At 51.1% G+C, this 135,551-nt stretch overlaps 9 protein-coding genes, 2 long non-coding RNA genes and 1 other non-coding gene across 26 annotated transcripts; 8 read left to right on the top strand and 4 right to left on the bottom strand.

Moving 5' to 3' along the window:
* The first annotated feature begins 27,851 nt into the window (after nucleotides 1–27,851).
* Nucleotides 27,852–27,959, top strand: LOC112444370 (U6 spliceosomal RNA). The gene has a single exon (XR_003032700.1). It is a non-coding gene; the product is annotated as a U6 spliceosomal RNA (small nuclear RNA).
* A 15,268-nt stretch (nucleotides 27,960–43,227) lies between these two features.
* Nucleotides 43,228–63,282, top strand: AGFG2 (ArfGAP with FG repeats 2). Of its 3 annotated transcripts, NM_001206722.2 has the most exons (13): nucleotides 43,365–43,592; nucleotides 51,528–51,621; nucleotides 52,431–52,546; nucleotides 53,650–53,803; nucleotides 54,365–54,524; nucleotides 55,173–55,298; nucleotides 55,964–55,996; nucleotides 60,153–60,273; nucleotides 60,462–60,544; nucleotides 60,731–60,811; nucleotides 61,611–61,739; nucleotides 62,076–62,161; nucleotides 62,493–63,249. In NM_001206722.2, exons 1-13 carry the CDS (start codon nucleotides 43,381–43,383, stop codon nucleotides 62,550–62,552), a joined length of 1,455 nt encoding a protein of 484 aa, NP_001193651.1. In that variant the 5' UTR covers nucleotides 43,365–43,380; the 3' UTR covers nucleotides 62,553–63,249. The 3 variants fall into 3 exon arrangements, with proteins under 3 accessions (XP_005225121.1, XP_059737219.1, NP_001193651.1); XM_005225064.5 differs by lacking the exon at nucleotides 55,964–55,996 and having other exon boundaries at nucleotides 43,228–43,592; nucleotides 62,493–63,282; XM_059881236.1 differs by lacking the exon at nucleotides 61,611–61,739 and having other exon boundaries at nucleotides 43,228–43,592; nucleotides 62,493–63,282.
* Nucleotides 63,283–63,630: 348 nt separating this feature from the next.
* IRS3 (insulin receptor substrate 3) lies at nucleotides 63,631–70,569 on the top strand. 2 transcript variants are annotated; one of them, XM_015460511.3, is made up of 3 exons: nucleotides 63,631–68,384; nucleotides 68,612–69,738; nucleotides 70,152–70,569. In XM_015460511.3, exons 1-3 carry the CDS (start codon nucleotides 67,817–67,819, stop codon nucleotides 70,209–70,211), a joined length of 1,755 nt encoding a protein of 584 aa, XP_015315997.1. In that variant the 5' UTR covers nucleotides 63,631–67,816; the 3' UTR covers nucleotides 70,212–70,569. The 2 variants fall into 2 exon arrangements, with proteins under 2 accessions (XP_015315997.1, XP_015315996.1); XM_015460510.3 differs by having other exon boundaries at nucleotides 68,612–70,569.
* Nucleotides 70,570–70,716: 147 nt separating this feature from the next.
* On the bottom strand, nucleotides 70,717–72,468 carry SAP25 (Sin3A associated protein 25). Of its 4 annotated transcripts, none has more exons than XM_010819635.4 (6): nucleotides 72,122–72,468; nucleotides 71,806–71,906; nucleotides 71,589–71,731; nucleotides 71,340–71,487; nucleotides 71,166–71,263; nucleotides 70,717–71,084 (listed from the first exon to the last, which is right to left on the bottom strand). In XM_010819635.4, the coding sequence occupies exons 1-6, from the start codon at nucleotides 72,265–72,267 to the stop codon at nucleotides 70,791–70,793; spliced, it is 930 nt and encodes a 309-aa protein (XP_010817937.1). In that variant the 5' UTR covers nucleotides 72,268–72,468; the 3' UTR covers nucleotides 70,717–70,790. The 4 variants fall into 4 exon arrangements, with proteins under 4 accessions (XP_010817937.1, XP_002698253.1, XP_010817936.1 ...); XM_002698207.6 differs by having other exon boundaries at nucleotides 71,589–71,695; XM_010819634.4 differs by having other exon boundaries at nucleotides 70,717–71,263.
* A 195-nt stretch (nucleotides 72,469–72,663) lies between these two features.
* LRCH4 (leucine rich repeats and calponin homology domain containing 4) lies at nucleotides 72,664–83,339 on the bottom strand. 3 transcript variants are annotated; one of them, NM_001083450.1, is given in 18 exon segments: nucleotides 72,664–73,045; nucleotides 74,331–74,408; nucleotides 74,503–74,640; nucleotides 74,772–74,857; nucleotides 75,078–75,161; nucleotides 75,306–75,415; nucleotides 75,508–75,576; nucleotides 75,700–75,825; nucleotides 75,915–75,976; nucleotides 76,083–76,159; nucleotides 76,251–76,341; nucleotides 76,559–76,658; nucleotides 76,799–76,914; nucleotides 77,033–77,169; nucleotides 78,938–79,043; nucleotides 79,243–79,369; nucleotides 79,530–79,674; nucleotides 83,091–83,339. In NM_001083450.1, coding segments are annotated over 18 exon segments (1,977 nt in total). In that variant the 5' UTR covers nucleotides 83,311–83,339; the 3' UTR covers nucleotides 72,664–72,940.
* An 87-nt stretch (nucleotides 83,340–83,426) lies between these two features.
* Nucleotides 83,427–94,657, top strand: FBXO24 (F-box protein 24). Of its 3 annotated transcripts, none has more exons than XM_059881608.1 (10): nucleotides 83,427–85,816; nucleotides 86,065–86,166; nucleotides 86,286–86,469; nucleotides 87,440–87,678; nucleotides 87,931–88,165; nucleotides 89,606–89,764; nucleotides 90,106–90,158; nucleotides 90,426–90,557; nucleotides 93,526–93,696; nucleotides 94,035–94,657. In XM_059881608.1, exons 1-10 carry the CDS (start codon nucleotides 85,745–85,747, stop codon nucleotides 94,395–94,397), a joined length of 1,710 nt encoding a protein of 569 aa, XP_059737591.1. In that variant the 5' UTR covers nucleotides 83,427–85,744; the 3' UTR covers nucleotides 94,398–94,657. The 3 variants fall into 3 exon arrangements, with proteins under 3 accessions (XP_059737591.1, XP_024841020.1, XP_059737590.1); XM_024985252.2 differs by having other exon boundaries at nucleotides 90,037–90,158; XM_059881607.1 differs by having other exon boundaries at nucleotides 85,670–85,747; nucleotides 90,037–90,158.
* An 857-nt stretch (nucleotides 94,658–95,514) lies between these two features.
* On the top strand, nucleotides 95,515–100,533 carry PCOLCE (procollagen C-endopeptidase enhancer). Its single transcript, NM_001045888.1, has 9 exons — nucleotides 95,515–95,705; nucleotides 96,538–96,646; nucleotides 97,047–97,305; nucleotides 98,163–98,287; nucleotides 98,810–98,946; nucleotides 99,288–99,523; nucleotides 99,769–99,846; nucleotides 99,978–100,148; nucleotides 100,291–100,533. Exons 1-9 carry the CDS (start codon nucleotides 95,608–95,610, stop codon nucleotides 100,431–100,433), a joined length of 1,356 nt encoding a protein of 451 aa, NP_001039353.1. The 5' UTR covers nucleotides 95,515–95,607; the 3' UTR covers nucleotides 100,434–100,533.
* A 1,528-nt stretch (nucleotides 100,534–102,061) lies between these two features.
* Nucleotides 102,062–104,810, top strand: MOSPD3 (motile sperm domain containing 3). 3 transcript variants are annotated; one of them, XM_005225029.4, is made up of 6 exons: nucleotides 102,062–102,399; nucleotides 102,587–102,854; nucleotides 103,084–103,159; nucleotides 103,375–103,604; nucleotides 104,317–104,481; nucleotides 104,593–104,810. In XM_005225029.4, the coding sequence occupies exons 2-6, from the start codon at nucleotides 102,650–102,652 to the stop codon at nucleotides 104,622–104,624; spliced, it is 708 nt and encodes a 235-aa protein (XP_005225086.1). In that variant the 5' UTR covers nucleotides 102,062–102,399; nucleotides 102,587–102,649; the 3' UTR covers nucleotides 104,625–104,810.
* Nucleotides 104,811–108,772: 3,962 nt separating this feature from the next.
* TFR2 (transferrin receptor 2) lies at nucleotides 108,773–120,285 on the bottom strand. Of its 2 annotated transcripts, NM_001177741.1 has the most exon segments (18): nucleotides 108,781–109,532; nucleotides 112,092–112,232; nucleotides 112,593–112,820; nucleotides 112,914–112,998; nucleotides 113,110–113,186; nucleotides 113,291–113,358; nucleotides 113,453–113,516; nucleotides 113,610–113,692; nucleotides 114,114–114,233; nucleotides 114,910–115,073; nucleotides 115,436–115,575; nucleotides 115,705–115,821; nucleotides 116,191–116,313; nucleotides 116,397–116,508; nucleotides 116,583–116,723; nucleotides 119,230–119,416; nucleotides 119,517–119,769; nucleotides 119,978–120,010. In NM_001177741.1, coding segments are annotated over 18 exon segments (2,412 nt in total). In that variant the 3' UTR covers nucleotides 108,781–109,256.
* On the top strand, nucleotides 112,139–119,072 carry LOC104970491 (uncharacterized). Its single transcript, XR_009492880.1, has 3 exons — nucleotides 112,139–112,218; nucleotides 116,089–116,274; nucleotides 117,378–119,072. It is a non-coding gene; the product is annotated as an uncharacterized lncRNA (long non-coding RNA).
* A 979-nt stretch (nucleotides 120,286–121,264) lies between the features above and the next one.
* On the top strand, nucleotides 121,265–123,071 carry LOC101903098 (uncharacterized). Its single transcript, XR_240083.5, has 2 exons — nucleotides 121,265–121,436; nucleotides 122,613–123,071. It is a non-coding gene; the product is annotated as an uncharacterized lncRNA (long non-coding RNA).
* ACTL6B (actin like 6B) lies at nucleotides 121,507–131,692 on the bottom strand. 2 transcript variants are annotated; one of them, NM_001083370.1, is made up of 14 exons: nucleotides 131,571–131,627; nucleotides 131,050–131,126; nucleotides 130,707–130,872; nucleotides 130,307–130,407; nucleotides 127,389–127,486; nucleotides 126,644–126,738; nucleotides 126,472–126,578; nucleotides 125,682–125,771; nucleotides 125,454–125,515; nucleotides 125,225–125,339; nucleotides 125,035–125,115; nucleotides 124,833–124,928; nucleotides 124,553–124,639; nucleotides 121,507–121,803 (listed from the first exon to the last, which is right to left on the bottom strand). In NM_001083370.1, the coding sequence occupies exons 1-14, from the start codon at nucleotides 131,593–131,595 to the stop codon at nucleotides 121,723–121,725; spliced, it is 1,281 nt and encodes a 426-aa protein (NP_001076839.1). In that variant the 5' UTR covers nucleotides 131,596–131,627; the 3' UTR covers nucleotides 121,507–121,722. The 2 variants fall into 2 exon arrangements, with proteins under 2 accessions (NP_001076839.1, XP_059737151.1); XM_059881168.1 differs by having other exon boundaries at nucleotides 130,707–131,126; nucleotides 131,571–131,692.
* Nucleotides 131,693–135,551: the final 3,859 nt, after the last annotated feature.

Here is a 135,551-nt window from a genome sequence, read left to right as displayed (position 1 = left end):
GCCCAGCAGGCTCCTCCGTCCATGGGATTTTTCCAGGCAAGAGTACTGGAGTGGGTTGCCATTGCCTTCTCCAAATAATCCAGTTCTGTGCCTTTAGCCCAAATTTGAGAGGTTACTATGAAGACTTGGGTTTCTGTCCTTACTTGGGTGTGTGCACAGGTCGGGTGTACACTCCAGCAGTGCGCTTGTAGATTTCCTCCTGTTGTATCGTTTCACATGTCTTGCTTGTGTATGTGCATCAGGGTGTATCTTTCTGTGTCCCTGTCTTTCCATGTCTTAGCATTCATTTCTCTCTCTCCCTCCCATTCTTTATTTCTCTATCACTCCTTCTCTCTCTCCTCATCTGTCTCTCCTCGTCTTTGCTCTATAATTGGTCCCATATAAATCCTAACTGTATCTTTTATTTTTTTTGTATCTTTTATTATGAGTTGCATGCATTATATAGTTTGACATGCCCGGTCCCTAATTTAAAATGCAAAGGGACAAAATGTTCTATGGCCTCATCTAAATCTCTTTCATTGCTCCTGCCCCTGGCCTTCGATTTAATTAATGTTTTGTTTTTATCAAGTTAGACATAGACATCATTTTAAAAATCAAATACTTGAAGGCTAATCCTGAAAGAAAAGCAATCCCACCTCATTATACTCTCAATCCGCATCTCAGATTCAGTCATTTTCAAGTCTTTCGGTCTATCCTTCTGGTACAGACCTCCTGTTCCTAAACAGCATGCTTGTGCCTCTTTTTCTTGATTTTGTTCAGTTTTAGGTACTTAAAACAGAAAATGAGAATTTAACTCTTTAAGCCTCAATTCACACACACACACAACTCTTCCCCTTCCCCTATTCTCCCTAAAAAAAATTATATCCTAATGTTTGGTCAGAGCAGAATTCAGTATTTATAACATTGTGTAAATGGCTCAGTTATGTCCGACTCTTTGAGACCCCATGGACTATAGCCCCTCAGGCTCCAGGCAAGAATACTGGAGGGGGTTGCCATTCCCTTCTCCAGGGGATCTTCCTGATCCAGGGATCAAGCCCGGGTTTTCTGCATTGCAGGCGGATTCTTTACTGTCTGAGCCACTTGGGAAGCCCCGTTTATAACATTATTATTATACAAATATTATTTACAGCTGAGCCCATTGATAAGATTATGATTATATTTTCTTTCTTGGAGTTATTTGTCAAATTAACAAGGTTTTGTTTGTCTAGTTTTCCAGCTACCAATGACAAAATCAATCCCCGAAGGTAATGGATCAGCCTAATCCAGCTGGGGCCATCTGTCCTGTAGCCTGTCAGTCACACTCTAGGCGGCTTGCTGTAGGCTGGGACACAGCTTCTGCTGGGACACCTTTCACCTCTCTCCCCTCCTCCTGTCCCTGAGCCCTGTGTTTCCTCTCCCCTGGATTATTTCCTCCTTTTATTGGAGCCTCTCCTCCACAGCTTCCTGGGAAAGTGTGCCAGGAAGATAAGTTTTCTGCAGCTTCACAAACCTGAAGGCTCCCCAGGTGGCACAGTGGGTTCGATCCCTGAGTTGGGAAGATGCCCTGGAGAAGGAAATGACAACCCACTCCAGTATTCTTGCCTGGAGAATTCCATGGACAGAAGAGCCTGGTGGACTATAGTCCATGGGGTCACAGAATCAGACATGACTGGGCACATGCACTTCAACAACTCTGCATACCTGAAAATGTCTTTTACCCTAACAGGACTGATAGTTTGGCGAAGTACAGAATTCTAGGGTTGCAACCATCTTTTCTCAGAATTTTTAAAAATTTCATAATCAGTCTTTTTTAATGATAGCTTTTCAATAAGATGTATTAATATCATGCTTTTCCATGGAAAGACTGCTTTTTTAAAAATTGTGCTGTAACTGATACACAACATTGCGTTGGTTTTACATGTACAACATAATGATTTGATGTAAGCATATCCCCTCCAAATTTTGAAGTCATTGCTTTATTATTGTCTTCTAGTTTTCAATAAAGTTGTTGAACAGTCTGAAGTCATCCTGATTTCCTTTTCTTTCTATAAACTGGCAGGATCTTAGCTGTGGCTTCTGCATTCTGAAATTTCAAGACTGTTTGTCTTTGTATGAGTTAATTTTAATTCAGTGTATCAAATCACACTTGGGGCCTTCCTACTTAGAAATTTAGTTTCTTCAATCCTGTCAATTTTTCTAGAGGCTTGTTTTATTTTGATACTTTCTTTCTGTCTAATTTTTTGATGTTGGATCAGTCTCCTAAATGGATCCTTGAATTTTCTTATTTTGTGTGTGTGTCTTTGTTATTCATAGGGCTTCCCTGGTGGCTCAGCTGGTAAAGAATCTACCTGCAATGTGGAAGACCTGGGTTAGATCCCTGGGTTGGGAAGATCCCCTGGAGAAGGGAAAGGCTACCCACTCCAGTTTTCTGGCCTGGAGAATTCCATGGACTGTATAGTCCATGGGGTTACAAAGGGTCGGACACGGCTGAGCAACTTTCACTTCGCTTGTCATTTGTTCTACAGATTTTTTTTCACCTACTTTCCAACATTTCTGCTGAATTTTCAATTCATTTTCAATACCATAGTTTTAATTTTTAAGAGCCCCAAAAAGGGGGTTCTCTGAATGTTCTTTTTACATGGTCTTTTGTATTTATTTCAAGAATGAAATATCAATCTTATTTATCCAACAACAATATTAATTTTTTTCTCTAAGATTTTCTTCTGCTTCTATGCTCTCCCAAAGTCATTTTTTTTTTCTCTTTGTTGCTTTGGATCCTGTCTTTTATGGTCAAAGGTTGGTATGACCTCTTAGGTCTCCGTTTATATGTCAGTATCCAAAGATCTTTCTCTTAAGCCAGTCAGTTAATCCAGAAAAAAAAGAAAGTGAAAGTGTTAGTCACTCAGTCATGTCAGAGGCTCCTCTGTCCATGGAATTCTCCAACTAAGAACATTAGAGTGGGTAGCCATTCCCTTCCCCAGGGGATCTTCCTGACCCAGGGAGCGAACTCAGGTCTTCTGCATTGCAGGCAAATTTTTGTTTAACCATCTGAGCCCCCAGGAAAGCCCCGGAATCCAGAGAGGACTCCACCAGTCATCAGTGGGGGTGTGGGCATCATGGTCTTAGCTTCCAGCACTAAAACAGGCACATGAAGGGAGAGGGCCTCCTGGAGGTCTCCCTTGCCCTGGTAAACCCCCTACCCTCAGCTGTGTTACACCCTCTGGCCCAGACTTCCTCTTGCTATACCTCTCCAGACAGTCAGCATCACATCTGCAGCCTGGATTGGTGGAGGGACAGTCCTCTTGCTCTGGATGAGGAAGGGGAACTAAGAATCTGTCTCTTTATCAACTTTATTTTAACTGTGGTAAAATACCCGTAACATAAAATGCATCATCTTAACCAGCACACAGTTCACTAGCGTCAGATCCGTTCACACTGTTGTGCAGCCCATCTCCAGAACCCTTCATCTTGCAAAACTCACTGTCCCTGTTAAACTCCCGATTCCTCCTCCCCCGCAGCCCGCGCCAACCACCATCCTACTTCCCATCTCCATTTGAGACTTTGAAGTACCTCAGCGAAGTGGAATCACACAGTATCTGCCCTTTTGTGGCTGGTATATTTCCCTTAACATAATGCCCTCAAGATATGTCCATGTTGTTGCAGGTGTCATCATTTCCTTCCTTTTTAAGGCTGGAAATATTCCATTGAATATAAGTACCACGTTTTGTTTATGCATTATCTGCCAATGGATATGTGGGTTGCTTCCACCTTTTGGTGGAATAATACTGCTAATACTTGTGAATAACACTGCTGTGAACATGGGTGTACAAAATTTTTCATAAACTGTTGCCTGATCTCTTTGTTCAACCCCATTTCACTGCCTACCATTTTCAGGGATACCTGGTTTCTCTAACATCTGAGCCTTTCTGGGATCTGTGGCACCAGCCAGCTTTCTACTGAGATCCCCCACTGCTAGCTTAGGTCTTAGCTGTCTTTGGTCTGCTATGAGGCACTTGCCACGGTCCATCAGCTTTTCAACTTCAAAACATTTTGTTATCATTTTCTCCTTTTCGTCCTCTTTATCCACGAGGGTTTATATCTTAAAAGAAAAACTTAAACTATCATTTCAGTGGTGTTTCAGGAAGGAGAAGAGGTAAATGTCAACGTACCTTCATACTTAGTCTCTAAATTGTGGTCCTTCTGACTGATATTATTTCTGATTATTTTCCCCCTTGTGGGTAAGTGACTTTCAATTTTTTTACAAAGAAGAGTTATTTCCTCAGTGTAAAAATATACATGATTATGAAAAACAGTAACAGTTCCTCAAAAAGTTCAACCAAGTTACCAAATCACCTAGCAATTCCACTCGCAGGCATATGCCAAAGAGAATTATAGACGTATGTCCAGGGAATTCCCTGATGGTTCAGTGGTTAAGACTCTGTGCTTTCACTGCGGAGGGCCAGGGTTTGATCCCTGGTTGGGGAACAAGGTTCCCTCAAGCCAATAAAACATAAAAATAAATAAACATATGTCCACACCAAAACGAATATAATATGAATGTTCATCGCAGCATTATTCATAATAGCTAAAAAGTAGCAACTATTCAGATGTTCATTAGCAGACGAGTAGATACACAAAATGTGACTTATCTCTACAGTGAAATGGTATTCAGCCATAATAATGAACTGCCGACACAGGCAACAAGGACGAACCTTGAAACCATGGTGCCAAGTGAAAGGAACCAGACACCAAAAAGTCACATGTTGTACAAATCCATTGATGTGGTTATACTAGAAACCACCTAACTGTACACTTCAAGATGGTGAATTTTGTGGCATAGGAATTACACCTCAATCTCTTTTTTGGCCATGATGCAAGGCTGGTGGGATCTTAGTGCCCAGATCAGGGATTGAACCTGGGTCCGCCACCGTGAGAGCTCAGAGTCTTAACCACTGGACCACCAGGAAACTCCCTCACTTTTTAAAAATGTATGTGGGTGAGAGGAAGAGCAAAAACTAAGACAAAAAAAATCTTTTTTTTCTTTTTTTTGCCTGTGCCACACAGCATGTGGGATCTTAGTCCCCCAGCCAGTGGTCAAACCCATGGGGTAGAAGCACAGAGTCCTAACCGCTTACCGGGGGAAAAAATTTTAAAGTAAGAGACATAAAAATGCGATAGTATATTAATTTCTTTTTTTTGTCATGGACCATGGAGAGGTGGAATGTGAAGATCAAGATATACCTCGTGGGCTAAACCTCTGACGCTCACATAATATTTAATCATCAAACCGCTGGGATTGGCCATGATGCTGAGAAAGAAAAAACTCTGGTGGCAGCAGAGGACCACAGCAGCAAGATCACAACCAGGCTTCTCCGCTGGCCCAGCGGTAAAGAAATTGCCTGCCAACGCAGGAGATACAGGTTCGATCCCTGGGTCAGGAATATCCCCTGGAGGAGGAAATGGAAACCCGCTCCAGTGATCTTGCCTGAAAAAAGTCCCCGGGAAGATCCCACATGCTGTGGAGCAAGTGAGCCTGTGCGCGACAACTCCTGAGCCAGTGCTCTAGAGCCCGGGAGCCAAACCTGCTGAGCCCACGTTCCCCAACTATTGCAGACCACACGCCCTAGGGCCTGTGCTCTGCAGCAAGAGGAGCCACTGCAATGAGAGGCCACCACACCGCAACAAGAAGAGCATCCCCCACGTGCCACAACTACAGAAAAGAGCCCGCACAGCAACGAAGACCCAGTATGGTCATAAATAAATAGATTTTTTTAAAAAAATCACAACCAAATGAGAAAGCCAGCATTCGAGTCTCAACTCTGTCCCTTCTGTCTTTTGTTCTTATCTGTAAAGTGAGAAGTTTGGATTAAATCCTGAACCCTTCTCAGATAAGATTTAGCAGTTCTGGGTTGAGGCCCAGAAATCTGATTTTTTTTTTTAAGTTCCCACATGTTTCTGATACCTATCTATGTTCAGAAACCACTTTTGAGAAAAAGGAGTATTTCAATGGTTAAAAAAAAAAAATTATGTCAGAACTTCCCTGGCAATTCAATGGTTAAGACTCCGAGTTTCCAATGCAGGGGACACAGACTCGACCCCTGGTCAGAGAACTAACATCCCATATTCCCCGTGGTGCAACCAAAAAGTAAAATAAATTTTAAAAAAGAAGATAAAAAAATCATATCAAACTGTGTGTATTCTGAGACTCTTGAACTTCAGAAATTCTTTTTATGAAAGGTCAATGGGTTAAAAAGTCAGACCCAAGGGTGGGAAGATTTGGGAGAATGGCATTGAAACATGTATAATATCATGTATGAAACGAGTTGCCAGTCCAGGTTCGATGCATGATACTGGATGCTTGGGGCTGGTGCACTGGGACGACCCAGACAGATTGTATGGGGAGGGAGGAGGGAGGAGGGTTCAGGATGGGGAACACATGAATACCTGTGGCAGATTCATTTTGATATTTGGCAAAACTAATACAATTTTGTAAAGTTTAAAAAAAAAAAAAAAAGTCAGACCCCCCCATTGAATGCTAAGTATATTTGCCAGTAAGAAACATGTAACAAATATAGTTATTCTAGAGCAGAGCTGGTATTAAGTCCATCTGTCTGGGACCCTATTTGAAAGGGGAAGTTATATCTGCAGCTCATTCCCACACTCCATGCTCTTTAAAGCCTCAGTGGCCTTTACCTGTCCTGTCCGCCATGCCTGGAATACTCTTCCAATCATCCTAGACAATTCTTATGCACCCTCCAAGACCCAGTAAATCTCCTTTCCTTCAGAAAGCCTCTTTGAGCTCTTTCACTGAGCTGATGCCCCATTCTCTGTGTTCTCTTAATGCTCTATGTTCATTGGCCATCACGGCACGAGCTCTAACAAATTACCTCAAAAATAGTGGCTTGAAACAACAATGATAACTTCTTATCTCCCAGGTCTACGGGTCAGGAACTGAGGACATGGATTGTCTCTGCCCCACGATGTTTGGGGCCTCAGCTGGAAGACCGGAAGCTTGGAGGGCTGAAGCCACTTGCTGGCTGGACTGAGGGTGGAGGATTCCTTTTCCAGGTGGGTCATGCCCATGGCAGACGAGTTGGTGCTGGCTCTTGGCAGAGGTCTCATATACTCCCCGTGTGGGCCTCTCGGCAGGCTGTTTGGGTGGCCCCAGGATAGGGCAGCTGGCTTCCCTCAGCATGGGCGATCCAAAAGACAGCAAGGTGGAAACGCAGAGTCCTTTATGACCCAGCTTCAGAGGTCACACACTAGCGCTCCATCACATTCTATTTGTCAGAAGTAAGTCCCTAAGCCTAGCAAACGTTAAAGGCGAGGGGAATTAGATTTTGTTTTTTGGAGGAAGGAGAATCATGGAATATGTGGACATATTTTAGGACTACCACAACCACTGTGCATTACATAATAATTACACGTTTTGCTGTGGACACCCCGATAACAGGCTCTGACACAGGGCCTGGCACCAACGGAACATTCCAAAGATACTTAGCAAAAAAAAAAAAAGATATTTAGCAATTGCTTGGATATCAGAGAATTTAATCCCCTGGACGACGGAACACTTGGACCTTCTCTGGCTTCTGAGAACGGGCTCAACAAACTTGGATGCAATGGTCCTTGGATGCAAAGGCCCTCAACACTCTCCTAGCAAATCTCTCAGGCTTGGTTAGGACATTTCAAGGTTTAGGGTGGGGAAGTAGTACAATAGGCCTTCCCAGGTGGCGCAGCAGTAAAGAATCCACTTACCAATGCAGGAGACACAGGAGACGCAGGTCCAATCCCTTGGTCTGGAAGATCCTCTGGAGAAGGGAATAGCTATCCACTCCAGTATTCCTGCCTGGAGAATTCCATGGACAGAGAAGCCTGGCGGCCTACAGTCCATGGGGTCACAGAGTTGAACACAACTGAGCAGCTGAGCACGTGTGCACGCACACACACACACAGCAGTACAATGCTATAGAGCTTAAAGTACAGCACACGTGCTCCAGAGACACAGTAAACTCAACACGCCCAAACCATGTGCCTGTCTCTTTCCTAAACCTGCTGCTCCCCTGGAATCATCATTCCAGTGAAGGACATCAGAAACCCAGGCACCATCCAGCATTCCCACCTCTGCTTCCCGCCCTCCTCAGACCACTCAGACACTAAATCTTATAATGAGGGGCAGGGACCCAGGGGGAAACACCCAATTAGTATAGGGTGGGTATTTGGATCCATATGAACACTGAGTACTGTCTACGGACTGGATAAATGATATGTATCATTTACACAGTTTCAAATTTAAATAACAAGTTAATAACATGCTAAAGTACAAATTCACCTTAAACTATTCCTGAATTCAGGACGTCTTTGGTAATATCAAGTCTTCTTCATGGGGATCTGTGAAAACTTTTGGTGTTAAAGAGAGATCCCTAAAATCAGCTCCCCAAATACATTTGCACCTGTGAAAAATGTAAACAAATTATGAAATAGCCATACAATGGAATACTAGATAGCCATGAATAGCAATTAAGAGGTACCTTAAGAACGGATATGGAATGATTTCCAAGATATACTGTTAACTGCAAACGGCCAGTTGCGAAAGCAGTGAGCTACAAGTCAGACCTAGGCCTGCAATGGCGCTGGGAACGCTGGAGCACTTGGTTCCCCCAGAGCAGAAAGGTGGAGACGAAGCTGGAGCCCAGAGTCTGAAAATGAGACACTTTTTGCAATATAGCCTCAGCACCGTTTGTATTTTAAATGGTGTGATTGCACTGCCTATTTTTCGAAACCAAATTGAATTGAAATTTTAAGAAGGGAGAGTCATCCAAATAGTTGGCATCGATGATTTTAGATTCTATCTCCTTAACATCACAGGCACCCAAACTTCTCTCATAAAACTCTTGAGCGGCTCCTCACTGTTTTTTGCATCAAATTCATCAACAAGACATGGCATTCACAGCCCTTGTGATCTGGCCCTTTTCAGCTCTCAGCGCGCTCTCTCTGACTTCTCTCCCAAAACCTCCGGTCTAGAACTGTGAGAAATAAATGTCTGTTGTTCATAAGCCTCCCCAGTCCCAGATATTCTGTTATATTAATAACAGCACGAACAGACCAGACCACCTCCCATTCAATCCATCTTCTAAACAGCCACCATAGTTTCCGTCTCAAAACTCAGATCTAATTGTGTCATTTTCTTTCTCAAAATCTTGCAGAAAATCTGAAGCCAGTTTAGCTCTGGTTCAGGGCTGCTGGGCTCTTTCCAACTCCCCGACGGGATGGGTTTCTCATACCTCCAGCCATTGTCACGCTTCTGGGGAGCCCCCTTCCTCCCCTAACCTCGGTGGCTCATCTCCACTCACATTCCAGGATCCAATCCATGTGTTACCTCTCCTAGGAAGTACTTCCTGCCCCCTCTCTGAGGTGAGTTAGACAACCCTTCTCCTTCTTTCAGCCTTCTGTAAAGACTTATTGTCACCAGTAGACTAGGACCCCTACCAGATGCTATTGGTACAGAAGTTAAAAACACAGCCCTTACAGAGATTATCCTCCCAAGTGAAGTAAGTCAGAAAGAGAAAGACCAGTATCATACGATATCACTTACATGTGGAATCTAAAATGTGGCACCAATGAGCCTACCCATAAAACAGAAACAGACTCACACAGAGATCAGGCTTGTGGCTGCCAAGAGGGAGGGCGAGGGATGGCCGGGGTGGATCCACACGACTACGTTCAGAAGGGGTAAACAAGGTCCTACTGTATAGCACAGGGAACTATGCCCAATCTCGGGATAAACCATCGTGGAAAAAAAAGAATGCATATAGGTGTATAACTGAGTCACTTTGCTGTACAGCAGAAAGCGGCACAGCACTGTAAATCAACTATTCAAAAGAACAAAACATAGCCCTTACTCTTAGGAAAACAGTGAATCAGTGACAAGGTATCCATTAGGACTACATCAGTGCCTCCTCAGTCCTTGGACTGGGAAGTCAGCTCGAGTGTGGAATTTTCAGTCTTTCAACCAACTGAACAGTTTCTGCCCTCCTTCCCTGTCCTCCCAGGACACAGTGTACACAGCCAGAGTCTTATCGCCTGGTAATAGAGAGCTCAATTGTCTCATTTATCTCCTCTACCAGATGGTGTGCTCCAAGAGAGGGGAGTAAAATGAAAAATTTTTTTAAAGAAAGGTGACAAGAAGGTGGTGGAATTACAATCAGGCCTTGAGGAACGGAAAAAAATTCAACCCTTGTAGATGTGGAGGCAGAAGAACATTCCTACTTGAGGGAACAGGGTGAGCGAAGGAGGGAAGTGGAGCAACATCAGAGAAGTCACGTGGTTCCCTGTGGTTCTAATGAAAGACGTGTGTGTGTGTGTGTGTGTGTGTGTGCACTTGTGCACAGTGGGGGAGGGGAGGTTGTGGGAGAGCTGTGTGAGATAAACTGGGTGCAGATTACTTGAAAGATTTTGAGAAAGTGATACAATTAGAGCTGAGTTTTAGGAAAGAAACTCTGGTTTAGAAGATGTACTGGGGGGATGTCTCACTCTGTCTCTTTTAGCAGAATCCCATAGACGAGGGGAGCTTATAGCCTACAGACGTTTATCCACCACATTTCAGGACACTGGAAACCCAAGGTCAAGGGCTGGCAGATTCAGCGTCAGGTGAGGGTCTGCTTCCCGACTCGCAGACTGCTGTCTTCTCACGGCGTCCTCACCGAAGGGGCAGGGAGCTCTCCGGGATCGCACGCTCTCTCTCTCTTTTCTTAAAAGATTTATTTATTTATTTTCTGGCTGTGGTGGGTCTTCGTTGCTGCACTCGGGCTTTCTCGAGTTGTGGTGAGCGGGAGCCACTCCTTGTGGCGTGCGGGCTTCTCACTGTGGCGGAGCACAGGCTCTAGGCACACGGGCTCGGCAGTTACGGTGCATGGACCTGGTTGCACCAAGGCATGTGGGATCTTCCTAGGCCAGGGATCGAACCAGTGTCTGTTGCATTGCAAGGCGGATTCTTCACCCCTGAACCACCAGGGAAGCCTTCTCTTTATACATGTACATAATTCTCAACTTTTAGGTTGTGCCTCTTAAAAATATTTCTATTTATTTATTTGGCTGTGCTGGGTCTTAACTGCAGCGTGCAAACTCTTAGTTGTGGCATGTGGGATCTAGTTCTCTGACCAGGGATCAAACTTGGCCCCCCTGCATTGGGAGTGCAGTCTTAGCCACTGGACCCCTGGGAAGTCCCTGGCGTCTGTCTTATAAGGCAACTATCACATTCATGAGGGCTCTGCCAAAAGGGCTCACTTCCCAAGGGCCGTCTCCAAGTCCCATCACACTGGGGTTTAGGATTTCAATGTGTGAATATCGTGGGGACACAACATTCAGTCTGTTGCAGGGGAGAGAGAGGCAACAGGGAGACAGCTCTGTTAGGAGCCAACAGGACATGGTAACTAATCGAATGTGGAAGTGTGAGGAGATTCATATCGGACCTTTCCTTTTTCTTAGTCCCCAACTCATCAAATCATCACGTGACTGTAGCATGTCCCTTGCCACTGCCTCAACTGTATAGTGAAAGCTATGGTTTTTTTCAGTAGTCATATACATTTGTGAGAGTTGGATCAGAAAGAAGGCTGAGTGCCAAAGAACTGATGCTTTCAAATTCTGGTGTTGGAGAAGATTCTTGAGAGTCCCTTGGACCGCAAGAAGATCAAACCAGTCAATCCTAAAGGAAATCAACCCTGATATTCACTGGAAGGACTGATGCTGAAGCTGAAGCTCCAGTACTTTGGCCACCTGATATGAAGACCCAACTCACTGGAAAAGACTGACGCTGGGAAAGATTGAAGGCCAAAGGAGAAGGCAGCGGCAGAGGATGAGATGGTTAGATAGCATCACTGACTCAATGGACATGAATTTGAGCAAACTCTGAGATAGTGAAGGACAAAGGAGCCCGGCGTGCTGCAGTCCATGGGGTCAAAAAGAGTCTTACACAAGTTAGTAACTGAACAGCAACAAAGAGCTCAGCCTTTCCCATCTCAGCCTCTTGTCTAGGGCAGGTTGTAAATCTTCATGATGCCTTCCAGTTACGTTGTTCCCAACTGCTAAAGGAAAGCAGCCTTGCTCTATTTATTTTTGTAGCTATACATTTCAGTGGTTTTTAGTGTATTCACCAACCATCACCACAGCCTGTTTTATAACATGTTTATAATCCCCCAAAGAGACCCCATATCCTTTATCTGTCATTCCTCAATGCCCTCATCCCCTCCCAGTCCTGCACAGCCACTAATTAACTTTCTCTCTCTGTTGACTTGTCTATTCTGACACATCGTATAAATGAGATCAATCTTTTTTTGTGTCTGGATTTTTTCACTTAGAATAATGTTTTCAAGGGTTTCCATATATCAGTACTTCATTCCTTTTTACTGTCAAATAATATTTCATTTATGGCTGTCCCATGTTTTGTTATCCATTCATCAGTTAATGGACATCTGGATTGTTTCCACTTTTTGATTATTAATGCATAAATCTGCTACAAACATTCACGTGCAAGTTTTTGTGTGAACATGTGTTTTCAATTCTCACTCGTATACACCTAAAAGTGGAATTGTTGAGTCCTAACTCTTTGACTAACCTCCAGACTCTCACAAAGCATTTTACATTACCATCAGCAGTGCATGAGAGTTCCAATTTCTCTACATCCTCACCAATGCTTCTTCTTCTTCTTTTTTTTTTTTTACTATAGCCTCCTATTGGGTATAAAATGGTATCTCATTGGTTTGCAGTTTTAAATTGCATTTCCCTACAGGACTGGAAAAGGTCAGTTTTCATTCCAATCCCAAAGAAAGACAATGCCAAAGAATGCTCAAACTACTGCACAATTGCACTCATCTCACACGCTAGTAAAGTAATGCTCAAAATTCTCCAAGCCAGGGTTCAGCAATACGTGAACCATGAACTTCCTGATGTTCAAGCTGGTTTTAGAAAAGACAGAGGAACCAGAGATCAAATTGCCAACATTCGCTGGATCATGGAAAAAGCAAGAGAGTTCCAGAAAAACATCTATTTCTGCTTTATTGACTATGCCAAAGCCTTTGACTGTGTGGATCACAATAAACTGTGGAAAATTCTGAAAGAGATGGGAATACCAGACCACCTGACCTGCCTCTTGAGAAATCTGTATACAGGTCAGGAAGCAACAGTTAGAACTGGACATGGAACAACAGACTGGTTCCAAATAGGAAAAGGAGTACATCAAGGCTGTATATTGTCACCCTGCTTATTTAACTTATATGCAGAGTACATCATGAGAAACGCTGGGCTGGAAGAAGCACAAGCTGGAATCAAGATTGCGGGGAGAAATATCAATAACCTCAGATATGCAGATGACACTACCCTTATGGCAGAAAGTAAAGAGGAACTCAAAAGCCTCTTGATGAAAGTGAAAGTGGAGAATGAAAAAGTTGGCTTAAAGCTCAACATTCAGAAAATGAAGATCATGGCATCTGGTCCCATCACTTCATGGGAAATAGATGGGGAAACTGTGGAAACAGTGTCAGACTTTATTTTCTGGGCTCCAAAATCACTACAGATGGTGACTGCAGCCATGAAATTAAAAGACACTTACTCCTTGGAAGGAAAGTTATGACCAACCTAGATAGCATATTCAAAAGCAGAGACATTACTTTGCCAACAAAGGTTTGTCTAGTCAAGGCTGTGTTTTTTCCTGTGGTCATGTATGGATGTGAGAGTTGGACTGTGAAGAAGTCTGAGTGCCAAAGAATTGATGCTTTTGAACTGTGGTGTTGGAGAAGACTCTTGAGAGTCCCTTGGACTGCAAGGAGATCCAACCAGTCCATTCTGAAGGAAATCAGCTCTGGGTGTTCATTGGAAGGAATGATGCTAAAGCTGAAGCTCCAGTACTTTGGCCACCTGATGTGAAGAGTTGACTCATTGGAAAAGACTCTGATGCTGGGAGGGATTGGGGGCAGGAGGAGAAGGGGATGACAGAGGATGAGATGGCTGGATGGCATCACTGACTCGTTGGACGTGAGTCTGAGTGAACTCCGGGAGTTGGTGATGGACAGGGAGGCCTGGCGTGCTTCGATTCATGGGGTCGCAAAGAGTCGGACAAGACAGAGTGACTGAACTGAACTGAATTGAATGACTAATGATGTTGAGCATCTTTTCATATGCTTATTGGCCATTTTTATATCTTCTCTGGAGAACTATCTTCAGATCCTTTGCCCATTTAAGAAATATTTATTTACTTATTTGACTGTGGCACATGGGATCTTCGATCTTTGTTTTGGCACGCAGGATCATTGGTTTCGAAATGCAAACTCTTAGCTTCGGAATGTGGGATCTAGTTCCCTGACCAGGGATTGAACCTCTGCATTGGGACTGCAGAGTCTTAGCCACTGGACCACCAGGGAAGTCCCCCTTTGCCCATTTTTAATTAGGTTATCTGTCTTATTAACATTGCATTGTAATAGTTCTTTATATGTTCTAGATACAACTCTTTTATCCTTTGTACAATATATGATTTGTAATAATATTCCTTCCTTCTAATCTGTGTGGTGTCTTTTTGCTTGTTGACCATGTCCTTTGAAACACAGACGTTTTTAATTTTGATGAAGTCTAATTTGTTTACTTTTTCTTTGGTTATTTATGCTTGCGGTGTCATATCTAAGAAACCTTTGCCAAATATAAGGTCACAAAGATTTATGCCTATATTTTCTTCTAAGAGTTTTATAGCTTTAGCTTTTACATTTTGGTCTTTGGATCATTTCAAATTAATTTTTGTGCTCGGTATGAATTAGGAGTCCAACTTCACTCTTTTGCATGCAGTTATTCAGTTGTCCCATTAGTGTTTGTTGAAAAGGCTATTCTTTCCCCATATAGTTTTCTTGACCCCATATGATTTTCTTGTCAAGATCAATTTACCATAAAAACAGCTGGACTTTTGATTCTATTTCATTGAACTATATGTCTAATTCTTATGTTAGTACTATATTGCATTGTTTTGGCTCTTCTGAGTTCCTTGAATTTCCATACGAATTTTATTTTATTTTACTTATTTATTTATTTATGCCTGCATCACATGGCACTCAAGATCTTAGTTTCCCGACCAGGGATAGAACTTGAAACCCCTGCATTGGAAGCTCGGAATCTTAATCACTGGACCACCAGGAAATTCCTTCCATATGAATTTTTAGAATCAGGTTGTCAAATTCTGCAAAGAAGTCACCTGGAATTTTGATAGGGGTTGTACTGATTGATAGGGGTTGTACTGATCTTCAGATGATCAATTTGGGTAGTATTGCCATCCTAATATTAAGTCTTCCATGCCTTTCTACTTATTTCATTCTTTCTAAAATTTCTTTCAGCAATGTTTTGTGAGTTTCAGAGTATATGTTTTACATTTGTTTTTTAAAAATTTATTCTGAAGTATTTTGTTATTTTTGATGCTGTTGCAAATTGAGTTATTTTCTTAATTTCACTTTCAGATTGTTCATTGCTAATGTATAGAAATACAATTGATTTCTGTTTATTGGTCTTGTGTCTTGTAACCTTGTCAAACTCATTTATTAGTTCTAATAGGTTTTTAGTGGATTCTTAAGGACTGTTGATATGCAGGATCATGCCATCTGTGAAAAGAGATAGTTTTACTTCTTCCTTTCTAATCTAGATGACTTGTATTTCACTTTCTTGCCCGATAGCTCTGGATAGACCTCCAGTATAATGTTTAACAAAAGGGAGTAAGACAGGCCATCTTTGTCTTGTTCCCAACATTAATGGGAAAGCATTCAGTCTGTCACTATTAGGCATGATCCTAGCTGTAAGGTTTTTGCAGATTTCCTTTATCAGATTGGAGAAGGTCCCTTCATTCCTAGTTTGTTTAGAGTTTTTATCATGAAAGAGTGTTGGATTTTATCAAATGCTTTCTCTTCATCTATTGAGATGATCATATGGTTTGGGGGTTTTATCCTACTGATACAGTGTATTATACTAATTGGTTTTTGGATGTTAAACTGATCCAGCCTTCCACAGATAAATCCCACTTTGCCATGCTGTATAATCCTTTTTATGTGTTTCTGGATTCAGTTGCTCCTACTTTGTTGATGATTTTTGTGTCCATGTTCATATTGGTCTATAGTTTTCTTTGATGTCTTTGCCTGGTTTTATTTAAATATCTATTTATTTATGACTGCACCAGGTCTCAAGTGCGGCAGATAGCTCATTGTTGCACACAGGCTGCTCTCTAGTCGTGGCGTTCGACCTCAGTAGTTGTCACACGCAGGCTTAGTTGCGTCCTGACATGTGGGATCTTAGTTCCCCAGCCAGGGATTGAACCCAAGTCCCCTGCATTGAAAGGTGGATTCTTAACCATTGGACTACCAGGGAAGTCCCTTTCTTGGCTTTAGTCTCAGGGTAATACTGGTCTCATGGAATGAAAGTATTCCCTCCTATTCTATTTTTTGGAAGAGCCTGTGAATAACTGGTATTGATCTTCTTTTCTGTATTGGTAGAATTCACCAGTGAGGACATACTGACCTGGGTTTCCTCTGTGTGTAGTTTGCTTTGTCTACTGAATGACAGAAAAGACAGTAACCTGTCCCCAGTCCAACCTCAGATTCTGAGTAGACTTCCAGTTCAAGACCATCTATATCCCGAGAGTATACCCACACACTCTTTTTTTCCTAAAAATTTCAAAGTTAGCCCTATTTCTTGCAAACAAAATACCAAACTACCCTAACAAACACAGTTTATTTCTAGGAGTAGAGTTATAAGCAACATAATCTCAGAAGAGGTATGGGCTCTTCTGTAGCAATACAGTGGAGAGAGAGATGGAGATGATTTCTACATCCCTATTTGGGAAGTTCGAAGTCCATGGATTAATAAAACAGTTCAGGAAGTCTTGGTATTCTGATATTATATCCATTAAAAGTAAAGCATTGATGACTTCTCTCGTGGTCCAGTAGTGAAGACTCTGAGCTCCTAATGCAGGGGGCCCAGGTTCCATCTCTGGTCAGGGAACTAGATCTCACATGCCACAATCAAAAGGTTCTGCATGCCACAACAAAGATTGAAGATCCTGAGTGCCACAAAGACTCAGTGCAAATAAAAAAAATTCTTTTTAAGATAGTAAAGCTTTGGTGGACTTTATTGCCATACCTTTAGAGCACTTTAAATCACCTAAAGTATTTTTAAAATTGTGGGTGGGACATCCCTGGTGGTACAATGGATAAGAATCCGCCTGCCAATGCTGGTGACATGCATTTGATCCCTGGTCTTGGGAGATTTCAAATGCCATGGAGCAACTGAGCCCATGCGCCACAACTACTGAGCCCACGTTCTAGGGCCCGTGAGCCAAAACTGCTGAAGCGGGTGTGCCTAGAGCCTGTGCTCCAAAGTAAGAGAGGCCACAGCAATGAGAAGCGCCCGCACTGCAAAAAGAGTAATCCCCACCCCACACAACTAGAGAAAGCCTGCTGGCACTAACGAAGACCCAGTGCAACCAAAAACTAAGAAATAAAAAGTATGGATAGCTGGGTTGCATCCATAGATTTTCTGATTTCATTGTTCTGGGGGCAGGACCAGGGCATCAGGTTTTTTCAAATCTCCCCAACTGATCCTAAAGTACACTGAAGTTTGAGAACCACTGCTTGAGAGACATTCTCAGGGAATAAAGAGTATAAAGACTGTAGGGACATTTTTCATAGCATTAGGTGATTTGAATCAGGAAGGAACAGATTTTAGTCCCAGGGTACCTGGATAGAATCCGTAACAATACTCAAGGCTACTCAGTGGCCCTGTTAACAAGGAACCATTTTATTACTAGCCAGTGATTGGAAACCATTGAAAAGTAAATTTTGGTAAATTTTTATCATATTCTCCCTAAAGCAAATATTGGTCATATTTTATTTTTTCACTTGAGTAGCAGGTTTACCAGTGCTCATTTATTTTTATGCATCATGCATACGTGTAATACGTATTCTTTGTATATTTTCAAATATGTTATCAACAAAATTTTCCTGTGAAATATTTTACATTGAAAAAAAGACACTGTAAATTGCCAAATTACAGTGTTTGCTAAGTTCACAACTGTGCTGGGTTTCTATGGTTAAAATTGAGGTCTTGATTATCAAAGGCTGAAATCCTGGCGGTTGGAATAGCCGTATCTTGAGGGGATGGAACTCCCCAGTCTCCTGGGCCCCTCCAAATAATCTCTGCTGCATTCACCACAATTGCCAAGCAAGTGTGATGAGTCACTTCTTAACGAGGAACATCTGGTCACAGGAGTTTGGAAATACTGTGAAACCAAGGATGGTGTGCAAAATCCAAGCAGAGAAAAAGAGGAATCGTAGGCAAAATGGATTGCAGATATTTTCTAGGGAGTTGTTGTAGGAGTGTCTATGTGGACTTGGATTCCATGGGTTCACAATCAAGGAAGATGGAACAAATAAAGAAGGCTAGACTCTGACTTCACTCCCTTCCTCCCTCCTGCCTCCCTTTTTCCCTCTCTGTCTCCATCTCTGTTCCCTCCTCCCCACCCCTACCCCCCTTTCCTTTCTCTTCCTGCTCACAGATTGGCTGACTATACTTTGTTGAGCTGACACTGAAGAGCCTGAGGACTCTTGGCACATCATCCTAGGTGAAAAAATACCAAGACCGAAGGAGAAGGAATGCCAGTATGTCACCAATGACCTGCTGACGGCTACATCCACCGCCTCACCAACACACACACTTTATCAGAGGACGTCTTCATCATCAGAAAAATTCACCACTGATGAAACACTACTTAGGACAGCCTCTTCGCTGGGGGATGGGCGGGGCGGGGCACTGGAAGAGCTGTCCCAGCCAGGAACCTGGAAGGAGGGTGGTTAACCAAAATGAGATAACTAATAATCACTGGGAAAGGTGGAGCCTAGGTGCTCAGACTCAAAGAGAGGCGGGTATTAAAAGCAAAGTGAACGGACTGTCCAGTCTATTCTTTGCTGAGGCCAGGCTGACTTTCTGCTGTGGCCACACTGGTTGTTAAAGGACTGAAATGCTTTCCATCAGTTTGTAAATTGCTGCCTCGAGCCCCCTAGTGCCCCGCCCCCATTTACCTGTCTCCAGGCCCTGGACCTCCTTCTGATCCCGCAACTAAATGGTTAACCCCTAGCACAGCTGTTGGCCTCCTGGAATCTGTCTCCTTGCTACAGTCAGTGTCTATTCTAATTGGCTGGTGGCCATGTGGTAACCAGCTGCTAAATATTTTGAATATCACCCCTAGCTGTGGCCACAGAAAAGCAAAAGCCAAGTAGGTGTGGTCCTTTTGGTGCAAGAAATGGCCTAAGACATGAGCTGAGGTTTTGGCTTCTGCATGAGGTGTTGGCAGGAACAGGACAGATGGGCAGGTCCCGGTTCTGCTTGATTTGTACAGCAAAATAAATCCTTAGTTTAATGAACAAAGACGTAAGTCAAGCCAGCACAGTACACAGTCACATGCCCTCTGGCAGTAACCAGCCTGAGTCAGTTATTGACCTAGAGCTTGGGAACCTTGGAGGAAGGCTGCTTCCTTGGGAACCTTGGAGGAAGGCATCATTCCATTCTCCAGGCTGGCTGGGACCAAAGGTTGACAGGACTTGAAAAATAATGGAGGGTTATCTCAAGCTTAATTATGTATGTACTTGGTATATGATTAAAAAAATATTTTATCTCTTTATTCATACCAGCAGAAGGTATTTATCTTCTGGTGGCAGGTATAGCAGGGTATCTTCACAGACACCTCGTCCACTTTACCAAAAGACGTCCAGGACTGTCTGAAAGTTCTGCATCCCAGGAAACCCCTGGGTCCCTGGCCAACAGGGATGCTTGGTTACTCTAATTTATTCCTTCATGAATGTCACCTTAATCTGCTGCATTGATGATACAGGATCATCCTGATTTGCATTGGACATTAGGAAGTAGCAAGTATCCTTTTTTAGTGGGGCTGCGGTTCACAGCTTGTAGGTATTTTAGTTCCTCCACCAGGGGTTGAACCTGCATCCTCATGCAATGAAAGTGCAGAGTCCTAACCACTGGACCACCAAGGAATTCCCAAATAGGAAGTACCTTCGTCCTGTTGCTGAGACATGACTGTAATGGGGTGTGAGGGGAATTTTGCAGAAATAAAAGGACCTGCCACATCAGTGAAGTCTTGGGAGGTCATAAAGTATAATGGAATTGCTCCTTCAAAATGGAGTGGAGCAAGACAGCAGGAGTTTTGGAAGCAACACGTATCTCTATTTTCTTTTTTTTTAATGTTCCCATATGCCCCACAGCATGTGGGATCATAGTTTCTCCAACAGGGATCAAACCCATGCCCCCTACACTGGAAGCACCGAGTCTTAACCACTGGACTGCCAGGGAAGTCCCTCATAGCTCTATTTTAGCAGGACTTTTTTCACTGCAAGAAATAGAAGTTCACTCAACAAAGCTCAAATAAGGGAAACAGATTGATGAGAGAGACGAACTCTCCCAGATCTGAGGCTCTAATGGGATCAGGCTTCATGTAAATGGGAGCCTGAGGAAGTCGGGAGTCTGGGAGAACTCTGGGAAGAGGGATCCGTGGATGTTCTTCTATCCCAGGTTCTGAGTGTGGCTCAGCCACTGTCTACCTTCCTGTCAGTGTTTGTCTCCTACTGTCTGATGCCACATTTCTCACCTGAAGAGCCCAGGAAAGAGAATCTAACTACCTATTCTTTAAAAAATTCATGTTTTAATGTTTAATGAAGTTTGGCATGTAAATAGCGAGAAACTTCCAAAGGCTTGTTAGTAAAAAATGGAAGATCCCTTTCAACCCTTCTTCATCTCCAGCTCTTTCAGAAGTAAGCTCCTTTTTCAGTTCTTATAGCTGATTATTTTGGCATTTGATATTTATCTCCATATTTTCAAATAATATGGATATATTTTTAATTTTTGATTTTTCTAGTTTTAACCATTATTTGTTGACTTACCAGCATTAGACAATGAGATCTAGCTCTCTTCCATTATCCAGTCTCTCTCTCTCTCACACACACACACACTCATACACACACACTATGTCACCATCCTCCAAATACACATTTGTGATTTTAGTCAGAAAGATATTTGAGGTTATATTTATTTTTAATTTTATTTCTCATCTTGGCTGTGTTGGATCTTCATTGCTTTGAGGGCTTTCTTCGGTTGTGGCAAGTGGGGCTACTCTCGAGTTGAGGTGTGTGGGCTCCTCTTACTTCTCTTGCTGTGGAGCACAAGCTCTCGGGCATGCGGGCTTCCGCAGTTGCAGCTCCGGGCTCTGGAGCACTGGCTCAGCACTTGTGGAACACAGGCTTAGTTGCTCTGAAGCACGTGGGACCTTCCCAGACTAGGGATCAAACCTGTGTCTCCTGCACTGACAGGCAGATTGTTTTCCACTGAGCCACCAGGGAAGCCTAGGATTATAATTTTATAACTATGTAAATGCTATTCACGATTGAACCCTATGTTATGACATTATTACTTTTCCACATGCTTTCCTTGGAGTTAATAATTACTTTTGAGTTAATAATTCCTTTGTCTTTTCATTTGCCTAGTTTTCTAGGTATTTATTCCTAACTGAACCTCTGATATATAAATGTCTTCTCATTATATTCAAACATATGGAGTAGACTCTCATAGAAGTAAAGGTATATTGCTGTGCCTGTCAGGTGAAAGTAAATTACGAAGTCTTCTGTCAGTGTCATCTTCTTAAAGAAATCCCTCCTGGAACCTTCTGACCTTCTCTACTCTGGGCTGGCTACCATCTAGGACTGTAACTCAGCTGTCATCCTTTAAGCAACACCAGGGACTCCCTGGTATTAGATATCCTTTTCATGGATCTCAAGTCTTCCTCTTTCTTGCCTTATGCCTTCACTTTAGGTAGTACAGACCTGCAACAGAACACATGGGTACATATGGCCAACTATATTGTGCCATTTATATAAGGAACTTGAGCATCATTGATTTTTGGTAGGAAGGGTTCTGGAATGAATCCCCTGCAGACACTGAGGGACAGCTGTACCCTCTGCCAGGAGCTTCAGGAAAACAATGCTCGAATAATGTTCAAGACTGTGTAACCGGGACTGCTACTTATTCCACACACCTGTCTCCTGTTTTTCCATAGTAATAAAGTGTTTAGCTGGGCACAAGATCATCCAAAATCAAGTCTTTATTTCTACATTTTCCAGGTGAACAAATTCTGACTAGTGCGATGTAAGCAAAAGTGTTACTTGGCAGCTTCTGAGAAATTCCTAAAGATGTAGCTGTCAAATGCCCTTTGCTCCTTCTTCATCATCCCTTCCTCCATCTGTCAGGTGGCTGGGACGCAGATGCTACCATCCTGAACCATGAGGATGAAGCCCACATCTGGCCATGGCCGAGTGAGGACTGGAATGAACCTGAGATGCTGAGCGTTCCATGGAACAGAGCCACTCTAGTGACCTGGACTTTCATGTGAGAAAGAAAATTGTAACTACTGTTTTGGGTTTCTGTCACTTGCATCTGAACCTGGAATTAATGAATATGCCTTTATTCTAGAGTAATTCATAATTGCAGGTTAGCTGTGTATGGAATTGCAGGTTGGAAATTATATTCCAGCAGAATTTTTAATGCTTTTCTCCTTCACCTTCTAGCTTCCAGAGTTGTTATTATAAATTCTAATTTGGACCATTTGCTTATATCCTTAGAAATATATATGTATTAAATACATATGTTTAATCTCCAGTATTTTAAATTTTATAAGGATGTGCCTTGGTGAGGTTCTTGGTTTTTCTCAATTGTGTTGGGATATTTGATAGGCCCTTTATATCTAGAAATTCATGCCCTTCTATTCTGGGAAATTTCTTTTTTATATATATATATTTTTTTTATTTTATTTAATTTTTAAACTTTACATAATTGTATTAGTTTTGCCAAATATCAAAACGAATCCACCCCAGGTATACATGTGTTCCCCATCCTGAACCCTCCTCCCTCCTCCCTCCCCATACCATCCCTTTATTCTGGGAAATTTCTTAAAATTTTTCAGTTATACTTTTCCCTCATTTTTTTTCTTCTCATATTTTTTCATATTTTTAATTTCTAACATCTCTTTCTTGTTCTCTGACTATACTTTTTAAAAAGGCACCCTATTTTTGCTTAATCAGGGTAGTACCTTCTCTTATCAAGGGATATTAATTATGGTGGGTTTTTTTTTTAATCTTCTCTCTACATTGTATCTGTTTCTTTCAAGTTGCTTATTTCTGTTTTTGGTTTGGTTTTTCGATCGTCGGATTCTGGTTTTGTATCTATGCCTTTTGTATAAAAGATTCCCCTCAGAAATACTGGTAGTCCTTAGCAGGGCACTGCAGCGAGTACTAGAAGATGCCTGGCAGCTCTGCGTGACTGGTTGGAGCTTTATGCCTGCAAGGTTCATTGTAGGGTGATCCGGCAGAGCCATTTCCGTGGAGGAACTCCAAAGTTAGTGTCTTTAAGTCAGTTCTCTGGGGCTAGTCATATTTCAGAAAACACTTCTAAGGTATTAGAAGGCTAGGTGTGGGGGTAGGGTTGGTGTCTCGACATCTTACACCAGCTTCTTTGTTGCTGCTGTTGTTGTACATTCGCTAAGTCCTGCCTGAATCTTTGCAACCTCATGGACTGCAGCATGCCAGACTCCCATGTCCTTCACTCTTTCCTAGAGTTTGCTCAAATTCATGTCTCACTTTCCTTAAATCCCTGTATTTTCAATAAAGTACCCTAATCCTCAACTAGGCTTGTATCCCATAGTCCAGAAAACTTCTGTTTTACATTTTCTAAGAATAAACCTCCAATGTTCTTTCCAAGTGGAGAAGGGGCAGTCATCCACCTGTGGGCCCTAAATAGGAAGAGAATTTAGGGAATTTAGAGAATTTAGATCAAATATCTTTTTTAAAAATTGAGATGAGAGACTTCCCTGGTGGTCCAGTGGCTAAGACTCTCTACTCCCAATACAGGGGGCCTGGGTTCAATTCCTGGTCAGGGAACTAGATTCCCACATGCCACAACTAAGACCTGGCACTATAAAATTAATTAAATAAATAAAATCAAGGTGATATTCAAATAACATATAACTATTCATTATAAAGCATACAACTCAGGGGCATTTAGCACATTCACAGTGTCTATTTCGTTCTAAAGCATTTTCATTTCCCCTAAAGAAAGCCTCATAGGCAGTCACTCTTCAGTCCCCTCTCCCTCAAACCCAGGCAACTACCAACATACTTTCTGTCTCTATGGATTTATAAGGATTTATCTATTCTGATATATTTCATGTAAATGTAATCATACAACTTGGACCTTTCTGCATCTGAATTCTTTTACTTCAGCGTAACGTTTTTGAGATTCCTCTGCGTTGTTGCAGCATGTTTCAGCACTTCACTCCTTTTTATGGCTGAGCAATATTCCACTGTGTGTCTGTTCCACAATTCCTTTATCCATTCACCCAGTTGTTTCCGCCTTTCGGCTGTTGTGAACAGTGCTGCTATGAACACTGGAGTAAAAGTATTTGTTTGAGTGTGGACTTCCCTGGTAGCTCAGTGGTAAAGAATCCACCTGCCAATACAGGAGACATGGGTTTGATCCCTGGGTCGGGACGATCCACTGGAGAAGGAAATGGCAACCTACTCCAGCATTTTTGCCTGGGAAATCCCATGGACAGCAAAACCGAGAGAGATACAGTCCACGGGGGCGCAAAAGAGTCAGACATGATTTAGCAACTAAACAACAATAACAATTTGAGTACCTGTTTTCAATCATTTTAGGTATATACAGGCATACCTCATTTTACTGCACAATACTACTTTTTGTTTTAGAAATTGAAAGTTTGTTTAACCCTGCATTGAGCAAGTCTGCCTGTGTCATTTTTTTTCAACAGCATTTGCTCACTCCACATCTCCATGTCACAACTTAGTAATTCTCAAAATATGTTAAGCTTTATTATTATTATTATATTGATCTATGATCAGTGATCTTTGATGTTACTATTGTAATTGTTTTAGGGCACTACAAACTGCACTCATAGAAGACAACAAACTTAAGCAATGAATGTATGTGTTCTGACTTCTCCATCAACTGGCTATTCCCCCACCTTTCTTCCTCTTTTCGGGCCCCTCTATTCCCTAAAACAACAATATTGAAATTAGGCCAATTAATAACCCTACAATGGCCTCTCAGTGTTCAAGTGAAAGAAAGAGTCACATGTCTCTCACTTTAAATCAAAAGCTAAAAAAGATTAAGCTTAATGAGGAAGGCATGCTGAAAGCCAAGACAGACTAAAAGCTAAGTCTCTTGCATCAAACAGCCAAGTTGTAAATGCAAAGGAAAAGTCCTTGAAGGAAATTAAAAGTGCTAGTTCAGTGAACACACAAATGATAAGAAAGCAAAACAACCTTATTTCTGATACGGAGAAAAATTTATGATCTGCATAGAAGGTCAAACCAGCCACAACATTCCTTTAACCCAAAGCTTAATTCAGGTGAGCCCATGCACTGCAGCCCACCAGGCTCTTCTGTCCATGGAATTCTCCAGGCAAGAACAGTGGAGTGGTTAGCATTTCCTTCTGCAGGGGGTCTTCCTGACCCAGGGATCAAACTCAGGTCTCCTGGACTGGCAGGCAGATTCTTTACCATCTGAGACACCAGGGAAGCCCCAGAGCAAGGCTCAAGTCTCTTCAATTCTGTGAAGGCTGAGAGAGGTGAGGAAACTGTCAAAGAAAAATTTGAAGCTAGCCAAATTTGGTTAACAAGGTTAATGTGCAAGGTGAAGCAGCAAGTGCTGATGTAGAAGCTGCAGCACGTTATCCAGAAGATCTAGCTAAGATAATGAATGAGGACGGTTACACTAAATAGATTTTCAATGCAGAATAAAACAGCCTTCTATTGGAAGAAGTTGCCATCTAGGACTTTCTAGCTAGAGAGAAGTCAGTGCCTGGCTTCAAAGTTTCAAAGGACAGGCTAACTCTCTTGTCAGGGCCTAAAGCATCTGGAGACTTTAAGTTGAAGCTAGTGTTCATTTACCATTCCAAAAATCCTAAAGCCCTTAAGAATTAAACTAAATCTACTCTGCCTGTGCTCTATAAATGGAACCACAAAGGCTGCATCATAGCACATCTGTTTACAACATAGTTTACTGAATATTTAAGCCCACTGTTGAGAACTAGTGCTCAGGAAAAAAAAAGATTATTTTCAAAATATAAGAGCTCTGATGGAGAAGGATAACAAGATTAATTTGGCGGGGGGGTGAGGGGGACTTCCCTGGTGGTCCAGTGGTTAAGACTCCCCTTTCAACGCAGGGGGCATGGGTTGGATCCCTGGTTGGGGTATGGCTACATGCCATAGGGTGTGGCTGAAAATAAATGAATAAATTAATTTTTTTAAAAAGGTTAATGTTTTCATGCCTGTTAACACAATATCCACTTTGCAGCAAATTAATCAAGGAGCCATTTTGATTTTCAAGTCTTATTCCCCCCCCCCTTTTTTTTTTAAATTTCACTGAAGCAGAGTCGATTTACAATGTTGTGTTAGCTCCAGTGGACAGCACGGTGATGTATACATATAGATACAGAACATATATACATAAAGAATCCTTTTCAGATTCTTTTCCCTTATGTGTATGTGTGTGCACTCAGTCACGTTCAACTCTTTGCAGCCCCATGGACTGTAGCCCACCAGGCTCCTCTGTCCACGGAATTTCCCGTCATAGATTATTACAAACTATTGAGTAGAGCTCCCTGTGCTATACAGTAGGTCCTTGTTGATTATCTATTTTATGTTGTTGTTTAGTTGCTAAGTCATGTCTGACTCTTTGAGACCCCAGGGACTATAGCCCGCCAGGCTTCTCTGCCCATGGGATTTCCCCACCAAGAATACTGGAGTGGGTTGCCACTTCCTTCTCCAGGGGATCTCCCAAGCCCAGGGATCGAATCTGAGTCTTTTGTATTGGCAGGTGGATTCTTTACCTCTGGGCCACCAGAGAGCCCCATACTATTTTACATATAGTAATAAAATCTTATTACTTAGGAAATATGCTTTGTAAGGCTATAGCTGCGAGAGGTAGTGATTCCTCTGATGTATCTGGGCAGCCAATTGAAAACCCTCTGGAAAAGACTCACCATTTTAGATGCCATGAAGAACATTCATGATTCATCAGAAGAGGTCAAAATATCAACATTAAGAGGAGCCTGGGAGTAGTTGACTACAACTCTCTTAGATGACTTTGAGGGGTTCAAGACTTCAGTGGACGAAGGCCTCCGCCCCCCGGGGCTCAGTGCTGGGCTGTGGCGGGGAAGCAGGCGTGGACTGGCTGCACTGGGCCTGGAGCACCAGATAGAAGAGGAGTCATGTCAGAAGAAACAGTGAGCGAATCACAGTTTTCCTGGAAGACAGCAGCACTGAGTGTTCGATCTTCCTCTGTCTTGGGACTCTTCTCTCTGCTAGGCCACACAGCCTGCAGGATTCTAGTTCCCCGACCAGGGATTGAAGCCAGGCCCTGACAGTGAAAGTGCTGAGTCCTAACTACTGGACTGCCAAGAAATTCTCAATCCTTTTATTTTTAATACCTGCTTCCAATGCAGTTTGCACTCCATTGTAGTAAATAAGTAAAGGCTTCCCCGGTGGCTCAGAGGTAAAGAATCTGGCTGCAGTGCAGGAGCTACAGCAGAGATAGGTTCAACCCCTGAATCAGGAAGATTCCTCTGGAGAAGGGCATGGCAACCCACTCCAGTATTCTTGCATTGAGAATCCCATGGGCAGAGGAGCCTGAGGGGCTACAGTCCATGGGGTCTGCAAAGAGTTGGACACGACTGAAGCAACTTAGCATGCACACGTAGTGAATAAAAAGATACGTATGGAATGCTCGCTTTGGCAGCACATATACTAAAATTGGAGCAATACAGAGAAGATAAGCTATGGCCCCTGCACAAGGATGAAACGCAAATTCGTGAAGTGTTCCATATTTTTAAGTCAGAAAGAAAAACACCAATACAATATATTAACACATATATATGGAATTTAAAAGATGGTAACGATGACCCTATATGCAAGACAGCAAAAGAGACACAGATGTAAAGAACAGTCTTTTGGACTCCGTGGGAGAAAGTGAGGGTGGGATGATTTGAGAGAATAGCATTGAAACATGTATATTATCATATGTGAAACAGATCACCAGTCAAGGTTTGATGCATGAGACAGGGTGCTCGGGGCTGGTGCACTGGGATGACCCTGAGGGATGGGATGGGGAGGGAGGTGGGAGAGGGGTTCAGGATGGGGAACACATGTACACCTATGGCTGATTCATGTGAATGTATGGCAAAAACCACTACAATATTGTAAAGTAATTAGCTTCCGATTAAAATAAATAAATTAAAAAAATAAAGACTTCAGTGGAGGAAGTAACTGCAGATGTGGTGGAAACAGTAAGAGAACTAGAAGTGGAGCCTGAAGATGATACAACTTTCATGGATGAGCAGAGAAAGTGGTTTCTTGAGATGGAAACTACTCCTGGTGCAGATGTTTGGAGACTGTTGAAATGATAACAAATGATTTAGAATATTACATAAACCCAACTGATAAAGCAGTGGCAGGGTTTGAGTGGATTGACTCCACTTTGGAAGAAGTTCTCTGGGTAAAATACTATCAGAGTTGCATGCTGTGGGGAAATCATGTGTAGAAGGAAGAGTCAATCAATGTGGAAAAATTCATCACTGTCTTATTTTAAGAATTTGCAATAGCCACCCCAGTCTTCCGCAATCACCCTGATCAGTCAGCAGCCATCAAACCTGAGGCAAGATCCTCCATCAGCAAAAAGGTTATGACTCGCTGAGATGATGGTTAGCATTTTTAGCAGTGAAGTATTTTTAAAGTATATACATTGCTTTTTAGAAAGAATGCTATCGCACTCTAATAGACTATAGTATAGTATAAACTATAGGTATAGTATAAACCTAACTTATATATGCACCTCAGCTGGTAAAGAATCCGCCTGTAATGTGGGAGACCTGGGTTTGATCCCTGGGTTGGGAAGATGCCCTCGAGAAGGGAAAGGCTACCCACTCCAGTATTCTGGCCTGGAGAATTCCATGGACTACAGTCCATGGGGTCGCAAAGAGTCAGACACAACTGAGCAACTTTCACTGTCTCTTTCAACTTATATATGCACTGGGAAACCAAAAACTTTGTCTGACTCACTTTACTGTAATATCCGCTTTATTTTGGTGATCCAAAACCATACCCACAATGTCTCCGAGGTACGCCTGTACCTGTGAGTGAAACTGCTGAGTCATATGGTAACGCTATATTTACCTTTTTAAGGAATTGTCAAACTGTTTTCCACAGTGGCTACTGCATTTTACATACCCATCAGCAATGTACTAAGGTTCCAATTTCTCCATATCCTCATTGGCATTTTTTTTTTTTTATTCTTTTTTTTTTTTTCCTCCTCATTGGCATTTAGTTTTCCTTTTTTGGAAAAATTATAGCTATCCTAATGGGTGTAAAGTGATTTTGATTTGCATTTCCTAATGGCTAAGGATACTCAGTATCTTTTCATGTGCTTATTGTCCGTTTGTATATCTTCTTTGGAGAAATGTCTAACCAAGTCCTTTGCCCATCTTTTTAATGGCTGTTGTTGTTGTTCAGTCACTGAGTCCTGTCCAATTCTTTGTTACCCCATGGACTGCAGCACACCAGGCTTCCCTCTCCTTCACCAGCTCCCAGAGTCTGTTCAAACTCATATCCATTTAGTCAGTGATGCTATCTAACCATCTCATCTTCTGCTGCTCTTTTTTCCTTTTGCCTTCAATCCTTCCCAGCATCAGGGTCTTTTCCAATGAGTCGGCTCTTCACATCAGATGGTGAAAGTATTGGAGTTTCAGCTTCAGCATCAGTTCTTCCAATGAAGATTCAGGGATGACTTCCTTTAGGATTGACTGGTTTGATCTCCTTGCAGTCCAAGAGACTCTCAAGAGTCTTCTCCAGCACCACAGTTCGAAAGTATCAGTTTTTTGGCACTTAGCCTTCTTTATGGTCCAACTCTCACATCTGTACATAACTACCAGAAAAACCATAGCTTTGATTATACAGACCTTTGTTGAAGAGTGATGTCTCTACTTTTTAATATGCTGTCTAGGTTTGTCATAGCTTTCCTTCCAAGGAAATTTTAATTTCAATTTCATGGCTGCAGCCACCGTCTGCAGTAATTTTGCAGCCCAAGAAAATAAAATCTATTTGCCATGAAGTGATGGGACTGGATGCCATGATCTTCGTTTTTTGAATTTTGAGTTTTATGCCAGCTTTTTCACTCTCCTCTTTCACCTTTATCAAGAGGCTCTTTAGCTCCTCTTCACTTTCTGCCATTAGAGTGGTATCATCTGCATATCTGAAGTTGTTGATATTTCTCTCAGCAATCCTGATTCCAGCTTGTGATTCAATCAGCCTAGCATTTCACATGATATCCTCTGCATATAAGTTAAATAAGCAAGGTGACGATATACAGCCTTGTCGTACCCCTTTCCCAATTTTGAACCTATTTTGTTCCACGTCCAGTTCTGTTGCTTCTTGACCCATATAAAGGTTTTTTAGGAGACAAGTAAGGTGTCTGGTATTCCTATCTCTAAGAATTTTCTACAGTTTGTTGTGATCCACACAGTCAAAGACTTTAGCATAGTCAGTGAAGCTGATGTTTTTCTTGAATTCCGTTGCTTTCTCTATGATCCAATGAATGTTGGCAATCTCTGGTTCCTCTGCTTTTTCTAAATCCAGCTTGTACATCTGAAAGTTCTCAGTTCACATACCGATGAAGCCTAGATTGAAGGATTTCGAGCATTACCTTGCTAGTATGTGAAATGAGCACAATTGTATGCTAGTTTGAACATTCTTTGGCACTGCTCTTCTTTGGAATTGGAATGAAAACACATTTTCCAGTCCTGTGGCCACTGCTGAGTTTTCCAAATTTGCTGACATATTTGAGTGCAGCACTTTAACAGCATCATCTTTTAGGATTTGAAATAGCTCAGCTGAAATTCCATCACCTCCAGTAGCTGTGTTTATAGTGCACGCATGCGTGCTAAGTCACTTCAGTCGTGTCTGACTCTTTGCAACCCTATGGACCTCTATCCTAGGGATTCTCCAGGCAAGAATACTGGAGTGGGTTGCTGTGCCCTCCTCCAGGGGATCTTCCCAACCTGAGGATCAAACCCAACCAGGATGAAAGCGTCTCTTACATCTCCTGTGTTAGTATGCATGTTCTTTACCACTAGTGCCACCCAGAGTAATGCTTCCTGAGGCCCCCTTGACTTCATACTCCAGGATATCTGGCTGTAGGTGAGGGACCACAACGTGGTGGTTATCTGGGTCATCAAGATCTTTTTTGTATAGCTGTCCTGTGCATTCTTGCCACCTCTTCTTAATCTCTTCTGCTTCTGTTAGGTCCTTAGCATTTCTGATCTTTAGCATTCCCATCCTTGCATGAAATGTGCCCTTACTATCTCCAATTTTCTTTAAGAGATCTCTAATCTCTCCCATTCTATTGTTTTCCTTTATTTCTTTGCATTGTTCACTTAAGAAGGCCTTCTTATGTCTCCTTACTATCCTCTGGAACTCTGCATTCTGTTGAGTGTATCCTTCCTTTTCTCCCTTGTTTTCCATTTCTCTTCTTTTCTCAGCTATTTGTAAAGCCTTCTCAGACAACCACTTTGTCTTCTTACACTTCTTTTTTTGGTGGGATGGTTTTGGTCACTGCCTCCTGTACAATGTTATTAACCTTTGTCAATAGTAAAGCACTGTGTCCACCCAATGTAATCCCTTGAATCTATTTATCACCTTCACTGTATAATCATAAGTAATTTGATTTAGGTCATACCTGAATGGCCTAGCTGTTTTTCCTACTTTCTTTCATTTAAGCCTGAATTTTGCAATAAGGAGCTCATGATCTGAACCACAGTCAGGTCTTGTTTTTGCTGACTGTATAGAATTTCTCCATCTGCAGCTGCAAAGAATATAATCAATCTGATTTCGGGATCACCCATCTGGTGATATCCATTTGTAGAGTCAGATCTTTTTGCCTTTTCATACTGCTCATGGGGTTCTCGCACCAAGAATACCAGCGTTGTTTGCCATTCTCTCCTCCAGTGGACCATGTTTTGTCAGAACGCTCCACTGTGACCCGTCCACCTTGGGTGGCCCTGCATGGCATGGCTTATAGTTTCATGTAGTTATACAAGCCCCTGTGCCACAACAAGGCTGTAATCCATGAAGGGGTTTTAATTGGGTGGTTTTTCTTTTTGGTGTTGAGCCTAATGCCTTTGTAAACTGACCTTCAATTAAATCTAAAATCTTATTTTTAGTCTCTATATTAACCCCACTTCCAGAGTGGGGTTAATATAGAGTGGGGACCAGTTCCCAAATTTGTGCCATAGCTTGCTGGGCTTCTGTTTGTTTGTGGGGTTTTTGCCCCATCTTTCTTCCCACTGTATTTCATTTTCAGTAGTTGCTATTGGTATGACTTCAAGTTCATAGGCTTTTCTTCTGTAGCATCTAGTCCACTGTTTATCCCATTCACTATACTTGTCACCTCAGATATTTTATTTATCATTTCTAGAACTTAGATTTGGGCCTTACAAGCTGGAATCAAGATTGCCGGGAGAAATATCAATAACCTCAGATATGCAGATGACACTACTCTTATGGCAGAAAGTGAAGAGGAACTAAAAAGCCTCTTGATGAAAGTGAAAGTGGAGAGTGGAAAAGTTGGCTTAAAGCTCAACATTCAGAGAACGAAGATCATGGCATCCGGTCCCATCACTTCATGGGAAATAGATGGGGAAACAGTGGAAACAGTGTCAGACTTTATTTTTCTGGGCTCCAAAATCACTGCAGATGGTGACTGCAGCCATGAAATTAAAAGACACTTACTCCTTGGAAGGAAAGTTATGACCAACCTAGATAGCATATTCAAAAGCAGAGACATTACTTTGCCAACAAAGGTCCGTCTAGTCAAGGCTATGGTTTTTCCTGTGGTCATGTATGGATGTGAGAGTTGGACTGTGAAGAAGGCTGAGCGCCGAAGGATTGATGCTTTTGAACTGCAGTGTTGGAGAAGACTCTTGAGAGTCCCTTGGACTGCAAGGAGATCCAACCAGTCCATTCTGAAGGAGATCAGCCCTAGGATTTCTTTGGAAGGAATAATGCTAAAGCTGAAACTCCAGTACTTTGGCCACCTGATGCGAAGAGTTGACTCATTGGAAAAGACTCTGATGCTGGGAGGGATTGGGGGCAGGAGGAGAAGGGGACGACAGAGGATGAGATGGCTGGATGGCATCACTGACTCGATGGACGTGAGTCTGAGTGAACTCCGGGAGTTGGTGACGGACAGGGAGGCCTGGCGTGCTGCGATTCATGGTCGCAAAGAGTCGGACACGACTGAGCGACTGATCTGATCTGATCTGATGCTTGTGCTTAAGCTTCTTCAGAGCTTAAGCTTCTTCAACTATATATATATATATTTTTTTAATAGCTATTTTGATGTCCTTGTTTACTAATTCTACCATCTGGGTCATTTCTGAGTCTGTTTCTATTGCTTGGTTTTCTTGCCTCACTATGAATTATTTTCCTGCTTCCCTGAATCTCTGTTTGCTTTTGGCTGCACCACGTGGCTTAAGGGATCCTAGTTCCCCAACCAAGGGTTGAAACTGTGCCCTGGGCAGTGAAAACATGGAGTGCTAACCACTAGACAACCAGGGAATTCCTATCTGATTCTTGTCTCATTAGATGCCAGACATTGTGAATTTTACATCTGGCTGCTGAATTTCTTTGTATTCCTTTAAATATATTTGGCTTCTCTGTTGGGATGCAGCTAAGCTATTTGGAAATAATTTTGTAACTTTTTTCAAGGTTTGCTTTTAAGTTTTGTCAGTGAGGACCAAAGCAGCCTTTAGTCTAGACTATAGTATTATTTAGCCAATAGTCTTCAGAGTATTCTCAAATGCCTTGTGTATGATGAGGTTTTCCATTCTGGCTATTAGGAATGTGAACTATTCCTAGACTTGTGAGATCACCAGAGAATGTTTCACCTGTTCCTTTCTGATGGTTCATTATCCAGCCTTGAGGAGTTTCTTCATTCACATGTGATGATAAGTACTCAGCCAAAGACTCGAGAGAAACCCTTTGAAGATTTCAGGAGCTCTTTCTCTGTCTCTGTGGTGCAGCATTCCTTCCAATATTTTGCCCTGTAAACTCAAGCTCTCTTCATCTAAACTCTGTCTCCTCAAGAAACCCAGTGGCCTGTGTGTCCGGTCTCCCTCACTGAACCACAGCCTGGGAACTCCATCCAGACAGCAAATTGGGGCAGCAATAGGGTTGAACACATTCTTTTCCCTTTTCTCAGGTATTATCCTTCTGTGCTATCTATTGTTCAATAACTGAAAACAATTGTTTTATATACTTTGCCTTTTTTTCAAAAAATCTGGCTATGCTGTGCAGCTTTCGGGATCTTAGTTCCCTGACCAGGGATTGAACGTGGGCCCTCAGCAGTGAAAGTGTGGAGTCCTAACCACTTGGCCACCAGGGAATTCCCCTTTGCCCATTTTTTAAGTCATTTAAAGTGAGAGGGTGAATGCAGACCCTGTTATTCCATCATGGGCAGAGCTGATGTCTGCCTTGCTTGTCTCATCAGACTAAACAACTTTATTTCCCCTTCTTAGAAATCATTTCTTTATTTCTGGCAGCACTGGGTCTTCACTGCTGTGCAGGCTTCCTCTAGTTGCGGGAGTGCCGGCGACTCTTCATGCGGTTTGCAGGCTTCTCACTGTGGTGGGTTCTCTTGCTGCTGTGTGCAGGCTCTAGAGTGCGGGGGCTTCAGTAGTTGAGGTGCACAGGTTTAGTTGCTTGTGGCATGTGGAATCAGCCCAGGTCGGGGATCGAAACCACGTTGCCTGCATTGCAAGGCGGATTCTTAACCACTGGACCACCAGGGAAGTCCACACCACACAACTTTAAAGGCCACAGGTCGTGATATGATTTGATTGTCTTAGGATCATGGGGCTTTCCACCCACCAATCAGTTGTGGCCAGTGACTCTGAGCACAAAATTCTACCGCTGGAGTGGGCTGCCTACTCAGTGGGGGCCCTGGGAAGACAGGCCGATTTCCTTAGAAGAATCTGTGAGCCCGGATGGGCTCAAGGCCAGCTTGCATAAAGCAAGTCTGCTTAGGAGTCCTTCTTTAACTCGTTTACTGGTTGGCCTGAAAACAAGTCTATTCGAGTGAGGAGAGGACAAGAAAGGAAGTTTTGAAACTAGTCCAGACTGCAGAGCAAACTACCCTTATGGCCTTGCCAACCACAGTGCTGGAGGTGTCTAGTCCACTGAACTTCGGCATGGCCAACAGAGCATCACAGTGGGGACCCCAGGGGGGTTGAAGCAAGACCACATTTCAGCAGATAACTACTTATTTATTTATTTTTGGCAGCTCTGTGTCTTCATTGCTTCATGCAGGCTTTCTCTAGTTTGGGGAGCAGGGGCTACTCTCACTATAACTATTCTCCTTTCAGGAAACATGTTCTATCTTGCTCCTGAAGTCCCATGTAAATAACTGGAATAGAAAGTCACCATGAAACTCAAGCTGAGCATTGTTTAATCCATCTTGCTTCAAAATGAGGCAACCCAGAGCTTCCCATTACTAAGTAGACTCCAGATTCTGAAGGCCTATGTAGGTTACCCAAACTTTGTTTACATCTTTACACCCTCCTCCCCTCCCCTGTCCCATATGCTTTCATTTGCCCCATTTGGGAACGAGTCCCCTATGATGAGCTAAACAAGGGTAAAAAGATTCTAGCCACATTTACAGATGGTTCTCTGTGGCATGCTGGTACTATCCAGAAGTGAACTGGTTCGCCATGATTATATTAAAAACCATAGAAACTTCCATTTTGAAGATGGTAGCATAAAAAGAGTATTTCCCCTCTATCTTTTTGCAGCCATCCAAAAGCAATGGGGATGGGGAGGGAGATGGGAGGGGGGTTCAGGATGGGGAACACATGTACACCCGTGGCGGATTCATGTCAATGTATGGCAAAACCACTACGATATTGTAAAGTAATTAGCCTCCAATTAAAATAAATAAATTTAAATTTAAAAAATAAATAAATAAAATTCTAAAAAAAAAAACCTGAAAAAAAAAAAGCAATGGGGAAAATAAGAAACAAAAATACAAATTCCAATTTCAGCAAAACAATGAACTAGCTCAAGCTTCCAACCACAATTCAAATGGAATTGGCTGCCAAAAGTAGTGAAGTTCTAGTGGAGGTGTGCACGGAAGAAAGGGTAGCCAGGTCATGGCTTTTGCAGATCTTAAAAAGAGCAAAGACACTACGTTTCTCAAGGGTGAGGGGAATACATGACGCACAAAAGCCCTGCGGGATCTGTCTCAGGTGTCTGAGATGGGGGAACTGAGGAGACAGAGGCTCAGAGAGCTGCTACCTGGACCCAGTTTACCTCAGAGAAACAGAAGAGTTGGAGTGGATGACAATCAGACTGGCAAGTCCTGGCAGGGGGCCGTCTTTCTCTCGCTGAGACAGCAAAGTAAAAGAGGGACTTTACAGGACTTCCCTGGCACCCCAGTGGTTAAGACTCCATGCTTCCACTGCAGGCGGCTTGGGCTCCACCCCTGGTCAGAGAACTAAGATCCCACATGCCAAGTGGGTGGTGCAGCCAAAAAACAGAGAGAGACTTCACATTACGAAAAACTCTACAAGTAAGTAAACAAGGAGTTGGATGAACTCAACAGCATAATTAATAAGGTAGGTCTGATATTATCAGACACACATGAGTGTCAGGTACCCAGAGAAAATTCACAAAATACTAAGCTACAAAGAAAGCCTCATTAGGTTAAAAAAAATATGGAACTAATACACATACATCATTCTCTGATCATTGTGTAATATCACTAAACATTAATATTAAAACTAAGAAGAAAAAAATGTCCCTGTCACCTGAATATTTTTGTATTGTTCTCTTTTAAAAAAACTCTTTTTTTTTTTTTTGCAGGCCAAAGGCAAAGGGAACATGAACGAGAGAGTGAAGAAGGGAGGTGATTCGTACCAGCTACAGCTTTGTAGTAGAAAAAGTCTGAGCTGTTACATATATGTCTTTAAAAGAAACTCTTCAGTCAATAAGAAGTACAAATCAAAACCAGAATATTTAGGAAATAATAACAAAAACTACAACATTTCAGAATCTATGAGATAAAGCTAAAAAAAGTGCTTAAAAAAAATATTTGGCCTCAGCTGTGGGATCTTAGTTTCTGGACCAAGGATAAAACTCTGGCCCCCAAAGTGAAAGAACCAACACCTAACCATTGGACCACCAGAGAATTACCTAAAACAGTGCTTTTGTGAAAATTTTTTGGTCTTAGTTAACAAAAATTAAAATAAAGTAAATAAGTGTCAGGGCTTCCCCTTACTCAGCTGGTAAAGAATCCACCTGCAATGCAGGGGACCCCAGTTCAATTCCTGGGTCCAGAAGATCCCCTGGAGATGGGATAGGCTATCCACTCCAGTATTCATGGGCTTCCCTGGTGGCTCAGACAGTAAAGAATCACCTGCAATGCAGGAGACCTAGGTTCAATCCCTGGGTTCAGAAGATCCCCTGGTGGAGGGCATGGCAACCCACTCCAGTATTCTTGCCTGGAAAATCACCAAGGACAGAAGAGCCTGGTGGGCTACAGTCCATGGGGTCGCAAAGAGTCGAACACAACTGAGCGACTAAGCATAGCACAGCAGTAAGCATCCAAGTCAAGAAATTAAGATCTTTAAGACATTAACTGAAAAAAAAAAAAAAAGACATTAACTGGTACATGGGTCACCGTGGAACCATCCCCTCTTCATCGCCTGCTGAAATGTGTGCCCCCTCCTCACTCTGCAGCCAGCAGTAAGCAAGCCCCACCTCACATTTTACCTGTGGCCCACCTGCCAGCTCCCAGCCCTTCCTAAGGGACATCAAGGGACACAGGTACTATTTCGTGAAGATCCCTTTTAAAGCTTTCCATGCCTTGCCTTACCCTAAGTTAATTACAACTCCAATTGGCAAAGGAGAAGCACCACCAGAACCCAGGCCGATGGTCACAGCCAGGGCAACTACAGCTTTCTTACAGAGTTTCTTCTGACCTTTCTCTTCTTACAGGAGAAAAGATATCCACTATTATGTAACTAGTTCTATAAGTTCAAATGACTAAATTACACAAGAGAAAGTAATTAGAGATTTTTTTAAATCAAAGTGAAAACCATCATTTTTGGAATATAATGTGATCCTTCTTTGGAGAAACGAAGAAAATAAATGAGGGAAAAAAAAGTATTATAAACAGTAAGTGAAATCCTTAGGAGCCTGGATACAGTCCTGAGGCCTGAACAGAGCCCCAGGCTTCTTGGGAAACTTTCAGGAATCTAGCTGGCAGGCCAACTTTTGTCAGGCCCTTTCTGTCACTGAAGGTGTGGTCATTTAAATATTCTGAAGGAACACTTATTCTGTATTTAAGTTTTCTTTCCCTGCAGGTCATGCCTCTAACTATTTCACCAACCCTAGAGTTACTGACTTTGTGTAACACAGGGTCATCCAGACAAAACTGTCTCCAACCAAGAAACTCATTTCTCAATGAGAGAAATGAGACAGTTGGCCAGCTAGGGGCCATGATCATATTTCCCATCCACGAGAAGCAGCTGGTCGTATCGAACAATGAAATTGTGTTCTGCAAGCAGATCTAGCAGTACCCAGGAGACTGCACCTGTGAGGCTGGGACACTTTCTTGTAGAAAATGATATGTGATCTCACACAGTGACTGAAATGCAGTGTCAATTATCCCTCAGCCAATATCAGAGGTTCAGAAGCCACGGTTGGGGTGGGAGGTGGAAGGTGGCAGCTCTCACTATTACTTTGCTCTCTGAAAACATTCGCTTTCCATCCCCCAAATCATTCATGTTCTGTGGACTTCACTGTCCAAGGGTGTGAGGGATTTTCGCCAGGGAACCCAATGAGGGTTCCACCTGGCCATTTGGGACTCCTCCCCTGACTAGGGCAGTGGCAAAAACTGGTGTTCCTGTGCTAGCTGTGCTCTGATTATAAAGGGGAAATAGGAGCTGTTACTCCCCGATAGGGTTTGGGAGGGTCAGAGGTGGTTGCCTCCTTGCACCACCACACCCCATGGCACAAATTAACAGAAAAAGATCACAATCCATATTAACGTTCTGATTTTCCTCCCCCATGACTGTCGTGTACATCAGGGTTTGTGGTAGCTAAGTCTACCAATTTGTTCAAAGTTTCAGCATAGGAAGAAACAACCCTTGGCTAATAAGATATCCAGGAGGAACAGGCAGCATTTGGAAACTGTCACCTCGAGAAGGAATGTTTCAAGTGGTCTGAGATGTCATAACTGCATATCTGGATGTGACTTGGTGTTGCATTGTATTTTTTAGGGCTGTTAATGTGCATCTGCAAAGAGTCGGACACGACAGTGACTGAGCACACACAGTATGCGTTTGCAGCTGTGAGAACTGGAGAGGTGAAGTCAAGTATCCATGGGGTCCCCAGAGCTTAGTTCTGGGCCCTCTTCTTTATCTACATGCTGTACCTAAGTGACCTCCTCCAGTCCCATGGCTTTAAATAGCTCCTGTATGCTGATAACTCCTAAACCTACATTTCCAGTTCCAGCCTCACTTGCAAATCTAAACTCCATATATCCACCTGTCTACTTGATCAACTACTTGGAGGTCTCACAAATATCTCAAATAAACACATCCAAAGCAAAACTACTAATCTCTGGCTATCAACATCTCCTAACCTTTACTTGCTACAGTCTCCTTTTTTTTCCACCAATAAATGGCACCATAAGCCACCCAGTTGCTCAAAACAAAAATCTAGAGCTGCCCTGTCCAATATGGTAGCCACTAACCACATGTGACTATTTCAATTTAAATCAATTTAAATAAAATAAAAACTTCAGGGGACTTCCCTGGTAGTCCACTGGCTAAGATTCTGCATTCCCAATGCATGGGGCCCACGTTTGATTCCTGGTCAGGGAACTAGATCCCACATGCCACAATTAAGAGTTTGCATGCCGAAATTAAAGAAAAAGATCCTGCATGCTGCAACTAAGACCCAGCTCAGCCAAATAAAGAAAAAATTAAAAAATAAAATAAAAATTTCAGATCCTCAGCTTTCCTAGTCACATTTCAAATGTTGAATGGCCATGTGTAGCCAGCAGCTACCATACTGGACAGTCAGATACAGAGCACTTTCATCATCACAGAGAGTAATACTGGACAGTGCCTCTCTAGAGATGCTGCCATTGATGCCTCTTTCCTGTACCTCCCACATGTAATCCACTAACAAATTCTATGGGATTTTACCTCCAAAAACATTCCCTCTATCAATTCATTTGTCTCCAACCCACTCCTACAACCCTGGTCTCTGGCCACCATCACCCTTCACCTGGACTGTTGAACTCACCTCTTAATTGCGCTAGTTCCAATCATTCCCACTGTAACCATTTCCCCTATAGCAGACAGAATGATTGTTTTTTTTTTTAGTTTTTTTTTTTTAACTTTATCATGCCTTGCCCCTCCTACAATGCTTCCAGTGGCTTCCGTGGCAGAAACCGTGTTTTTATCCTAATGTCTTTTTTCCCCTACCACTTCAATAATAGGATCTCTGAAGTTTACAAGTGCACATAGAAGCCCAAAATAAAGAATACATTTTCCAGAGCCCCTCCCTGCACTTAGATGTGGTCACAGGACTGAGTTCTGACCAGGGAGAGACAAATAGGTTGTGTGTATGTCCTTTCGGAGAAGGTGATGGCACCCCACTCCAGTACTCTTGCCTGGAAAATCCCATGGACGGAGGAGCCTGGTGGGCTGTAGTCCCATGGGGTCACTAAAAGTCGAACACGACTGAGTGACTTCACTTTCACTTTTCACTTTCATGCATTGGAGAAGGAAATAGCAACCCACTCCAGTGTTCTTGCCTGGAGAATCCCAAAGCAGCCTCTTCTTGCTGCTGTAACAGGAATGATGGCTGAAGCTGGAATAGACCACGAGGTGAACTTGGGAGGGGAGGCAATGGCACTGTGAAGAAACAAGATACAAGGCGTATGGGTCCCTGACACAGTGGAGCAACCCACCAGCTCTGGAATGCCTACCTACACTTTTACATGAGAGAGAAACAAATTTCATCTTGTTTAAGCTCTGATTATCTGAGGTATTGGAGACGGAAATGGCAACCCACTCCAGCATTCTTGCCTGGAGAATTCCATGGACGCAAGAGCATTGTGGGCTACAGTCCATGGGGTCGCAAAGAGTTGGACACAACTGAGCGATTAACACACACACACACACACACTTGAGGTATTCTGTCATGCTGCTGCTGCTAAGTTGCTGCTAAGTCGCTTCAGTCGTGTCCGACTCTGTGCGACCACATAGATGGCAGCCCACCAGGCTCCCCCGTCCCTGGGATTCTCCAGGCAAGAACACTGGAGTGGGTTGCCATTTCCTTCTCCAATACATGAAAGTGAAAAGTGAAAGTGAAGTCGCTCAGTCGTGTCCGACTCTTAGCGACCCCATGGACTGCAGCCCACCAGGCTCCTGTGTCCATGGGATTTTCCAGGCAAGAGTGCTGGAGTGGGGTGCCATTGCCTTCTCCGATTCTGTCATAGTGGGACCTAATTCTAACTAATACAGCTTCCCATCATAGTTAGACTAAAATTCCAAATTCCTTACTGAATGAAGTATGAAACATTTAACACCATCAGGTCCCACTCCAGCATTATCTGCCGCCTATTCCTCATCACACTCCAGGCACCGTGCATTTTCCTTTCTTTATAAAAATAGTAGAGAGAGGTCACATATACCCTTTTCCTCCTTATTTTACTTTTAAAAATTTCTTTATTTTTGGCTGCTCTGGGTCTTCCTTGCTATGTGCAGGCTTTCTCTAGTGTGGCAGCCGTAACTACTCTCTAGTTGCCGTTCGCTGGCTTCTCATTGCGCTGGCCTCTCTTGTTGCAGAGCACTGGCTCTAGGTGCGAGGACTCTAAAGTCTGGTCTCAGTAGTTTTGGCACAAAACCTTAGTTGTTCCTCATCATGTGGGATCTTCCCAGACCAGGGATTGAACCTGCATCCCTTGCTGTAGCTGATGTATTCCTTGGACTACCTCTACTTTCTTTTTTGCTGCTCTCACACACCAAGCTGCCTCATGCTTTAGGGCCTTAGCACTTGCTTTTCCTTCTGCCTGGGTTGCTCCATTTCATAACTGACTTCTTTTTTGTTACTCAGGTCTTAGCTTAAACATCACTTGGGTCAGAGATGGTTCCCTAATCAATCTAAAATACCCAATGAGTCATTCTCTTTTACAATACCTTGATCCTCTCCAATCATCAGAGCTGATGATTCTTTGTTTATTGTCTGCCTCCCCTACTAGAATGTAAGCTTCACGAGGATAGGAACTTTGGTTGGTTTACTGCTGTACTCCCAGGATCTACAACAGTGCATTAACCTAGTAGACTACTCAGTGAGTGTTTGCCAAATGAACACTCAAATACTGTTTCACGGACAGAAACATTGCGGTAAAATGTAGGGTTTCCAAAGTCACACGTCCCAGATCAGAAATCAGTCGTGTGACGTATACCAAGTGGTACACTAAGACTGTCCGTAAAATGAGATTTCCTACATCAGACTAGGATTTAAAAAAGATAAAAAGCGTTGATAAAGCAATTGCTCTCCTCCTTTCCTTTGAGCGTTCCCTTCTTTTCTTCCACCTCTTGGCCTCTCATTTGGCCACTTCCTTTCTGAAACTAGTCCTTTGAAATTTAGCGGGAATTAACATCATGCGCCAGGAGGGCCACAGCTGCGCAAGCGCGGGACACCACTCTTTCTCGCGCGCTATCTTTGCAGCTTCTACAGCCAGTCAGAGTTAGCGTTGGGGCCAAAGTTCCTAGGACTCACCAATCGTGTGTGGGAGGCGGGCCGCCCTGGAGGCAGTGGCGAGAGGGGGCGGGAACAAGGAGAGAGCACGCACGGTTCCCGGGGCCAGGGTCTCTGCAGGCCAATCCGAGAGGCCTGAGGTCTGAAGGCAGTGGGGCGTGGCGTTGGTGGCTCCCGCACCTCGAGGCCGTCCAAAGCCGAGCCAATCAGAATGAGGAGGTGGAGGCGACTAGCCAATCAGCGTGCAGAACAGCGAAGCAGGGAGGGCGGTGCGGGTTGAGGAGTCTCGCACCGATGCCGCCGGCTCCCTAGGTTCTGTCAAGGGAGCCTGGCGTGCGGAGGCGGCTGAGGAGGCGGGAAGTCGGCAGTGGTTGAAGGGGCGATTGCTAACTTGCGGGGAGAAGGTCTGAGGGGTTGAGCAGCCATGGTGATGGCGGCGAAGAAGGGCCCAGGGCCGGGTGGCGGGGTCAAGGCGGAGGCGGAGGCGGCCTCGGAGGTGTGGTGTCGCCGGGTGCGGGAGCTGGGCGGCTGCAGCCAGGCCGGGAACCGCCACTGCTTCGAGTGCGCCCAGCGCGGGGTCACCTACGTGGATATCACCGTGGGCAGCTTCGTCTGCACCACCTGCTCCGGCCTCTTGTGAGTGGACCGGCATGCGGGGAACATTGGGGGGAGGACCGGGAAAAGAGCGGTGGAGAGTCGGCGTTGGGGACATCGGGACCCAGGGCGAAGGGCCAGAGCCGAGGTCAGGGGCGGCGGGGTGGCCTGAGACACGACGGATGTGCCGAGAGGGTCGTCTGCTGCAGAGGCGTCACGGGGAAGGGAAAGGATCAGGGGCAACAAGACATGATTAGAGTCGCGATGCAAAGGAAAGGAAAGACAGCGTGAGAACTGCAGAAACTCCCTAAAGGAGGGGGAGCGATCCGAAAGTGGGGAGAATTGAAGGAAACTGGGGTGGGGGTGGAGGGCCACAGATTTAAAGGGCCAGAGAATGACAAACACCCCCAAGGGAACTTCGTGTAGATGGAGGGCCAACAGGAAAGACTCAGTTTGACAGCACAGTGATAATGTTAGGTAAAGGGCCATGTTCTAGTGTTCAGGAACAGATCCTAATCTTTCAGGACTTTGGAATGCTACCCAGAGGGAAATTTCTTACAAATCTGAGAGATGAATGCTGATGGGTTGCCCTCTTCAGAGAACTTAACTTTTCCAGAGGTTTGGGGATCTGGATGAGCCATCCTTAACTGTAATAATTTACACTTTCAAGTTCCTTGTTTCCACAGCTTATTCCTGGTAGTAGCATCTAGCAACTCTTCTAGATTGGGGCAGGGTGGGGGGTCCCCTTGTATAATATGCAGTGCTACCCTTTAACTGTATTTGGTCACACTTGAGCTAATTTAGAGCCACAGTTCTAGCCTAGATTTCTGGTTATATGGTAAAGTTCTTTTTCCCCTTAGGGAATTATTATTATTAGATGCATGTCTAAAATTTGATACCAAGCCTATATGTCTATCTTTATAAATTTAACAAGGGATTTATTTTTACTTTTTTAGTATTAATACATTGGTTTGGTTGGTTTTTATTTTAACTAGGAGTGCCTTCCTTGTTTCTTCTTTCACCTTTAGGAGCCAAGAAGGGAGCAGTATTGTTCTTGGGTGACAGATGGGAGAACAGAAGCAAAGAGAGGTTTAGTAACTTATCCAATGCCAGATGGGGGTTGCTGTTTTCAGCATTTGTTGCCATTAGTTATGATCATGGCAGACCAGAAATGAGGATCCAGGTCCCCTCATACAGTTTAGGATTATTTCTCTATTTGGTTTTTACCTCCTTTACCAAACTTTTATGTTTTGATCAACTTTACTTGTATGTTGTGAGGATAGACTTGACTTTGGTGTAAGTAAAAGTTTTGTGGCTCTTGGGACAGTGGTTTAGAAAGCAAACTGGAGTTTGTCAAAAGTTGATATAGAGGCTCAAATGGAGTAGGAGAATGGAGACTGAAGACTGGGACAAAATATTGAAGTATTTTGAAGAGAATAGGAGCAAAGTTTAGGACTATTTATAGGGTAAAGTAGAAAGAGCATATTCCTGAAGATCCTGTTATGAAAAGGCAAATCCAATTACAGACTCAGTAGAGAAGTAAAAGGAAGCAGGGGGATAAAACTGATGGCAGATCAGAGTGTAGGTCCCAGGAAGAAAATGTCAGGAACAGCGTCAGTTCATTGCCATGGTTAGCTGCCATGGCATGAAACCTCAAACATTGAATAAAGGGCAAGTACTGACATCATTATTTTCTAGACCTTGGTTTAAAGTATCCCATAGACAACACTTCACTTCTATAATGAATATCCCTCAACCAGGACAGATGGAGGGCCAAGGGATCTGGCTCACATTTACAACCTGGTTTCTTTTGCTGGAAGAGTTAACTCTTTAAATGTCATTGCACAATTTTAAGTGTCATTGCACAGAACTTTACCACTTCCCGCTGTGGTCACTGTTGATCTCACTGGTGAAAAGTCAAACACCTGCGATCTGGACAGACACTGGGTGACAATGACGTAAGGATTGGTTACTGTAACAGAGAGGCCTGTCTCTTGTCTGCAGCGTGTATATGTCCAGCTAGGGGCTTAACTCCTCAGGAACTGAAGTTCCTATAGGACCAATGGTGGGGGCTCCCAGCACACCCCGCCTTTTTTTTTTTAGTTTCAGAACAATTTAGAAAGGACATTTTTGCTTAGTATTTTGGTAAAGCATTATAAGAATCACTTGCACTGATTCTCAAGGTGGTAGACTTTAGGGAACACATTTTGGTGGCTGGGAAATGAGAAGTTAGGCCAATCCTTTGTTATCAGGAAGTGAGGGGACAGTGAAAGGTCAAGAAGCTGGACCAATAAATGAAGCTCAACTGTGAAGGCATGTTGAGGTTATAAAGAGAGAAATATAGAAAGAAACTCCACAGGAAAGCCGTAGTTGCCCTGGCTGCGACCATCAGACTGGATTCTGATGGTCCTTCTCCTTCTCCTTTCCAATTGGAGTTGTAATTAGCATAGAGTAGGGCAAAGCGTGGAAAGCTTTAAAAGGGATCTTCACAAAGTATTACCTGTGTCCCTTGATGTCCCTTGGGAAGGGCTGGGAGCTGGCAGGTGGGCCACAGGTAGAATGTGAGGTGGGGCTTGCTGGCTGCAGTGTGAAGAGAGGGCACACAGCCCAGGAGATGCTGAAGAGCCATGTCTCCATGGTGATCCACACACCAGTTAACATCTTAAATCCACATGGTTGATTGCCTACAGATTAGGATTTTCTGGTGGTAGGAAGTGAAATCGTAGTAGTAGGCCAGTAGCTTGCACATTCAGTCAGTAAGTCAGTCAGTCAACAAATATTTGTTGAGAGTCTCTGAAGCCTCAGACACCAGTTTAGGCACTGGAGATATGGTAATGAACAAAACTGACAAAGTCCCATCTTCAGGTGGCCTGAATCCTAGTGGAGGCCGTGGCCCTAAATAAATCATCAAACATATAAATGCAGGTATTGATAAGCGCTATGAAGTAAACTATAGCTCAGCATAGGCTAGAGACTGATGGGAGCTCGTATTGAGGTAGCATAATGAAAAGAGAAGAAAGATTCTTTCTTAATATAAAGGGGATATTGACATATACTTTAGTATAGGTAGAGAAAGGAGACAGCAGGATTGGCTTTCTTCTGAAAGCTAGTTTTCTGTTGAGTGTGTTACAAATATATCAACCACTTAGGGGGATGGAGTGTTCTGGGGGCAGTAAGCAGAACTGCCAGGGTTCCCATCTGGCATGATGGACTGATACAACAAAGTTGACAGTTGCAGCCAAAGTTGAATCTCCTAAGATCTGAAGAAAAATTGAGATTGGACTGGTGGTGGGTAGGTATGAATATGCCTTCCTGTCTGCATGTGCGAGCTCATTCTTGCTGTTTTTTTAAATGAGACATTTTTTTTCTCATCTCTAGCAGAAACCCACAGTGTTGGGTGTGGGGGCCTGAGAGAGAAGCTGCTAGCTTCTCCCGTTGCTAAATTTACATACATGCTGCCACAATTGTAGGTCCCAAATTTGACCTAGTTTTATTCATTTGGTTTTCTTCCAATACCTAATTTCCCTAACCTGGATATAGATCCTTTTAATCTCCCCAATCTGTTCATGCGCTCGCCTGTTTAGTTATATTTCTAACTCTTATACTAGAAGATGAGTCTGCCATTTGAAGCTCAGGAGGGGTAAAAATTGCCCCTGAAAAGGATTTCTTTCCAGAGCAGTGCCTCAGTGTTCTCTCTTGTTCCAGCTTGCTTGGATGCCTCAATGGATAAAAATGGATAAACCACTTTTCTTGAAAAGGAAATAGATGGCGAGGCCTGAGATCTCATTGGCATCTAGGCTAGGCACCAGTTTTTCAGCCAAGTATGTGACATGTTTCCTTGACCTGTCTGTTTGGATCTGTCCTTTAATCCATCATTCAGGTCTCAGTAACGGATATTTATGTCTTCTACCTCTTTATATCTTTACTCTGACAATGGGATTAAGTCAGGATTTAGATGGACAGAGCTCTGGACTGGGTGTCAAGAGATGAGCTTGACAGCTCTTTCTTTGTGATAAGCTGCTACCCTCCTGGTACCTTAGTTTCCCTGTCTGCCTCACTAGTAGCTGTTTCTAACTGAAACACTTTTATCTCCATGGAAGGAAAGGTATAATATGCTGTTCAATAATTCAGTACTTTTCCATCTATCGGGGTTGGAGAGGGGATGTATGCCTGTATGCCCTGCCCTTACTTTAGGCTGTCCCTCCATCCCCTTGCACTTCACCTTTCAAATTCACTTCTGCTGGGCAAGAGGGACAGAGTCTCTAAAATTACAGATTTAGGCACTTTATCACAGAGGGCCCTTGGAGAACTTGAAAAGCTCCTAAGAAAATAATAAATTACCAAAGGGATGAGAAGAAAGCGGGGGGATGTGAAAGGTCTAAGATTGAGCCTAAAGAGGAAAGTAGCTGCTAATATCAGATTCAGTGTGTCTCTATATGAAGGCAACTGTTTATTATTGTCATTGAGGAAGAGCTTCAGGAAATGGGTCAAAGCAGGGAAATTTCGATTGGAAGAAATTCCCTAAAATTAGTGAACTGACCCCAGAGCAGGGTAGTAGGGGAGCCTTCCTAAATAGGGACTCTTCTTGGCAATGTTTGGGTCCAAGATAAGAGCAAACCTGATTTAGCTGAACCTGGCTCAGAGGCAGAGAAATGGAATCCCAGGGGCAAAGAAACACAGTCTAGGGTAGATTCATTTGAACGCAAATATTCAGAGGTAAGGAATGCCCAAGTTCAAATCTGGCACAAATGAAGGAACTTGGGTGCTGGGTGGAACTGTTTTTTTCCACTGTCGACCTGGCAGAACTTTCTTATTTGAGTAGCTGGGCAGGTTTTAGGCTTTTATGAAGCAAGATAGAAGCAAAATATGGGCCAGTTTGAGGGTGATGACCACAGAGAAACAAAAGTTGTGGTATTTGCAGAAATAGTAGTATGCTTCTAACAGAAGCCAAAAGGAGAGAGAGAGGCAAAGAGAGAGGATTGGACAGACTAGGATCTCTGCAAGTCACTTCACTTGCCAAGCAATTCTGAGTACTTCAGAGAGTGATTCAGAGTACTCCAAATGCCGTTTATGTGCCCTGTGTAAAAGAAACTGAAGTAGAAAAAGGCTGAAGGCTTGAGCCCTAGTAATGTCCTTGCTTTCAATTAGAAAAAGTTGCCCTATTCTGGGCAAATACCTTTATCTATTTCCCCAGCTCCTCCTGGTTAGAAATAACAGAATATATTTGTTGTGATAACCAAAGGGCAGTGCCTCCTGCGAGCTCTCACTTCTTCTTTTGGGGCGAACCTGAGAGTTATGCTGGGGAGACCAGCTGCAAGTTGGAGAGTCAGTGTGTTTAATTCCAGGCCAGTGCTTCCCATCTGGCCCCAGTGCATGACCCTGGTATGTACCAAGTAACACACAACACTCCTAGATCATTTGCTTTCAGCTCCCGAGGGGAGAGGGGCTCTCGTTTCTAACTTGCTTCTCTCAGCCAGCAGTGACCTCTCTGTGATTCAGAGACAAATGCTCTGACTCATGGGCTGTGTAACTAGGCCCTCTTCCTGGGCTGCGGAGTGTTACCTTGTAGACTCTCCCTGCCCCCAAACCATGGCTCTGGTTATACATAATCCAGTCTACAGACATCAAGGTCAGAGCAGTGCTTTTTGTACTGTGCTATGGAAACATCCTGTTCCATCAGATTCCTTAGGCCCAAAGCACCTAAATCACTTCTTTTCTCTGCTTTGCCTTTATCCTGTCTCCACCCCCTCCCTGCTCCCACCCCCCAAACCCCTCCAGTCCAAGCTCAGCCATAGGAAGTTCTGTTCTAAGCATCTCCTCTAGATTGATGAGTGGGTCAAGTTCCTCCCCCCACCACCCAAGGAAGCACACCTCCCTGTTTACACTTTGCTAACAGTTCCTGGTTGTCCTTTCAGGAAATGTCAATGACCTTTTTTGTGATAGGCTTAGAATCTGTTTTTCTAGTGTAAACATAATCCATTTTACTTTTCCCACGACCATTTGTCTTCCTTCGCTGCTGCGGCCTGGTGCCTGATCTGGCTGTGTGTGCCTGCTGCACTGGGAAGCACCCTGGTCCAGACTCCCCTGGCCCCTTCTTGGAAACAAGTGCCTGGTGATCAAGGACCAAGTCCTGTAATTTTTGTATCCCCCACAGTGCCTTCCACAATGCCTGGTATTTTATTTAGCAGAGTAAATATTTGTTAGTGGGAGGTGGCAGGGCAGCCCAGGCTCATAGGAACAGAGGGCTCTGTCTACTCTTCTGAGAACTCAGAAAGGCCTGGCACTCCTGGGGCAAGGGCATGGAGGCTAAGGTGAGAAAGGGCAAAGGAAAGAGTATCAAAGCAGGATGTCTGAACTTTGGAACAAACAGAATCCAGCCACTGCTGAGAGAGGCTTAGGAGGAAAAACTGGAATCTCTCTGAAATGCAATCAGAAGACAGTCTTCAGGTCAAATCAAGTTTAAGAGCGATTATTTGACACTGAGTTACAGAGCCTGGCTCTTGGTTTTCCCTGCTCTCATCTTTCCTCAGGGCATCTATCCTCTTTGATATTGCTTATCTTTTAAAGGGTCATTTTGAGAACCATCCAAGTCTAGTAGCAGAATTGCTGAAAATGCCCCCAGTTGTAGCCTCCAGCGTCCTTCCTGTCCTTGGTTAGAATCCCATAAACGGTAACCTATCGTCCGGAAGAGCAGCTTCCCTTCACCGTTTACCTCTCCCCCTGTCATCCGTCTGCTCTCCCACCGGGGCTGCCTTCACTTACACTAATCCACGCTGCCGTTCTGCCCAGCTCCCGGGATCACCTTTGTTCGGTGTGTGCACTTGGAAGCTCGGACGTGTGCTTTCTCCACCTTTCCCAAGATTTCTATCTGGTAAATTCTGTTTACTTTCCTGAGGGTGTCAGTCAAGACCCTATGCTAGAGTTACTTTTATTTTCACGTCTTGCTTTGCCCATTTTTTCCGGGGAGTAAAAACCCAGAGGCCTCTCAGCTGGGACTGTCTTTCATGCATACACCCGTGGTCTTTCACTCTGGCCCCAAGGTCCAGTTTATTTGTTTTGGTTCAGCTACTGGTGTTTTAATCTGTTGAGGGTGGTAGATTTAGAGCAAAACTGAAGGTAAGCAGAGGGGAACCTCTGAAACCATGCCTGGCTTAGCCCCACGCTTCCGTTAGAACACTCCGGAGGGGAGCTGAGTGGGAGGAAGGAAGCCGGCTTGGCTGTAGTCTCCACGGGGCATCTGTGGGCAGAGCTGGACTCCCAGGGAGTTAACAGAATGAAAACACAGGGCTGGCACAAAAGCATCCCTACAGGGTACATGTTCCTGACTCCTGCCCGTCTCGTAGCTCACGGTTGAAGCTGACTCTTGCTTCGTTTCAAGATCTAGAAGTGAGAGCAAAGTCTGGAGTATTTCTCTTCCCAGAAATCACTTCCTAAGAGAGGGACGCCCTCCATCCCTCCACCACATGGCCTCCTGCGTAGAGCAGAGGAGCAGCAGCCAGCCTAGGGACTCTTTTTGTCTCCAAATTTTATGCGTTGGTATTATCAGGAATATCAGGGGCCTTCATTTTTGCATTCCCTCCTGCTTGAAAGATTTGTGTCTCTATGGATTCTGGGACCCTGAGCATGTGCTGTAGGCCTCAAACAATGATGAAGCAGGAAGTGGGAAATGGTCACACACCTGAGTTCCCTGAAGTACCCCTCAGCCTGAACATTCAGCTGCCGGGGTCTGAGCCAAGAAGAGGCGGCTCTGGATGGACAGGCTCTACCTTCTTCTTGGGAGTGACTGGGGTTCCCTGTCTCTCAGGAGAAGCCTCCAAAACATTCTGGCCGCCCTTCTTTCCTTGAATTAAGAAGTAGCTTCAGTCAGAGAGTTTCATTTACATGTGGTTTTATCCTGTCCCCTCCCTTTGCTCCCATAGGAAGACCTGCAGTGCTAACGGCATTCTGCTTCTCTTGTGTTCTGTTTCCCCCTCACAGGAGAGGCCTGAACCCCCCTCACAGAGTCAAGTCCATCTCCATGACGACTTTCACTGAGCCTGAAGTCCTGTTCCTGCAAGCCCGTGGAAACGAGGTGAGCTGCCACTGCCGCAATGATTCCAGGCTGTACTTGCCCTGTCTGTCAGCAGAGTTTTGCCTCAGATCACAGGAAAGCCCCTACAGTTTTCGGTTAGAGTTTCTCTTATTTTTTAGTGTGTAAGGTATCTTACCGTATATACATGTATACATTTACAGAATCTTAGTTATACAAATTGGGGTTTGTCTGGGCCCCTTGTTGGAAGAATCAGGGGAAGGCGCAGTCTCTGTTGGGATGACCCTTGAGGGAGAGATGCTCCACAGTGATGAGCGTTCAGAGTTGACCGGGCGGCCCCTCTGAGCAGGAGCTCCTGGAGCCAGCTCTGCTGACTTAAGCCTCGGCAACTGGGTGTAAGCCCATGTCTTTACTTGAGAGTACGTTAAACCCCTTCTCCAGCTAAATCTGCTGGTGGGAAGACTCCAACCTTGGTGCGGGCAGTACTCCTTTGATGGGCTTACTTGGAGAGTGCAAACAAGAGCCTCTGGAAGCCACAGCTCTGAAGATTGCTCCTGACCCCACCCCCATCCAAATTTAGTTTCCCTTAATTCTCATGACCCTGTACTTTCTTTCACAAGACGTGTCACCATGTGTCATTATAAATGTATCTGTATTTATCTGAGACACTTTCCCCATTAGATTATCAACTCTGCGCGGACAGAGATCATGTTTGTTTTGTAGTTGTACCCAGATCCTCATGTGGCATCCACGCTCCATAAATGTTTACTGATGGGTGAGTTGGAAATGGTATGATTCCCACTTCACACTTTCTGCCCCAAGTCCTCTGTCACTCGACTTCCTCCCTTTAGGTTTGCAGGAAGATCTGGCTGGGTCTTTTTGACGCTCGGACATCTTTAATACCAGATTCCAGGGATCCTCAGAAGGTGAAGGAATTTCTCCAGGAAAAATATGAAAAGAAAAGATGGTAAGGAGGAGGAAAGAGATTACCCTAGAGACATGTGTCCAAGACACTTCATCTTATGGTCCACTTTCCAGAGCTGAACTGGGGCTTCTTTCAAAGGCTAGACGAGGGTTGAGTCTGTTCCACTCAGATTCAGTTAGGACTGAATTCTGACTTCTAAATAATAAAGGTACAAGAAAGGACAGTTTGCTCTTGGTCACTGACCCTACAGATTTGATATCCCCCTCCTTTGGGGAGACAGAAGACTGTGTGGAGGGGAGAGCTAGTCTCCCCAACTGTGGAGTGTGGACTAGTTTTTATAGCTCAGATGATCTCACAGAGAGAGGTGGCTGGCTAAGAGCACATGGCCTCTAGATTTACTTGTCCAACCCATGTTTTATAGGTGCCCTTTTTTCCTGTGGGGAAACAGCATCTCTGTTCTCTCTTGCCTTTTCTTCCCTCACATGCCACTTCTTGTTCCATCTCTGGGGGGTGTGTATGGTTGGGGATAACTATGCGGTGAAGAAGAAAATGCAGAGAGCGAGGAGACTGGTGTGGGCACAACAGCATTCTGTAGTCCCTCCTGGGAGTGTCCTTGGGATTAAAAAAGATACATCCCAAGTAGAGACCACATCCACTGGAGTGGAAGGGGATTTTATCAGAAGTCCCAGGAGCCAGCAGGGTAAATGCCGAGTGCTTAGAAGATGAAGTGGCAGAGAAAGAAGAACCTGAAGACACACCCAGGAAGTAAAAGGGGGCCCTTGAGTAGGAAACTGGAAAATAGGATCACCTGTTGGTCAGCCTGATTGCAGATTGTTATTATTTGAAACCAGATGGTTTGACCTGTCAGAAAGAGGAGGGAGAGGTGTGGGGAAGCCCAGCACAAGCCAAAGCAAACCAAACAACATGCCTGCAGGAAAATAATGATCATCTGAGAGTAAAGGAGAAGCTCAAGTTGGGCAGAACTCTCCTGTGTCGCTCAGATTCCTTTAGTTCAAAAAAGAGAATCAGTAGGGAAAATAAGAAAGGACTTTGCTATAACCTGTTTTCTCAAGCACTTAAGCTGAGCAAGGTCCTAGGTTTCAAGGTTTCACCCCTCCTCTCTGCCTAACTATTCTTTCTCCAAGGTATGTCCCCCCAGACCAAGTCAAGGGGCCCACTTACACCAAAGGCAGCACCTCCACCCCCGTCCAGGGCTCCATCCCAGAAGGCAAGCCCCCCCGCACACTTTTGGGGGATCCTGTGCCGTCTCTCTCAGCTGCTGCCTCCAACTCCAGCCAGGTAACACTCAGATCTGCCCTTGACATTATTATGGGATTTGGGAGACAGGGGTGTCAGTTTCCTAAATCAAATCCCCTGGACTTAGCAGATGATCATCCAGGAGGTGTGAATGGGTTCTCAGCCCTGCTGAGACCTAGGTCTTAAATTTCTCACCTTGGACTTGTGTATTTTGGAAGAAAGAACCCAACAGGAAGTGGTATTTAGGGAAGTCAGAGTATCAACTTCAAACCCCACCACTCCTCCAAAGAAAAACAGGGGCCAGGACACTGCTTCAAGCAGCTCCAGGGGCTGCTGCTGGGTGCCGTCCCTATGTATCTCAGGGTTACCTTGACTCATGCTCTAAAGTGTGTGGTTCTGGGACTGGCTGTCCTGAGAGGACAAAGGAATTAGGTATGAGAAGGGCTGAGGCAACCTTTCTGCCCAGGAACCCTCTTGGTTGAGGGCAGTTTCTCCTTCTCTTCTCTCTCCACTTGCCTATCTGGGGACAGCCAGGGGAGCCATGCAGGGGCCTGGGTCATGACTGGGATTCCAAATGCTATATGTACTGCCTTCTTCTCCAAGCCTGTCAGTCAGCCTCGGACGTCCCAGCCCCGGAGCTCTCAACCTCCTCCCCCCTCCTCGGTCAAGAAAGCCAGTACTGATCTGCTGGCTGACATTGGTGGAGACCCCTTTGCTGCTCCCCAGGTGGCACCAGCTTTTGCTGCATTCCCAGCCTTTGGGGGTAAGTGGGACTTGGGACAAGAACTTTTGTCCCCATCAGACACGGAATTTTACTTAGCTCCAGCTCTGCACAGAAGTGAACGAGATGGTGATTCTGAAGCATCACAGCCTGGAGGGTGAGGGTCAGATGAGTACAGCCAGGATTACATTAGGGAGTTTGACCAAAAGCATGACAGCGGGGGGCTCCTAGCCCTTCCTTTTAGATAACTGGAAAGAGCCTTTTTCTTACTTTCTCTCTAGTGAAATGGGGCAAGGGAATTGTGACAGGTTCCATTTCCCTGCCCTCTTCCCGAAGATCAGCAGTAGCCAATAGAGGGTGGAACAAAGTGGTTCTCTAGTTTCGCTTTTTCTTTTTTAAAGCCCTTCCCCACAACAAAATTTTTTTCACACGATTCCACCCAAACTAGACCCTGACAAAAATGTTAATGCCTCATGGAGTAAGGATAAAAAGCGGGGAGTAAACTTGGAGGCTCTGAGAGCCTCTTTCCCTCTGCATGGGTCTGGCTGTCTGCCCCAGGCTCCTGCCAACTCCCTCTGAAGAGGGCCCTGTGGGGAGGCAGATGTCTCATTGAGTGGCTCTTGGCAGCTGTATGATACAGATTACATACATTTTATATAAACATAACCTTCATATTCTCTCCACCTACAGGCCAAACGCCTTCCCATGGGGGCTTTGCCAACTTCGATGCCTTCGGTAGTGGCCCCGGCTCTTCTGCATTTGGAAGCATTCCTCCAGCTGGCCAAGCCCCGTTCCAGGCCCAGCCGGCGCCCCCAGGTAAGTTCTGCCCCTCTGGCTTCCTTTCTTTCTGGCAACTGCGTTCCCATTGTCCACACCCATACATCATCCTCATTCACATCCACACCAGCCCAGAGAACCACACAAAGAGACGAAGCTTCAGGAAAGGATGAGAGGAGTCTGATGAGGTTCTTGTCAGGAAGGGGCTCTGTTGTTCTTTTTTTCTTTTTCGTGTAAGGAAAATGGCTAAAAGCACAGCAGGAGTTGTGCGGGCTGTGTGGGTAGGAGGTTGCTGACTGGGAAGTAAGGGAGACTGAGACTAGAAAACTTGAGAATTCGGACCTGAGAATGGACATGACCTTTCCCCTCGAGGGCCCCCAGAGCAAGGGCTGGAGCAGTGTCCAGGGCAGTCTCCAGAAGGCCTCACCCATCCCTCTTAGAGCAGAGGACTGCCCACTCCATGTCTCGGTGTTCTTGCTGTGTGAATGAAGGAGCATCTAAAGGCCCTTCAGGCACTCGGTCCCTCCCAAAGCTCCCAAATGACCGTCTCCGGAGCTTTCGGGCTGCCCCCTCCCTTTGGGCACCCTGCACACTGGAGGGCAGTCAGGAGCGCTGTGAGGACAGACGTCTGGGGACAGCCAGTGACTGACTCTCTCTCTCCTCCCCACCGACCTGCCCTTTCCCTTCCCCACCCTCACCGCCAGCCAGTCGGATGCTAACTGGAAGTCACAGCTTTGGTAAGTTACTCCTCCCATCCCACAGTGACCCAAGACAGGAGACTCTGTCTCAGACCCTCGAGCTTTGAGGTCTGGGAGGAACCCCTCAAATTTACCCTTTTTACAGGGGAGGCAGCTAGTGGTTTCCCTAGTCATCAGTCCACAGAGAGGCAGAGTCCAGCCCACAGCACAGATTTCTGATTCTGCTCTGCCCACAGCCCCCACCACTTCCCAGCATGAACTGGTTGATTTTTTGTTTTGAATTTAATTTTTTGAATAGAACAAGAGGAGACATTTTATATTGACAGAAGTTAAAATTCACAACAAAATTCTCACATCGTGAACTTAATTAAAGTAACTGATGAGGTAGCCTGAAAATCCGTAAAGCAAAAACTATTAGAATGAAAATCTGATAAACCAACAGATAGAGATTATAATAGGTTCTCTCACAAAATTAACTGATGGAGTAGATGGACAAGGAAAGAAGGAAGGAAGGTAACCATCTGAGTAACACTTTAATAAGTCTGACCTAAGAAATACAAGTAGAACTTTATAACACAAATAAAGAATATATATCATATTATTTTCAAACATAATAACCCTTTTATAATTTGACCATATATATTAAAAAAGTAAAAGAATATATATATATAATTTGACCATACACTGGGAAACAAAATCTCCATAAATTCTAACAAGGAGAAGCTGCATAGGTCAGAGTATTCTATATGGTAAAAGATGACCTCAACAAAGATGTCCTAAAAAATGTCCCAAAACAATGTTTCGTGTCCTTAAAGGCATGAAGCAGATAGGGAGAGGATACCTATTTACAACATGGAAACAGACAAAAAGCCAATAACCATAATGTGCCTTTCAAAATTCCTATTAATAAGAATAGAATGGCCAAGGGATAGAAGCAGGTAATACCCAGAAAAAAACATGAATACATCCTCATCCTGACTAATCAGAGAAAATACAATTATAAGAACTATATTCACACAGTTTTTAAAGATTAATAATCGCCAATACTGTGTGGGGAAATAGGTATGCTACTTTTAAGAATATAAATTGGTACCAGAATATACAATTTAGCAAGAGAAAAGTATTCCCAGGAATGGTTACCTCAAAGGAAACAGCCTATGACAAGGTGGTTATAAAGGAGTCGTTCAGAAATGCATTCCTAGCACAACTGATTAAAGAGAGCTTAGGGGACTTCCCCAGCAGGCCAGAGGTTAAGCATCCGCACTTCCCACTGCAGGAGCTCAGGTTCGATCCCTGGTTAGGGAAATAAGATCCTGCGTACCGCGAGGTGTGGCCAAAAAAAGAGGGCTTATTAAAGGGGCTCTTTTAAAAGAGAGAGGGAGAGAATAAAGGTGTCAGCCCTGGAGCCATCGCAGGCTGAACCTGGGATGGACTTTTGGTCCAGTGTCTGCTCATCTCAAGAAACAGACAGTCCCCGCCCGACCCCAAGCCCGCCAGCCCCAGAGGTGCCCGGGGAGCACCCGGCTGTCATCTCCTCGAGGAAAGAAAGCTCTCCGTTTGCAGTCGAGGAAGCTGGCTCACCAGGCCGGCGCCCTGGCCCAAATCGAATGGCTGCTCAGGGGCGGATCCAAGTCACTTCTCGGCCCACCACGGTCACGAAGGGGTTTCTGTGAGGGTGACACGAGGAACCACTAAGGTTCGGGGAGACGTGGGCGTCTCTCCTGACGTGCCGGGTTATATTTTTATGTTTTTGAGGGGGAGGAGAAGGGGAGGCTTCTAAAAGTGCGGTTTCCTCTGAAACTGTGAGGAGGCAAGTCTACACACCCAGCCGCGCGGTCAAGGTGCCCACAAGCAAGCGCGCAGGTATCACCCGAGCCCCGGCCGCTCTGCCCTCTAGCGGTCGCCGGGAGGCACGCAGCTCCCGCTCCCGCCGCGCGGACGGCCGGCCAGATCCTCATTGCGAGGAGCACCCCAACCCGAGGGCCCAGAGTGGCGCTGAAGGGTCGGGCCCCAGGGAGGACAGGGAGCCGCGTCCGCTCGGGAGGTCCACGTACCTCGAGTCCGTCGGGCAAAGGAAGGGCCTGGAGTCTGAGAAGCCGAAGGTCCACCACAGCCCGGCTGGTTTTGCAGTCGTCCTCACTTAAGACCAGTGGGTGTTACAGCCCAGCGCGTGTCCCTCGGGAAAGCCCGGGGTGGGCAGGGAGAGGGCTGAGGAGAGCACTGTCCCCCGAGTGCCGACCCTCAGGAAGCAGCCCGTCCCCGGATCCTCGCGGCAGGCAGCCTGACTTCCCCACCGGATTCTCCGCTCGTCCACGTTAGGCCGTCCCATCAGGTGTGCCCAGCACCAGGAAGGTGTCCTTAACAGGGGTATCTGCACAAACGCGGCAGCCTCACTCTTGGGAAAAGGAAGCGCAGGGAGGTCCACAGTACAGTTCTGAGGCGCTCAGGACCCCAAACTTCACTGACAAGAAACCAGGGCTAAGGTTTGAGGGGGCCAGAGCGCAACCACATGGATCTGAGAACCTCCCTGGCCCTGCTTTTCCCTCCTAGCCCTGAATGTTAACTTTTCCTTTCCCTCTGTTTTTTGGCGGGGGGTACTGTGCCGGGTCTTCCGTGGTTTGGGGCGGGGGGGGCGCGAGGCTTTCTGTAGTTGTACAGCGTGTGGGCCTCGTCTCCACGTCATCATGGCCTGGGGGCCTTACGTGATAGACGTCTCCACGCTCTTGTGGCACGTGCTGGCTTACGTGTTGGACGTTTTCACGTTGTGGTGCCTGCGGGGCGTTGTAGTCTGGGGATCGTGTCTGCATCACCTGCATTGGGAGACGAGAGTCAACCTCCGGCCACCAGGAAGCTCACTCCTGTCCCTCTCTTTCCTCTTGTGTCGGAGGAAGTATCTTCCCTTGTGAAGGTTCCCTCTCGCCCCCTTCCTGCCTTCTGCAAGGCTTCGTCCCATGAACTTTCCTATCTGAATTTGACCTCCACTTTCTCCACCCCTGCTGGCATGTTCCTTTTTTCCCACAAATACATTTCAGGTTTCCCATCTTACAGAATGTTTCTGCAGCCTGACCCACGCTGGTCTCTTGTCTCATCTCCTCTCCACAGCCCTGGCTCTGGGAAAAGGAGGGAGCAGCCTTCACTTACTCATTTTTATTGTCCTATTTTCTTTGTTTTTTTTTTACTACACATTTTACGACATAGTATACATACTATTCTACACTTTGATTTTTCTTTAGCTAAACAGTACTGTTAGATTTTTTTTATCAGTACGTGAAGAGCTTCCTCATTCTTTTTTATAGCTGCATCGCTGTCCAGTTTATGTCTACACCATGATTTATCTACTCAGTCTCCTGTTAGTGAATATTTAGGATGATTCAGTCTTTTGCTATTAAACAGCACTGCAGTTGTGGGGAGGGGGCGGCATTGGTAAGTTATATCTGTAAGGAAATTTCCTGGCAATGGAATTGGCCTAATGGGGACCAGTTGACACCGAAGTAAAATACATCACTACAAACGTGTCAGGTGCTGGGAAGCAAAAGGACAAGGTTCTAGGAGAGAAGAACCAGAATCAAATATTGGGGTCAGGAAGGCCCAAAGAAGACAGAGTTCACTGGCCCATGGGCAGTGCACCCCAGCTGTGATCTGAGCTTGTGGCATCAGAGAGGTCTCCCCAGAGGGGAGGATGCTGGCAAGGCTGGAAACCAATGCTCAGCACCTCCAGTGGCATCTGCATGTTCCCTGAGCCTCCCAAGTGACCCTGAACCTTTCTGCCCTTCACAGTGCCTCCCCCACCCCTACCTGCCGCTACATACGATTTATCCATAAATGGAAATTCTGCTTTAGGGAAAAGACAAACTTCTCCGTCTCATAAGGAAAAAATGGGAAGTGTAAGCCAAACTAGAGCAGGAGGGACAGTGACCTGGACAAGGAAGAACTGCTTGTCTTTCGGAGGTGGCAGTTTCCAGCACTAGGGAGACTAAGAAGGGCTGGGTATCACGTTGCCTAGAATCCTCAGTGGGAGACAAGCCCTCCAGAACTGAGCGATCAGGGGAAGAACGGGCTGGCTCAGAGGACCCTGTTGGTGCCATCATGCCATCCCTCCCCTCCCCCTCCACTGCACCCCACCTCTATCCCTCCTCTGGCCTCTTCCCTCCTGTCTCACGCCAGCACCCCCTGTTTTACTCCTGTTCCTGCCCAGGGAGCAGCCAGGGAACTCCATTTGGTGCCTCTCCTCTCGCACCTGCTAGTCAGCCCAACAGCCTCGCAGATGTGGGCAGTCTCCTGGGGCCGGGGGCATCAGCTGGAGGCATCCCCAGCAGGTAGGTCCAGACGTCGGGGAGCTCGCTCTCGGGCAGGAAAGCCAGCCAAGAAAGCCTGGCCTTGGTTATCCCACCCTGCTCAGCTCCTCCTGTCCGGCAGGATGGGGCTGCACCTCCTGGTTCCTTGCCCAGCCCACCTCCTCGGAGCTGGGTGATGTGCAATGCTGACTTCTCTCCCCGTGTCACAGCATCTTTGGGATGGCTGGCCAGGTCCCCACGCTCCAGTCGGCCACCACTGGCGGAGGCGGCAGCCCAGGGCTTGCTTTTGGAGGTGAGTCTGTCGTGTAGAGACCCCGGGAGGGGATCTAAGGCCAAGAGGAAATTGAGGACTCTAGAGGGAGGGGGTGGGGAGAGATGCACACGGGGCTTTAGAGGAATGCTCAGTTATGATATTAACCAAACGGGAAAAAAATAACCAGCTCTTCCTCCCACCTCTACCCTATTCCACCCTGAGCAGCCTTCAACCCTTTCACCACACCTGCTGCTCACACCCAGCTGCCTTCCACCAACCCTTTCCAGCCCAATGGCTTGGCCACAGGTAAGCCTCCCAGACTATCCCCTGACGCTAGCTCTCTCCAGAGTCACCAGCCCAGGCCAGACCGGTTTAACTTCCAAGCCACTTAGTGGGCAAAAACTGGAGACACCCAGGTCACGGAATTTCAGAGTTAGAAAAAACAGCTTGCCTCTTCCCTGAGCCGGTTCAGAAGGGTTGACATTGACTGGTAGTGGTGGTGATGCTTTTTCCTCCAACCCTGTTTCCCCCGGCGGTCCAGCCTCCTCCCTTCTGTGTCCCTCCTGAAACCACGGCTCTGTTTCCTGCCCTCCTCAGCCGGAGTTTTCTCTCTCCAAAGTCATGCTAGTGTGCCGCCACCTCCTTTTTTTTTTTTCTGGTTGTTATCAAAAAACCTTGAAGCCAGGGAGAGAACAATACTCCCTGCCAAGTTGACCCACGTGGCGGGCCCAACGCTTAGGGCTCTCGACCGTTACTTCATGTTTACAGGAGTCATGCCTAGGAGATAGGAATGGTCCCCGTTTCAGAGGTGAGAGTAACTTGCTGTGGTTTGTGCAGTATAAGAGGTGGTGGAAAGCGGACCCCAGTTCCGTGTTGTGCTTGCGCTCCTAACTAGCCTGTCCTCTGACCCACAGGCCCCAAGAGGGCGGGTTTGGCAGGGTGCACGGAGGCCAGAGAGTTTCGTGCTCCTTCCGGGTCCTTCCACTAGGTTCCTCTGGGTAGGGAAAAACTAGCTTCCATTTCCCTATCTTGGAGGGACTTAGGAAGGACTGTTCTCCAGCCGACCTTCCAGAACCTCGCCTGTCTCACGTCCCTCCCTCCACAGGGCCAGGCTTTGGGATGAGCGGTGCTGGGCCAGGCTTCCCCCAGACAGTGCCACCCACTGGGGCTTTCGCCAGCCCCTTCCCAGCACCGCTCTTCCCCTCACAGACCTCGATGACTCAGCAGCAGAATGGTAAGGGGTTCAGACCAAGCCCTCCTTTCTTACCCTATTCTCACCCTTGGGTTCTGGGCGGGTCTGTGAATGTGTGAATATTAGGAATATGTATTAGGGAGCCAGACCTCTCAGCTAGTTCCATTTTGGACCAGCAGGGGGAGCCCAGGGAAGCAACAGACCTGCTTGTGTCCTCTGATTGTTCCACATGTTTATTCCCCACTTTGGAGAAGAGCCTGCTGGGCCCCCCGCCTTGGGTTGTAGTTGGGCCTGCCCGGCAGGGAGACAGGCGAGCTGGGCAGCACCCGCCTGAGCGGCAGGGCTCCTGTCAGCTGAATTTTTGCTCTTGCCTCCCAGGATCTTCCTTCGGAGACTTGGGATCCACCAAGCTGGGACAGAGGCCACTGAGTCAGCCAGCCGGCATCTCCACCAACCCCTTCATGGTGAGTGCGCCAGGGCAGGGCCCAGGCCTGGTGAGGGCGCGTGGCCTTTCACTCCGGGGGTTGGAGATGGAATCCTTCCAGGAGAAGAGGGTGATGTGGGGCAGGACGCATGCCCGTTCCTCGTGAGACTCTGCTTGGCCCAGCCAGGGATCCTCGGCCCTGACTTCATCCACCCTCCCTATGCCCTCTACTGGCCTCCTAGCTCCCTCATTTGCCCTCTTCCCTCCACACAGTCATTTTGAAGGAGAAAGGAGTCCTGAGCCACACGTCCTCTGTGGCCTCCAGCTCGTCCTCCCTAATTTAACAATTTGCGGTTGTTCTTTCTTTCCAGACTGGATCCTCATCAAGCCCATTTGCCGCCAAACCTCCGACCACCAACCCATTCTTGTAGCACTGTGTCCTAGGGGGGTCTGCTCTCTGGGGCCCCTCTACTCCCTGGAGCTCTGACGACCACTTGCCTGTGGCATTTCTGCGGGTCTGAGACCAGATGAGTCTTATTTTGCAGGGTAGGGGGCTGAGGGAGGCGGAGCCGCTAATGCTTTGCTTGGGGCTTGCAGATAAAAGGACAGCTTCCCAGGTCAGCCGCCCCCAGGTCTCCTTCCCTTCCTCCTCCAGCTCCCACCCAGGCAGGGGTGGGGCCCCAGAGGCGAGATGACAGAGCCAGGCCTAGAGGAGCCGTGGTGTTTTATTTTTCGAATTATTAACTACGATGACAGTAGTCCTCCTCTCGTGCCCTTAGCGCTCCCTTCACTCTGAACCCTGTCAGGGGAGGAAGCCATGGGCATAGGCTGACCAGTGCTCCCCTGTGGGAACAACTCCCCAGTGCCCAGCTAGCTGATGCTGTTCTCCTTGTGGTCGGAAGCACTGTGGGGAAAGCAGGGCAAAGGTGGGGGGTGAGGCACAGAATGGTGATCAGACAGGCCGAGGAGGCCCTGGGGGACCAGCGTGCCCTGGCTCGGGCCAGCACCCCTTTCTCCATGTTCTCGCTTCCCCAGCTTCCTGCCACGTTCTGGGCACTTAGAATGAATCATTTCACCTACAGACTTACACACGCCCAACTGCCGTCAAGCACTTTAGTTAGCTGTGGTGTCATGTTTGGATACCAGTGTTTTATATTTATACATAGAGAATTTTCTAATATAGCCTATTATCTATCTATCTATATATATGCACACACACATATCCACACACAGCCATTCTCCCCTCCCAGACAGCTCTTCCACACGGGAATGGGATGAACCCCTATCGGGGCCTTGACTGCAGAGCCGGAGCTCCAGGGGCTGGGGGAGGGAGCCACATGTCCCGATCACCCCAGGGCCTGAGCTTTTTCAGGAAAAGGCTTTGTGCAATTGGCTGGGTTGTTTTTTTCCTTTTTTTTTCCCCATGTGCCTCCCCTCCTTTCCCTGCCCCCCAAATCGCTGCACCAAAGCTGTTGCGGGCAATGTTGGGAAAGAACTGCATTTAAAAAAAAAAAAATGGCTCTCGTGGTCTTGCTTTGGGCCAGCCCCAGGGTCCACGTGTCAGTCAGCGTGACTGCCTGGGTTGCTGACGATGCTGCTGTTGGCCAAGGACACAGCCAGCCCCTGCCTGAACTGCAGTCCAGTTTTAGCAATGGAGGGAGCTGGAGGGGGTGGGGGGGTCATCAAAATCCAGCACTCCTGGGTCAGGGGCATCCTCAGACCCTCGCCACCTGAGGATGTTTTGTCAATAGTCACGTGTTTGGGCTGTTTGTGTGGTGACAAGACATGGCTTGGGTTAAACACTGCACCTGGTGAAGGAGAGGCCCAGGGCTGTGTGCAGCTCCCCACCCCCCACCCACCGCCCAGGAACCCTGACCCTTCAGCTGCCCTTTCTTGGGATTTCTCTGGGTCTTTCCACTCAGTGACCTTTAACTACCTGGCAGCAAGGAGAGGCGGGGACAGTGTTATCACTGATTTACTTTGAAGAGTTTTTTGGTAAATACCTTTAGCTGCTGCTCTTCGCCCAGCCAGGTGTGGCCTTCCCGCTTCCCCAGGGCTCAGTCTCCATCATGTCTTGTGTCGTCCCCTTCTCTAGCCTCTACCCTCCTTCCATCTCCTGGTGGTTCTCTGAGAGTGGACCACCATCTTTTTTTCCCCTGGGCACTCCATGGCAACCCACTCCAGTGTTCCTGCCTGGGAAATTCCATGGACAGAGAAGCCTGGCAGGCTACAGTCCATGGGGTTGCAAAGAGGTGGACATGACTGAGCGACTAAACAACAGCTCTCCCGTCACTCCTCTCCTTCCCATTCCCTGCTCGGAGACTGCGAGGGGAGGGAAGCTGAAATCTGGTGGGGGGCAGAGGGGGGAGCCTTTTCTTCCTGTTACCCAGCTCCCCTCACTCCTTTCCCAACCAAGAACACTGAGCTTTGGAGGGGAGATTTAAAAGACCACGAGCCACAGTCCCTCTTGCTGTTTCAGCCGCACTCCTGCTGCTTCCCAGAGGGATCTCAACTGCTTGGTGCCTGGGCCCAGGACCTCCCTGCAGTCCCAGTGGCCTCCTGGCCACTCTGTCCGACATGGACCCCAGCCAGCTCACTTGCCAGGGCAGGGTGACCAATCAGAAAAGTAACCCTGGGTCAGCATCCAATTCCAGGAGAGAAAAGTCAAGAGTTCCCCAGGCACAGGCCAGGCTCAAGACTGCAGAACAGCCCTAGCACTGCCTCCACTGGGCGCCCTCTCTCCAGGGAGGCAGCCAGGATGGAAGAATCCCTGACCTGATAATGACTGGGCCGTGTTCCCCATGCCCCGTCCTCCAGGGTCTCCCTGCAGGCCCAGCCTGGTGGTTGCCAGTATGAACCCCCAGCACAGGGCCGGAGGGACTCCCCCAGGCTGCCCCTGGGCTTCTGACCAAGTTCTCATGGTCCCCTGGCCAATGCTGTGACTGCGCTCTGCAGGCAATAGCCCTCTGGCTTGACCCCAGCCTTCAGCAGGTCACTGGCAGCTGCCTCTCTGGGTGAGGAAGCGGGAGCCAGTCCCCATGACTTCTGCCAAGCTCTCCGTTCTCGCTATATTGGGGCCTGGGAGCCCTGGCAGCGGGGAGAGGATGGAGGAAGTGGGTGGTGCTGTCCCCACATGCTGCTCCACGGAGGAGCAAGAACCCAAGAGAGGAGAGGGAGTCGGGAGCCTCAGAGCCCCAGCCTCCTCCCTGTAGGCTCCTCCGTGGTGAGTCTTCCCAAGGCACGTGGAATGTGGGAGTCCATCCCTCAGCTGCCCTGCACCTGGCATCGGGATGCACAGGGGGACCCCCTCAGGTTGGGGGAGGCATTCTCACCCAGCAGAGCTGAGGTTCTGTTATTTCCTGTCACTGAGGGGAGCAAGACGAGTTACCAGGGTAACCAGCAGAAATAAATCTTGGCTGGGTAGAATCAAGGGCAGTGTTGTTGCCGGGGCAACTGATTAGGTCAGGTGTTTGGCTCGGGGCTTTTCCTGGTACCCAGCAGGGTAAATCACCTGGCATTGATGACCAACCCACTGGACCGTGGTTGCTCCCCCAGGGCCCATGCTCTTATCCCTGCTACTTCCTGCTTTGTCTTTACCTGGCATTTAGGGGTTCAGTGACACCAGATGGTCTGGAGCTGGTCTCTGACAGCGGCTGTGATTGCACAAGGCCTGGGGTGCTGCAAGGTGGACTGGATGGTAGGGAATTAGAAGGACTGGATATACTGCTGCTGCTAAGTTGCCTCAGTTGTGTCTGACTCTGTGCGACCACATAGACGGCAGCCCACCAGGCTCCCCCGTCCCTGGGATTCTCCAGGCAAGAACACTGGAGTGGGTTGCCATTTCCTTCTCCAACGCATGAAAGTGAAAAGTGAAAGTGAAGTCGCTCAGTTGTGTCCAACTCTTCGAGACCCGATGGACTGCAGCCCACCAGGCTCCTCGGTCCATGGGATTCTCCAGGCAAGAGTACTGGAGTGGGGTGCCATTGCCTTCTCCAACCCTCCCATGGGGTAGCTTCAAATCAAGGCTGGGGATTAAAGGCTCCAGGCAAGCACACAGCAGGTATGTGGGCCTGTGAGTGCCCTGCTTATTGAGGCAGCACCAGGACTAGGAAGCGGAGAGGCCTGCAGGTGTCTTGTGTCCCTGCCACTTCGCACATGGCACGTATGTCAAGGCCACACTGGAGGCCATGACCTTGAACGTACTTCAGTTGTATGTCCACTTCAGGATCTACCAGACTTGCCTCTCCCTAGACAACATCCATCAGAGGTGGAGGCTGCAGCTAGCCCCCGTGTACCACCTGAGCTGCAGGTACCACCTCTCTGGCACCTGCGGAGAGGCTGTGCTCACAGGAAGGCACCTGGAGCAGGCTTGGGCATCACCTGCCCACTGGGCAGATGCCCATCCTCACAATGCCAGGTGGTACTCTGTATCACACTTTGAACACAACCCTTAAAGATGTTCAATGATCCTAGCCTCCCTGCACATCACACCATTGTCTTCTGCAGTTCATAGACCAGGCCCTTCCACGCCTGGGAAGTGGAGGAGTGTGGGTGGAAACCCAGCCCTCCCTGCTCAGGCTTGCTCGGCCCATGGTCTAGCCTGGAGAAAAGATCCAGGGGGCCTTGCCTCAGTCCTGCTGGTATAACTCCCTCCTCACCCGACGGCACCACGTTTAATAGGGGCTACAGTCACCCTCTTCCTCTTCCAAACCCTCAGCTCCCCTACTTCAGGTAAACGACCTGCCCCAACAGTGATATGGTAAGGTCCTCTAAGACCCCCACCCATGTGTCAGCTGCCAGTTTGTCTCACAGAGTGTGCACTGACCAGTGCTATCACCTCCAACATGAGCAGGTGGTCCTTGGAAGGATCAGAAGTGGGGTGTCAAAACGTCTGAATTCCAGCCACATTTCAAACGTCTGGGGATGCGAGGGGCAAAGGGCACCTCCCTCAGTGCAATGAGTCTACATAATCAGAGCTTCCAGCTGGCCTGGCCAGCCTTCCTTTTGAACAGTGATGGTGGGGAGGGGCCGAGGGCACTAGTGCAGCCAGAGGGAAGGGCCCCTGAGAGAGGGTCTCTTCCCCCTTCAGTGACACTTGATTGGGACCCTGGTGGGTATGGTCTGCAGCAGATCAACGCAGAAGTTAACTCCCCCCAAGACACCTGCTATCGGCCCTAACTCCGCAGAGAAACTAAACCTCTAGCTCCTCCGAAATGAGCATGGCCCAAAGCTCAGTCGCCCTGGCTCCCAGAATTACTAGGGAAGAAAGAACAGACCCTTTCATGGGTGGGAAGGGGGCGGGGACCCGGGTGCCTAGAGCCGGAGTGGGGAGCCGCGGGCGCCGCTGTAAGGGTGGCCCGGCTCAGCGGTCCGCCCACCCCCCAGGACCCACCAGCGTGTTCACCACAGACGTGGCTCCCCGCACACGCGCCTTCCCTGGCTGCCTTCTTGGCAATCAGCTCAGATCACTCCCCGGCTCCTGCGAAAGCCCAGCCCCGACGGTGTGGGGTGGGGTGAGGCAGAGGCCGCCTCTCCTGGACTTCCCGACTCAAACTCCACTCCCACCGCCGGGGTGCGCGAGGGTTAACCTCGCGGGGGTGGGGACTTAGGCGCGATCCCTGTTAGGAGGGAGGGGAGAGGAGGGGAGGCCGTCGGAGACCTGGGTATCTCAGGCCACCGGGCGCCACTGGGGCACATGCTGCGCGCAGCGAGGGGCCAAACGAAGTCGGGAGCAGGAGAGAGACGCGGAGTATCCAGACCGGTCAGGACGCCGCCCCCGTCCCCGGGGACCGCTCTTTCTACCCCGCCTCTGCCAGTCCCTTCCCAGCCGTCCCAGCCCCTTGCTTCGGCCACCTGGTTGCTTTGGGCAAGAATGAAGCCCGGAGACCCCACGACGACCCCAGAGGCCCAGTCGGCCGCCGTGGCTCTGGGTCCGCCGCGGCCCTGGGTCTGCCCGGCTGACGTGCGGCTCTGCGGCCACCTGCGGAAGCAGAAGTCCCAACGCCGCCGCTTTTTTGTGCTCCGCGCCGACCCGCCGCGCCTTGAGTGTTACGAAAGCGAGAAGAAGTTCCGTGCCGGCCGAACGCCGCCCAAGTTCAGCGTGAGCCTGGGGGGCGCCTGCACCATCAGCAAGCGCATGGACGCGCGCCAGCGCCACCTGATCGTCCTGTACACGCGCGACCGCAGCCTGGGCGTGGCGGCGGCCAGCGAGGCGGAGCAGCAGGCGTGGTACAGCGCCCTGCTCGAGGCGCGCGCCACCGCCGGTGAGGCCCCAGCCCCGCGCCGCCGGAGATGCGGCTGGGGGTAATGTGTGTGTGTTGGGGTGGTGGTGGTTTCTGGACTTGGTTTATCCGTAGACCGTCCCTCCCAAGGGTCTCCGAAGTTAAGTCCAAACCTGAAGGGTTTACACCTTCGGGTTTTCATTCCCCGGGGCACAGTGTCTCCAACCTGCCGGCCCGGAGCCCCGGTGACCAGCCCATTGTCTCTTCAGGTCCCAGTTCCCACGAGGACCCCGGGGCCTGGATCCTCGCTCCATTTCAGGACGTCTGGCCTGTGACGCTGCGACCCAAGGGGCTGGGGCGGGCACGAGGCCTGGGCAGCGGCGGCTACTGCCTGTGCCTGGGTTCCGGGGTACTGAGTCTGCTGCGGAAGCCAGGGGGCAGAGGCTCCGGGGCCACCGGGGCATCTCCGCCGCCGGCCCTGCGCCTGTCCCTGCTCAGCGTGCGCCGGTGCGGCCACGCAGACTCTTTCTTCTTCCTGGAGCTCGGCCGCTCGGCACCCACGGGTCCCGGGGAGCTGTGGCTACAGGCCCCCGACGCCGTGGTGGCCCAAAGCATTCACGAGACCGTCCTGGCCGCCATGAAGCGAATCGGGGACAGTGGTGCTGTTGGCAGGGCTGAGCCACTGCCAAGAAAGCCCCCAACGGGAGCTTTCAGACCCTCTGTCCCCCAATCTTATGAGACCCCAGACTCCGCGGCCCAAACAAGCGAGCTGTACCGTCGGAATGGCCCGAGTGAGACCAGCGAGCAAGCAACCCTCAAGACCCTGGCGAGGCTTGGGGAGGCAGTCTCCAACCCTGCGAGGTTGGAGCAGGGCGGGGGCTACATAACAATGGGAGCCGGGAGTGACTACGAGCCCATGAAGGGCGGCCAAGCCGGCGGCTACGTTGTGATGGAGCCCCCGGGCCTTCCCGCTTCCACCAAAGCAGCTTCCCGCCAGCCGCTCCAGGATGGAGGGGTCACTGAATACGTGACCATGAGCTGTTGTGCACCACGGTCCTTTTCCTCAAGTTTCTTGCCTCTTTCCTCCGGGGCCGGGGAGCCTGGACCCGGGCTCCAAGGCGTTCATCTCGGCATCCGAGACGGCTGGGGACGGGCTGGGGCTCAGCCCTGCTTGCAGCCGCCATCAGAGTTAGCCGGGGAGTACGTATGCATTGAGTATGCGGCTGCGGACTACATAGGAATGGGCACTGCCAACCCCGAGCCCCCGGACCAAGGCCTCAACTACGTGGACCTGGATCTGGTCCCTCCCCTGGAGGTGCGAGGCCACGCCCCTGGGGCCAGGTCCCGCCCACATAGCTACGCTCGGCTGGAGTTCCAGAACCTCGCGGAGGCCGGGGTGAGAAGACATCCCACCCCCATCTCCCTGCCAACTCCCACCCCCGCCTCCCCTCGACAGGACACCACTCAGTATAGCTGACAGACGGGAGTGTAAGGAGGAAAAAAAGTGCAGGTTAAGAATGCCTTCCCGCCCACCCCTTCTCAACCCCAAAGGCCCCTTCCCCATGGCGGAGTGTCTCTAAAGTCCAGATGTGCCCAGGACGTGTGACCAGCAGAAGCACCAAGCTGCCTGCTAGGACCCGCTGCCCACTCCATTCCTTCCAATCTTTGGGAGGAGGTTCCCCAAGAAATTGGATTCTTTTAAGGGAGAAAATTCTAGAACTCTTCTCCCCTTAAAAAACACCACCACCACCAGAACCCTATACATTTCTACACCTCCTGAGCCAAAGCCCTGATCCTGTTACCCCACAGAGTTCCTGCAGCATCACCCCAGACTCTCAAGTCCGCTTTGGCCCCCCACCCTGCCCCTGATGATGACAACATCGATGATGCAGAAGACATACAGACCTGGCCCTCCCCCCCCCACCCCCCACGTGCAGGTTTGCCAGGTGTCTGCCAAAGTCCTGGGACCCCTGCGCAAGAGGGATGAGAGCACCAGGTATCTTACACTAGTGCCCCCACCGCCCTCTCCCCCGCCCCCGCTGAAGTGATGACACCCCCTTCCTCCCCACTCCCTAGTTTGCTTCTCCCAATGCCAGCTCTGTGCTCAGACAATCCTCCTCCCAGGCCTGGCAAAGCTGAGGGAGTCCTTGCTTCTAATATACTCAGTCTAGTCTAGAGTAATATACTGTACACTCTCCCTCTTCATTAAAGTTTCCCTGCTTGGTCAGCCTGGAAAGGTCTTAGGTCCATAGATTCCCCACCTTATGGGGGAATGAGTAACAAGAATCAGAGAGGGGCAGCCAAAGCTGTGATAGAGGAAGAGACTCCATCCCTGCCTCTGCACCCCACTCTGTTATTGACCACGAGGAGCCTGTTTGCAAACCAACAGTTTTATTATCAACAGAACCTGCCTGGGAAAGTAGAGGACCCATTCTGTCCCTGGAGGAGCTATGGACCTTGGGCATCTGGGGTCCCAGGGAGAGATGGTTCCCCACAGTGAGAACAGCCTGGGCCACCACTGGCAGCTGGGTGATCAGAGGCAGGGGCTGGGGAGCCAGAAGGGAGCCCGGGAGCCCCTGAGGAGCTGGGTCTTGGTTCCCCCTGGCTCATCTGCAGGAGGCCAGTGAGGGCGATCAGCTCTGGCCCACTGAGCCAGGTAGTGGAGCAGCCTGAAGATGGAATGGGGAGGAGCCAGGGGGACATGATCGGGCGTGGGAGCAGCAGCTTCAGAGAGCCCATCACCTGAGGAGAGAGGAGGGGCAGTGGCTCCCCGCAAGCCCTGCCTGAAGGCTGGGGTGAGGCCGAGGCAGGAGGAGCGCTTACCTGCTGAGGGACCTCAGATAGGTACAGGGGAACACGCTGCCCATGGGGCAGCAGAGGGTCCAGAAAGAAGACGTCTTCAGAGCACATCACCGGGAACCCTGGGGAGGAGAAGCTGCTGGGGTGGCAAGCTCTGCACTGGTTCTCTGTGGAGCCTGAGAGGACCAAGGGCAGTACCTGCAGTCCTGGGCGCTTGCTCTTCACCCCGATGTCCTGCTAGACTGGGCCTGAGGCCCCTGCATGAGGCTGCCTGGTACAGAGGCCAGAATGAGGGATGGTACAAGGTCCGGCCTGAGAAGGAGACGCCAGACGCACAGCTGGGTCCCTGTACAGGGAGGGAGGGACAGGAAAGATTCCTTGAGCTTCAGCCCTCCCAAGGCATCCCTGTCCCGCCCGAGGTCGGTGCCACAGGCACCCCCAACTCACCCACACCAGCCGACGTCCTGCTGTAGCCTCATAGTTGGGGTCCCAGGGCGCTAGCAGGGCCATCTTTGATGGTGCCACCCCCCAAGTCCTCTGAGGGGAGAAAGGAACTGGGGGGCGGGGGCAGGGGGAGAGAGGGCAGGAGACTTGAAGAGATTAAAACAGCCTCAGAATCAGTAAAAGGGTCTTGGGGGTAAAGGTGGCAGGACCCTGTACCTACCTGGAGTTCCCAGGGAATGCTTGGCAGCCAGGCCTGGGGGCAGCCGAGGCCGTAGCTGCTCTTTCCGAGTCCAGGAAAGCCTTCGAGGCCAGGGCTGAGGGCTGGGGGCGCAGGGAGAGGGGTACTGAGATGCTCCGGTTACAGCCTCCCCCAGTCATCTCCCCCAAGCCAAGTCTGAATATCTCCAAGGCAGAGACCAGGGTGCCCGGTGTGGGGAGACGGATCATACCCATTATTCAGTAGGGACAACTGAAATTTCCTCACACTGTGGGCCCCTGTTGGGTTCGCCCCAAGTGCCGTCGGCCGAGCCCCTCACCTGCCCTGTGCGGCTGTTCCTGGTTCCCCAAGGGCTTTCTCTCTGGAGTCCCAGGCCTGGGAGAGGCCGCTGCCCACTGAGGGGCGTCGTTCCCTGGGCGCCTGCTCTTCGCCCGCGCCCCACTGCCGGGGGGTCCAGGGCAGCATGTAGAGTCGGGAAGGCGGGCAGGGCCACACCTCGGCCCTTGCGCAGCCCGCCTGGGCCCTGTGGTCCCTCCTCCTGCCCGGCCGCCCTCAGAGACCTGCGCTGCCACGCGCGCGTGCCCGCGAGCTTGGGTTGCGGCCCACCTCGCCAGGCCTCGCAATGCCTCGTGACGCGGGCGCCCAGTGCGTTTCCGGGACACTTGGCACGCGGACCCGAGGGGATTCCCGCGAGCGCCCCCTGGCGGCGGGGTGGCAGGGCCGCGCGCAAGGGCGAAGCTTGGGAAAGAACCGCAGCACCGGAAGTAGACGTGGAGGCCACCCGGATGTGCACGTGAGGAGGGCACCCGCTCCCCACATGCACTGCCCTTGTCCGCGCACACACACACACACACACATATCTGAGGGATGACCTAGAGGGCTTCCGGCTTCTCTTTATTGCACTTGACACAACATCCAGCTCCCCGTCTTCCATCCCAGACCGTTGGCCGCACCCAGAGGCGGCCACGCGCCTTGCTGGGCCGGCCTGCTTCCAACCTCCTGGGCAGAGGTGCCCGAGGCATAGGGCCAGGCCCGAGGCCGCCCTCACCAGTCCTCGCTAGAGAGCGGAGCCCATACGCCGCTGTCTTCGGTTCCTGGGGCCCCCGCCGGGTTGGGCCCCTGCACCCCGACCTCAACCCTAAGGCCGTTCCAGCAGTGCATGGATGACAGCAGCGACGTAGGGGAGGCCCTTTCCCGGGGCCCCCTCCTCTTCCAGGATGTGGTGGGGCTGGCACAGGGACTCCTGGGGGAAGGGGCCTGGGTTAAGTTCCCCTTATCACCTCCTCCTCTCGGCTGTTGGGTAGGAGACACCCTAAAGGAGCCTGGACCAAGGGGGCTGACGGGATGTAGCAGACAAAGGTCAAGGGCACCCTGGACATGGCTTGGGGACTACTGAGATGCAAGGAAGCTGCAGAGGGTAACAGAAGGGAGATGACACAGCGGGCCGAGGCTTAGAGGGGAGGACAGACCTGCCACTTCCAGAGGAAAATGCTGAAGTAGGCGGGCTGGCACATAGAGCCCAGGGGACACGGCTGGGGCTGGGCCCAGCACAGCAGGAGCAGACGCGCACACACACACACACACAAACACACAGGCAGCCACGATCTGTACAATTTATACAAGAGACAGAGACCCAGCCTGGGCCCCTGCATCCCCTACAAATATAGAGTTCTCTCTACAAAATATAGATAATTTAGCCCCCTATAGCGGGGGGTGGGGGTGGGGGGGATGGGGGTGGGGGGAGGGCGGGGCGGGGGTGCAAGGAGGAAGGTTAAGATCCACCCTCTGGGGAAGCGGGGAGAGAATTTGAAGGCACCATCAGCACACAGTGGGAGGGCCAGGGGGAGGGGCTACAGGAGGGAACCAGAGGCTGGGGGCCCAGGGTCTGGGGGTACCAGAGTGGGGCCTCTGAAGTCAGTGTGTATGAGGGGTGGGGTTCACTAGTGTCTTTGGTAGGGGCTGAAGGCACCACTGGTGGGGAGGGGGTTGCACAGGAGTCTTATAAATAGAAAGAGGGCAGGGTGGGGGGGGTGGCTTCGGGTCCTAGGAACCCAGGAGCCGAGTGTAGACGACACAGAGCAGCAGCATGAGGACCACGTAGAAGAGGATGAAGCCGCCCAGACCGGAGGGGGGCCAGGGGGGTGGGGGGGCCCTGCCCCCCACCCGCTTCACAACCTCCAGGGTGGTCCACAGCCCCTGGGCGGTGCCCTGGAGGAGATCTGAGGGCGAGCACAGGTCAGCCTGGGAAGGGAGAGTAGGACAGATGGACAAGACAAAGTACACACGTCAAGAGCAGCAGCAAGACCATCCTTCCCACCCCTGCCCTCACATGCAGGGCCAGAGCCACGCCGACATGCAGGGAGCGGGAAGGGAGGCATGCGGGGGACACACAGGAGGGCTGGTGGCTGTGCTTCCTTCTGGGGAGCAGAGACCCCCATGAGCACCCATGCAGAGGGCCTCGCTGAGCCCAGGACACTGCACCCTTTATAGGAGAGACCAGCCCTGCGCCCGAGAGCACACCCCCATACCTCAGGTACCCCCATTTTTCGACAGGCTTCTAAGAAACTCTCCACGTTCTTCCGAGACTTGAGGGCACTGAGTTTTGGCTGAGGGTGGGTAAGAAAGGAAAGAGGGAGTAAGACAGAGGCCCCAGGGGTTCCTGCCCCAACCCCTACCTTCCTGCCCTGGGCGCCAACTGACCACAGCAGGCGAGGGCACGTGAATGAAGGGCACACAGCGGGGCCGCAGCTGGTTGGCCAGCTGACAGAGGATGACCCCGTTGGCCAGAGCCTCAGCCAGGTCATCGGGCAGGGGCCGCTGCAGCTGGCACTCAAGCACCTGGGAGATGGGAAGGAGGGGGAGAGGTCAGAGTCTCCAGAGGAAGTACCAGGCTGGGCAAGGAGGCGGCTGAGGGAAGCCAGGAAGCTCAGGGGCCCACGCGGAACCCACACGAGTCCCACCTCTCATACCTGGCGCAGCTGAGCCATCACCTCCTTTTCGTCCAAAAGCTGGGGGGATCGCCGAGGTCTTGAGACAGTGTCTGGTGAGGAAGGGCCTGGAGGAAAGGGGGGTGTGGGGCTGTCTCCACCGCCCACCATGGACTTTGTAGCCGGGTCGCAGTGTCTGGCACCCACATCTCCTGCCTCTGTGCTTGTGGGATTTTCCACACAAAGGGACAATTGACCAGAGAACTTCTAGGCCACAAGGGATGACCCCAGCCTGGAGCTTAGTGCTGCATTAGTACTGGGTTAGTACTGGGGAGGGGCAAGACCCACCTGAGCTGCTCTGAGAGGAAGAACGGAAGAGGAAGCTGTTTGGTCTCTGAATGGAGCTGAGTGGCCGGGGAGCAGGTGCGGTCGCTGGGGGCCGGAGCCAGGGGACAGGGACGGGGGAGAGAAACACCTCCTCAGTGTCCTACCCCTCCCTCAGGCCGCCAGCCAGGCCTCAGCCCGCCCCTCCCACCTACAAAGGCCCCCATCCTCCACCCAAAGCCCCCCTCCCACCTGGTCCAGATGGAAGCGGGGGCTCCTGGGAGGTGGAGGCAAGGGCAGGGGTGGGGGCTCCCTGCCCCGCTGACGCTCCCAGCTGGGTGGTGTTGGACCTGGACGTGCCGCTGAGGAGACAGAAGGGGAATCAGAGGGGTGGTTGGGGCAAGGGTGTGCACGCAGGGTGGGGACTGAGAGAGGTGGAGGCCAGGACACATACTTGTAGGTGGCCTGAGTGGATGAGGCACCGGGACCCCCACCAGCAGCCCTGACCCCCAGCTTCAGAAAACTAGAAAAGGAAGGAGACGCAGGGTCAGCAGTGCCCGGCAGGGCTCCGCCACCCCCAAGAGACAGAGAAGCGCGTGGGGGCTCCCTGCCAGCGCCCACCGCCAGGCCGCCGCTTGACGCGCACCTGTCCTTCCTGGGAGCCCCCCACACCACGCTCTGCTGCTGCTGCTGCTGCTGCCGCCGCTCGCGCTCCTGCCACAGCTGCAAGGTGTCCGGGCGCCGCCGCTCCTCCCCGGCTGGCTCCTCCCGCCTGAGGGCAGAGGGACAGAGGTAGAGCTGGGTAGGGGAGAGGAGAAGCGTGTGAAGGGAGGGGTGCCGCCTCGGGTGGCTCCGCAGTACCTGCTGCTCGGTGCCCTCTCCCCGTCTCCTGCCGCAGGGCTCGACTCTGGTGGCCGCGGCTCCTGAAGACAGAACAACAGAGGGGCTGAGGGGGTCCCCAAGCCTGCCCTGGCTTGCTCCCGCCGGCTCTCTTACGGTAGATGGACACGGGATGCTGCGGCCCCTCACCTCTCCGGTACCTCGCTCCTCATCTTCCCCAGGCACGTGGCTGTCGATGAAGTCGATCTGCTCAGGGTCTCCGTCAGCTAGAGAGAGCAGGGCGTGTCAGCGAGCGGAGGGGGGCGCTAAGGGCCTCATCCACACCCCCAGCCCGCAGCCCATGACCCCACTGCTCACCAGAGCCATCCTCCTTTCTCTCCCTGGGCCCCCGAGGCTCCCGGGCCAGCTCTGAGATCCGGAACGACAACTCGGAGAACTCATCTGTTGACTGGAAGTGCAGAAAGGCAGAGATGGGAGATAGACCCTCCAGAGTCCGGGGCCCGTGGTGAACCAGCCCTTCCCTGAGGTTCTTGGACAAGGGACTGAAGAAGACGGCTCCAGCCACCCTTATCACTCTGAGCTTTCAAGGCAGAAGACGAAGGGTCCTAGCTCAGGTTCTCCCTGGGGCCGAGATCCCCCGTGTCCCGTGGGAAGGAGGCCCTTACCTCATTTCCAGACCACCTCTTGCTGCCACTGTCAACGCTGTGGAAGCCCGAGTCCAGCCCGCCATCGTACCGACGTCCCGGAAACAAGTCCTCGGCAGGGCTGGGGCCAGCCAGGGAGAGCCGGTCAGCCCCGTTCTGGGTGGCCACCCCCTCATCCACCCTCTGGAAACCACGGGGTCCCTGGTGCTGGGGAGAGGTATAAGTATCCAGGGGCTTCCTTTCTTCCCATGTGGAACTTACCAGGGGCTGAAACTCGGGGGGCGGGAAGGAGCAAGGTCCCCCAGTGCAGACCCGCCGCGCCGCCCAGCCTCTGTTGACAAATACTTGAAGATGTGAAGTTTCCCCTTCAGGCAGATCTGGGTGTGGAGACGCATAGTGAGGGGAAGGGGGGGATCCCCGGATGCTGCTTGACTACCAAAGGGACCCACACCCCCAACTCCTGCCCACTCTCGGCCAGCCCTGCTCCCAACTCACCTGGGCAGGTGGGCTCTGCAGGGGGTTGCTGTCCAACAGAATGACCTGCAGGTGCCTGAGGCGGCAGAAGGAGACCGGGATGCGGGAGACACGGTTACAGGAGAAATCCAGGCGGACAAGAGGAAGGTCCCCCAGCTCTGGGGGTGGGTGAGGGAGAAGTCAGGAGCATGCTCAGGGGCAGGGCCTTGTGCTCACTTCCTCTGCCCCCGGCTGGCATGTCACCTCTCTGGCAGCCCCTCTGCCCTGGTGGGCGGAGGGCGCTCCCAGGAATCACCACCCTGCTCCTCTGCCCACTCAAACTGACTCTAGCTGCTGCCCATCCGCTTCTCCTCCCTGCCCACTCCACCCCACTGCCACTTCCTCCTCCTCAAGTGTCCATCACAGGGCCCAAATCAAACTGTGACACCTTGCTGCTTAAAAGCCTTCCAGGACTTGCAGCCAGGGCTGCTGCAGGTGAGCGGGCGGTGTCCTAAACAAAGGCACGGCATGAGGGGGCGGCAACCTCCAGGCGCTCTACTTAGTCAAGCCCTGGCCCACCCGCAGGAGAATGGTACCCTTCTCCACTTCTCAGAGAGACCCCCTGGATTAGTGATGAGCCGAGACACAGGATAAGAATGAAAATCGCTGCTCTCTAGTCAAGCAGCATTCCCTGGTTGAGGAGTTCATGACCTGGCTCTGCCCACATTCCCCACCTCGCTTCCCACCCTCACACCACATCAGCCCGCCCTCCAGCCCTTTGGCTCTGGCCTCCCCACATGCTGTCTGCTCAGCTAGGAGAGCCCCAGTTTTCTGTTCATGCATCTTTCCAGGTTCAGCTCAGGTGTCACTTCTTCTCTGAAATCTTTTCAGACACTAGGCTGGAATTTATTGCTCCTTCCTCTGTTTCCCCAGGGTATTTTGCTGGGGTCTCTTATGGCCCAGAGACAGCGCTGATCAAATGCTTATTCGTACCCCTACCATCTTAGAAGAAGGATGGGAGGAGCCCAGAGAAACAGGCAGCCACCTGACTCCTCTCGCCTGCTTTTCAAAAACACAGGTAGCACGGCTGCAGTCCTTCCCACCAGTCCTGGCTTGCCTTCTTAACCATTCCATGCTGGACCTCCCTGCTCTACACATAGGGGTGCATCTGCCTGGGCTGCGGAAGGATGGGGAACTCTCCTTCAAAGGCCAGCTCCTATGTGCCTTGGGGCCGAGGTCTTCCCCAGGGTCCCAGGCAGAGCCATGTGGCTCCCTCCAGCGTCTATGGCTTTAAGTTTCCTGTCCTAGCACCTCCCTCTGCTTGTCTCTCCCCATTAAGCCATTAAATCTTCAGAGCTGGCCCCAGAACTGAGTGACATCACTCACATCTACCTAGTCCCCACCTAAAACACAGGAAACACACACACGCAAAGCTGACTGAATAAAGGAAGGTGTGCCTGCTTTGGAGCACAGGCTATCAAGTGTCGGGGTGCATCACAATTAGCTCATTAAAATGGGCTTGCTTGGGCTCCAGCGTGCTGGTTCAGAATCTCTGGGGAGGTAGCACGGGGCCTCACCGGACTCAGGTTTTGAGAGCTTCATCTGCGCTAAGTGCTGTGACACTGGGTGACCTCGAAGGCCCTTTCTGACCATGAAATTCTACAGGATGCCTGGCGATGGGCTCACCTACTGCCCTCACTGCACCTTCCCCCACATCTGTCAAGTACAGCTAATAACCCCTGCCTTACCGGCTTCAGAGGGGTGCTGGTCAAGAGCAAGGAAAATAATTTACAGTGCATTTCATACATGGCAAACCCTGGGCGACTAAGGTATCATTATTCAAGGTAGATACACACACACCCCCTGACATGCTCTAGGTCAGGCATTCAAGGTAGACACACACGCACACACACACACACCCTGACATCCTCTAAGTCTTTTCCTCACCATCAGGCAGGGTACTGAGCTGGTTCCTCCGAACGTTGAGATCCCGCAGGGTAGGGAGGCTGCACAGCTCCGTGGGGAGCGACTGCAGCTCATTGCTGCTCACGTCCTGGAATGAGGAAAGACAAGGAAAGACGTGCAGAAAGAGCATCAGACTTGGAGCATCAGAAACTGCCTCCTGGACCAGGCTACTTCCTTTGGTCTCGTCCTTTCCCCTAGGGTGCATCCCGCCTTTCCCTGCCCTCCTGCCAAAAGTCCCTAGTGCCTGGTTCAGCCATCCCCCCAGTCTCCCTGCTCCCCATCCTCACGAGCTGTCGCAGGCTCCCCAGGGCACTGATGTCGGGAGGCAGGGCTCCCAGTTTGTTGTTGCTGACAATGAGCACTCGCAGGGGCAGCTGACAGATGTAGGGCGGCAGCGATGACAGCTGGTTTCGGCTGCAGGAGGGAGAAAGGCAGTGGGTTCTCCCTCCAGGCAGGAACTCTCCCGTGTTGCCCTACTTTCTGGGTCACGGGGAGGGTCACTCAGGGTGCCATGCACTGGTACTTGGGGCTGAGAAGGACAACCCCCTACCCTCCTGTGGCCCTGCCTCCCTACCTGAGGTTGAGGTAGGTGAGAGCGGTGAGATTTCCCAAGGCTGGGTTCAGGCATCTCAGACAATTATGGTACAGGCTCAGGCCCTCCAGGGACACCAGCTGGCATGCTGCCTCTGGCACCTCGGGGAACCGGTTCCGAGACAGGTCTAGGGGAAACAAGTGTCGGGGGGAGCTTGCAAAGGCCCAGTCCTGGACAGGAGGATCCTGAACTTCCCCGGAGCCAGTTGCCCAGCCCTCTATCTCCCTAGCCGACCTAAAGAATCAGACCTATAAACCTGGACTCCCTCGAGTTTAAGAAGAAAGACTTCGTAACCTGGAGCACACTCCAGGTATGACCAGAAGGGCACAGGCAAGACTGGGCTGAGAAGCCTAGACTGGGGGTGGGGGGAAGGCGAGCCACACACACTGTCTTCAGACACACAAACGCAGGGCATTCTACCAGGCTGGTTAGATTCTCTACCTCCTGTGGTCCCCGTCGTCCTGTGATGCCTGAGGAGGTGGAAGGCAAAGGTCATAGAAGGTTGATGCTCCAAAGGAACTAGCAAGGTGATGGGCTGGGAGGTCCAGGGTAAGACACTGAGCCACCCCGTGGGAGATGGCCAAGAAGGCTCCTCCCTCCTAAGGGCTCCGTCTCCCACCCTCAACCTATCTTCAACCTAGCGGGAAAACCAGGGGTCGTTAGAGCCTAGTCTAGAGACCGGACTCTGGCCTACAGATTTTCACCAGCCCCTGGGATCAGCAAGCCAGGCCCATGGGACTATGAAGTTACAGATTCCGAGACCTGAGGGAAAGACAAGTGGACCAAGCCAGAGGTGGGAACTGGAGTCGCAGGCAGCGATTGGGCTCCTTCCTACCCTCTTCCACTCCCAACAGCCTGCCTCTACTTCCTCTCTCACTTTTACCCAGACTTCAGACCAACGCCTGTGTCTTGGGCATGGGCGAGGTGTGGAGAGGGCAGAAAGGAGGGGAGAGTCTACTGCCATCCTTTTATCTCAACAAGTGGCTTGCTAGACCAGGGCAGGGTTCCTGCCAGGCTGGAGGCATTCACTGCTCAGACCTCTGCAGCCGGGTTTCTGCTTTCTCTGCTCAGCCTGTATTGGGAGGGGCCCAGGGCCTGCTGGGGGAAGTCCCAGGCCACGGAGCTTGGGTGAGCTTCTTAGAGGGCCCTCTCCAGGGAAGGGCAAGCAAAAGCCGTGGGGAGGGGAAGCTGGGGTTATCCCCCAAGGAGGTGAGTCTTGTGACAGGAAATGAAGCAGAAACAATCTGTTGGCTTCTGTCTCTGGTGGGCCCTGTGTTTACCAGGGTGGATGACAGCCTGACGCCCCAGGAACCCCCTCTGCTCCCAGCCCTGCTGTGCACAGAAAGAAGACCTGTCACAGAAGAAGACAGTTCCAGAGAGGCTGGGAGGGTCAGATGCGTCTGCCCGCCCCGCCCCCTCCACCTGCCTGCTTTCTCTGGTGTACACTGCAGGGGCCTGTGGGAGAAGGGGTGGGGAGCAAGTTCTGATGGGGTGCACAGCGGGCAAAAGCTCAGAGGAGCGGAAAGGAGCAGGGCTGGAGGAGGCAGGGCCTAGGAGGCACAGGATGTGGTCTGTGAGAGAACGAGCTGCACTTCTCTTTTGTGAGCTCAGCCCTTCCCCCACCTCAGGATTCATCTTGCTATCAGGGCCCCAGGAACAAGTCCAAGGGACATCAGGGACCTAGGCCATGGGACAGCATGTGCAAGGAACACGCTGGTTCAGAAAGAGCTGGGCAAACAGGAGGAGAGCTTCCACATGATTGGGGTGGCAGTGCTGGAAGCCTTTAGTCTGTCAGGGCTGAAGGGCAAGGAGGTGTGGAGAGCAGGGTAAGGGCAACACTGACTGGCTCCCTGTCACTTCCCCTTTCCACCCCAAGTTACAGGCACCCTGCATGGGGAGAGGGGCCAGAGGAGAGAGCCTGGGATGAGAGAGGCCCACCTGGCCTAGAACCCCGGCCCTGAAAGGACTGAGGGCTCCTGTGTGGAGAGCAGGGCAGAGAGGGGTTCACAGGAAGCTGAGACTGTCCCAGGAGAACAGGCTGCACCCTGAGCCGGGCTGCACCCTGAGCCAGAATTCTGGGGGAGGAGGCGGGAGGGGGTGGGAGCTGGGAGGGGCCCCGGAGTTCTTGGGAGTTTTCCCCAGGAGTCCACTCTCACAGACAGAGCCCTAAGGAAGTAAAGAATAACATTTGGTCTTTGTCAAAAAACAAGCAAGGGGGAGGGGAAAGGGAACAGACGGCGAGTGTCACACAGCTGCTGAGGTCAGTCTGGAGCTGGGGGGTTAGACGGCTGGGGGAGATTGAGACGGACGGCAATGGCTCCCGGGTTCCCTGAACTCACTCGCCGCAGAGGCAGCCAGTGAGTTTACCTAGCAACCCAAGACAAGCGGAGTGGTTTCAACTGGTTCTCTCCAGACAGTCGAGGAAAGACTAGGGTGTTTGCAAGTGAGCAGGCACCTGCTAGGCAGGGAATGCAGTCCCAGGGCAGTGTCATCAGGGGGTCACTCTCATCCAGCCTCAAGTCCCACCCTAGGCTCCGCTGGGGTGGGGCTTTGGGAATGCGGTCCTCCGCCCCTCTCCCAATCCCCACCCTCCCAGCTGCCAGCCCAAGGTCAGCGTCGGCCTTCTGAGCAGCTGAGGCCTGACTCACCTGTCACAGTGGAGTCCCCTACACCCTACCATCAACAGACACCAGGGTGGAGGGCGCATGATTAGAGGGATCCTAGGGGTGGGGGAGTGGGAAGGGCAGTGGGGACCGTCTCTAGCTAAGATTTCCTTCCTTTCAGCAACTGCCTCAAGTCCCTCCCCCCTGGGGAAAAGCAGAAACTGAAATGGGAATTCTAGGGTCTCTATGAGATCACAGGCTCCACAGTGACCTCACACACGCAAGGAGGAGGAGGAGTCTCAGATAAAGGGGTTAGGATAATAGGAGGAAGAACTCGCGCAGAAAAGAGTTGGGGGAGGTGGGAGATTTGCTTCTTTTCCACAGGCAGGCTGGGTGAAGAGTGGAGAGAGGCAGCAGCCTTAGGGGGCGGGACTACCAAGCGAAGGACACAAACTTGGGGTTGTCAGGGGCAAATCTATGGGAAGCGGGGGCCTGGGGCTGCTCGTTTCTCGGTGGAACAGGGGAAAGAGTTGGAAACGAAGAAAGAGAAAGGAGTCGGGGGTGGGGGGCGGTTTCGGGGGCTGCTTTATGGAATGACCAGAACTAAGGTTGAAGAGATCACGCAAATAAGCCAACCAGGTTAGGGGCGGGACCATTCTACAGGTGCTCAGATATGCAAATAAAGAGCAGCAGAGGGCGGGTGGGGGGGTTATCACGACGCTCGACCAGGGACTCTGGGTGTTCAGCAAGGGCTCGTTGTCTAGTAGTTCTTAAAGTGGGGAGGGGGCTGGTAGCGGACTTATGCAAATCCAAAGAATCCAGAACTCCGATGGCCAGGTGATGGGGCGGGCCAGACGCCCCGGCCCGGGAGAAACAAGCGAGGGGCGGGACTATGCAAACGAGGGTCCCGGCCGGGCTCGGGGCCTGGTTGCACACTCACCAGCCTGGGTGATGTCTGACAGGTCGTAGCTGCGAGCCGCGCCCCGGGGGAAGTGCTTCAAACGCCGGTTAGACAGGTTCAGGGTCCCAGTGGCCACGGCCTCCTCTAGGGCCCGCTCTGCACTGCGGCTCCCGGGCAGACCTGGAGACCCTGGGACGGAGGTCGTGGCCGCCGCCTCCTCACCCCCGGCGGCGAGTGGGGCCGCCACCGCCGCCGCCATCCGCTCCCGGCGGCTCCCGCTGCCTGACTGACGGGGACCCGCCGTCCCTCCTTGCCCCTCCCCCTCCTCGGAGCCGCCGTAGTCGCTTCCCGGGGGGAGGGAGCGGGCTCAGGGACCCGGCGGGCCAATCGGGACCCCGAGACGCATCGGAAGTGGCTAATCAGAACCCGCCGGGAGGGGTGAAGACTCCGGCACTGAGTGAGGCGAGAAGAAGGGAGGGGGACGAGATTAGAGCGCTCGCCAACGGCCGAGGTTCCAGGCCGGCCCGCCCCGCGCAGCCGCACCCAATCACAAATCTCAGGAGTGGGGATGAAGCCAATCAGGTCCAATCAGGAGGCGGAGACGCCCGGGGCTCCACTCTGCGGGGCTGGAGGCCGAGAAAGGCAAACCCTGAGCCTCGTCCAACGAGGACCAATCGCAAGCCAGATATAGGCGAGTGACTGTCAAGAAGGCCAATTAGATCCTCCCAAGGGAACCTGGCCCGGCCTCTTCTCTGAGGGACGGCTCTACCTACCAATAGTATGGGCGAGAAGAAGGCCGCCCCCCCCCCCCCTTCGCTAAGGAGGAGGCGGGTGAACTGGAACTTTTTGAGACTGAGATAAAAGAATGCAAGCGCACCGCGCTCGGCCGGCTCCAAGCGGTTGCAAGGGTAGAAGTTAATGTGTGCAAGTTGGACTTGTGAGCAAGCGAGCTCAAAGCTTTGAGGACCGTGGGGACTAGGGGGAGCGGGAGGCACGGTGATGCCTGAGGCCAGTGTACAGAGGGGTCGTTGCCGCAGAAGGGATTGTGGATGCCATTCCAGCTGCGAAGGCTGGGGGCCCCCCGACAATCTGGAGTCCGAGCCGACCAGTGGCTTCCTAGGGGCTGGAGATACCCAGCTCAACTCCTGGAGGAAGGGTTAAGGAAGACCCGGAAAGCCTCGAAAATACGCCCGGGCTATCCCGCTGCCCAAAGGAGCGTGCCTGGCTGGGCAGAAATTGTGATGATCAAACCTACGGGATTAGTCTAGAAGGGACCACCCTCACCTAGAAGAAGTCCTCCGTTTTACAAACGAGGAAATAAACGGAGGGAAGTTGATGAGAAGTTGTCAAGAGAAAACAGCAAGTTACTAACAGCTCGCACTGGAAGCCAGGCTTCTCCCTGCATCAGCTTTTGCGTTGGGCTTTTTTTCTGTTCACCTCTCTTCTTTGGCTTCCAAGGTGAAACGGAGTGGATAAAGAGGACCCAGATGCAAGAGGAAGCTGTCTATACTTGTACCGTCTGCTGAGAGATATTAACATCCTGTTAGGTGGCATAAGGACCTAGTATAATCCACTTAATTGGTTAACAGTTGCCTAGCCACAGTAGCTGAAGAATCTCTCCCATAAGTCACAACTCAGATGTTGACATTCCGAGACATTTATTGAATTATTAGAATTCCATCCTATGTGTCTCAAACTAGGTGTTTACTGGTCCCCCTAAGTAAGGGAGTTGGATTGGATGGTTGACAGTCTACTAACACAGAAAACGAATGAGTCTATAATACTGTGCAGCTGAGAGCTGGTTGTCCAGGCCTAAATTCTTCAGCGTTGCTGGGACAGACAGCCACTCCTTGGATGTATAGGTGCAGATCTTCTGTCCCCCTACATGGACAGATGCAGCCCCAGCTCTGCTGCTTCTCATCCATGTCATCCCCCTCTGCCCATAAGACTAAGTTAATAGCTTAGACTCTGGGAGATATACTGAGCTTTCAGAGTAAATCTATTCCTTTTTTCCACCTTAATATGTTGCCCTTCATGCATGCAACCATGTTACTGTCCCCAGGAAAGAAGTCTACTTTTGGATGTGTTCTTCATGAGAAAAGAGTAGTGTTTGTGCTCAGCTGTGGCCGCTGTCATCTGATGCATGCTGTCATGAGATTAATGGTCTAATTAACAGGGTCACCTTTCCCCCTCGCCTGTCGAACTGAGTTTATACTTTTATATATATATATATATTCTTGAGCTACAAATCCCCTGGTGGCTCTTAACTGCTAAGATATGAAGAATTCACCAGTGCTTCTCTTGCTAAAAGGGCATCAAGTGAAAAAAACACCCTGAAAGGAAAGGCCTCATCTACCAGTAGCTCACACTATACTTCTCCTGTCCAATGCATATCCCATGAGCCCCTGGGTGGCCAGAACTGAGCTAGAACCAAGGAGCTGAGAGAAAATCCCAGGCAAGCTTGGGGAAAAATAGGTCACAGTGGCTGGGTAGTGAGGTCACAGAGAGAGGTTTGTCTGCCCCAGACTCCATAGGGGAGGAGCCTAGCAGGGCGAGGGGCCCCAGAAAGTCCCCCAAGCCCAGGCAGGGGACATGGTGTGGGAAAGGCAGCAGGGACGGGGGCCAGGGAGCTGAGTACGGGGGGCCGAGGGGCCCGGAGAGATGAGGGCAGGAGCAGGGAGGGGGCAGTCAGGATGGTGAGGAGAAGCCGGAGCCGGAAGCTGCAAAAATTGACCGGGCTGTGCAGACGGGAGGAGGGGCTCAGGGTGAGGGGGGAGGGCGGCGAGGCAAAGGGGGGGCAGCAAGATGGCAGCCGGAGGTCAGGGGAGGAGTTGGACAAGGAGCCAGGCAGACAGGGAGGGGTAACCCACGGACCCAGAGGAAAAAGATGGCAGGCTCTGACAGCACAGAGCTGGGAGTCAGAGCAATGGGCCCTCCCAAATAGCAGTTAATAAGTAAGAGAAGGGAGAAAGAGAGGCATGACCTTCATGTGTGCCCCCTTCTCCTTGGGCAGGTAAAGCGGAGCTGCCCTTCATGTGGCCCTTCAGAACCTGGGGGTGAAGAGAAGAAGGGACGAGGAAACCCTGTTTCTGTTCAGTTGTTCCCCCCAGAGCTGGTGAGTCCTTGGGGGTGGGGGGGTTGGTGCTAAGAATAAAGGAACCGGGGGCAGGAGAGCTGGAGAGGGGGTTGCCCCCTGACCCCTGCTTTCCCCGTCCTGCCCCCCAACCCCCGCAGGTGGAGCACATCATCTCATTCCTCCCAGTCAGAGATGTGGTCGCTCTTGGCCAGACCTGCCACTACTTCCACCAAGTGTGCGATGCCGAGAGCGTGTGGAGACGCATCTGTCACCGGCTCAGTCCTCGCCTTCGAGAGCAGGGTTCTGGGGTCCGACCCTGGAAGAGAGCTGCCATTCTGAACTGTACACCTTCCCCCAAAACCTCTAGTTCTCTCTGCCTCTGTCCTACCTTATCCTGGGGTCCCTCCTGCTCCATAAAGTGGTCTGATGACCTCAGTATTCCCAGCCATCTTCCAGGACCCCTTTCTCTGCAAGAAACTTATTAGATTGAAACACACTTCAGCAAGGTCTTACTCCAAGTCTCTAGAGATGCTCTCAGATAGTGTCACCCAGAGCCCCCACTCCTTCTAGCATCCCTGCCAAGTTGCCCACCACATTCAAACACTTCCACATTTCGCCTTCAGACATCCTCCTCTCCCAACACCTGGAGTTTTCCCTCCTCTAAACCAGGATTTCTCAACCTGATCCCTAATAAAACTTGGGGACAAATAATTCTTTGAAGTCGGGTGAGGGGGCTGTCCTCTGCATTTGTGGGATGTTTACCAATTTCCCTCATCTCCACCCACTAGATACCAATAGCACCTCCCTGAGCTGTGACAGCCAATGTCTGTTGAGGGACAAAAATCACCCCCAGGTCGAGAAATATGCTCTAACCTCCAATCCAATAACTTCATCTCACACACCAGAGTGAAGGGAGATCCAGGTAGCACATCCAGAGCTAGGGACAAGGGAGGGCTACCAGCTTTTCCCAGTCATTCCTTTTCACTCCTCTTTCTACTTTTCTATGAATTCTTGTTAAGTCCTTTGATGTCTCCACTTCAATGCAAGTTTGGACCAAAGAAGTCCATACACTTAGCAGCATGTGTATGGCCCTGGGCTGAGGTCAGGCAGAGAATTTTAGTTCAGACATGGGGCGTAATTTCAGGTATCTTCTGAGCATTGCACAGGCCCTTTGAAAGGGGTCGTTCCCCTGGCATGGGGATGGGGAGGAGCTAAACACCCATCCATTGAGAAACCTAGTTTGCCCAAGCTCTGATTCATCTCCCTTGTGCCTTCCTCAGCCTTTAAATTTCCCTCTCTCTGTCTTCTCCAGACACAAAGGGCCTGTATTTCCAGGCATTTGGGGGCCGCCGCCGCTGTCTCAGCAAGAGTGTAGCTCCCCAGCTAGCCCATGGCTACCGCCGCTTCCTGCCCACCAAGGACCACGTCTTCATTCTTGACTACGCAGGGACCCTCTTCTTCCTCAAAAATGCCCTGGTCTCCTCCACCCTTGGCCAGATCCAGTGGAAGCGGGCCTGCCGCTACATTGTGTTGTGTCGTGGAGCCAAGGACGTGAGTAACAGGACCCGGGCAGCCGAGACCCCATCTTTCCTCTGGGACCCCAGGGCCACACGAGTCCCGAGCTGGCATCCTCAGGACAGCGCCCTCCTATACCAGGAACCTGAAACCAAGTCCGCATTTCCCAGCCCTGCACCCACGTATCTCATCACCTACCCCCGGATCTAGCTGCCCCAGCCTCATCCCACTGCAAGGTTCTAGATCCCGGGCACCTTCTTCTTGTCCCACTGTTGTCTTTTCCTACAGTTTGCCTCCGACCCGAGATGTGACACAGTTTACCGCAAATACCTCTACGTGTTGGCCACTCGGGAGCAGCCGGGAGTGGTGGGCACGACCAGCAGCCGGGCCTGCGACTGTGTCGAGGTGTACCTGCAGTCCAGCGGGCAGCGGGTCTTCAAGATGACCTTCCACCACTCCATGAGCTTCAAGCAGATTGTGCTGGTTGGTCAGGAGACGCAGCGGGCCTTGCTGCTCCTCACAGGTGAGGCTTAAAGCAACTTGTTTACATATTATTTTCCTACAGAGTCTTCAGGACCCATAGCAGAAGGTGGGGGGAGAGGGGCACCTCGTCCTGGTGTCGAACCAAGTATCTGCTTTGATCTCTCTGCTAGTCTAGGATTCTAGGTAACATGTCATAGGAATAAAGGGCCCTGCTGCAAAAAATGGTTTGGAAACCACTGTTCTAGTGAACACCTGATTTATTTTTATTTTTTTTGCTGGTCTGCATGGCATGTGGGGGGCTTCCCTTGAGCTCAGTCGGTAAAGAATATGCCTGCAGTGCAGAAGACCCAGGTTCGATCCCTGGGTTGGGAAGATCCTTTGGAGAAGGAAATGGCAACCCACTGCAGTATCCTTGCCTGGAAAATCTCATGGATAGAGGAGCCTGGTGGACTGCAGTCCATGGGGTCGCAAAGAGTCAGGCTCAACTGAGCAACTAACACTTCCTTACTGATGGCATGTGGGATCTTAGTTCCCCAACCAGAGAATGAACGTGGGGCCAAGGCAGTGAAAATGCCGGGTCCTGACCACTGGACCACTAGGGAGCTCCACTACTTTATTTTTTTGGCCACACCCCATGCTTGTGGGATCGTAGTAACCCCAACTCGGGATTCAACCCACACCGCTTGCATTGGAAGGTGGAACCTTAACCACTGAACCACCAGGGAAGTCCCTGCACTGATTTTTAAAATTCTAAGCATCCCAACCTCCACCAGGCACTGTACTTTATACCTGAACTACCCCCGTCTTTTTCTCAGTGTTCCCCAGATTTGACCACACTCCCGAGCCCCCAGACCTGAGACCTTCTGGACTTCTTTTTTTTTTTGGCCATGCCTCACAACTTGTGAAGTTGAACCCGGGTACCCTGCCATGGAATCACAGAGTCCTAACCACCAGGGAACACTCCCCCCTCCCCTCTGCCCTTCTGGACTTCTTAATGCTAGGCAGAGCCCTGAATCCCCAGACATCATTCTTCCCAACCAGGAATCAAATTAGATTCCACCAAATCCACCTGCTAGGTTTTCTCTCCACTTGTCCCTCACACTGAAGAACTCCCCTGGTTGATTTTCAGTGGTGAGAGCTGGAGGCCGGGGAACTTGAAGTCACCCCCCCCCATCACCGCTCCTTGCTTCTTCTCTACACTTTTCCCTCCAGCCCACTCTAGGGCAGTAAATGTTTTGTCTTGTTAGGGCTTAGGGAGTCTCTTGAGAAGTCAATGGAGTTCCCTGGTGGCCTAGTGGTTAGGATTCGGCACTTTGGGTGTGGCGAGCCCAGGTTCCATCCCTGGTCCAGGAACCATCCGGCATGCCGCACAGCACGGCATCAACAAATAAATAACATTTTTATTTAAAAAGAAGTCAATGTGGCTATTGGAGGGTCCCTTCCCCCACACAGTTGTCTGCCTCCTTGTCCCCTCCCCCAGAAGAAGGAAAGATCTACTCTTTGGTCGTGAATGAGACCCAGCTGGATCAACCACGCTCCTACACGGTTCAGCTGGCCCTGAGAAAGGTGTCCCGTTGCCTTCCTCACCTGCGTGTGGCCTGCATGGCTTCCAACCAGAGCAGTACTCTCTACATCACAGGTAAGAAAGACAACTATCTTCCTGCTTCTCCAGACCCCAACCTTGGACAGACCTTCCAGATACAGAGCCCTCCCTTATCCTTATTCCAGCTCGGCAGGGGATCCATAGGGCATCCTAGTCAAAACAGGTGTTTAAGTTCCCAGACATCATAGCTGGTGCATTTCTAATGGGTGTGAGACTCCCCAGAACTTGCACCTTTCATCACAGGTAGGGCCCGATCCCTAGGACATGGGTGCCCAAAGCTGCTGAGCTGAGGGCTCCCGACCCCCCAGACCAGGGGGGAGTGTATTTTGAGGTGCATACCCCAGGGGTGTATCGTGATCTCTTTGGGACCCTTCAAGCGTTTGACCCCCTGGACCAGCAGATGCCGCTTGCACTCTCACTGCCTGCCAAGGTAGGATCCTCGGGAGGGCAGGGGCGGGCAGGGCAGACCAGGGGCGGGGGGGCTTAGGGGACTGCAAGGTACTGAAGGTCTGAACTATGAGCAGGAATCAAATGATTGATCAGGGATGGAAAGGGGACCTGTGAGAGGGGTGGCATGGAAGGCGCAACTGGAAGCGATCAGCTGGGGAGGGCAGGTCAGCAGTGGGGAGACTCTGGAGCTCAGAGTTCCTCCAAAGACAACTGAACACTCACTTTGCCTTTCTGCCTTACTTCATAGATCCTATTCTGTGCTCTTGGCTACAATCACCTTGGCCTGGTGGATGAATTTGGCCGAATCTTTATGCAGGGAAATAATAGATATGGGCAGCTGGGAACAGGGGACAAAATGGACAGAGGGGAACCCACACAGGTGAGCATCCTGCCTCCCCCTTTTCCCTAATTCCCTGACCCCTGGATCTATCTCCACGCCTCTAATTTCCATAGAATCCACTACTTAAAAAATACTGTATTTATTTATTCGGCTGCGCTGGGTCTTAGTTGCAGCGTGTGGGATCTTTCAATCGAAGCACGTGGGATCTAGTTCCTTGACCAGGAATCAAACCCAGGCCCCCTGCATTGGGAGCACGGAGTCTTGGGCACTGGACCACCAGGGAAGTCCCAGAATCCACTTTCTAGTCCCTAGGAAGTCAACCAGTTTGTAATGCTTGTGCTACTGTTGCGTGTCTCACCCGGGTTGGCACCACGAGGTGAACTTTGTGTGGCTCGTGCTGTTAGGGCAGTAGGAGTTTAGTGACATGAGGAGACCTGGGTGGGCTGAAGTAACTCGAGGAGCTAAGATGTGAGCATCTCAGTGGGTTAGAGAGGATTCGGGTGGGTACCGGGAAAGGCATCCTATGTAACGGTGGGGGGGGCGGGGCGGTGGGGACACAGCTTGCGCATCCCTGGGAAGGTGGAAAGACTGACCTGACTGGAGCAGTGTTTTGGGATTCAGCAGCTACAAGGTGGTATTAAGGTGGTATTGTGTTTGTTGCTCAGTTGTGTCTGACTCTTTGCGACCCTGTAATCTGTAGCCTGCCAGGCTCTTCTGTCCATGGAATTCTCCAGGCAAGAATACTGCACTTAGTAGCCATTCCCTTCTCCAGGGGATCTTCCTGACCCAGGGATCAAACCTGGGTCTCCTGCATTGTAGGCTGATTCTTTACCATCTGAGCCACCAGGGAAGCCCTATAGGTGGACACAAGCCTACAGAAGTGTTGCTTTGGGAAAGAGCAGTTGTGGGTTCTGGAGCAGGAGAAGACAACCCCCCTGGATGATTGAGACTGGGTCACCTTGCCAGAGGGCACAGTGAGAGGCCCCCCAGAAGCTGTTGAGGGACACTCAGGCTTGAGACAAGGGATTAGGACTGGCACAGTGGGAGCAGGAACAGAGAGGAATGGAGATGTGAGGTGTTTTAAAAGAAAATGAACAGCCTCTGGAAAGTAATTACATACGAGGGCAGCAGGGCAGGATGTAGTTGGCCCTGGAAATGGACAGTATCACAAGTAAACACGTCAGTTGGAGAGGAATGCTGGTTTCGGGGGAGAAAGTGAATTTAGCCTTTTTTTTTTTCAATGAAGAGTAAAACACTGAAATAGAAACGTCTAGCTGATTCCAAGTTGGAACAAAGTTGAAACGACAAAAGTAGAGATAAGGGGAGCAAAGCTGCGTGGTAGCCACCATTGTGGGCAGAGGGATTGAAACTTGTCTCAGAGACACACCCTCAAATGGGTATACCCTCAAATCTCATGGGTACAGAAAGTTTCGCCCAGGAGGGGGTGATTAATAGTGACAGTGATAATGCAGGAATATACTCCCTGACATGGAAAGATGGTTGTGTCTTTTTTTTGGCAGGGGTGCTGCATACATTATGCGGACTTCTCAGGTGCTTCAGTGGTAAAGAATCCGCCTGCAGTGCGGGACACGTGGGAAATGGCAGTTTCCATCCCTGGGTTGGGAAGATCCCCTGGAGGAGGAAATGGCAACCCACTCCAATATTCTTGCCTGAAAAATCCCATGGACAGAGGAGCCTGGTGGGCTACAGTCCATGGGGTCGCAAGTGTTGGACACAAACATGCATGCACGCACAGCACAGGTTATGCAGGATCTGACCTGACCAGGGATTAGACCCATCTGCCCTGCAGTGGAAGCACAGAATCTTAACCACTGCACCACTAGGGAAGTCCCAGTTGTGCCATAGGTTGTGTGTGTGTATAAATACATATAGATATATATGGCATATCTATCTATCTATCTATAGCCGCATCAGGTCTTAGTTGCAAATCACAGGATCTTTGGTCTTCATTGCAGCATGGAGGATCTTTAGTTGCAGCATGTGGCATCTAGTTCCCTGACCAGGGATCCAACCCGCCCCTGCATTGGGAATGCAGAGTCTTAGCCACTGGACCACCAGGGAAGTTCCCATACTTTTAAGAGAAAAAAAAAAATCAAGAAATGGTTTACACAGCACAATCCCATTTTTGTTTAAAAATATACAGCTTGTGTATGTATATTTATAGAGGCAACACTGAGGAAGAATGCCCAGCAAGAGGTTAATAAGAGGCGGTGGGGCTTCTCGCAGTGATAATATTTTATAATTTTTCCTATAAACTTTCCTATAGTGGCCATAAATTATGTATCTACATTATCACAATTTAAAGCGCTCAGCCTCAGGAGCGAGCATGCAGGAGAGGCCCTGGGATTTGCCTGCTGGGAGGTCCAGTGCCTTAGGAGAGAAGTCCCAGCATAGTAGGAAGTCAGATCACAGAAGGTTCAGGTGAGACCTGCTGTGCAAAGAACAAGAAGAGGCCCACCTCAGACTGATTATATAGCCAGTCTTGCTGCCTAAAACAGAGGTCAGAAGCAGCAGGAGTCGGGTGGAAGTGTTTTTCCAGAACAGTGTGGCCATTTTGAAAGGTAATGATATGACAGACTGAAAATGCTAGAGATGGAAGGAAGGAGTCCGTGGAAGGCAGCCCTTCCTGGAATGGCACAGGGATAGAGAGGCTCTTTCTTCCCCCTCGAGGCTGGAAGGCAGAACAGAGACTGGATAGGCGAAGGCCTGGGGGTGAGACCAGGATGCAGACAGCAGGCCCTGGCCTTGGGCAGGAAGCCTGTTTTCCAGGGAGCGGAGAGGAGGAAGCAACAGCTGTGCTAGCGCTTCTGTGCTCAGACTGGGGCTGCCGGAGAACCGAGGAGGAGCCATGCTGCCTGTCCGGGGACGGGGAGGCTGTTCTCCGGCCCGTCTCCTCCCTCCCCTCGTTTCCCTAGACTGCCCTGAGCCCTTCTGTCACCCTAGCCCTTGGCGTTCCCCACTTAGGGACCACCCCCTGTGCCCTCAGGTCCATTATCTCCAGCGCCCCATCGCCCTGTGGTGCGGCCTCAACCACTCCCTGGTGCTGAGCCAGGGCTCGGACTTCAGCAAGGAGCTGCTGGGTTGTGGCTGCGGGGCCGGAGGCCGCCTCCCCGGCTGGCCTAAGGGCAGCGCCTCTTTCGTCAAGCTCCACATCAAGGTCAGAGCCCAGGTTCCGACAAGTGGGCAAGAGGGGAGGGCAGGAGCCATCAGGCCCAGAGGGACTGGAGCTGGGGATCCCACCAGGACCCAGGGACCCCACTTCCCAGCACCGCCCACTTCCCTTTCCAGCAGTGTACCATGGTTCCTGGCTCTCCCCCTGAGCTGATCCTGCTGGCCCTCTCTGACCTCACACGACCCTGGGGCTCAGCCAGCCAGCTCACTTGCTGGCTCCGGGCTGGTCTGAGTGGGAGGAACACAACAGCTGGGGCTTCCAGGGAACCCCGTCCTGGGCACCCCCCCCACCTGCTCAGCCACGCCCTATCTCCTCTCCCCCAGGTCCCTTTGTGCGCCTGCTCTCTCTGCTCCACCAGAGAGTGCCTCTACATGCTGTCCAGCCACGACATTGAGCACCACCCAGCCTACCGGGACCTACCAGCCAGCAAGGCAGTGGGGACCCCTGAGCCCAGCCTGGGGGCTGGAGCACCCCAGGACCCTGGTGGGGTGGCCTGGGCCTGTGAGGAGTACCTCAGCCAGATCCACAACTGCCCCACACTGCAGGACCGCATGGAGAAGATGAAGGAGATCGTGGGCTGGATGCCCTTGATGGCGGCACAGAAGGATTTCTTTTGGGAGGCGCTGGATATGCTGCAGAGGGCTGCTGGAGGGGCTGGCCAAGGCCCCCCACCCCCTGAAAGCTGACCCCTCCTCTCCTAGTCTTACCCCCTGGAGGGAGAGTGTGGCCTGGGCCAGGGGCTAAGGAGAGCTGGAGTGGTAGCAACAAACATGGTGTGCGCACGCGCGTGGGGAGGGGATGCAGGGGGGTGGGGCCTGCTAGACATGCCAGGGTGGGCAGGGAATGGTTTTGTAAGATGTTCAGGGGGCTGCCCAGGAGGGGCCCCCAACCTGACTATCATGGACGAAAGATTTGATTGACAAATAGAATAAAAGGCTGAATCCAGGCCTGGTTTGGAACCCTGGGGCCTGGGAGGAACCTGGGGGTGGGGGTGGGGTGCAGAGTAGAAGCAGCTCAGGCTGTCAGTTCCTGCATCCATCAGCTTCCTCTCCTCTCCAGCCCCTACTTGGTTCTGCCACTTGGATCCTCCATCCACCAGACTGTGCAAGTCGCTTCCTTCTGACTCCATCCCAGAGCAGCCAGCCACCCCCAACCACTCTCCTCCTGCTTTCCTTCCAGATCTGAGCTTACACGTTGTCCTTTCCCTTATTTTCTACTCCATCCTCCCCTTCCTCCATAAAGAAGACACTCCCTTTGCCCACATACCATGCCTCCCACCCCCTACCCATACCTCCAAGTATTTGAGAAAGAAGATGGGTAAGCAACATTCTTTCTCTGTGGCCTGGTCTGGCCCTTGGAGGGAGAGGACAGTAAACATTTGAAGTTGAAAATAAGCTGGAGCCACGGGGTGGTCAGGAAGTGAGTGATTAGAGGTTGGGAGTCCAGAGAAGGACTTCCTCTGGGTGCTGAGGAAGTGGGAATGGGGAGGTGCACGGGGTGGGCTGGAGGGTCCACAGGAAGGACCCCAAGCTGTGCTGGAAGGATGCTTGGGCTCTGGACAGAGCAGGGTTGCTGAAGACATTCCTGGACCGCCTGGATTATGCTGAGAGCCTGATGCTCGATCTGCCCTTCATTGCTCCACCCCCGCCCCACTAGGTCAGTATTTGTGTGTCCTGGACCTAGAGAGGCCCCTGGACTCGCCACTGTCCCGGCTCTTCTCTCCCTGTCCCGCCTTCCCCGCCGCCCGCCCCACTGGCCAGTCCCCACGCCCACACGCCCGAGGCTGCCTCATCTGGCACTGATTATCCGCGCTGCTGCTGCCGCTGCTGCTGCTGCACTCAGCCGCTGCCTCTGTCTTGAAGACCCCAGCACTTCTCTCCACCCCCGCCCCTGGCCATGCTGCCTGCTGCCACAGCCTCCCTCTTGGGGCCCCTCCTCACTGCCTGGGCTCTGCTGCTGCCTTTCACCCATGGCCAGACCCCCAACTACACCAGGTAGGTCTCTTGGCACCTTCCAGATGGCTTGAGTGAGCTTCAAATCCCTAATTCCAGGCGGGGGAAGGGGTTATGCCTGTAGATCTGGTGGCTTCTTTTGCTAACAACCGCCCCCCCCCACCGCCACATCTCCCTACCCTTCTCTGGCCCCCAAGTCCTCCTTCCCTGCTGCCAGACCAGTGTTTCCTGTGGGTCACCACTGCTCCCCATTCCTCCACCCTCCGTCCTCTCCGCATCGATCTAGACCCTTGGCCCCCCCTCATGGAACCTGAGAGCACCAAGACCTTGAACTTGCCTGGTGGCTGGATGTCAGGATTCCAGGAGGGAACTGAAGATGGTGGGGGGAAGAGGGGAGCGCAAGGGAGAGATTTGGGAGTCAGACACTCAAGCTGTTAGCTGGAAGTAGAGAAGGGCAAAGGTTGGGAGCGCAGGGCCCTGGCTGCCTCATCCCCCACCCCTTCCCAACCCACCCCCTGTCATGGCCTCCTGTCTGTGTCCACATCTGGAAGTAGTTAGGCGGCTCCTGTCCTTACTGCCAGGCAGGGTGGGGGGGGGCGGTGGAGAATGAGGGGAGGATTCCCGGAATTCCTGTTGGGGTGGGGGGTAGGGACTCTGAGGGGCTGGAGGGACAACCAAGTGGCTGGCCTGCTTTCCCTGATCCTCTGCTGGAGTGTTTCCCACCGCAGTCCTGTTCGGGCTGGCCGAGGCCGCCTCGGATCCCTTGGGCCTTCCTCCCCCATTCCCCTGGCTCCCTGCGCACCTCCCATCCTCATTACCTCCTCGCCTCTCCAGCACACCCCCACTCAGAGCTGACCTCTCTTCTGTTCTCCAGACCCGTGTTCCTGTGCGGAGGGGATGTGACTGGGGAGTCGGGTTACGTGGCAAGTGAGGGTTTCCCCAACCTCTACCCTCCCAATAAGGAGTGCATCTGGACAATAACGGTGAGAAGGCCCTTCTGGCCACTCTTCCCTCCTCCAAGTGTCTGAGGCCTGGGTCCAGGCAGCCAAAGGCCAGACTGCTAAGGGAATTCCCTCCCTGCCAAGTCCCACCATTTCTCCCTGGGGAAGTCCCAGCCCCCTCCCCTCTGGTCAGTGCCCACAATACCACGTGGCAAGTGACCTCACACCTTAATGCAGAGCCTGCTTGTCCATTCCCACCTTCATCCACACCCGCTCTGGTCTCTCCACAGACCTCATTTGGGTCTTGGTGCAGTCATGCACCATCAGACTGGCCCTTTTAGGCCCAGTCTCTGTAGGAAACGCTTGGGGGAAAGAGAGGTGCCCTCTGCCTGGTGGTGTTTGGCCTGACTTTGCAGGACCCCGCCCCTGTCCCCACCATCAGGTCCCTAAGAGCCAGACTGTGTCCCTCTCCTTCCGAGTCTTTGACCTGGAGCAGCACCCCAGCTGCCGGTACGATGCTCTGGAGATCTTTGCCGGGTCTGGAACCTCGGGCCAGCAACTCGGACGCTTCTGTGGGACCTTCCGACCCGCGCCTGTAGTCGCCTCCGGCAACCAGGTGACCCTGAGGATGAGATCGGACGAGGGCACGGGAGGACGAGGCTTCCTGCTCTGGTACAGCGGGCGGGCCACCTCCGGCACTGGTGAGACCTCCCTCACCTCCGCCGCCCCCCTCTCCTGGCCCCGCCCCCGGCGCAGGCCCCACCCCAGCCTTAACCTCCACCCCAAGAGCCTGGGGCCCCCATGATCTCCCTTACCCTTCTTCCTCACTAACTGCCCCTTCAGTCCCTCCTCCCCGTCTTCTCTCCCTCCTCCCGCTCCCACCCACCCCCTCTTCCAGGGCCCCCCCCAGGCGCGAGGCGGAAATGGGTCACCGACCCGCGGGTGGAATGGGTGGCCTGGGGTTACTGGGACGGTGAGTAACGCCCGCCCCCGTCCGCAATCGGGCTCCCTCTGATGGGCGCGGGGGGCACCCCCGGGCTGGGGGACTAGGTTCCCCCCGACCCGGAGCCCCCTACACCCAGCCCGGGGGCTCCCGATTGCGGTCCCATCACCCCCTCCTGGCGGCAGAAGTCTCCTTAAAATCTTTAAGGCGGGGACTTCCCCAGAGGGGCCTCGGGGCTGTGCCCCAATTTGAGGGCACCCTCACAGCAAGGGGACTTCCAGCCGTGATGGGGACTTTTCTGCCGGGCCGGGGAGATGGGATCTCCCAGGGGAAGAGGAGCGATGTGGCCTCGGGTCAGGGGGAGGGGCAAGAAGGGAGCGGGTCCAGTCAGTTCCTCCCCCCTCTTCCACCGCCCGCCTGGGCGCCCATTGGTCCAAAACCTCCCCGAGCCCCGCTCGGCCAAGCCCCATCTCTGCTAACCTTCCCCCCTTCTTTCCTCTCCCTCCTCTCGCCCCCTCCTCCTGAGACCCAGACATCTGAGCTTTCTGCACGGTCTCCTCCAGCTGACGAGGGTCTCCACCGCCCCCCACCCCCACTCCTTTCTCCCCTCCCCAGAGCACCAATTTTGCGGGGGGCGGCTGGAGAAGGCCCAGGGAACCCTGACCACGCCCAACTGGCCCGAGTCCGATTACCCCCCTGGCATCAGCTGTTCCTGGCACATCATCGCGCCCCCGGACCAGGTACTAACCCCCTGCCCCGGTTGCCCTCGGGGACCCGGGCGGCGCCCTCCAGCATGCAGACTGCAAAAGATTTACTGAACATCGACAATGTCCCCAGCACTGAGCTTGCCATGGTGGGGAGCACAAACAGACCCAGACCTGCTCGCACCCAAACAAAACATGTAAAATCACAACTGTGAGGAGCCTTACGAGAGCGAGGTACCCGATGTTGATATATAAACGGATTCGTGCGTGTGTGTATGTGATGGTGACGCTGGAGGTAGACTCTGGGTCTTTTCCTTGAGAATGAGCCAGGGCTTGGCCTTGCGGACTGCGGCGATGGAGGGTTCCGGTGAATGTGTGTGTTCCTCCGAGCCGCGGTGTGAATGCATTAAGAGGTGGGTTCCAGGGCCCGCGGGCGATGAGACAGGAGGCCCCGGCGAGCGTCCCGGAGGCGGCGGCGGGGTGGAGGAGGTGAGAACTCCGCACCCTCCCGCCACCCGGGGTCCCCCTGCGCAGCCTCCGCCTCTGCCCCGCCGCCAGGTGATCTCACTGACCTTCGGCAAGTTTGACCTGGAGCCCGACTCCTACTGCCGCTACGACTCTGTCAGCGTGTTCAACGGACCCGTGAGCGACGACGCCAAGCGGCTGGGAAAGTTCTGCGGCGACACAGTCCCGGGGTGAGGGGGCGCCACCTGGGTGGGCGACGGCGTCGGGGCGTCTCTGCAGCCCCAGGTGCGGTAGCCCGGGGCTCCCCGCGGCCGGCGGGAGGGGCGGGGCTTAGCTGAAGCCGCGGGCGGCCTACGCGTCCGCCCCAAACCGGGTGGGCGGAGCAGATAGCGGCCCAGGCCGAGGCTTGGCGCCAGGCCTGGGGTCCTTGGATCACGAGGCCAGTGGAGCTTGCGAAATCGAGAAGCTGATGCAGCTAGCCGTGGGGCAAGGGTCAAAAGGCCGCCGGCCTGGGCAGGGAGCAGGATGCGCTACCCGCCTGACACCTCCCCCGATGCCCCGCCGCCCGCAGTTCCATCACCTCCGAAGGGAACGAGCTCCTCGTCCAGTTCGTCTCGGACCTCAGCGTCACGGCCGACGGCTTCTCGGCCTCCTACAGGACCCAGCCTCGGGGCGCCACCGAAGGAGTCCCAGGGGAGGTCGGCTTGGGCCCCAAGCCCGGAGCCGGGCCCAAAGTCAAGCCTGAAGTCCCACCTGAAGAGAAATCCAAAGCCGCACCTAAGGCAGAAGCAACTCCGGTGGGCCCGGGTGAGTCTGGAAAGGGAGAGGAAGCGACGCAGGCCTCAGGGAGCTGCATCAGACAGAGTTCCTTCCTGCGCCCATTCATACAGCACCCACGAGCGCTGCTTCTGTGCTAAGGGCGGGCACTGGGTGCTGGGACCCAAAGCTGGATAGAGCTCTGAAAAAGTTCAATGAGGCTTTTGTGGGGAAAGTGGTCCTTCCTCCCTGCTGGGTAGGTTGCCCTCCACTAAGGGTGCGCCCTCCCCCGCCAGATGCACCCAGTGTCACCTGCCCAAAGCAGTGCCGGAGGACAGGCACCCTGCAGAGCCACTTCTGTAACAGCGACCTGGGTAAGAAGCCCGTCCCCCAGCTCTGCCCTTCCCGCGCCTATAACCGCTCCTGTCCCCAAAGCTCTCCCCCAAATTCTGGTTCCAGCCCTGCCCTGGCCTCCAGTTTCACCTCTCGCCCCTCTCTCCCACAGTGGTGACAGGAATGATTAAGTCCATGGTGCGGGGCCCAGGGGAGGGTCTCACAGCAACTGTCAATGTCACTGGTGTTTACAAAACCGGAGGCCTGGACCTGCCCTCTCCACCCACGGACACCCTCCTGAAGTTTTATGTGCCCTGCAAGCAGTGCCCCCCCATGAAGAAAGGTAACGGAGATGTGGAACTGTAGAGGGAGACTGAGCCTCATGAAAACGATGGAGGTGGCAGAACCTGAGGGACTGGGGTGAGGCGATATTTCTATAAACTCTCAGTTGCACAGATCCTCAGTCCCTCTCTCCCCTTCCCTAGGCATCAGTTACCTGCTGATGGGCCAGGTGGACAAGAACAGAGGTCCCATCCTTCCTCCAGAGAGCTTCGTGGTTCTCCACCGGCCCACCCAGCACCAGATCCTCACCAACCTCAGCAGGAAGTGCCCCTCCAAGCCTGTTTAGGCTGCTCGGGTCTCAGGCCTGAGCCCAAGCCAACCTCCACACCCTGGCCCTAGGGGACCCTTTTCTTATTCAAATAAATGTTTCTAGATTGAGGAAGGGGTCACATTTCCATTTCTATGGTTTTGGTGCTCTTGGAGGATTTGTTTTCATTCCTTCATTCAACTCAAGGGTTACTACAGGGAAGAATGTAAATTGAATCTTGTCACACCTTTGCTCAAAATTCTCCCATATTCTCCACACACACACAAAATGGCAACTATTAATATGCAGAGGTGATGGATTTGTAAATTAGCTTGACTGTGGCAATCTTTTCACAATGTATACATATATCAAAATGTCCAGTTGTACATCTTAAATATATACAATTTTTATATGTCAAAGATATCTCAATAAAGCTGTTTTAAAAAAACAAATTAAGGGAATTCCCTGGCGGTCCAGTGATTAAGACTCTGCACTTTTACTGCCGAGGGCCCGAGTTCAATCCCTGGTCAGGGAATTAAGATCCTATAAGCCACGTGGCACAGTCAAAAAAAAAAAAAAAAATAACTCTGCCATAGTTTCCCATTAGTCTCAGCATAGAATCTGAAGTCCTACTATGGGCTCTGAGGCTCTAGGTGATCTGTGTCCTCTCTCTCACCTCCTCTCATCTCTGAGTATTATCTCCCATTCAGCCTCTTCCATCACACTGGCCCGTTGCCCATTTCTAGTACACATTTGCTTCCAGGTTTTGCTCTTGCTGTTCCCTAGATCTGGAATTCTCCACAGACATCTTGTGGTCCACTTCCTACCTTCAATCAGATCTCAGCTCAGAAGTTCATCTTAGTCACTCACTCATTTGTTCATTCCAAATGTCAGGGACTGTTTCAGGTGCCAAAAATACAACAAAACAGAGTCCCAGCTCTTGTGAAGAGGAGAGCACATTCTACCTGAACAGAGATAAACTAAAATAAACACCGAGGTCAAGTAGCTATAGGAGTGCTATGAACGAAGAACACAAAAGCATGATAAGAGGAAGGCAAAGGGAGATTCTATATTTGACAGGGTGCAGAGAAGACTTTCAGGTAAGATTAACTTTGTTTTGCTCCACTGCTAACCAAGTGTGTGGCCTGGGGTGACATTCTTCACCTTGTTGAGATTGTTTCCTCGTCTGAGAGTGGAGTTGATTCGGTGGGATGATGTGAGCAGCAGGACTGAACCATAATTCCCTCTGCAAATATGATGAGCTCCGCGCAGTAAGGAATCAAGAGAAGTGCTGTGGGCATAGATCCGAGTCCAATGGGGAGCAACATTCAACTAGTACTGTAGAAAACTTTTGTTGCTGCGGAAGCTCTTAGGAGAGCCTGGGATTGAAGAGGAAAAAGGAAAGAGAGCTCCCTTGTGGGATGTGATTGTAGTGATTCGGACAGCCTCAAGGGTGGGAGGAAGGAACAAAGCCCGACTCCCATCTTCGCTCGGGCCCCTCTCCCTAGCCCGCCGCCCCACTTATTCCAGGGTTAGCGTTCTAGCCCGAGACGCTCGTCAAGGGTTACGTCACTGGAATCAAGCCAATCACCGCTTAAGGCGCACCAATCAGCGAACAGTCATAGTTGAATCGAGGCCGCCCGGGCCAATGATAGAGACCGTACGGCGGAAGTGCAGGAACGGTCTCCCGGAAAGATGGCAGCCCTGGTCCGGCCACAGGTTGATTGGCAGGTGCTGTGACCGAAGGTGAGCTTCCGAGCCCGACGGAAGCCCAACAAGCTCAGGAAGTGATCGGAGGCCCAGATACAGGACAGCAAGAGGCAAAAAGAGCAGCTCCGGAAGAGGCCGCGGCGGCCGGCGGAATCGGGCCTCGGAGGCAGGGGGCGGGTGCCCCGGGCGCCCGGAAGGGGCGGGGATTATGGAGATCAGGAACTAAGACGGAAGACTAGGGCCTGGGCTGGGAGGCGCGAGGGGCCGGGTTTCCCGGGTGGGCGTGACCCTCGAGGTAGGGCTTGGGGGCGGGGCTTAAGGGGACCCAGGGCCCTGCTGGGGGAGAAGGGTTTGGGGGACCTGGGCCTGGTCTGCTGGGGGGGCCTTATCTAGCGGGGTTCTGAGGCGGCGGCGGCGGCGGAATCACCCCACGCCCTGCTTTACGGTCTCATCCCGTTCTCTTCGCCCCTCTCACCCCTCAGCTTTATACTCCAGGCCCCGTCCCCTGAGCTCTGCCCTCGGATGTTCCACCGCCCAGAGCTTGCATGCGCCGTGGGGCGCCCCAGGACCAGGAGCTGGTGGGTCCGGGGGCTCCTGGGCGGGGGTCCCGGGGCGCCCCTCCTCCCTCGGGACCTGTTGTCCCGGTCCTCGTCTTTCCCCCGGATCTAGTATTCAGGGCGGACCAACGGAGCGGACCCCGGCAGCTGCTGACCCTCTATAACCCCACGGGAGCAGTGCTTCGCTTCCGAGGTGAAGGGGATGGGCGCCTCATACTCGGGATGTGGGGACTGGCGGCAATAGGCTGGGGAGCTGGGTGGGCTGGAGGAGTCAGATGATTACGGTTGACTGTCCGGCCTTGGCAGAATGGAAGGGTCAAGTCCAGTCCTAGGGTAGAAGGCTGGGGGGACTCCATGGGCGAGGCTTGTGCAGGATTCTCTGAGGCAGTAGTCGATCGATCTCTCTGTGCCTTTTCCCCCAGTGCTGTGCACAGCACCTGCCAAATACACAGTGTTTGACGCGGAAGGATACGTGAAGCCCCAGTCCTGCATTGACATGTGAGTGAGCGGGTGGGGAGGCTGATGAAAGCCAGTGGTCGCTGCCAGCTTTCTCTGATTTACCCTACTGTGACTTTGGTCTCAGAGCTGGTGCTCTTCAGCCTGTTTTTCCCCACCCTCTGTCTGCATCCCTAAGGGGGAGTTTCCTGGGAGGGTGGGGCCTGGATTCACTTGGATCACTGCCCCTCAATGGGCCTCTCTTTTCTCCGGACCAGTGTGATTCGCCACGTGGCCCCCCATCCCAGGAACTATGATGTCCAGGATCGCTTCCGCATTGAGCTCTCTGAGGAGGGAACAGAGGGCCGAGTGGTGGGGCGCAAGGACATCACCTCGGTTCTGAGGGCCCCAGCGTACCCCCTTGAGCTTCAGGGACAGTCTGACCCAACGCCCCACCCAGAGCCTCATTCCTGGACAGCATCATCCACAGCTCAGCCCTTCCCAGAGAGTGAGTTTGGGGATGGGAATTCTTGAGTTCTGGGGCGGGGGGGGGGACCTAGCATGACCTAAGAGGTGAGTTCGTTTGGAGTAGAAGAGGTTTTTTTGTTGTTGTCGTTGTTCTGGGTTTTTGTGGGGTTTTTGGTGCCCCTTCTGGACTTGCAGACTCTTAATTCCCGGACCAGGTATGGAACACAGGGTCCTGGAAGTGAGAGCGCAGAGTCCTAACCAGTGGACCGCCAGGGAATTCCCTTCCGGTTCAGCCTTTTGCTTTTTGATAGTAACATTTCTAAGAGTTAAGATTTTATATCAGGTTAGGGGAAAAGCAGACTTCGCAGTTTCCTTGGTTTCTGGCCTCCACCTAGAGAGAAAAACTCTTCGTTTAGCTCTAACTCCAGTACTTCCCATCCTGTGTCAGCTCAGTTCAGTTCAATAAGAAATGCGGGTTGAGCAATTACGTACTATGCTGTGTTCTATGGGAGACAGAGGTCCCTGCCTGACACACAGGTACACGGGAGCCAGTAATCAAGGCAGAGCTGAAGAGCGGAAAATGATGAGGGACCAGAGGGGAGAGGGTTTCTTGCGCTGTGGGGACAGGGGCTCCAGGGAGAAGAGGACGCTTCCAGTGTCCACCGAAAAGTGGGTACACCTTCCACCTTCAGCCTCCTCCCTGGGCCGACCAGGAGTGGAAGCTGGAGCTCTTGACAGCCCTTGTTCCCCAGACCCTCACCCGCAACTGGCCACCAGCTCCTTCCTCCTCTTCTTGCTGATGGGCACAGTCTCTGTGGCCTTCCTGCTGCTCCCGCTCCAGGATGAACTTGGCAGCCAGCTGCCCCAAATCCTTCACGTCTCCCTGGGACAAAAGTTGGTGGCAGCCTACGTCTTAGGTGAGCCCAGTGGATCCAGGCCCAGAGAGAGGGGAGTGGGGGCTAGAAAGAGGGTATACAGAGCCAGCGGGCTCTACACACGACCTTGCTCTTTCTTCCTCCCCTCTCCAGGGCTCCTCACCATGGTGTTCCTCCGGACCTGAGCTCTGCTCCACCTCCACGCCGCTTCCCCGGGCCAGGACGTGGACGTGGATGTGGACGTGCAACAGCCACTGTGATGTTCATAATCTCCTCTCAACTCCTGCTTCCTTCTTCCTGCCCATCTCCCCCCAGACTTAGGGATTTGTTATCTTTTTCCAAGTTGAATCAAATAAATTTGTAAAACTGAACTGAGAAATATGTAAGAAACACGCCCCCATCTTCCCATGTCATTCCTCCAGTTCCTCCTACTTCCTCCTAGAGGCCCTTTGAGGATTTAAAAGACCTAGGTTGAGGCCTGAAGAAGGAAATAGCAACCCACTCCAGTACTCTTGCCTGGAAAATCCCATGGGTGGAGGAGCCTAGTAGGCTGCAGTCCATGGGGTCACTAGGAGTCGGACACGACTGAGCGACTTCACTTTCACTTGTCACTTTCATGCATTGGAGAAGGAAATGGCAACCCACTCCAGTGTTCTTGCCTGGAGAATCTCAGGGACGAGGAAGTCTGGTGGGCTGCCGTCTATGGGGTCCCACAGAGTCGGACACAACTGAAGCGACTTAGCAGCAGTAGCAGCAGGTCGAGGCCTGGTGCTGCGCCAAAAAAACCACGTGATCTCGAGCAAGTCATTTAATTTCTCGGAGCTTCAGTTTATGCCTGTAAAATGAGGGAATTGGGAAAGTTTATTCTTAAGATTCCTTTTAACTCTTTCTTAAGGAGAGGATCGTGTTGCTAAGCCAGCATGTTGTTGTTCGTTCACTGTTGTGTCCTACTCTTTGCGACCCCATGGGTGGCAGGACACCAGGCTTCCCTTGTCCTTCACCATCTCCCGAAGTTTGCTCAAACTTATGTCTGTTGTGTCGATGATGCCATCCAGCCATCTTATCCTCTGTCGCCCCCTTCCCCTCCTGCCCTCAGTCTTTCCCTGCATCAGGGTCTTTTCCAATGCCAAAGCTGAAAAGAAGCAGACACAAATACCACCTATTCCCACCTGCCGTCGAACTCAGGTATCACCATCTTAAGGCATCAGAGCCTCTTGCCAGGCTTGCCGGGAGGCTTTCCTTCCCCAGAATCCTCTTCTGCCTTTTTGTTTCTTTCTCTGCTTTTATTTTGTCTCTTCTTTGACCTCAGCCCCTGAGGCTAAGAAACATCAAGGTCCCTGACAAGATGGGGGGAAGTGGCACTGCCTGACATAAACTTCAGCCTAACCAGGCGGGGAAAGTGAAGGCAATGGAAAAAAAAGCTGCTTGAAAGGCAGGCTTCCAGCCCTCCTTCAGATGCAAGGCGATAGGGGAGGAGGGGAAGAAGGACAGCCAGTGACACTGGCAGATAGATCCTTGATTGGGAACAAAAATCAGCAAGATAACGTGCAGACAGACTCGGTCTGCTATGCTGCTAGAAGGTTATCAGTTGCTCCAGCTTTGGTTTGGAGGCCTTGGGAGCTGCCCCACTGCCCCGGGGGGCCTCGTCCTTCCCACACCCAGAGCAGGATTCAGTGACATGTGAGTCTGATTCTGTGCAGAAGGTGGCAGCTTGTGTCTAGGATGTGAGCAGGGCTCTCCCCACGGCCCAGCAAACCCCTCACCAAACCATTCACACTGGCCTGGCTGTGCCCAGGACCCCCAAAAGGCATTTGAGGTATCACACTTGAATGAGCTTGCTGGTATCTGCTGAGAAAAGGCCTTGCTGCAAGTGAGATCCGGTGGGAGGGGCTTGGAACACTTTTTTAAAGCAGATTTCTTAGAAAACAATGCTGAGTTGGTGGCAATTGGAGTGGGTGGGTATTAGTTTCCAGTGGCTGTTGTAACAGTTTATCACAAACTATTGGCTTAAAACAACAGAAATTAATTCTCTTATGGTTCTGGGGGTCTGAACTCCAAGATGAATCTTCTGGGTATAAAATCAAGATGTCCCCAGATCTGGTTCCTTCTGGAGGCACCGGGGAGGATGTTTCCTTGGCTTTTCTAGCTTCTAGAGGCCATCTGCATTCCTTGGATGGTGACCCCTTCTTCTATCTTTAAAGCCAAGAGAAAAAATTCTAACATATGATCATTGTTTTAAGTCACTTAAAAAAAAAAGCCAGGAGTATAGCATCTTCAAGTCTCTGATTCTGACCCTCTGCTTCTGTTGTCACATTTCCTTTATCTCTGATCCTCCTGCCTCCTTTAATAAGAACGCTAGTGATGGGCTTCCCAGGTGGCTCTGGTAAAGAATCTGCCTGCCAACACAGGAGACACGGGTTCAATCCCTGGTCCAGGAAGTTCCCACATGTTGCGGAGCAACTGCGCCAGTGCACCACAACTACTGAGCCCCCATGCTGCAACTACTGAAGCCCTCGCACCTAGAGCCTGTGCTTCACGAGAGAAGCCACTGCAATGAGAAGTCCGGGCACCGCAACTAGAGAGTAGTCCCCACTCACCATAACTAGGGGAAAGCACTCACAGCAATGAAGACCCAACACAGCCGAAAAAATAAAAGAGAGAATCTTTGTGATTAAGTCCCCAGTCCCACCTCTAGCATATCACTCTAGATTTGGTGGCTTAAAAACCAGAAATTAGTTTTTTTCACAGTTCTGGAGGCTGGTGTCTGAGATCAAGGTGTCGGCAGGTTTGGTTTTTCCTGACGCCTCTCTCCTTGGCGTGCAGACGTCCCCCTCCCTGGGTCCTCACATGGCCTTTCCCCTCTGAGCACACCATCCCACGTCTCTCCTTGCATCCGGTTTCCTCTTCTTTCAAGGACATCAGTCAGATTGGATTAGGCCCATTCTGATGGCCCTGTTTTAACTTAATCGCTTCTTTCAAGGCCCTCAAAAACATTCTGAGGCACTAGATTAAGGTTTCAACATATGAATTTGCACTCTCCATCTCAAAATCCTCATTTCATCACACCTGCAAAGTCCTTTTTGTCATGTAAGGCGATGTTCGTTTACAGATTTCGGGCCTTAGGATGCAGACCGTTTTATCCAGGCCTACCTACCTGTCTACCAACAGGAGCAAATGGACAAGGTGGAGAGGGCCGAGAGACAACTTTGGGAAATTTGTTCCGGATGGTATGTCAGGGAAGCAAGGAGTCAAGGAGGCTTCTGACCCCTGGTCTAGGCTCCTGAGAGTCCACAAAGTCAGACTCAGGGGCTAAGGAGGGCGCAGCTTCATCCTGGAACCTAGGGGCATCTTGAGTTGTAACTGAAGAAGCCTTTACTTCCCAGCCTGTGAGAAGCAGGCTAGGACCTCTCACACCATCCTGGGAACAAAAGAGGATGAGGAGCCTGAGAGACAGGCCCTAGGATTTATGGAGCTGCCGGGAAATGAGAACCAGGGCCGCAGCCTCCCGAGCCCACGGTTAAAGCTAAAAGGGTGCCAGCAGCACCTGGAATTTCCTGCCCTCCTGCAGCTTCCTCCTCACTGTTCAACGAGGGGCCACAGGGGACCCTGGAGGGGAGAGAGGTCCCAGGCTGGGCCACTCTAGGCTGTGTAGCCATGGCAGTCTCACAAGGTTATGCTCCAAAGGGGCCACCATACTTGGGAGTTAGTGCTCTGCAGTCTCTATCTTGACATTTTTAATGACTTTATCTCTGAACTTAAGTTTTGGAAGTGCAGTCTGATGAGGCAATGGAGCCTATGCTGGGGGTCCTGCCACCCCCGATGGATTCTCACCTGTCCCCACCCATTCACAGTTGTCACCCTCCATTCCCAGCAGGGACTGGGTGCCAGCACAGGTCTGGGTTTGGCTCTGGTTAGGGCACGTGTGCTGTCTGTAGCAAATTGTGGAGCAGAACGCTGCGTGCCTGTGGGGATCTGCCCAGAGTATTTCCTTGTCTGAGTGATCTGGACATTAAATAACAAATGAAGAACCACCATGACAGACTGAGAGGCTGTGGAAGGAAGGAAAAAGCTTTGCTTTTGCTTTTTGAACAAGAATCTCCGCTCTTTCATTTTGTCCAGCCCTTGCAAATTATGTAGCTGTCCCTGGTTCCAGGATAAAGTACAGAGTCAGTCAGTCCCCTAACCTGTGGTTATTTTGGGAGACCCTCCTATGTCCTCAGGAAGCTTCCTTAGTTCTTAGAAGGAGCTCTTTTCCCTGTGGAGACCAACGTGCATCCTCTCTGGGTTCTTCTGCTCAACCCTTCCCCAGGGTGAGGAGGCCACATACAAGTGCTATAAACAACAGATGCCACAGGTGTTTATTGAGGTTCAATCGCCAGCCCCTCCCACTACAGGCCTCGTGTTGGCCATAAGGCTAGGGTCCCAGCAGTCTTTCCTACCAAGGATGGCCAGGTCCCAGGGCTTACAAAACCTTCCATAGTGGTCTCTAGCTGTTGAGGGGAACCCCCTCTCCTGAAGAGGAAGGGTCTGTGATTGAAGGAGCAGATGCTGCTCTCTGATTAACTGACAGTATGACCATCCCATTATGGAAGGCACTGCTCACCTACTATTACCCTGGGTCTGGGATGTGGGGGTGTCTGCGCTGGCGTCATCGCTGGGCCCCTGAGAGTTATTGTAAGGACTAATAAATTAGTCAGCAATGGGAGGTGGTGCACAGGCATCTCTGTCACCCAGGAAGCGCTCAATAGAGACCAAGGGCTCTCGCCAGGGGGCAGGGGCATGTTCCCAACCCCCGCCCCATAACCCCGCCATGGGCCTCAGAAGTTGTTATCGATGTTCCAGACGTCCCCGCTCAGCGCGTTGGCTGCCCCCTGCAGCGTCCAGGTAAGCAGGGCCAGCTGGCGCCGGAAGCGGCTCTCCTGGAAACCCAGGCCCCTTGCCACCTGGGAGGAGGTGGCCCCGGGGCCGCCAGCGCGCAGCAGCCGCACGTGGTCCAGAAGCGCGTGGAGCGTGTGGTCTCCGCGACCCAGGAGGATGTGACGGAACGGGGAGTCGGCCGGCGACACGTACTGGGACAGGAAGTAGAACTCCACCTGCGCCGAGAAGGGGACCAGGTCGAAGTCTGAACCGCAGATCCAGACCCACCTTGGGACCTCCTGCGCGCTGAGTCAATATTGTTGAGCCGCCTCTTTAAGGCCCACCTCCTTTTAGCTACCCAATCAGGAAAGACCTGTAAATGACGCCACCAGTAGTCAGGTAGGATGCGCCCTCCCACCGTGTTTCGGATTGGATCCCTTTCTTTCTCCCTTGAGCCTCCAATCCTGCATCTAGGACTCCCAGCCTTCCTTCCTCTCCCATTCACTTCCCTGCTCAAAGCCTCAAAGAACCATCTATCGTCCTCACCTCTCCACACCCCTGTCATTCCTGCACCCCTCCGTGAATGTCCACAGCCCAGAGTCAAAGGTCAAGGGGACAGGCCGGCCCTTAGGAAGTGCCTGACCCTGGGTCCTCACCCTCTTGACTCATATGTTGTTCATGAGACGGCCTCGCTCCTAGCCCAGTTCTCCCACCCTTCTGCCAGCGGCTCCAGTTCCTTCTCCTCCCACCTGTGGGCAGGTCCAAGTTTTGACCTCCACCTTCCTGCTCTTCTCATGACCTATAATACAGTGGTTTTCACCCCTGGCTGCAGATTAGAATCACTTGGGGAAGGTTTTGGGGTTTTGTTATTGTTGTTTTTTGAAGGGCGGCATCCAGGGATCTTAGGTCCCTGAGCAGGGATCAAACCTGTGCCCCTTGCATTGGGAGCACAGAATCTTAACTGCTGAGCTGCCAAGGAAGCCTCCAGCCTGTCCATTTTTCCTTCCAAATGTCTCACTTCAGGTGGTATTTGCCACCCCCACCAAAAGCTCAGCTGCTACTAACTTCATTCCCTCTTCAAGCCATCACAGTCTGGTCAAGGCCTTCCTAAAATTCCACTTTGCTCACATCACCTGCCAGCTTAAAAATCTTCCAGATTTCCTTGATGCCCCAGACCCCCCAAACCCAAACCCCAAAGTTGATCCCTAACCCACTCCCCTCCTCTCCTTCACAGGGCTTCTGTTCTGGCTCTGCTGGTCCACGCCCTGCCCCCAAAGAAGGCCAGACCTGTCTCACTGCCATGCCCTTATTCTTGGTCTCTCCACCCTGAAACATCCTTTTTCGGCACCAACCCAAGTTCTGTCTGTTCTTCAAGACCTATATTATAGTCTAAAGCAGGGGTCAGCAAACTTTTTTTCCTTCTTGCAAAAAGCCAGACAGTAACTATTTTAGGCTTTGCAGGCCATACTGTTTCTGCTGCAGCTACTCAACTTTGCTGCTGTAGCACACAAGCAACCACACACAATAGGAAAACCAGTGAGCATGGCTGTGTTGCAATAAAACTTGATTTACGAAAACAGATGGCAGACCAAATTTGGCCTGGTGGCTGTAGTTTACCAACCCCTGTTTAGAGCCACGAAGTTCTCTGGGTCTGGCTCAGCCCTGTTTCAGGTTCTGACGCCCTACCTCTTTTATTTTTTTTCCTTTTTTAGCCCTACATCTTTTACTCTCCAGCTCTGAGTGTGAATCGTTTCTTATGGCCTAATCGTGTCCAGATGGCCTTTATCTCTTGGGGAGCACACGGCAACTTCAGGGGGAGGAGGTGTCTTTTTGTGTCTCTAGAGCCTAGCACAGTAGGGGTTAGAGCAAGATCTGTTAATGAAAATAAACCAAGTCCAATCCAAGAGAAAGGAGCCAGGACAAAAGAGCAAGAGGGGTGGGTTTGTGAACATAAAGACAGTATGACAGAAAAAGGAAGGGGGGGGGAAGGGGGAGAGAAAGAACAAGACCTTGCAAAGGCCAGACACAGCATCCCCAAACCGCGCATGCATATGGGGTTCCCTGTTCACCCCACACTCACTGAGGATGGCCCTGCTTAGCATTTTGCTCTAGAGACTTTTCCCCACACCCACAGCCCCTATGCACTCAATTCTAGGCACTCAAAGGGTTGCAGAGTTGAGTTCCTGGGGTAAGGAAATGGAAGAGGGGTTAGAACTGCAGATGGGGTGCAGGTTGCAAAGTATTCAAAGCAAGAGGGACTGGCAAGGGAATAATAATAATCTTGTATAACTTTCACATAACTTCTCCAGGCAGCCTTTCTGGGGTTCATCCATCTCACCAGAAGTAAGAGGGCTCTCTATGCTCTGAATTTCTTAAGCTTTTTGCACCTCCCGAGCCATAATCCTGCACCTCGTAAGACTGTGGCCCACCGTGGACATGCTTGTGGGGAGGGGGTGGGTCGGCAGTGGGGAACCGGAGGAAGCGCGATTTGTCTTAGTTCTGCAATTGCGGTAGCCGGGCAACTGTAGCCAAGGGGCTGGCGCGCCGTGTCTCATCACTTTGCCGGCCCGCCTCAGCGGTGGCTCCAGCCTGGCGGGCCCGTGAGCAAAGGACTGCGCGTCTAGGACTAGCAGCGCCGGGACGACAGAGACAACGAGAAAGCGAAGCGAGGGGAGGAGGGCAGGGCGCAGGCGCCAGGTCCGGAGGTGGGACCCGGGCCTTGAGGAGGGACCCCGGGCCGCCGGAAGAGGGCGGGGCGGCGCGGCCGGCGGCGGACGGGCTGGGCTGGGCCTCACCCGCATGATGCGCACGTTGTACATGCGCATCAGCCTCTCGTCGCTTTCCTCCGAGCTGTAGATCTCCTTCCGCAGCTTTTCGGCCGCCCGGATGTAGTCCCCCCGCGCCGAGTACACCCACTGGAGGGTCAGCCCGCGGGCCTGAGGGCAGAGGCACGGGCTGGGACCGGCGGCAGGGGCCAGGACCCCGGCCTAGGGTCGGGGGGTGGGGGTCCAGGTGCTGGGGGGATGGGGCTGGGACCCTGGGACTGGCAGGGGTGGGGTGGGGGGTATAGGGGGACAGAAGGAATGGAGAGAAGCCCTGTGCGGCCGGGCGGGTGCCAGCGGGGTCCCAAGGGCTTAGTGACTGGGGCGGGTGTAAAGGGGCCAGGTTGGCAGAGGGGCCCTAGACCAAGGGGGAGATGGGGCAGATCTCCCTGGCCCGGGTGGCACGTTCACGGGATGTGGCGCGTCGCTCCCCACACCCCACCAGAAACCCTGAGCCGGGTTGGCGTCTCGAACCTTGAGGTCCCCAGAGAACTCGTTGAGGCTGCCGATGTGCCTGAGGACCACATCCCCGTAGCGGCCGAAGTCGAGGGGCAGCAGGTGATCGTGGCTGAGCCGGATGAGGAGCTGCCCAGCGAGCTGGGCCACGGCCTGGGCCACGGCGGGCAGGCGGCCCCGCAGTACTCTGTGCAGGTTCTCATAGGTGTCATCCTTTGTGTGCAGGAACGGGTATGCCGGGCCGTCCTGCCGGGACAGGGCGGGGAGCGGGTGCTGGTCGCGGGCACGGTGCGCGCAGGCCCAGGGGCTACCGCTCTGGGACAGGGCCCGAAGTCTCACCTCCAGGAAGGAGAACTCAACGGCAGGAACCCCCGCAAAGGCCGTGAAGGAATAGGCGCTACTGTCCATGGGCAGCGGCCGGATCCTGGGGAGGGGCGGGAGGGGCAGGAGGGAGCGTGTGACTTCAGGGTCGCTCACGTGTTCCCCCCTCCCTCCCCTACACACACAGCTCTCTTCCCTGCTCGACCCCACTTACACCTCGGCTTCCCAGCTGTGGTTGGTGACCACCACCTGCTCGTAGAGGGTCTGCCCACTGCGGTTGGGAGAGTCCACCTGGGGGTAGGGTTGGGGGCGGGGGGGGGGGGGGGCGGTGGCACGGGTCAGGCTCTAGCGGCCAGCAGCTTCCCTTCATCCCCTGCTCCTGGTCGGGCTCTTGCCTGCTTCAGAATGTTCTCAATGAGGCCGATGAGAAGGGGGCTGGTCTTGGCGTGAAACTTGTCATCCCCTGCGGAAAGGGAGGGATGCCAGGCCTCAGGCTTGGCACCCAGGGGCAGGGTGCACCCGATGGGGGCCAGGTGGTGGCACTGCTCCCCGCTCACCCAGCACTGCATTGTCCAGGCTCACATAGACCACGGCTTTCAGGTGCAGCACGCTGAGGTAGCCCTGTGGGTGAGGGTTGTGGAATGCGAATTACCCCTCCTGCCCCCTCCCCACCTCTCCCCATCGCCTGATTCCCTGCCCAGGACCCCAGGTTACCTCCAGCCACTCCATGGAGCCCACACTCCCGAAGTCACCACCATCCCAGCTGATGAAGAGAAGACTTCGTCGGGGCTGGAAGCCTGGGGGAAGCGGGTGGGGGGGGGTGGTTAGTGGGAGGGGAGGGGGAGGATGGCTTGGCTAGGGGAGACAAGCAAAGACCCCCACCTCTTTGTCTTCCTCGGTCCTGGTCCCCTGGGGTCTCTCCTTCCCTCCCATCAAGCCCCCATCCCAGCCCATCTAACCTGGGTCTGCCCTGACTCAGCTGTATCAGTGATGGGGATTGCTTGCATAAGGCATCTCCGGATTAGTCTTCACTAAGGACTTACTTTCATGTTTAAGGGAAGAGATGGAGGTGAAGTGACTTGCCTGGGGGAAGCCAGGTTTGGAGCCCAGGTCTCAGTGGCCACCCTCCAGCCTGTGCTCCTAACTGCCTCTCTGCCCCATCCTGGCTCAGGCCACACAGCCCCAGCTGCCCAGCCCAGGCCCAGGTCCTGACCTTACCATTGCTCACCATGGAGGAAAAGGTCCGCACCAGCTCCAGCAGTATGGCGGTCCCCACAGCGGACTTGGCCGCTCCTGGGCCCCACGCATCCCTCTGGGCCCCGATGACCACATACTGATCTGGGGGAGGGGTGTTGGGGGCCCACCTGTTACGTGGGCAGAACCCAGAGACTTCTCCCTCGACCTTGGGAGGGTCCCTTTCTCAAGGACCCTCAGATCTCCGCAGCCCCAGCCTGCAATCCTGGCTGTCCCTAAAGAGTGCCTCTCCTCCCCTTGGCCCTTCCCGGATGGTCTGCTCCTTCATCGAGGTGCCTGGGGTCATTCTGGACTCCATTATCTCCCTGATCAGCATGTCCCTCTGTCCCTCACTGAGTCCTGATAGAGTTTTCCCCTTTTAAATCTCTCTCTGACCCTTCCCACTCACACTCCCACCACCAGCATCCTCATCGGAGCCTCATCACAGGCCTCCATGTGCTGCTCCTCCAGTGCTAGGTACCATACTCCTCAGCTCAAGAACTCTGATTCCTGACTGTTATCCACATCAAGTTATGTTTGAAAGGCTTGTCTTTTGTGGTCTGACCTCCCTTTTATGCTCTAACATCATCCAACTTAGGCTGGTTCACCTCTGGTGCTAGGCAACTCACTACTGTGCAGAGCTGCCTGTTCTGTCTCTAGACAGCTTTGACCATGAGGTCTTACTGCCACCCACCCCCTCTCAGTCCCAGCCCGGGCCCAACTTGCCAGCCTCTCCCCCCTCCCCGGCAGGGTGCATGTGATGCTGGGCAAGCGAGCACACCTGGCTCTGAGCGGCCCTCGATGCAGCCAAATATGTTACTGATTGGGGTGGAGGCCCTGTGGTTGCTGACCCCCAGATGCAGGCCTGGCCCAGGGCCCAGGCGATAAGGGGAGACTGGTAGGTGCCCCTGCCATTCCTGGGGGGCCACAGGGCCTTCAAGCTTCCTGGAAAGGGGTGGGACAGAAGGAATTAGTGGCAGAGAGGCCCAGGCTATAGATGAGTCCAAAATCCCCCCTTCACTCCTTCTCTCCCTCCCACCCTCTGGCTCCAGCTCTCTGCATCTGTGCCCTGGCTGAGGGGCCAGGGCTGCCTTGGACAGTTGTGCAGCTTGTATCCTGCTCAAGGGTGCCCAGCACAGGGTGTCATATGACCTGGAGTTCCACTCACCAAAGAGTGGCCCCTGGCAGGAGGCTGTGCCCACCCAGAAGAGCCCCGTCTTGTTCTAGCTCACCCAAGACACCTTATGAGCTAGCTGCAGCCTACCTCTCCCTGCCTCCTCCCCTCCTGGTCTCCACATGGTCCTCACCTCAGAAGGAGGGAGGCAATGTCCGCACTGATGGGCTGGGCTGGGATGCTTGGGAGACCCGAGGACTGGACTGGAGGGAACTGGGTCTGATTGAAGGAAGGGAAGCCAGGCGTATAGGGGTCCCCTGTCCCCAGGTGCACCTGTTGGGAGAGGGGTGCCCAAACTGAAACTGGGGGCCAAGCTTCCAGAACAGCATGCCAGCATCATCCTAGGCAGGGCGCTACAGCCTAGGGGCCCCAGGAAGGCACTACAGCTCCCCCAAGACTCACATGTCCATACACAGCCCGGTGACTGGACAGGCTGAGCTTGTGCGGGCCCTGGGAGAAGTCTGCCGGGTCCGGATATATGAGCACTCCTTGGGCCCCAAAGTCCTGGGCACTGGCCACCTGGGGAAGGCACGTGACTAAAGGACCCCTTCTCCCAGAAAAAGCAGATTTAGAAGGGAAGAAAATGCAAATAAAAGTGGAATGGCAGGGCCTCTGATCTATAGCTGTGGGCACCCGGTGGACCTCACCTTCCGCGCTCCCTCAGTGCCTTGGCAACTCCCAAGCCCCGTATTCCCTCCTGTTTCTGTTCCCCACCCCAACCTCCTGATTCTGTTCCCACAGAGTTTCTTACAGCCCATTTGGTTCTCCCTTTTCTCCCTCGGACAGCTTCCTGGACGCTTCCCATTTGCCGCCATCCGATGCTCGGGCTCCCCAGCGGGCACCCTCCCCGTTCCACTGCCCCAGGTTCCATCCTCCGGGAGCCCTCACCTTCTGGGCAAAGTTGATCACTCCCAAGCGCACCAGCAGGAGGCGCCCCGCCGGCTCCACACCCCGAGCCCGCAGCTCCTGCAGGTCCTCCGGCCGCCCGTAGTGGGCGTACACCAGCTTTCCCTGGGGAGAGGAGGATGGGGAGGCCGTGAGGCGCGTCCAGGGAGAGGACAGGCCGCCCCATCCTGGGCACCGGGCAGGCTCACCGTGGCGTTGCCCGTGGCGCTGTAGGGGCAGTAGACGTCGGGGTCCTCCAGTGGCAGCTGCTCCCCGAGCTTCCCAGAGGCGTCAACCCAGTGCAGGGTGTTGGGGCGAGCCCTGAGGAGCCGGGGTGGTGAGCGCCCCGCCGACAGCCCCACTCCCACCCCGCCACGCCCCAGCCCAGCACTCACGGATCTGGGAACTGCAGCCCCACGTAGTGCGTGTCCATCCACACGTGGTCCAGCCTCTGGCGCAAGAGCTCAGCGCGAATGTCCTGAGCCAGGGCTGCCATTCCGGCCGACCCGGCTACCCTTTCCCGAAGGCTGGTCTGCCTGTGCAGGGAGAACGGGGATTGAGGTGCTGGAGGAGGCAGGGGCTGGGACATCTGAGTGCCTGGAGGAGAGGGCCGGAGCAGGGAAAGATGCCAGAGGTGTAGGATGGCCCCAGCCCTGGGCAGTGAGGGGCTCTTAAATCTCTCCTGCCATGACTACCAGGGTCTCCAGGACTTTCTTCTGATTACGCCTCAGCTTCTGATGGTCAGGGGTCCTCTCCACCATCCCTGAGGTTCTCCCTGGGGCAGGCCAAATGACCCACACCACCAATCTATCTACTGTCCCCTCCACATGTACATGCACTGGTCTGCGCTTTGCCCCTGGCGTGGAAACACTTTTCTTCCAAAGGCCTCTCCAGGCAGAGGTGAGGGTCCTGCATCCCTCTCCTCCTCCAGCTGGGCCTTGCGGGGACACCTTCTACCACAGTTGCGGGTGGAAGCTGGGGTCACTTTACAGTCACCACTTAGCTAGCCAGCCTGCCGTTACCTGAATGCTCCCTGATCGTCCATCTCAGCTGTGCCAGGGCCACCTCCACCCCCAACACCCTACGTGAGCTCTCTCTAAACCAGCTCCACCTGAGCTCTTTCCCTGGCAAACAAAGTCCTCCCTCCTCGGGATCAGACTGAGTGCCCCTTCTACCTTTCGCCTTGGCAGAAACCTGGCTGTCCCCTGGGGAGCCACATCTCCTGCGGGACACTTGAAGAAGGCAGCCCAGGCTTTCATACCACCAGAGCCCAGAGAGGACGCATGCTCCTGGCTCCACTGCGCACATTTCTGGCCATTTCTCCACAGGTGAAACTCTCTTCCTTTGAAGCCTGTGCCCATCCAGTAACCCCATCCCTTGTCCCTCCTCACCACGGCTCTTATCTTCTAGCCAGTTGGTCACTTATCCACTGTCAGTGAGAACTCTGGCATCTGGCCAGCCACTTCCCCGGCCACATCCTGAATCTTGTCCCCAGAAGTCCATCTTTGGAATATTGATCTGATTTACTGAACACCTACTAAGTGCCGGGCAGAGTGGTCAGTGCTGGAGACTCCAGGATAAATAGGACACAGAATCTCACTCTTTGACTGGAGCTTTTCAGCTTGAAACTCACTCCCTTAGCGTCACCATACCTGTTCTTCAACCCCATTGGACACTGCATGCTGTCTGATTTCTCCATATCTATCAGTTCTTCCCCGGCTTCCCTCCTTCCCCATCCAGCCTAGAGGCATACATCACCTATTGCCTGCTCCCTCTCACTGCCTTCCTCTTGCTTCCCTGCCCTTTGATGGCATCCACAGTGCCACACCCCACCCTAGACCTGTCAAACCATCCACTTACTCAGGCTGTACCCAGACTACCAAGTGTTGCTCAAGAAAAAAAAAAGTCCATGCATGTTGCTGACGCCGTAGATTTAAGATCTTCAAGCAAAATGGATCCAGCAATGTATCAACAAATAATGATACACCTCGATCAAGTTTATGTTGATCTCATGAAGACAAAGAAATCTATTAATACAAATGACTACATAAACATTAGATAAGAAAAATCGTGTGATCGCTGCAATACATTCTGGAAAAATGTTTGAAAAAATTTTTGATTCTTGTTCCTCTTTTCTGATCATTAAAAAAAAAGTCTCAGTAAGCTAGGAATAGAAGGATACTTCCTTAATTCACTTTTAAAAAGCTGAATGGGGGGATTCCCCGGTGGTCCAGTGGTTGAGACTCTGCTTTCACTGCTGAGGGCCCAGGTTCAACCCCTCAGTTCCCCTTAGTCAGGGAGCTAAGAGCCCTTAAGCCACTTCGCCATGGACACAGTGACAAAGTATTAGAAAAACATTCCCATGAAAGTTAGGAAATAGGCAAGGGTGTGTATTATCATCATTACCTAAATTCATATCTTCTCCAATGCAGTAAGAAATGAAAAAGACCTAAAAGATATAAGCCTTTTGAAAAGAAGCTATGCATCTCTCACTAAATATAGATTACATGATCTTCAACTTGGATAACTCAGGAGAATCCACTGAAAAAATGATTCCTGACATCTTCTCTGGACCTACTGGGTGGCAGCTCCTTCCCAGTACGAAAAGTTGACCTCAGCAGGACAAGAGATGGCATCCCCCCCAGATTGAGAGACAGTCTCTGCCCACAAATGCATTTGCTTCTTTTTCTGGTTCCCTAAATCCCAATTTCTCTGAACCCCCCAGAGCTCCCCACTGCCACAGGTCAAAACCTCCTCAGTGTGTTGTTCAAGATTTTCCTGGGTCTGTCCCACATCTTAGGTGGAGGCTGGACCCCCCCCTGTGCTTATTCAGTCAGCTCCCTTGGCTCCTAAATATCCCCTCTGCAGTCTCATTTCTGGAAGCCCCACCCCCCCCACCCCCCAATGCCTGCCACCCTTCCCAGGACCACTGAACAGGGAGGTCAGGACGGCAGGTGGCAGGACTCAAGGTCCTGGGCGAGGAGGACTCGAGATGAGCGGATGATGGTTTTTGAGGGCCCAACGGGACAAGCTGATCCTCACCTGATGGTGTCTTCCAGACGACCCTCCCCCAGGAACCGCAGAAACATGGCCTGGAGGTCACTCCAGTACAACGTGCCCTGGTGAGAGTCTGGGCTCAGCTCATCATTTACGTCCTCGCTGACCACCATGACGTCATCCCCGCATGCCTGGCACGACCCCCGGAAGGCCACGTAGCCCAGGAGGAAGGCTGGTGGGTGGCAAGATGGTGATTCTCCTTGTGCCCTTCCCTGGGCCCCAGACATCCCCCCAAGCCCAGACCCTCCAGTGGAAGTGGGGGTGACTCTCACCCCCAGTGAAGATCAGGAGGGCTGTCAGGACCAGGTAGGGGGCCGCTCTTCGTCCTGCTGCTGCCCAGAGTCCAGGGTTTTGCCGAGCTGGTCGAGAGCCCAGGGGCTCAGGGCCCCTCAGCTCCATTGGGAAGAAGTGGGCCGGTGGTTCAGTCCCCTCCTCCCCCTCTTCCTCTTCCTCCTCCAGGCGTCCCTGCTGGCTGCCCTCCACACGCTTGTAGATGGTCTGAGAGGGTCCTGGGGACAACCTTTGCTGTGGGGGCGTGGTGTGCATGAAATTGGGGAAGGGGAGGAATCTGGCAATAATAGTGACTTTGGGGTGCCATGAACACAAGGCAGGGAAGAGGGTCCTGAGAGGCAGGCTGGAGGGGAGAGTTAGAGATGGGAATGGGAGGAGTTGGGGAAGGGGCTGGAGGACCTGGAGAGAAGGCCAAGGGTTTCCCAACCGCGCCCCATCTTACCGCTCTTCGGAGTAGACCCCCAAGCTGCTCCATGCTCCTGCCCCCTCTTGAGCCCTGCAGGCTGTCCCCCACCCCAGTGATAAACCGTTTGTGGGAGCCCCAAGAGGCCCCTTATCGGTCCTGGCAGGCAGCCTGAGCCCAGGCCCTTCTTCACCTCCCCCCCTAGCAGGGTGGGGGCACAGTCCTGGCTTCAGTCCAGGGTTCCAGACATGGCTCCCCGGCCCAGGCTAAAGGACGGACGTGGGGCTCTGCCCTCCCCTGCCAATCCTTCCACAGTTCCACTCCTGCCCCTTTCTTGCAAAACAATCAATTTTTTGACTTTGGGGCAGACTTTGGCCTTTAGTTCCCATCAGGGCTGGGGGAGGGAGGCAGATGGCCAGGGAGGGTGGAGTTATGGATGGTCCCTCCCACTTCCTGCTTCTTCCCCTCCCAGTGTCCTAGGGGACTCTCCTAAGCTCCTTACCACAAACACCTCTGCCCGTTCCTCACTGGCCTCACGGGATCCCCAATACCCACGCCCTGAACACATTAGCTGCTCTCCCTGTTTGGACTCAGGGGATCCCAGCTGAAGGGGCTACAGAAGTGTGACCTGGGGTTTGGTCTGTCCCATTGTCTATCTGAAAGGGGGCCCTAGGCTCCTGCCAGCTGCTGGGGAGTGGGGTGCACAGGTAGGAGCACATGGCCAGGCAGGACCAGAGAGTGTTCCAGGGTGGGTGTCCCGCCTGGAGTCGGGGATCGATGCCCCATCAGGCATCGGTGGAAAGTCCTGACCGAGACGTGGGCAGGGCTGGGTGACGTTGGACAACTTATGGTCCTCCGTGGGCACCCGCGCCTCTTTGGTGGCCAAAGGACTTGGACCACACGGGTTTCCATCTTTTTGGGGCCTGGAGGCCTCAGAACACACATCACAGACATAAACTGCTAAATTTTACCTACAATTCCAGGCCGAGAGCGCAGGTCCCCCAGCCCCGCGGAGGAACCCAGCACAACGGCATCTGGAATAGGGTTCAAGGAGCCGGTGTCTGGGTCTCCCTGGGAACCTCGGTTCCTACCCAAGCTGGGAGGGAAGTTCTGAGCTGCTGCTGGGGCGAACCAGTGCCCCAGTCCCTGCCCCACACTTGTCACCACCTAACTCCCCGGGAAAAGACGGCGCTGACCGGGTCACCTGAGCTGTGGGTCCAGGGGAGCTTAATCGCGGCCTCGCCGCCCCGCTCGGGGTCCACCTCCGGCCCCGCCCCGCCCCGCCCCCGGGGCTGCCTCCCGGCTCCGTCACGCCTCGGCTGCCTCATCCCCCAACTCGGCTTCCCTCTGCGGCCTCATTGAGCGTCTCTAACCGGTACTCGCTTCGTGATCGTCCCTGAATTGCGGCCCCTCTGACACCCGAGGCCTCCGGGATCCCGCGGCTCTGCCCTCGCCCGCAGACTTCGCCCCAGTGTCCAGCGTGTAATTCCGAATGGAGGTAGGTGTGGCCCTCCCTTCTCCTCTCTCCAGACTCCTGCTCCAACTGCCCACCCCCAAAGAGGCCAAACTTTTTTTTTCTTAAAACATGTTTACTCCATTTAACCCGGAAACTTCACAATCAAGAGGACAAGTGGGGAGGGGAACAAAAGGGGGGTGATGGGAGCGTTGGGGGATGGCTGTCGATCCTGCGCTTGCAGAGCCGAGGTGGGGGAAACCGTCTCCTTCCGTTCGCTTTCCCTCCCCCACGGCTGCGGGCCGGCCTGTGGGTGGGGAGGGGGGCGCCCTCAGGGGCACTTCCGCTCCACGCACTGCTTCCCGCCCTCCTCATATTCCTGCTTGGAGATCCACATTTGCTGGAAAGTGCCCTGGGTGGGTGGGGCGGGAGGGCGGTCAGGGAGGCCCAGGAGGGAGGGAGAGCAGGTTCCCCACACTCCACCCGTGGAGGTTCGGAATCTTCCCCCTCCCAAGCCCACATTCCCCCTGCAACCACCAACTTGCCCCATCTCCCTGTTTCCTCCTTCGTATTCAGAGGGCGGATACCCGCTTCATACCGTTCAATCACCGATGCATTCACTGAGCATTTACTGAGCACCTGCGGTTCGAGCTGGGAGGTGGACCTTCCAGCTGCAGGCCAGCGAACCTGCGCTCCAACACTCCATATCCCCTCTCCACCAGATACCCTGTCACTCCATCAGGCTTTACATGCCAAGTCTCCCTCCTTCCCAAGAAAAATCTTTCCTCCACCCTCCTCACCATTCTGACACCACCTAACATCAAGGTCGGGATGATGTCTTTACTCTGGCACCCCACCCCAACCCCCGTTGAAATACGGTCCGCCAGCCCCGGCACTTTAGACTGTACCGTCTCTATGATTACTTTCGTCTGCCTGAAAGTTAGTGTGTGTGTCTTGTTTCTGGACACACCTTTCCGGACCATGTCACCTCTCCCTTGGCTTCTGCTTACCGTGCCAAAGCCCCACCCTTCCCACCATCTCCAGTTTCCAGTGCAGAGCTCAGTGCTGAGTTCCCGGACCCAAATTCTCAATTGTCTTTCGCACACCTGGTTCTCAGTGTCTCCTGGAACCTCACACACTCAATGTATCCATGACTGCTGTCACCATCGTCGTCCAGCCCTGGCTCAAACCTGCTTCTTTGGTCTCTCTCGCCTTCTACAGTTGCCCTGTCCAAATCCAGTGGCCCCTTGCCATGTGGAACACTTGAAATGGAGCTATCGAGCACTTGAAATGCAGCTAATCCAAGATGAAATGTGCTCTCGGTGTCAAATCTGCACTGGATATTGAAGACTAAATCCAGAGGATGTAAAACGTCTCAAATTTTATACTGATGACATATTGAAATGATAATACTTTGAATAAGTAAGTGTGTTAGTCGCTCAGTCGTGCCCGACTCTTTGCAAACCCATGGACTGCAGCCCACCAGGCTCCTGTGTCCATGAGATTTTCCAGGCAAGGATACTGGAGTGGGTCACCATTTCCTTCTCCAGGGGATCTTCCCAACCCAAGAATCGAATCCAGGTCTCCTGCACTGCAGGCAGATTCTTTACCAACTGAGCTACAAGGGAAGCCAATACTTTGAACATATTGGATTAATTACAATATATTCTTAAAACTTAATGTGTTTCTTTGGACTTTTAAAAAATATGGCTACTAAGCAATTTTGAATGACATACATGACTCATGTTACATTTCTCTCGGATAGCACTATCAGCGGCCAGCATCCTGGGTCTCATCCTTGACCCCTTTCTTTCTTACCTCTCGTATCCAAACAGTGCCCACATTCTCAGTCAGACCTCTGATAAGCTCCAACCCTCTCTTCCCCACATCCGCTCTGCTGGCAACCCCGGGTCACAGTGGAGACCACGGTAGCCCTCTCCAACCCACTCTCTGCTCTGCAGCCCAGGTTGTGTGCTTAGTCACTGAGCCGTGTCCGACTCTGTGTGACTCCATGGACTGTAGCCTTCCAGGCTCCCCTGTCCACGGGGATTCTCCAGGCAAGAATACTAGAATGGGTTGCCATGCCCTCCACCAGGGGATCTTCCCAACACAGGGATCAAACCTAGGTCTCCCGCATTGCAGGCAGATTCTTTGCCATCTGTGCCACAGGGAAGCCCAGGCGAGCTTCCTCAACTCTGGCCCCACAATACCTATCCCCTGCCTGTGGCCTTGCCGGGCTCTCCCCTGGGGCCACACACTCTCTCTCCTGCTTTGCCTCCTGAGTTCTCACTCTTCCATCTCAGCTTGAAGTCTCCTTAGAGGCCCCTCCTGATCCCTGAATGAGATCAGGTCTTCCTTTGAAGGAACACCCCACACCTTGTGGTGACCTCCTGTTTGATTGTCTTGGCTTCCCGGCTGTCCCCATGCACGAAGGCAGGGACTAGGTCGGGCTGTCTGCCTAGGTGCACAGGAGGCTTGCCACGACTGTGCAACTGACACTCCCAACCCTGAGCTATCTTCAGGGGGTCAGTCTTCTGTCACTCCGACCCTTGCTTCTGTCCCTTTGGGGGCACTGCCTCTAGCCGATATCCTCCTTGTCCTGTCATGACCCTGCTGTCCCTCTCTGTGTGGCTGACATCCGGCAGATGCAGTTTGCATCTTTACCTCTCTGCTCAATGTCTTGCCCCCGCCCCAGCAGCTGCTCCAGACTGAATTCCCCACCTACCGCCGCAGAACCACCCTGACTGCTGCCTTTGGTTTGTCCCTTGCTCACCACCCTATGCCCACTGCTACCCATCCCGTGACTCTAGGACAATAGAAAGAGCCTCCCGTCAAGGTCCCCTTGAATTCAGCTCATACCCCCATCCCCAAAGACTCCTGTCGGACATAACCTTCTCAGACATGCCTGTGGCCGTCAGATCACCTTGCCCCAAACCTCTAGGGGCTCACCCTGGCACACAGATCACCACAATCTCATCCCAGCCAACCTGTCCAGCTTTCTGTCCTCCACTTCCTGCTTTGTGTCCTGAGATTGCATTCACCTTTCTGGGAGCACTGACTGCCCTTTCATAAACAATGAGCGAATGAGGCGGTAGGCAAGGCAGTGGGGCGGTCTGGATCTACTCCACATTCAGCAGTAGGCCAGGGCCCTCCCCTCTCACCAGTGAGGCCAGGATGGAGCCCCCGATCCAGGGGCTGAACTTGCGCTCCATGGTGCTGTTGCTGGCGATGAGCTTCAGTCTCATGCTCTGGGAAGAAAGAAGGGCTGGGGGAAGCAGACATCTGGTTCTGGGAAGTGGGAAGGGACAGGGCTTGGAGTGGGGAGGCCATAGCGGGAAGGAGCCGCTTTGGTGGCCAGAATACTGGCTCAGTGTGTGGGAAGGAGGAAGGACTTGGTGCTGAAGGGCTGGCCCAGGGCCCTGGCCAAGGGTGGGTTCCTACCGGTGGAGTCTTCTGGGAAAGCTCTCGATTGAGTCTGTCAGTGAAGCCCTGCAGGAGCGTGTTCCCACCCGTGACAATGACACTGCCGTAGAGGCCCTGAGAGCAGGGAGGAAGAGTGAACAGTCAGGCCACGGCCCTGCCCTGGCCCCCACACCCCCACTTCTCCTGGACCCCTCCACCCAGATGCAGGCTTGGGCCTCACCGGACGAATGTCAATGTCGCACATGCCGATGCTGGTGGTCACCACGTGGCCCACCCCTAACATGGTGTTCCCCGACAGGCCCTGTGGAGAAAGGTGACTGGGCTTTGGGCCCTCTGTCCCCTCTCCCCAGACCCCTGTCATCCTAAGCTTCCCCCCAGCCCCGGGACCCAGGGACTCCAGCCAGCCCCACCTTGACATTGGAGGGATCAAACAGGCCCTCAGGGATGCGGAGCCGCTCTGCACCGTAGTCTGTGTTGTAGCCGTTGGGCATCTCGTAGTGCACTGTGGGCATCTGCGCAGCCACCCTGCCCAGGAAGGAGTGAGATTCTGCTTGGGGTGCTCCCGAAGGACCAGAGGACCCCCAGAGCCCCAGGCCTTCCCCTTTCCCACCCCCCATCCCAGCCCTGGGCCCCACTCACTGCTCATCGTAGGGAGAGTCTGAGACCTGCAGCACGGAGGCCTGGAAGTCCTGGATCACCTCCTAAGAGCCCAGGGACATGGTGAGGGCTGGGCTCCCTTCTCAGGCCCCACTCCCACCCCACCTGCAGGGCCTCTGTCCCTCCCATCTGCTCATGGTGGGGAAGGGCGGTGAGGGAGGGATTAGGAGCTGGAGGGGTGGTTTCCGGGGACCCTCTCCAGTGCCTCACATTGCACATGTAGTTATGCCAGGACTTGGAAACCTGGGGTAACTTCTCTTTCTTCTTCCAGTTTGGGGGTGCACCCTCCCGTACAGGCTCCTGTAGGGGCACAGCCTGCGATCACCCTTTGCATCCCATACTGGCCCAACCTGCCCTGTCCACATCTGCCTCCCCAGCACTTGCCAGCTCTGCAGCTAATGGGCACCGGGTTCTCTGTTCTATTGCCCAGAAAAGGTGTTTCTCCCCCTTCCCTATTAGAGGAGAAAGAATGGGGAGAGCCCACCCCATGGATGCTGTGCACGCAGTCGGTACAGAAATCTAAAAGGCCTTGGTCAGAGAACATCGATGGCTTGGAGATTCCAGTAGGAAGCCAGACCTTAATGAAACAGCCTTTTACTGACCCATGTTCCACGTGCGGATCCCTTGCATGCAGGGTCTCAATTAATACTTGCGGCAGCCCTACATGCAGTTTTTCCACTTTGCAGGGGAGGAAACTGAGGTTCAGGAGCTGTAGTCTCAGGCTCTAGGTCACACAGTTCTTCTGTGGCAGAAGCAGACCTTGAACCTGGGTCTCTTGGAGCCCAGAACCCACCACACTGGCCCTCATACACACATCCTTCTAGCAGTTGGCTGTGGGACCTTGGCCATGTCCCTCAGCCTGTCTGGATCTCTGATGCCTCAATTGCAAATTGAGGGCCTAGGATCCTCCTGGGGCCTGGCTGCTCCCCACCCTGATATCTGATGGGTCAGGGGGTTGACTGTCATAGGGTCAGTGCCCAGGACATCCCAGAGGCTCCACCTTGGCTGCGATCATGTAAGGTGGGATGATGTCAATGGCCATTTCCTGGAAGAGCTCTCGGCACTGCATGGAGATGAAGTCCCCTGCCAGGGGTGATTTGACAATGCCTGGAAAGGAGGGGGTGTCATTGCCTGGTCCCTCAAGGTGCCCCCGACCCCTATCGAGGCCCCACCTTGCTGCAGGACGTAGCCATCATGCACTGGAATGGCTGTCGTGTGGGTGGCCCCACTGTCCAGCACCAGACCTGTGGAGCGTCCATTTGCAAAGCTGGTACGGGAAGGGTGGGTCAAAGAGCCAGCAGCAGTGAACAAGGAGGCTGGAAGCTGATCTGGCCTACTCTCTACTTTCCTAGGTCCAGCCCAATCCCAGTCTTCAAATCTCTCCCTCTGGCTTGTGACTCATTTGCTAGAGAAAGGCAGCTGAGACGCTTTGCCACTTTTTTCTTATCTGAATCACACTTTATTCCTCTATTCCTTTCTTCTGAATATCCAGCCTCTCTTTTTAGTCTTAGTTCTATGTCCCATGGGATCCCTGAAATGAGGGTCTATATGGCCCCAGTGCCTGGCACAGAGTACTATGGAAAGCTGATCCTTTTAGAAAAATAAATGGGAAGGGAACATCTCAGTGTCATATACCCTTCCCTTCTCTCTCCAGCCCCAGCTCCCGTTGTCTACTTGTCCCAACTCTCCATGCTCAGCCTGATCCAAGGAATGGGAAAGGACCACTGGTCTGGCCACCCCAAGATACAAAGCACTCAGCTCCCAAGGGCTCTTTGCACTAATGGGGCTTGGGGATGGGGGGTGTCTGCCCATCTAGGATATTTATCTCCATAGAATCAGGCCCAGCCTCCATCTCAATGCACCACAAACTCCACCCTGACTCTCCATTCTCACAGAGCAGCTTAACCCAGAGGATACGCAGTAAGCACAGCTGTCTTGCATAAGAAGAAAGCAGGAATGTTGTACTGCTCAAACATCAGCTCCGTCAGCTTCTCCCGTTTGGCCCGTGTGTTCCACTGGGGAGAAAGTGCAAGAGGGGAAGTTTCAGGAAATGAAAGGCACCAATCTATGTATACACCTTCCACATACACAGACCTGTTTTGCACTGAGGACAGAGGTCAGGTCCCCTGACCCTCATAGGTCTTTAGAATGTTGAAACTATAAAGAATTTGAAATATCACAATTAAAACCCAACTGAAGAAAATAAAACTCAGAGAAGGAAGTTGGCCAAGATCACACAGAAAGCTCTTGGTAGAGCTGGGTCTAGAGTCACAGTCTCTTGACTCCTAGCACAATGCTTTCTATTGTGCAATACACACTTCAGGCCAACCCCCCCAACAAGACCCCAGTACATCCCTCTTTCCCACTCTAATCCTCTCAGAGATAAGAAAGCTGAAAAAGAACATCTTTCTGGGTAAAAATGTTGGATTGAATACAAACATTTACTTTTATTCTCTCCCAGGCTATGCAGGCAGTCATGTTTGACTCTTTATGACCCCATGGATTGTAGCCTACAAGTCTCTTCTGTTCATGGGATTTTCCAGGCAAGAATACTGGAGTGGGTTGCCATTTCCTTCTTTAGGGGAATCTTCCTGACCCAGGGATTGAACCTGCAACTCTTAAGTCTCCTGCATTGGTAATATAGTCTCCTGCATTACCACTAGTGCCACCTGGGAAGCCCTTATTCTCTCCCAAGATCCCAGCAAAATTATAATAAAGGGAGAATTAGAAAAGAAGAAAACCATAAACCCACAAAAGTCAACAGACACATAAAAAGATGCTCAACATTTTTGGTCATTAGAGAAATGCAAATCAAAAGCACAACGAGGGACTTCCCTCATGGTCCGGTGGCTAAGACTCTGCACTCCCAATGTAGGGGACCTGGGTTCAATCCCTGGTCAGGGAACTGGATTCTACATGCCACAACTAAAAATCCCACATGTTGTAACATGTGCTACAAACTAAGACCTGACACAGCCAAACAGATAAATATTTTTTAAAGATGAATAAAAAGTAACATTCATGGGACAGGAAAGAGCTCCTGGAAAATAAAAATAGAGGAGCAGAAATTAAAAGCTTTATAGAAGAGTTGAAAAATAAATTGAGGGAATATCTTGGAAATTAGAGGAAAGAGATACATAAAATATAAAAGATGAAAACATTAGAAGAAGACCAGTTTAGGAGGTACAAAATCCAAATAATAGGATTTCCTAAGAGAGAACAGAGAAAATTGAAAGAAATAAATCAACAAATAAGTAATTAAATTTTTTTTAGTAATTAAATTTTTAATTGAATTGAAAGACATAAGTTTCCAAATTAAAGAGACACATTGAGTGTCCAGAGCCATGAACAAAAATAAACCAATATAATATTGTGAAACTGTAAAACACTGAGGACAAAGTGAAACTTTTACAAACTCTCAGAAACAAAAATAAGTTACATCAAAGGATCGGGAAGTAAATGACCTTGGCTTTCTTGATGGCAACAGTAGATGTTGGAAGGCATTGAATAAGTGCCTTCAAGATTTCATAAAAAGGGATTTCCCTGGTGGTCCAGTGGCTAAGACTCTGCACTCCCAATTCCGGGGGACCGGGTTCAATCTCTGGTAAATGCCTGCCACAACTAAAGATCCTGCACGCCACAACAAAGACTGAAGAGTCCATGGGGCACAATGAAGACCTAGCACAGCCAAGTAAATAATTTTTTAATAAAAAAGTTCCAAAGAAAAATTATTTCCAACTGGAGCGTTATACCTAACTAAACTATACATTCAAGGTTAGACATGCAAAGCCTCAAAAAGGTTACTTCTTATGTCCTTTCTAAAGCAGTTACTGGAAGATGTGCTCCATGAAAACAAGGGAAAAAATCAAGAAAAGAGTAATGATCCACAGGAAACAGGACTTGTAATACAGGAGAGAGGGGCAGTGTTTTCTTAAGATGAAGGTGAAGGGAGATGTAAGGATTATAGCTACACCTTCTGCATAGAAGCTAACTAGTCTACAACAGAACAGGTCAGTAGGCTCCTGGAGAGATTTCTTGAAGCTGAAATTGATGGAACACCTAAAGCAATTAATATCTTGAGGAAAGATAAAGATAACTGATGAATAATTTCAGGTCACATTATTAAGTAGATAGAAAATGAAGAAAAACAAAGAAAATTTTCAGTGCTAGAGAAAACAAATAATTGCACAAGAGAGGAAAATAAATAGTTTATTGCCTGTCTCAGGCCTGATTAGCATATATAATAATAAGAGTATAAATACTGAATCTTAAAAAAAAAAAAACAACCCTAAACTGCAACAGTACTTCAAGTAAGAAAAAAATGTGTGTGGTTTGGGTTGGGGAGGAAAGAGAGCTAAGTGCTCATTTTCTATAGTGGGAAACCCATAGATAATACCTAGAGCTAGAAAAATTCACAATCAGTGATTTATTATATTTAGAGATATAAAAGGTAATGGCAAAAAAAAAAAAAGCTAAAAGAGAGAAAAGCAATTGTCTCTGGAAAAGGGATAATAGAAGGAAGAGGCTATGCATGGCAGTTTATAAATAAAATTGATTCTATATAGGTGTATATAACATTGACCAAAAATTTCAGTTAAAAGGTCACACAGGGACTTGGGGGGTGGGGCATTGTGTAAGGATGACTGGGGGAAAGGCAAGTTGAGAGAGCAGGAGAAGAGAAGGAGGCATGGAGACTAACACAGGGAGAGAGGAAAGTGGTTGAACCTGACAGAGTTGGAAGGAAAGTTTGAAAAAGAAAGAGGAGTGATTAATGGCTTGAGGAGAGGTGAATGTCCCACCCCAGGGCTGGACTAGGGACTGGACTATGCACTTACCGGGGCCTCTGACATGAGCACTGGGTGCAGGTTTGGCTCAGACTTGACATGTTTGCTGTAGGTGTGATCCAGGATTGCACGGAAGCACTCCCAGTCCTCAACTGGGGCCAGGACATCAGTGGAGAGATGAGGGTGGGCAGGCAGGGGTCCAGAAACAGGAAGGAAGGAGGGAAGCCAAGTCCAGGGGAGGGGAAGTGAGACAAGGTCCAGCAGAAATCCCCCCTTTCCCAGGAATCTGGTGGACCCTTGTGAGAAACCAGGCAGCTTTGGGAAGTAGTAAGGGCATCCCTGGGACTTGGGCAGCTGCAAGGAATACTCCGTGAATGTGGGGCCCTGTGCCCCGGGTTGTGGGGTGTGGGTTCTGGGTCTGTGTCAGGAGCCGGTAGTGGGGGCCCCATACTCATGCCATTCTTGAGGGGAGACATGACTTCCGCTCCATCTCGAGGCACGTGGAGGGCGTTGGTGTCGATGTGAAAGATTTTCCCTTTCTTCTCTTTCTCCCCCTCCAACTCCAGCCCGCCCCCCTCCTCCGCGGCCAGCAGCCCCACCGTGGTGGGGAAGTCAGCCTGGAGCGGGGCATGGACAGGAGAGAAAGCCATATCTTGCAGGGCCCTCAGCCCACCCCCTGGGTTTACTCCCATATTCCCGCTTAGCAGAGCTTTTCTCTGGGCGCTGAGAGCCCTGGGTGACTGGGAAGCCTGGAGGGGAGCCCTAGGATTTGGGCAGGGGGCTGGAAGGCTCACCTTGGGGCAGTCCTCCCCAGCGTACCCAGCGCGGACTGAGAAGGAGCCAATGTCAAAGACCAGCGCCCCCACCTCATCTGTGCGGGAGACAAACTTGTGAGGGGTTATCTCCCAAACTCTCTCTCCATGGATTGCTCTGAGAGGAGATCCCGGCAGAGCCACCTTCAACCCGGAAGGGTCAGGTGGGAGCTCGGCCAGGAGTTCAGGGTCCTGGGAGTGGGAGATCAAGACTCCAAAGTCCCTTTCTGCCCAGTGGCCCTGTTCAGGCCACTCTCCTTGCCTGGCTAGAGGCCGGGCGGAGACGGGTTGAATGGTGGTGAGGTTGGGCCGGGTACGCGCAAGCATTCTGAGGAGGGTCGAAGGTTGGAGTGATGCAGGACCCAAACCCGGGGCTGGAACCGCTCGATCGCAGAGGTGACAGGCCCCAGGGTGCCCAGAGCTTGGGTTGCGTGGGTTCGGGGCGCTTGGATTCGGGCGAGGCCACGCCAGGCTGGAGATCCCGAAGCCCGAGGCTCGCTCACCTCCGCCGTAGACGCCCCCGCTCATAGTGCCCTCTCAGCGCTGCTCGCGGCCCGTGGGCGGCGGCAGGATCAGCACCGTGGCGGCCGGACAGCTCCCGGGATCCCGGGCGGGGCGGGGCGCGCGGACCGCCAATCAGGAGGCCAGGTCCCCCGCCCCCAATGGCGCCGCCGATTGGCTGAGAGGCGAGACAATAACCCGGCCGGGGGCCGCTGCTTTAAAGGGCCAGACACCTCAACCTTAGGTGGCGGGGAGGCGATTGAGGGGAGCGAAGACCTCGAGGCTGGTCCTAAGGGACAGGCTGGAAGAGAGCAGGACTACACAAGAGATTCCTTGTCCATTCGAAGACCTGGGGGTGATTGAAGGCGCCCTTGCTCCTTTACTTTTACAAATAGGATCTAGGAGAGGGCGCCATACTCTTGGAGACGTGGCCATTCTCAGGCTCCTGAGCAAGGTTCTGCCATAACCTCGGGGAGACAGGGAAGGGAAGAAGGGAGGGAGAGGTACGGGAGGGGGTGTGTCTCCATTTTCTCCCTATTTCTTTCCATCTTTGTCTTTCTGATGGCCCCTCTTTTCCTCGTTGGTCCCTGTTGGCATACATACACACATGTACACACATGGCTCTCAGCTAGCATTCACCTCTCTTTCATCTGTTTTTCTCAGGAGTTATTTATCAAGCAAGTAGGTTTTCCCCTAGTAGGCTACTAAGTCCTTCTGGGCTTCCAGTATGAGGCCACCTCCACAGCAGTTTTGATAGAGAAGGGGAAGGAGCAGTTCTGACAGCCTGGGTCAGCGGAGAGACTCTTATGTGAGCATGTGTGTAGGTGTTTGTCTGTATGTATGTGTTTGAGTGTGTCAGCATATGTGAGCACATGTATGTGTATGTTAGTCATTTTCAGTCATGTCCAACTCTTTGTGGCTCTGTGGGCTGTAGCCCTCTAGGTTCCTCTGTCCATGGGATTCTCCAGGCAAGAATACTGGAGTGGGTTGCCAATCCCTTCTCCGGGGGATCTTCTGGGCCCAGGGATCAAACCTGGGTCTCCTTCATTGCAGGCAGGCAGATTCTTTACCGCCAGAGCTACCATGGAAGCCCTTGTGCACATGCATATGTGTGTACATATGTGCATATGAATACATGCTTGTGTGGGGAGCACTCCCACCTACTTGTTTAGGGGTGAGTGGAGCATTAAGACCAGAGATAGCAGAGGAAGAGGATTCTGTGTAATGACTGAATGCCCCTGAAGTTCTCTGCTTACCAGATACTCACTCTGTAAGGGCTCCACCTTTCCTTAGCCAGAGGACAGATGGTTTGAGCTGGCTCATCCGTTATCCACTGGCGACAGGGGCATTTCACATTCCCAGGGTTTGTTCTGAGTCCAGACCTGGCTTCCCCAACTGGAGGCTTCGGTGGGAGCGGTGAGCTGTAGGAGAGAGCTGACTGAGGAGCTGGGAAACTGAAATAGTCCAAAGTGAGCCTAGGCTCAGTCATCCGCCTCTATAAACTGTGGTCTGGATGAACTGGAACAGCCCCTTACTTAACCTCTCAGTGCCTCATTTCTTAATCTTTCAAAATGCTGAGGTGAGAATTAAAGGAAGACACTGGATGAGAAGTGATTCTATTCATGGCCTGTACCTCTCCTTTTGGTTGTCATTGAATGATGCTGCTTCACTTCCCCTTTAAATTCATCTTGTCAATTGCCACTATTCCCTTCCCTATCCCAGTCTGGACCACAGACTCAGAAACTGTCCCAGTCAGGGGAAACTTTACTGATCATGAAAATAAGGCCTAGATTTTATTGGGATTTTTCCAGATACAAGAAGGGCTCTATCTTGGGTCACACAGTTCACTGGGGCAGAGCCAGGACTAGAACTCACATCTCTCATCAGCCAGTTGACAGATGATTCTGTATCCCTCTGCAAGTTTCACTGTCCCCATCTGTAGAACAGCTGGAGGTGAGGATTCAATCCAATGCTAGAATCAAGTTCCTGGCTTGATTCACTCCTGGCTAAGTGCTAGGGATACAGGACTATTCAGCAAACATTGGGTCTTAAGAAAATCCCTGCGTGTTTTTGAGGCTTTAATATTATCATCCACATATTCATAGAAATCTGTAGTCTGTCTAGTAAGGTGACTTTTCCTCTCATGGTTGGTACAAAAGCTACAGTGAACTACAGGACTAGACTTATCTCCCAGTCAACTGTGGCCAATTTTCATTTGTCATAGGATCTGACATGATACTCTATTGCATGATGCAAGTGGTTAAAGTTTATTAATGTATTTCATCCATCCATTCATTCATTCAACAAACATCCTTTATGCCTATAGTGTCCCAGGCATTGTGCAAGCTATGGGAACACCAAGGTGCATAAAATACATCCCTGCTCTCAAGGAGTTTGAGTGCAATGGGGATCTCAGATGTGCATGAAAATGCAGTGAAATGGAGGCTCAGAGGAGGGAGGGGCTACCTGTCTCTGAGAGTCCAGGGAGACTTCCAAAAGTGAAGTTTGAGCTGAACTGTGAATGATAAATAGGGGTCATTGGTGAACGAGGTGGAAAAGGTCTTCTACCCAGAGAACACTGTGAGCAAAGGTCTAGGGAGGTTGACATTTCTGGCATATGTGGAAACAGGAGAGTTGGATGTGAGCTGGTGGCAGAGACCAGTGTCAGGGGAAGATGAAACTACAAAAATAGCCAAAGACCGACACATTCATCCCTGAACTCTTTTTACTTAGCAAATACAAAGCATCTGCTATGTGCCAGGCACTGTTATAAACGCTTTACAAATATTAAGTAATTTAATCCTCATAATGATCTGATCATCCTCATTTTGCAGGGGAAACAGAGGCATGGAAATGTGACTGGCCCAAAGTCACTCAGCTGGTAAAGGGACAGAGCTGAGATTTTATATATATATTTGGCTATGCCAGATCTTAGTTGCGGCACTCAGGATTTTTTTTTTTTCCTTTCTAGTTGCAGCATGCGAACTCTTAGTTTGGCATGTGGGATCTAGTTCCCCGACCAGGGATCGAACCCCAGTCTCCTGCATTGGGGGCTCAGGGTCTTAGCTACTGGACCAGAGTTGAGATTTGAACTGTGGTATGTGAAGAGTATTGATCCTGGGAAAATGTTGTCATGCTTCTATTCATTTCTTAGATGTTTGATGTTCTCCAGGTATCTGATAGGCACTGAGAATAAAATGACTCACATAACTTGATGTGACTCTCACTGAGTTTAATGTCTGTTTTGGACGATGGATGATTAAATGATTAGCTCAATAAAGTCATCTAACGGTTCTCACATTGGCTAAACCTGAGCAGCTGCTAATAACAAAGGTGGTAGGGTCACGACCCCTAGGCCCCACACCTTGAATATGATTTGGCATCTTGTGAGGGTCTGTTCATTGCTTGGTGAGCTCTCACCCAGTCCTCTGCCAGACAAACCAAGTGCCCTGGCTTCCCAGGGAACCCCCGGAACAGGTGGCAAGTGCCCAGAAAGAAATAGTCCAGTGAAGGCTGCAACAGGATGCAGCCAGCATTACAGTGGGGCACAAACAACAGTGTAGTCAGGAAGGCAATATTTAAATTAAGAATGAGAAAATGAAAAATTTCCCAGTTGACAAGTGGAAGGGGAGTCAGGGTGGAAGGCATTCTTAGTAGACAGGACAAGCCCCAGCCTGTGTGTCTTACAAAGAAGTTTGGCCCTTCGCATGGCGTCAGTTGGGAACTACTGCATGGTTTATATATATAATTTTTATTTATTTATGTATTTTTGGCTGCTCCGGGTCTTTATTGTTGTGCATGGGCTTTCTCTAGTTGTAGTACACAGGCTTCTCTAGTTGCGGAGTGCAGGCTCTAGGGCGTGTGGGCTTCAGTAGTTGCCACACATGGGCTCAGTAGTTGTGGTGCACAGGCTCAGTTGCCTGGAGGCATGTGGAATCTTTAGTTCCCAAACCAGGGATTGAACCTGGGTTTCTTGCATTGGC

This window comes from Bos taurus, chromosome 25 (genome assembly GCF_002263795.3).
Source record: "Bos taurus isolate L1 Dominette 01449 registration number 42190680 breed Hereford chromosome 25, ARS-UCD2.0, whole genome shotgun sequence".
Classification (NCBI taxonomy): domain Eukaryota; kingdom Metazoa; phylum Chordata; class Mammalia; order Artiodactyla; family Bovidae; genus Bos; species Bos taurus.
The sequence above is the reverse complement of the archived record's forward strand: the minus strand, read 5'-3'. Positions and strand labels throughout refer to the sequence as shown.

What these genes read in the sequence shown, in the direction of transcription:
- AGFG2 (NM_001206722.2), top strand. Translation starts at nt 43,381, where the DNA reads ATGGTGATGGCGGCGAAGAAGGGCCCAGGGCCGGGTGGCGGGGTCAAG. An exon ending in ACCACCTGCTCCGGCCTCTT is followed by an intron (nt 43,593 to 51,527) that starts GTGAGTGGACCG and finishes TCCCCCTCACAG; the next exon opens with GAGAGGCCTGAACCCCCCTC. An exon ending in TGCAAGCCCGTGGAAACGAG is followed by an intron (nt 51,622 to 52,430) that starts GTGAGCTGCCAC and finishes TCCTCCCTTTAG; the next exon opens with GTTTGCAGGAAGATCTGGCT.
- TFR2 (XM_024985045.2), bottom strand. Translation starts at nt 120,010, where the DNA reads ATGGAGCAGCTTGGGGGTCTACTCCGAAGAGCG. An exon ending in ATTGCCTCCCTCCTTCTGAG is followed by an intron (nt 115,074 to 115,435) that starts GTGAGGACCATG and finishes ACCCCTTTCCAG; the next exon opens with GAAGCTTGAAGGCCCTGTGG. An exon ending in CGAGGGCCGCTCAGAGCCAG is followed by an intron (nt 114,234 to 114,909) that starts GTGTGCTCGCTT and finishes CCCCTCCCCCAG; the next exon opens with ATCAGTATGTGGTCATCGGG.
- FBXO24 (XM_024985252.2), top strand. Translation starts at nt 85,745, where the DNA reads ATGGTGAGGAGAAGCCGGAGCCGGAAGCTGCAAAAATTGACCGGGCTG. An exon ending in TGTGTCGTGGAGCCAAGGAC is followed by an intron (nt 87,679 to 87,930) that starts GTGAGTAACAGG and finishes CTTTTCCTACAG; the next exon opens with TTTGCCTCCGACCCGAGATG. An exon ending in GGCCTTGCTGCTCCTCACAG is followed by an intron (nt 88,166 to 89,605) that starts GTGAGGCTTAAA and finishes CCCCTCCCCCAG; the next exon opens with AAGAAGGAAAGATCTACTCT.
- PCOLCE (NM_001045888.1), top strand. Translation starts at nt 95,608, where the DNA reads ATGCTGCCTGCTGCCACAGCCTCCCTCTTGGGGCCCCTCCTCACTGCC. An exon ending in TCATCGCGCCCCCGGACCAG is followed by an intron (nt 98,288 to 98,809) that starts GTACTAACCCCC and finishes CCCCGCCGCCAG; the next exon opens with GTGATCTCACTGACCTTCGG. An exon ending in GTGCCCCCCCATGAAGAAAG is followed by an intron (nt 100,149 to 100,290) that starts GTAACGGAGATG and finishes CCCCTTCCCTAG; the next exon opens with GCATCAGTTACCTGCTGATG.
- SAP25 (XM_010819634.4), bottom strand. Translation starts at nt 72,267, where the DNA reads ATGCTGCCCTGGACCCCCCGGCAGTGGGGCGCGGGCGAAGAGCAGGCG. An exon ending in CAGGACGTCGGCTGGTGTGG is followed by an intron (nt 71,488 to 71,588) that starts GTGAGTTGGGGG and finishes CTCCCTGTACAG; the next exon opens with GGACCCAGCTGTGCGTCTGG. An exon ending in GCAAGCGCCCAGGACTGCAG is followed by an intron (nt 71,264 to 71,339) that starts GTACTGCCCTTG and finishes TCTCCTCCCCAG; the next exon opens with GGTTCCCGGTGATGTGCTCT.
- MOSPD3 (XM_005225029.4), top strand. Translation starts at nt 102,650, where the DNA reads ATGCGCCGTGGGGCGCCCCAGGACCAGGAGCTGGTGGGTCCGGGGGCT. An exon ending in CCCCAGTCCTGCATTGACAT is followed by an intron (nt 103,160 to 103,374) that starts GTGAGTGAGCGG and finishes TCTCCGGACCAG; the next exon opens with TGTGATTCGCCACGTGGCCC. An exon ending in AGCTCAGCCCTTCCCAGAGA is followed by an intron (nt 103,605 to 104,316) that starts GTGAGTTTGGGG and finishes CTTGTTCCCCAG; the next exon opens with ACCCTCACCCGCAACTGGCC.
- IRS3 (XM_015460510.3), top strand. Translation starts at nt 67,817, where the DNA reads ATGCTGCGCGCAGCGAGGGGCCAAACGAAGTCGGGAGCAGGAGAGAGA. An exon ending in CGAGGCGCGCGCCACCGCCG is followed by an intron (nt 68,385 to 68,611) that starts GTGAGGCCCCAG and finishes TTGTCTCTTCAG; the next exon opens with GTCCCAGTTCCCACGAGGAC.
- LRCH4 (XM_024984925.2), bottom strand. Translation starts at nt 83,310, where the DNA reads ATGGCGGCGGCGGTGGCGGCCCCACTCGCCGCCGGGGGTGAGGAGGCG. An exon ending in GAGAAAGGAGGATGGCTCTG is followed by an intron (nt 76,160 to 76,250) that starts GTGAGCAGTGGG and finishes TGCTCTCTCTAG; the next exon opens with CTGACGGAGACCCTGAGCAG. An exon ending in CCCGCTTCCATCTGGACCAG is followed by an intron (nt 75,162 to 75,305) that starts GTGGGAGGGGGG and finishes TCCGGCCCCCAG; the next exon opens with CGACCGCACCTGCTCCCCGG.
- ACTL6B (XM_059881168.1), bottom strand. Translation starts at nt 131,595, where the DNA reads ATGAGCGGGGGCGTCTACGGCGGAG. An exon ending in CGGGGGCGTCTACGGCGGAG is followed by an intron (nt 131,127 to 131,570) that starts GTGAGCGAGCCT and finishes TCTCCCGCACAG; the next exon opens with ATGAGGTGGGGGCGCTGGTC. An exon ending in TGGCTACGTCCTGCAGCAAG is followed by an intron (nt 126,579 to 126,643) that starts GTGGGGCCTCGA and finishes CCTCCTTTCCAG; the next exon opens with GCATTGTCAAATCACCCCTG.